Below are 144179 nucleotides of genomic sequence, written 5' to 3'. Positions count from 1 at the left end.
TTCTAACAGTCTGTTTAGTAATGCAGGTCATATTCATGTAATCTGTAAATATTTGGAGTAATGCAATAAACCTTATATTGTTTACTCAACAAGATTCATGTCGTTAGACACTAGAGCACCTAGGGCTTGAAGGAACCCATGCAAAAAAGGTTACTTCAGTGTACCGATTTTACTTGAAAGTTTTAGATCACAAATATTTGGTGAGAATGCTCAAGGGTTCATTCAAAGCTAAGTTCTAAGGTCAGTTGAATAAATACTGAAGGAAGAAGCAATCAAATTCTCAAGACCTAGAATTGAAGGAAATGGTTAAGTCAAATCTAGAATGTGATAAAGAAGGGAACACTCTGATGTTTCAGAACTGTAAAGGATAGTATTTTACTGTGTTTTGAAATATTTCAAACTCTGTTTGATAGAAATAGGTCAGTTTATTCTATTTTAACTTTATTTCTTTTATATAATAAACTTCTCTTTTATTGTTCAGATCAAATTTACAGCTGTGCACATTTGTGTTTCAGTGAAAGATCACATTGTTAAATCATTTTTTCAAAAATGATCAATCAAGTCATAATTCAGTCTGGAGTCTGACTTATCCAGTACTAATATCAGCCATGATCATAACACAAAGGATATAGACCTACTCACAAGCAATATCCAGCTGAAACATGTGTCATATGTCTGCTGATAAAATGAGACATGTTTGGCTTGTTCCTGAGCCATTTCCTCTTAAATCTCCACACTCTCTAGAGCAGACACAGCCACTGGTCATGAGGGATACCAATGCAATTCTAAGCAAACAAACATACAAGATCCCATTCAGTCATCATCAGCTCGAACAAAGTTTAGGGTATGGGGCCCAAAAAGCATTTATGTTAATATTTGAAATTATTTCCATGTTAGAATGTGTATCATTACTGCAGATGCAATGCAAACAGATACAGATGCAGAATATAAATTCTTAAAAGAAACTTTCCATTACAATGTATGTTTCAATAATTTTTTTAGTCCTTAAAATGAAACCCACCTTTGGAGAAAATGAACAATTAAATAATGCAGAATACCAACTTCAAACTTGTGTTTTAAAATATGGGTAACAAGGAAACTTATCATTGCATGACTGAAACTGTATTTGCAAGAAAGTCTCACAAAGGAAAACTCCCTCAACAAACATTATAAAATTAATATAGGAGAAAACAAAGAGCCTTTTAGAGGTATCTTACTTCACCTTGCAACACTTCCATGTGTCCACTTTACATTAATTTCCAAGAATTCTCTTATCCAGGAAACCGAAACCTACATGATGACTTTATTGTCCATTTTTGATGCATGAAGCTACAGCAGCATTGTTAACAATCTTACTGAATTGGAATCCTTAGTTCCTCTAACCTTTTGGTAAATATTAACTTCCTCCAAATCACACAATGTCTCATATTGCAACATTTAACCTGAGGTTAAGGAGTGTAGAAGCAATTTTATGGAGAGAGATAAGCTGGTTCTTTGGAAATAGCCTGGATTTAAAACTGCAGTCATGCTGAGGCAATAGATAAAGAACATATAAAAAAGACAAAAATGTGACTCTTTCAAAAAGGTCCACAGAATGACAATGTCTGAGTTTTGTTTGTGTTTTGATAATTTACCAGCACAGCAGACTTTTACTGCTTTAATGTTACACAGCACTGATTTGCCAGACTGTTGTCAGTACCTTCTGAAGAATTCTGATATTTTCTGTGCCAAAATCATAATTTTGAAGTAGTTAATTATTATTAATATTATAGAAATGTTCATAACCTAGTGCATAATTAGCTATTATGTCTGTTGTGTCTTTGCTGGATCTTTAATCCACATTCCTGCCTTTTGTTTTGTTTCAGGAACCTTGTAAGTTCCCAATCCTCAAATAACTGTCCAACACCCTTTTAAAAGTGTCTATTGAACTAGCCTCCATCATTCAAGTGCTCCAGATCCAAAAAATGCTGTGAAAAACTTTCTCCTTGTTGCTCCTTATTTTGAATCCATGATCTCTATTTATTGACCCATGCATCAGAGAGAAAAAAAAAGCCTATTGACTCTCATCATTTTGAAAACCTCTGTTGGGTCACCTCTTAATCTTCTTTGGTCAAAAGAGAACAATCCTAACTTTTCACTCTCTCCACATAACTGAGGTGTCTCACCCTTGATAACATCCTGGAAAATCTTCTCTGAATCCTCTCTAACACCTTTATTTCTTTCCTGAATTCTGGTGCCCAGAAGTTTCCCCAAAACTTCAGCAGAGGCCTGGTTTTCTATTAAATTTTTTGAAGAGCAAGATTTCATGGAAGAGTACAGCGTTCAAGGAAATCCATGGATAAATTCATTAATGATCTCGACAAGTTAATGGAGAAATGTTGCTATGACCATTTAAAGTCAAAATTCATAAGAGACCAAATAGTTACAGACATTACTGATGAATCTTTGTCAAATTTATTAAATTCCAAAGAAGGTCTAAATTCTAGACAGAGTAATTCAAATATTAAGTAAAGCAGAGATCCAGAAACAATGCAGATCAATCCAAAGAGATGAAGAACAAACTGAGAGGATATTTCCAGAATCCATGACATTCTTAAGATACAGAACCAGAAAACAGACATGTGGTAAGCCAATGCAGTGGGTAAAACAGACACCTGATTGAAAGTTCATAGCAATGCAACGAAGCTGCACAGACCTAAACAGTACCCAACAATTAGAACAAAATTATTGTAATGTAAAACCAGAGGGCACTTCCAGAAAATGTGCTGAAGCAAGACACAACCATAGAAGAGCAAACAAAAGTACAAGCCATATGAATAAGTAAATGAGATAAAGCAGCCTCTGGTAAAAAAATAAACACAAAGTTTTCCTAGGGGAAATTTCTAAACTAGACCTAACATATTGACAAGCTGATATTTATATCATTTGGAATCTCAAATTTCAAATTAAACACGGGAGCTGTGCTACAATATTTTCAGATAGTGAACCTTGGTTAATAAACCATTGTTTACAGCAGAGAGGAGGTCACTCATGAGAAGTAAAATCTGTATTGACCTGAATCTCTTTTAACAGTTGGAAGGGGTTAAATGACAAAAAGTCAAGAAGTAGCTAGTCAAGGAATTGCTAGCATAGGAGCAGCTATTAGTAGATTTTGTAGGGTTTCATAAGCTCATGGCTGAATCTAAGCAAAAAAGGAAAATCCACTGAGGTTAATTATATTTCATTAAGACATTTGTTTCATACTGTTAGTGAGAGGGAAATCAGTGACTGTACAGATTTAGCAGAAATTTCAATAGCCATTAACACTGAAGAAAGTCTAAATACCACGTGTCAACAAAATTCAAGAAGAAAAGCTAATAAAGAGGTAGCAACTGAATAGTACACCTCACCCAGGAGAACTGAAACATTTGCAACTGAATTGAGTCAGTTTGCAATGCAGCATAGTGAACGAGGACTTACGAAAAATTCAAGGCAAGGAAGGGACAGATTCAATGAGAATATTCAAGAAGGTTAAGGATAAACTCTGGCTAAGTTTGCAGCTGATATAAAGATAGGTGGAGGGGCGGGTATTACTGAGGAGGCAGGGAGGCTGCAAGAAAGATTTGGACAGTTAAGAAAGTGGGCAAGGAAGTGGCAGATGAAATACAATGTGGGAAAGTGTGAGGTCAGAAGTCACTTTAGTCAGAAGAATAAAGGCATGGACTATTTTCTAAATGGGGAGAAAATTGAGAAGTCTGAACTGCAAAGGGCATTGGGAGTCCTATTCCAGGTTTCTTTTAAGGTAAATTTGTAGGTTGATATGGTAGTTAGGAAGGCAAATAAAACATTGTCATTCATCTTAAGAGGACTAGAACATAAAAGCAGGGATGTACTTAAGGCTTTATAAGGCTCTGGTCAGACCATGTTTAGAGTATAGTGAGCAATTTTGGGCTCCATATCTCAAAGGATGTATTGGCCCTGGAACAGGTCCAGAGGAGATTCACAAGAATAATCCCAAGAATGAAAGGGTTAACATATGAGGACCATTTGAGGATTCTTGAACTATACTCAATGGAGTTCAGAAGGATTGGCGGGATCTAATTGAAACTTTCAGAATATAGAATGGCCTGGTCAGAGTAGATGTTGGGAAGATATTTCCATTGGCAGGAGAGATGAGGACCTGAGAGCATAAGAGAAAAGGGAACAGAGATAAGGAGAAATTTCTTTAGCGCGAGACTGGTGAATCTGTGGAATTCATTGCCATAGAAGGCTGTGGAGGCCAGGTCATTGAGTATATTTAAAACAAGAGATAGATAAGTTCTTGATTGCGAAGGGGATCAAAGGTCACAGGGAGAAAACAGAAAAATGGGGTTGAAAAATATTTGCCCATGATTGAATGGCAGAGCAAACTCAATGAACTAATTTCTGCTTCTATGTCTTATGGTCTAAGACAGTTCACCGCTACTTTCTCAAGGGAAACTAGGGATGGGCAATAAATGCAGTGACATCCACATCCCACAGATGAATAAAAGAAAAATATCCAAAGAACAAAACCAAACAATTATAACAAAAATGACATCCATTCTCCCAGTAAACAATTATCAAAGTGAACAAGTAAATTTTTTCATAAATCGAACGCTGAAGGTGAAAGAAAACTCCAATCTAATTAACAAACTGAAGGAAAAAGTCAACCAACTGCAGCATTGCTCTACATGTAGATTGAGAACAAATATCCATGAACACAAATGAAGACTTGATGCATACAAGTCTATGAAAGACACTTCACAGAAGAGACAAGCTTGTCTAAAGATTCAACATACTTCAAAGAAAGAAGTGCTTGCTCTAACAGGGACAGGATCCTCTGTAAGAGAAATGCGAGGAATTTAAAGTCCTCCTTTCCAAAGAGAACCTCAGACTGTCAGGAAAGTAGTCCAAAAGCTTTTACACAAAAAAGCTGCCATTCTTCTAAGTCTAAGGAAAACACATCCATGGAGAATAGTGATATGTGTACAACACTGTCTCACCTTTCATCAAAATCATGGTTGATCTTCCCCAGGCATCCATTCCTCTTTTGTACCACCTCAGCATAACCATCAACTCCATCATGTTTGAAAGATCTATCTACCTCCTCTTTAAATTCTTTCCATATTCAAACCTCTTCATTACTGAGGTACAGACCTCCATTCACTTCCCACTTGGAGAAGAAATTCCTTTACATCTTACTTTTAAATTGAACTCTGTTATTCTGTGCTGAAAATGTGTTGCTGGTTAAAGCACAGCAGGTCAGGCAGCATCCAAGGAACAGGAAATTCGACGTTTCGGGCCAGAGCCCTTCATCAGGAATGACACTCTCCTCATTCCTGATGAAGGGCTCTGGCCAGAAACGTCAAATTTCCTGTTCCTTGGATGCTGCCTGACCTGCTGTGCTTTAACCAGCAACACATTTTCAGCTCTGATCTCCAGCATCTGCAGACTTCACTTTTTACTCTGTTATTCTGTAACTATGTCCCATAGTTTTGGAATCCCTCATTAATGGAAACAACTTCTTAACATCAACCCTGTAAAGCCATTCAGAATCTGATAAGTTTCATTAAGATCATGCTTCATTTCTCTCAACTCTAATGAATGTAGTCGTAACTTGTTTACCTATTGTTTGTAAGTCAAACCCTTCATTACCGGAAACAGCAGTGAATCTTTTTTGAACAGCTTTCAATTGCTGATATATCTTTTTGTGTGCAATTGTCCAGGCATGACCTCACCAATACTCTGTCTGGCTGTAATAAGAATTCTGAATTAGTGGTGCTGGAAGAGCACAGCAGTTCAGGCAGCATCCGAGGAGCAGTAAAATCGACGTTTCGGGCAAAAGCCCTTCATCAGGAATAAAGGCAGAGAGCCTGAAGCGTGGAGAAATAAGTGAGAGGAGGGTGGGGGTGGGGAGAAAGTAGTATAGAGTACAATAGGTGAGTGGGGGGGAGGGGGGATGAAGGTGATAGGTCGGGTGCAGGGGGAGGGTGGAGTGGATAGGTGGAAAAGAAGACAGGCAGGTAGGACAAGTCATGGGGACAGTGCTGAGCTGGAAGTTGGGAACTGCGGTGAGGTGAGGGAAGGGGAAATGAGGAAACTGTTGAAGTCCACATTGATGCCCTGGGGTTGAAGTGTTCCGAGGCGGAAGATGAGGCGTTCTTCCTCCAGGCGTCTGGTGGTGAGGGAGTGGCGGTGAAGGAGGCCAGGACCTCCATGTCCTCGGCAGAGTGGGAGGGGGAGTTGAAATGTTGGGCGACAGGGCGGTGTGGTTGATTGGTGCGGGTGTCCCTGAGATGTTCCCTAAAGCGCTGTGCTAGGAGGCGTCCAGTCTCCTCAATGTAGAGGAGACCACATCGGGAGCAATGGATACAATAAATGATATTGGTGGATGTGCAGGTAAAACTTTGATGGATGTGGAAGGCTCCTTTAGGGTCTTGGATAGAGGTGAGGGAGGAGGTGTGGACACAGGTTTTGCAGTTCCTGCGGTGGCAGGGGAAGGTGCCAGGATGGGAGGGTGGGTTGTTGGGGGGCGTGGACCTGACCAGGTAGTCACAGAGGGAATGGTCTTTGCGGATGCCGGAAAGGGGTGGGGAGGGAAATATATCCCTGGTGGTGGGATCTGTTTGGAGGTGGCAGAATTGTCGGTGGATGTTTTGGTTTATGCGAAGGTTGGTAGGGTAGAAGGTGAGCACCAGGGGCGTTCTGTCCTTGTTATGGTTGGAGGGGTGGGGTCTGAGGGCGGAGGTGCGGGATGTGGACGAGATGCGTTGGAGGGCATCTTTAACCACGTGGGAAGGAGGCCATCTGGTGTGTTCTGTGGTAGAACTGGTCCTCCTGGGAGCAGATATGGTGGAGGTGGAGGAATTGGGAATATGGGATGGCATTTTTTCAGGGAGGTGGGGTGGGAAGAGGTGTAATCCAGGTAGCTTTGGGAGTCGGTGGGTTTGTAAAAAATGTCGATATCAAATCGGTCATCATTAATGGAGATGGAGAGGTCTAGGAAGGGGAGAGAGATGTCAGAGATGGTCCAGGTAAATTTAAGATCAGGGTGGAATGTGTTGGTGAAGTTGGTGAATTGCTCAACCTCCTCGCGGGAGCATGAGGTGGCACCAATGCAGTCATCAATGTAGCGCAGAAAGTGGTGGGGAGTGGTGCCGGTGTAATTACGAAAGATTGACTGTTCAACAAAGAGACAGACATAGCTGGGGCGCATACGGGTGCCCATGGCTACCCCTTTGGTCTGGAGGAAGTGGGAGGATTTGAAGGAGAAATTGTTAAGGTTGAGGACCAGTTCGGCCAAACGAATAAGAGTGTTGGTGGGGAAAGGGTACTGTTGGGGACGTCGGGAGAGGAAGAAACGGAGGGCATGGAGGCCCTGGTCATGGCGGATGGAGGTGTAGAGGGATTGGATATCCATGGTGAAGATGAGGCATTGGGAGCCATGGAAACGGAAGTCTTGGAGGAGGTGGAGGGCGTGGGTGGTGTCTCGAACGTATGTGATGAGGTTTTTTTTACCCTGTAATAAGAATTCCCTGTTTTTAAAATGACAAGAACGTGTATTAAAGGCCAAAATTCATTTTGCCTCTAATTCCTTGTTGCACCTGTATGCTAGCTGTTTTGTATTTCACACACATGAACATGCAGATACCTTGGTACTGCACCTTTTTTGTAATGTCTCTCCTTTTAACTAATAGTTATCATTTTAATTTTTTCTGCCAAGTTGCATCACCTCACACTTACCTACATTAAACACCATTATCCAACTTTTTGCCCACTCAGTCAACCTATGCATATCCCCTTGTGCAGTGCAGATTTCTTATGTCCTTTTGTTTTACTGTCAACAAAATTTGTATATATGACACTCTACACCTCCTGGAGGTCATTAATATAAATAGTTGCCCATTTGGGCTCGAATACAAATCTTTGTGGTACTCCACTAGTAATCATTCCAACCTGAAATAAAAAGACATTCACCCAATTCTCTGTATTCTGTGCATTAATCAATCCTCAATCCATCCTAATATAGCACCCCTAATATCATGAAGTGCTATCATGTGCAATAACTGTTTACGTGGTGTGTTTTTGAATGCAATCTGGAAATCCAAATACACTATGCTGATTATGTTCTCAAAGAAGTTTAGCAAGTTTATGAAACCTACTTTCCTTTCACAAGACCATGTTGACTCTGTTTGATTTTCTAAATATCCTCACTTTCTTCTTTAATGGACTCTAGCATTTTCCTAATGACATATGTTAGGCTAACTGGCCTTTCATTTCCTGGTTTCTGTCTCCCTCTCTTTTCGAAAAGGGACATCACATCAATGGTTTTCCAATCTGCTGAAACCATGAGAGTTCTGCAATATTTTGACGAATGTCTCTGAAGCTACTTTCTTTAAAATCCTTTAATACATGGCCATCAAGACCTGGCAACCTGGGTCTTTAGTTCCATGAATTTTTCAAATATCTTGTCCTTAATGAAAGAGACTGTTGTAAGATCTCTCCTGCCATTAACACCAAGCAAATCTATTATTCTTGGGATATTTATAGTGTCTTCCACCACGAAAACCAATACAAAATTGTGGTTTAAATTATCTGCTATTTTCTTGTTCCCCATTATCAATTACCTAGTAGCAAACCTCAAGAGGCCCACACTTTAGCTATTCTCTTTTTAAATACTCGTAGAACTTTTGCTATTTATTTTTACATTTTTTGCCAATTTATTGTCATAATCAATGTTCTCCCTCTTTATTAGTTTTTTTTAGTTATCTTCTCCTAGTTCCTGAAACAAACTCTATCTTCTGGCCTATCCCACACTTTTGCACCACATTATATTCCTTCACTTTTTATTGGATACTCTCCTTCTCTATCTTGTTAACTGTGGGTGGCTCATCATTGTCATTGAGTTCCTTTTTTTGACTCGAATAAATGTTTGCTGAAATACCTGCTTAAATGCCTGCCAATGCTCAACCACTGACCTTCCCCTTAATCATTTTGCCCAGTCTGATCAAGTTGACTCTTTCATCATCCCTGTGTAAGCGTCCTTATTTTAGTTGAGAAAACTGATTTGAGACGAGAGTTGCTCTCCTTCAAACTGAATTTGAAGTTGTGCTACATTGTGATTGCTTTCCCATGGGAGATTCTTAATGACAAGATCTCTTATTAATCCTCCCTCGTTACACTAGATCTAAAATCTCTTGTTCCTGGGGAAGTTCTACAACATACTGCCCTAAGAAAGAATCCCTAATGCACTCTAGAAATTATTCTTCCATGATGTCCTTGTCCATCAGATTTGTCCAGTCATTATGCAGATTAAAATCACACAGGTAGAGCAAATCTTACAAGCTTCCATTACTTACCAATTTATGCATTGTGTCGTAGTGAAGCAACTCTTCAGGGGCCGATAGAGAACTGCCACCTATGGCCTTTTTCCCTTGCTATTCTTTATTTCTATCCAAACTGATTCCACATCATGATCTATTGCACAAACATCACTACTCACTAAGGCAGTGATTCTACGGTACTGATTACATAGCCACTTTACCTCCTTTTCACTTGCATCTATTTTTCTGGAATATTGAATACTCATGACCAGAGTCATAGTCATACAGCACAGAAAAAGACCCTCCAGTCCAACTCATCTATGTCAACCAGGTTTCCTAAACTGAACGAGTCTCATTTGCCTGCAATTGGCCCATATCCCTCTAGACCTCTCCATATTCATGTACCTATCCAAATGTCTTTTATACTCACCTCTACCATTTCCTCTGGCAGTTCATTCCGCATACTCACCACCCTCTGTTTGAAAGATAGATGCAGCTATTCTCACCTCAAGCAGAGAAAATGCTGGCCCTGTCAACTACTATGCAATATGAGCTTGTGAGGATTTAAACAAGGCTGAAAGATTCACCTAGGTTTTGCTAGAGAGAGAACACCAAAGAACACGAGACTGGAAGAATCGATTTGAGAATTTGGAGTTACCCAGCTGGAAAAGGAGAAAGCAATCCATTGGAAACTGAGACCAGTTTTATACTGGTTTCTCAAGAATAAGGTATCCTCTTAAAGGACAGGGTATAGTAGAAATGTAGAACAATATTTTCTGTTTAAAATAGGATACTTTTTATCTAGTGTGTCATCAATTTTGCTTTTTGTTATCGCAGTAAAGGTCATATCTGAATTAAACTCCATCTGCCACTTCTCAGCCCATTGCCCCATATGGTCAAGATCCTGTTGTAATCTGAAGTAACACTCTTCACTGTCCACTGCACCTCCAATTTTGGTGTCATCTGCAAACCTACTAACTGTACCTCTTACGCTCGCATCCAAATAATTTATGTAATGACAAAAAGTAGAGGACCCAACACCAATCCTTGTGACACTCCACTGATCACAGGCTTCCAATCTGAAAACCAACCCTCCACCATCACCCTCTGTCTTCTACCTTTTGTTACTTTCTCCAAAAACTCAATCAAGTTTGAGAGACATGATTTCCCATGCACAAAGCCATGTTGACTATCCCAAATCAGTCCTTGCCTTTCCAAATACAGGTACATCCTGTCCCTCACGATTCCCTCCAACAACTTTCCCACCACTGAGGTCAGTCTTACTGGTCTATAGTTCCCTGGCTTGTCCTTACTGCACTTCTTAAACAGTGGCACCACGTTAGCCATTTTCTAGTCTTCTGGCACCTCATCTGTGACTATTGATGAGACAAATATCTCAGCAAGAGGCCCAGCAATCACTTCTCTAGCTTCCCACAGAGTTCTAGGGTACACCTGATCAGGTCCTGGGGATTTATTCACCTTTACCCGTTCTGGGCAGGAAGGCCCATGATCAACCTTCCCAAACTCCACCAATTAAGATCCATACTGGATAATTTATATTCACCTAGCAATCTCCAGACCACTACCCCCTTACAGTGACAGTGTTCCTGGCAGAAGAGAAAACTGGCAGCCCTCTGAACCAGTAAAACAGATCTGGCCAACAATGTCAGGTTACTGGGGCCCTCAGTGTGCCCCAATTCAGGGGTGATTAAGGGCATAAATGGAGGGCAGCAGTAGGATGGCGTTGAAAATCAATCCCCACCTGTGCCTCCAGTATCCCCAAATCCTGTCATCCCTTTTTGCAATCTCACCCCAGAAAAGTCAATTATGCCCCTGTTTTTTTTCTGGTCTTAGTGGGCGGCACGGTGGCACAGTGGTTAGCACTGCTGCCTCACAGCGCCTGAGACCCGGGTTCAATTCCCGACTCAGGCGACAGACTGTGTGGAGTTTGCACGTTCTCCCCGTGTCTGTGTGGGTTTCCTCCAGGTGCTCCAGTTTCCTCCCACAATCCAAAGATGTGCGGGTCAGGTGAATTGGTCATGCTAAATTGCCCGTAGTGTTAGGTAAGGGGTAAATGTAGGGGTATGGGTGGGTTGCGCTTCGGCGGGTCGGTATGGACTTGTTGGGCTGAAGGGCCTGTTTCCACACTGTAAGTAATCTAATCTAATCTAATCTAATCTTCAGCCCCACTATGCAGCTAACAGCCTAGGTCTCAACTATAATGCTACTACTCACATTGACTAGCTGAAGGCAGGGCAGTACATCACTACTGCTGGAAGTGGTGCACAGAAAGATTCTTTGGCTGACCACTTAAGTGGCTTATAAAGACCTGATTTAATAGGTTTACTCATTGGTGGTGAGGCTGTCTCACAAGTTATACAAGTTATAGCACCCACCTTCACTCTTTAACCCTAAGATAGAAAATCTTGAGTAAAAAATGAGGTCTGCAGATGCTGGAGATCACAGCTGAAAATGTGTTGCTGGTCAAAGCACAGCAGGCCAGGCAGCATCTCAGGAATAGAGACCCAAGATTCAGAAATTTAATGATTTTAGAAATAAATATCAAAAGTAGTTTCTCACTTTTCACAGCAAATGCAGTAGAAAAAGTTTATTTATTTACCATACTCAGAGCAGCCATTGTTGACATGACTGGCCTAGCAACAGAAGTAATCACTTATGACAACTTGGCTTCTTTATATGGGTGTTACATGTAGAATTCCAGAACAGTAATTGACACTCAGTTTATGTAATGTTTTTAAAAATTGCAACTAAAATGAAAGGCTAGATATACTGTACTGTTAGACTTTTCCATCACAACCCCCACCTATAACTTCAGGGAGAGAAATGGGACTACACCCTTTTCTGTTTATTGTTCACAAATCCTGTATTATTTTAACCATGCAAACACATTATTATTTGTTTTTATTATACCTCAAAAGACTTGCTTCCAAGCTGTTCCTTGCAGCTCACTGATGTTTATGACAAATAACAACTCTAACTGTAGATCAATAGAAATAAAATGTTCAGTTTGGACGGCTGTCAGTGTTGGATTTGAGAAGTTTAAATTCTGGATTTCATTTAGATTACCAAATGCATTTTCGAGATAGTTCAAATTCTTCTGAGTGTTATTTTTCCTGTACAGGGGTTCCCTGATTTCTGAATGTTGACGTATGAATGTTCATACTTATGAGTACAAGTCCACGTGGGTGTAATTTTAAAGATCTAACATACAAATGTTTCCTCACACAAACAAACAGCTGCTTTATATTGTCCTGCATTGTTTTCTGACTTGTGTACGAATTAACTTCCAAAAGACTCAAGGGTGGAACCAATTCACAACCTAGGGATTGTCTGTAGTGGTTAATGCACTAATGTCAAATTCTGAAATATGCTATTTAACAAAATTGTGTTCAAGTCAAATAATGTTTGCTCTTTCTGGTGTAGAACATTTGCTCGTGAGTCTGTTCAGATATGTTATTACACACTTCTGGGACTTGAACAATCTTCCTTGGCATAGAGATAGGACACTATCATTGCAACACAAGAAACTTATAGGTGATGTAAATGGAAAGCTGAACTATTACTTTCTGGTGGCTAAGTTAGATAAATGCAGTAGAAGCAGCACAAGCATCACTACAATATCTTCTTCCTATTTATGAATCTGATGTCGAGTTGTTGTGTGTTCTATTATCTATTCTGGATACCACAGTTATACTCGATAGCTTTCAATTGTACATCAATTACCCATACTTGTTGTGGCTGGTGCAGAATAGTCCTTGAATTTCATGAAGATCAAAGTCAGGTGTTTCACAAAGAGTTTGTTTCTCACTTCATATAAACAATATTCGACTTTCCAAATTTCATCACAGTCAAAGGTGCATTGAGTTCAAAAGACCTTGCAAGACTTCAAATGGTATAAATGGATGTTACTGAAGTCCTGGTAGTTGATGTAACGTATTTTCATATATAAGGAGCAAGTGAGTAACTAGATAAAGGGTTGGCCCACTCAAGGACAACGAAGGAAAGTGATCCGTGGAGTCAGAGAAAATGGGTAAGATTCTTAATGAGTACTTTGCAACAGTATTCACCGAGGAGATACATGATACATTTTGAAGTTAGGGATAAATGTTTGTAACTCTCAGTCAAGTTAGCATAAGGAGGGAGGAAGTGTTGGGTATTCTAAAAGCATTAGAATTAAGGAGGAAAATCTCTTGGTCCAGATGGGATCTATCCCAGGCTACTGAGGGAAGTGGGAGAGGAAATAGCTGGGGCCTTAACAGATGTCATTGCAGCATCCTTCAACACGGGACTGGAAATTTGCTAATGTTGTCCCCTTGGAGAAAGTGAGGACTGCAGATGCTGGAGATCAGAGCTGAAAATGTGTTGCTGGAAAAGCACAGCAGGTCAGGCAACATCCAAGGAGCAGGAGTGTCGACGTTTCGGGCATGAGCCCTTCTTCAGGAATCTTTAAGAAGGGCTCATGCCCAAAACGTCGATTCTCCTGCTCCTTGGATCCTGCCTGACCTGCTGCGCTTTTCCAGCAACACATTTTCATCAATGTTGTCTCCTTGTCTAAGAAGGGTAGCAGGGATAATCCAGGTAATTATAGACAGGTGAACCTGATATCAGTGGTAGGGAAGCTGCTGGAGAAGATACTGAGGGATATGATCAATATATATTTGGAAGAAAATTGGCTGATAGGCAACATGGGTTTGTGCAGGGAAGGTCATGTCTCACCAACTTAATGGAATTATTTGAGCCAGTGACAAAGTTCATTGATTAGGGAAGGCCTGTAGATATCATATACATGGATTTCAGTAAGGCATTTGATAAGGTTCCCCATGGTAGGCTGATGGAAAAAGTGAAGACACATGGGGTCCAGGGTGTACTAGCTAGATGTATAAAAAACTGATGGGGCAGCAGAAAACAGATTAGCAGTGGAAGGGAGTTTCTCAAATGGATCATACTGGGATACTATTGTTTGTGATGTCAATAAATGATCTGGAGGTGGTCAGATTAGCAAGTTTGCAGAAGACGCTAAGATTGTTGGAGTAGTGAAGGGGACTGTCAGAGAATACAGCAGAATATAGATAGATTGGAGAGTTGGGCAGAGAAATGGCAGATGGAGTTCAATCCAGGCAAATGCTACATGATGCATTTTGGAGGATCCAATTCAAGAGCGAACCAACAGTAAATGGAAGAGCCCTGGGGAGAATTGATGTACAGAGAGATCTACGTGTTCAAGTCTATTGTACCCTGAAGATGGCAATGCAGGTCAATAGAGTGATCAAGAAGGCATACGGTATGCTTTCCTTCATTGGACCAGAATTGGCAGGTCATGTAATAGTTGTATAGGACTTTGGTTCAGCCACATTTGGTCGCCACATTACCAAAAGGATGTGAGTGCTTTGGAGAGGGTGTAGAGGAGGTTCACCAAGATGTTGTCTGGTATGGATGGAGCTAGCTATGAAGAGAGGCTGAGTAGATTAGGATTATTTTCATTAGAAAGGTGAAGGTTGAAAGGGGACCTGATTGAGGTCTACAAAAGTATGAAAGGTTTAGACGGGTGGATAGCAATAAGCTGACTTTGCAGCTTCCAGATCAGGTTGATCCTTCTTTTTACCTTGGTAGGTACCATCTTCAAGTGGTCCAGCTTCACTCTGAGAAGGTTTTATCCTCCAGAACGTCAAGACTCTGATCAAGTCAGTGATGCTCAAAGAATGAGCAGGTTTTATGGTTAGGTCTGGCCCTTGCAATGGATATTGAAGCTGGATTGCAGAAGAGATCCAACAGCAGTTCAGATTTATACACCTAACTGTAACAGTAGTCAACAGAAATAAAATGTTTAGTTTGAGTGTTGGATGTTAGTTGGAGTTGAATTTGGATAGTTAAGTTTTGTATTTCATTTGGATTATCGAACTCAGACCCAAGATAATTCAAACTCATCTATGTGTTATTTTTCCTGTACAGGAATCCCTGATTTCTGAATATTGACTTGTACATACTTGTACTTCCTGATGAAGGGCTTATGCGCAAAATGTTGATTCTCCTGCTCCTCGGATGCAGCCTGACCGGCTGTACTTTCCCAGCGTCATACTCTTCGACTCTGACCTCCAGCATCCGCAGTCCTCATCTTTTCCCAAATACTTGTATCTACAACACGATTCCACACATGGGTGCAATTATAACGTATTACCGTTGGCCTACACCTGATTAAAGGACTGATGTTGAAGCTTCCAAGTATCATTCTCCACCTCAAAACACTATACCTACCGTGGAGGATACTGAATGTCAGGTGACTATTTAGCTCTTCAGCAGCTGTTCCCTGACTCAAAGATAGGTTGACACAGGGTTACCAGTTTCTATCATGTGTCTACATGTGACTGAACAGGCTGATTCTTAGCCCACAGGGCACATTGAACTATTTGAGTTATGAAGCTGATTTACTCCAGTTTCTCAACAGACTGCCAAACATATCTGTCTTCACACAGATTGTCTTCAGTGCCAACACAGGTAGCATACTATCACCGAAATCATGCAAATGCAAGCAATTACTTTCAATGTACAGTAGCAGTAATGTGGAGATAGTGAGATCTGCAGATGCTGGAGATCAGAGTTAAGAGTGTGTTGCTGGAAAAGCACAGCAGGTCAGACAGCATCCAAGGAGCAGGAAAATCAATGTTTCAGGCCAGAGATTCCTGATGAAGGGCTCCAGCCCAAAACGTCAATTCTCCTGCTCCTTGGATGCTGCCTAACCTGCTGTTCTTTTCCAGCAACACGCACAGTAGCAGTAACGTGTAGCAAATATAAGACGCACTGCAGCAACTCACTACTGAGTCATCAACTGCACTTCCAAACTGATGACTTCTACCACCTCAAAGAAAAGGGCAATAGTTACATTGCAACACCACCACCTGCAAGATCCCCTCCAAGCCACACACCATTCTGTCTGGATCTTAGCTAAACAAATGCAAGTGTGAGTTGAATCAGGTTTTTTGGAGGAATTCTCGCTGTAAGATCGAGCAGATTCTCTTGCTGTTTCTTACCAAACACACCACATTAATTACTTACTCCACCCCCATGACTTCCCTCACATCAGATTCTAGCCCAATCTTGCATTTTATTCCTGGAACAAGTCATTCCCAAAAAACTGGCATCCCTAGCATCTGCCCCATCTTTAAAAAGTCACCAAGCACCCAGACAGGAGTTGGAAATCTGGAGTTATCCCTCACCACACCAAAATGGCACAGCAGCCACAAAGCTACACTGTTCACAGCACATATCCAGCATGGTGTCACTCCCACAGACATAAAACCCCATACTCTCGTCCCAAATGCTGATTAACCACCAGGCCACCCTGTATAGGTATCCTTAGCTATATCCTGACTAACCGCACTCTCTCAATCACTGCTATTCTGTCCCCAGTGCCCATTGAAGACACACAGTTTGTCCTGGGCCAAGAGGGGAACAGCACTAGTTTTGGACTTACTCACACTAGGGGCAAGACCTTGACTATTTACCTCATCTACACCCCTCAGGATTTTATAAACCTCTGTAAGGTCACCCTTTAGCCTCCTACATTCCAGGGAAAGAGGTCCCAACCAAACCAACCTCTCTTATTTAACTTAAACCTTCCAGTTTCAGTAACATCCTTGTAAATGATTTGTGCACAAGCTCCAGTTTAATAACATCCTTCCTATAGCAGGGAGACCAGAATTGTATAAAGTACTCTATAAGTGGTCTTAACAATATCTTCTACAGCCATAACATGGCATCCTAACCCCTGTACTCAATGCACCGACCGATGAAGGCAAGAATGCCGAACACCTTCTTCACCACCCTGTCTACCTGTGATGCCACTTTTAAAGAACTGTATACCTGCACTCTAGGTCTCTCTGTTCCACAGCACTCCCTAGCACCCTACCATTAACTGTGTAAGTCCTGCCCTAGTTTGTCTTACCAAAATGCAACCCCTCAAATTTATCAGAATTAAACTCCATCTGCTGGAAATAGTTGAGGCAGGAACAATTACAACATTAAAAAGATATTTGGACAGGTACATAGATAGGAAAAGTTTAGAGGGATAAGGGCCAAACACAGGCAAATGGGCCTAGTTTCATTTAGGAAACCTGGTTGCCATGGATGAGTTGGGCAGAAGAGCCTGTTTCCAAACTATATGACTCTAAGCAGTTGGAAAATTCCAAACCTGAGCTTTTATTTACAGCCAGCAAAAGAGAACATAAACAAAATGACTACAAGCTGCAGATGGTCCCCACAATGCAAACCAAATGCTAGCATCCTGACCAATGACTATTGAACTATTCATAATAATCTGCTACACCTTGCTCTCATCTACTGGAACCGGGTGTTAATCTGATTTATAGCACCAGTCTGAGCTGAGCTCTGTTGTGCACCTAAGACAACTTCCTCCTCTATAATGTCCATGTCCTCCTCCTCAGAAGACAACTCCCATTCTCTCAGTTTCTCAGTATTTATCACATCACCTTGTTGCCTGCTCCAATTGTACAGGGCACAGCATACCGGAGTGCCTTATATATTGGACAGTCCACTCACTGCTCAATGGAATCATATCTTCAGCAGCCCTATCATCTGCTCCATCATAACTCTGGCCAAGGTGCAGGGAGCATTTATCTGCACTCCACATCATTTGGGGGAAAGGGGATAGGGAGCTGTCAGGTGCCATTTCAGAGTGAGCATGATGGGATGATATAACCTTCTCAGTGCCACCTGTCTGCAGCTAACAATGCCCTGCAGTTGGGGAAGTGAGTTATATTCCTGAATCCCCCTGCCAAGACAGCAGCACTGACCTCATCGTCAGGAAATGAAATGAATCTCAGATGGCATGAGTCACTAACCTGATATATTTGCTGGAGAATCACTGCAAGATCCCACACAGGTTACCCAGCACTCACTAAGTTCCAAGCAGCTGTCAGTTTAACAATTCAATGGGTTTGCTCTCCAAATGCCCTCAGTTCTAGCATCTGGCATCATTTCTGTCACTGTGTCCCAGGACATACCAAGCCTGAATCTGCTTTGTGCCTGAATCATCGTTGGAAATGGAGGCACGCCTAAACAGGCTGGTCCTTCAGTGGACCCCACTCATCCTGAGCTGGCTCCTGTTCATCATCTTAGGAAGGCAGCCACAGCAACAACTGCCCCACCAGCAGCACAGCTGATCGCTCTCAGAAAATGGGGAAGATAAGGAGCAAAAGGTAGGTCTTGGAGAAGTCAGTAGTGGTACATACAGCAGATGAGGTTTGCACACACTTCTCTATGTGGTGAGACCTGCTGCACTCCAATAATGAGGACTTTGTTTCCATCATGAATTCAGCTTCAGCCTCAGCAAGTGCACCAACTTGATGAAGGTGTTGCACCAGCTGAGTGACCAACATTGTACACCGAAAAAGGAGTGCCTTCTGCTCTTCAATGCCTTTCCCATTCCAGAGCCATATCAGTCATCCAACTTTAATTGCATTCAGTCCAGACCATCATTAAACTGACATGACAGATGGTCTGAATATTCCACAGCACCCTTGGAAGTTGCAAGAGTAATGGTTTGTCCTTGGCCAGAATTGAATACAAATTTTCTTTCACCACTGCTTGAAGCACATTCACTCTGCATGTATAGCAAATGTGAGTCCAGTTCATGAGCTGGTTACCTGTTCCTGTACTTAGTGTCCTTACTACACTCTTTCCAAGCTAGTTACTTTGTCCCCTGCAATGCAATTCTGCTTTCTGAGCAGAATGCAAGTTTATCAGAGAGATGCCATGACGTTTGTGAGTGATGGGCACACATCAGATGCCAATAACCATGAACAGGGTGCATGCAGCTGATATCTAGGCATCATGCTGCTGGGTGCTGAGCAACTTGGAGTCTGGTTGCAGCCAGCGGAGAGCTGACATCACCAGGTATTTATGCTGAACTCCAGGCCAGAATTCTCGCTGTCTCGCAGGTTCTGCACATTTGATAAGATGGGAAGTTCAGTAAAGAGGTGAATTGACGCTTTACTAAAGGCATTTAACAAGCTATAATCACCCTGAATTGGCAACTCAACACTGTCCATTGCGAAACTCTCCTCGCCTTCCCACAAAAGCAAGATTTAAGGTGGAGTGCTCCTAACATTAAGATAGACCTTGCCAGACTTCTCATCCAATTCTACCACAAATCTTGCCATGGTCTATGTCTTTTAGTCACCTATAGGATTCCACACTATATCGCTATTCCTTCACTGTTGCTGGGTCAAAATCCTGGAACTCCCTTCCTCACAACAAGTATATGTCCCTTAACCTCAAGGACTGCAGTGATTTACAAAGGCAGCCTACCACCACTGTCTCTAGGGAGATTAGATATTGGCAATAATAATTCTGTAACATCCACATTCCGTAAATGAATAAAACAAGCCAACAGTAAGTTCACCTACAGTATTGATGCTGTCTTATCTCTAAAATTTTGAAGGTTAAGTGGTGATCTGATTGAAGTCTTCAAGATATTATCAGTCGTGTCTTTTCCTGTTAAAGATAAACAGTTTCCACTTGGGATTCTAGAAATAGGAGTCATAGTCTGAGAACTAGGGTCAGACCATTCAGGAGAGACGTTAGAAAGCACTTCTATTCACAAAGAGTAGGAGATGTTTGGAAATTTCGGTAGATACGGAATCAGTTGTTAATTTTGTATCTGAGATTTTTCTTTGTTCAGCAAAAGTACTGAGAAATATGAGCCAAAGACAGGTATATGGAATTAACCACAGATCAGCCATGATCTCATTGAATGGTGGAACAGGTTCAAGGAGCTGCATGGTCTACTCCTGTTCCTATGTTGCTATAACAGGAATGTAAAGTGTACACTGAAAGTGACCTTCACTTTCAATATTGTGTGAGATGATACTCATTCTCAAAGTGAGATTTGAACACACACTGATCTTCCATAACCATGTGATGAAAGCCATTGTCAAAACAAACTAATTCAAGTTGGCTGATTAAATTTACACATCTATTTCTTGTAAAGGTGTTTGTCATTTTCCACCTTCTTCTTTAATTCAATTAAAACAAATTCCGCTTACAGGTCTATAATACTAAGGGAATTTAACTGGATAATTTTGGCTTTGGATCACATTATGAAAGATGTGTTATTGGTTCCACAAAACCAATCTCAATTTTCACTTCCAAATGTGACTATTGTCCAAAAGCAAAATTGGTCTTGTTCTCTTTTTCTCTGGACTCTTTCCAATCACGTTATCAGAAAATGCCACTAATGAGGTCACATTTGAAATATTGCAGGTAATATTTCACAGCGGCCTCATTAGTGACATCGAGTGGCAAGATAAAAATTCTGTTTTAACGTTTATTGTATTGACAGGATGTCCGGCTTGAATGCTTTTAATCCTTTTATGGTGTTCCTTTAAAATATCAACTGTCTACCAAGACCAGATATATTAAGGTAGAGATATCACTTTCAATTCAAACTAGTAGAAGAACGTATGGCCAAAATTATACATAAAATTTGCAGTATTAGATCTCTTTTAATTTTCATGCTACAACAGCAAACGATTTAACAGCTCAATGTATCAGAGAATTATGAAGAAACACAACTGAAATGTTGTTTAGCATTGCCCAATGGCTTATGAAACAGCAACTATCAATGTAAAGAGTAGCATAGTGACTCAGCAAACAGTCATCCATTTTATATTAGCTGATCATCAAGCAAATACTGTAGTTGATTGCCTCTGCATTGTATCAACTTTAATCACCTCTTGCTATTCATTGAGGGAAACACATTACCCTACATAGTGTAACACAGTTTTTCCAGTTAAAAGTAAAAATTATAGTGGCTAAGATTTGTGTAATTTTCCTTGAAGCCACTTTTAACAGTGTTTAAGCAGCTCGTTTAATTCATTTTTTTCTGAATTTGATCCTTGTTAACCAGCTCCCTGTAGCGAACATTAATCATCACACCATAATGTGAGAACAGCAGTGAAGAACAAGAAGGAGCAATCCAGGGAACATATTAATTGTTGGAGGGTCAGTTGCAGTGGGTGAGAATGGATCTCTCCCAAGTAATTTGGCAGGTGAAACTGTAATAGGATAATGGTTTATCTTTAAATTAAAGTGTTATTGGCATGATCAAAGGTATAATCTTTCTCGGGGCAATAAGAGTTCCGTAAATGATTCAAAAGATATGAGGTGGAACAGAAAAAAAGTAAAAATAACAGATGCCGGGTTGATAATACAATTGACCCCCCCAAACTAGGGAGTTTAAGAACAAAGAACAAAGAACAAAGAAAATTTACAGCCCAGGAACAGGCCCTTCAGCTCTCCGAGCCCGAGCAGATCCAAATTCACTGTCTAAACCTGTTGCTCAATTCCTAAGCATCTGTATCCCTCTGTTCCCACCTACTCATGCATCTGTCCAGATGCATCTTAAATGAATCTACCGTGCCTGCCTCTACCACCCTTGCTGGCAACGCGTTTCAAATGCCCACCACCCTCTGTGTGAAGTATTTGCCGCGTGTATCCCCCTTAAACTTTCCACCTCTCACCTTGAAAGCCTGACCTCTTGTTATTGAATCCTTCACCCTGGGAAAAAGCTTGTCTTTATCCACCTTGTCTATACCCTTCATGATTTTATAAACCTCACTCAGGTCCCCCCTCAATCTCCTTTTTCCTAATGAAAATAAACCTAACCTACTCAATCTTTCTTCATAGCTAGCACCTTCTATACCAGGCATATCCTCATAAATCTTCTTGCACCCTCTCCAAAGCATCCACATCCTTTTGGTAATGTGGCACCAGAACTGTACACAATATTCTAAATGTGGCCGAACCAATATCTCGTACAATTTTAACATGACTTGCCAGCTCTTGTACTTAATACCCCGTCCAATGAAGGCAAGCATACTATATGCCTTCTTGACCACTCTATCCACCTGTGCAGCAAACTTCAGGGTACAATGGACCTGCACTCCCAGATCTCTCTGCCCATCAACTTTTCCCAAGGCTCTTCCATTCGTTGTATAATTCGCTCTCCAATTAGTCTTGCCTAAATGCATCACCTCACATTTGTATGGATTGAAAACCATTTGCCACTTTTCTGCCCAACTCTCCAGTCTATCTATGTCCTCCTGTATTCTCTGACAGTCCCTTATGCTTTCTGCTACTCCACCAATCTTCGTGTCATCTGCAAACTTGCTGATCATACTAACCGTGCCCTCTTCCAGATGATTTGTAGATATCACAAACAACAGTGGCCCCAATACTGACCCCTGTGGAACACCACTGGTCACCTTTCTCCATTTCAAGAAACTCCATTCAACTACTACTCTCTGTCTCCTGTTGCTCAACCAGTTATTTATCCACCTAGCTAGAACACCCTGCACACCATATGACTTCACATTCTCCATTAGTCTACAATGGGGAACCTTATCAAATGCCTTACTAAAGTCCATGTATATGACATCAACAGCCTTTCCTTCATCTATCAACTTGGTTATTTCCTCGAAGAACTCTATTAAGTTGGTATGGCACGATCTCCCCCGCACAAAACCATGCTGTCTATCAATGATAAGCCCATTCTTTTCTAAATATAAATTGATCCTATCCCTCAGTACCTTCTTCAGCAACTTTCCCACCACTGACGTCAGGCTCACTGGTCTGCAGTTACCCTGAATATCCCTACTACCCTTTTTGTACATGGGGACAATATGAGTATCCCTCTAGTCCTCTGGTACCTCATCTGTATTAAGGATATCTGTCAGGGCCCCAGCTATTTCCTCTCTCGCCTCCCTCAGCAACCTGGGATAGATCCCATCCGGTGCTGGGGATTTGTCCATCTTAATAACCTCTAGCCTACCCAACACATCTTCCCAACTTATGTCAATGTGATCCAGACTAATCAAACTTCTATCTCTAATCTCAACATTCATCATGTTCCTCTGCTCAGTGAACACTGATGCAAAGTAATCATTCAGAATCTCACCCATTCTCTCAGGTTCGACACACAGCTTTCCTTCGTTATCCTTTAGTGGACCAATCCTTTCTCTAGTTACCCACTTGTTTCTTATATAAGAATAAAATGCTTTGGGATTCTCCTTAATTCTGCTCACTAAAGCTCTTTCATGACCCCTTTCAACCCAGTTGATTCCTCGTTTAAGATCATATAAGTGAAAAATGAATGAAAACCAATCATCGAGTCACAAGGTCACACAGCACGGACATAGTCCGTCTGGTCCAACTCTTCCATATCGACCAGATATTCTAACCTAATCTCGTCCCATTTGCCAACACATGTCTCCCAAATCTCTCTAAATCCTTCCTATTCATAGACCCATCAAGATGCCTTTTAAATGTTGTAATTGAACCAGTCTCCATCACTTTCTCTGATAGCTCATTCCATACATATACCATCCTCTGTGTGAAAAAGTTGCTCTTTAGCTCCCTTTTAAATGTTTCCCTCACCCTAAACCTATGCCCTCTAGTTCTGGACTCCCCCACCCCATGGAAAATACCTTGTCTATTTATCCTCTCCATGCCCCTCAGGATTTTGTAAATATCTCAGGTCACCCTTCAGCCTCCGACGCTCCACGGAAAACAGCCCCAGCCTGTTCAGCCTCCCCCGTAGCTCAGATCCTCCAACCCTGGCAACATCTTGTAAATCTTTTCTGAACCTTTTCAAGTTTCACAACATTCACAATAGGAGAGAGACCAGAATTGCATGCAATATTCCAAGTGGCCTAATGAATGTCCTGTAGAGTTGCAACATGACTCCAAACTCCTATATTCAATGCTCTGACCAAGAAGGGAAAGCATACCAAATACCTTCTACACTATCCTATCTACCTGTGACTCCACTTTCAAGGAACTACAAACCTTCACCCCAAGGTCTCTTTGTTCAGCAACACTCCCCAGAACCTTCACATCAAGTGTATAAGTTCTGCTCTGATTTGCCTTTCCAAAATGCAGCACCTCACATTTATCTAAATTAAACTCCATCTGCCACTCCTCAGCCCATTGGTCCATCTGATCAAGATTCCATTGTACTCTGAGGTAACCTACTTTGCTGTCCACAACACCTCCAATTTTGGTGTCATTGGCAAATGTAGTAACTGTACCCCCATGTTCACATCCAAATCATTTATATAAATGACGAAAAGTAGTGGACCCAGCACCAATCCTTGTGGCACATGACTTGTCACAGGCCTCCAGTCTGAAAAGCAACCTCCACCATCACCCTCTGTCTCCTACCTTCAAGCCAGTTCTCCTTGTTTTCCATGAGATTGAACCTTTCTCACCAGTCTACCATGAGGAACCTTGTCGAACGCCTTACGTAGATCATATCCACCTTCTGCCCTCATCAATCCTCTTTGTTATTTCTTCAAAAAGCTCAATCATATTTATGATACATAATTTATCACACACGAGGCCATGCTGACTTTCCCTATGGGTGGCACGGTAGCACAGTGGTTAGCACTGCTGCCTCACAGCACCAGAGACCCGGGTTCAATTCCCGCCTCACGCGACTCTCTGTGTGGAGTTTGCACATTCTCCCCGTGTCTGTGTGGGTTTCTTCCGGGTGCTCCGGTTTCCTCTCACAGTCCAAAATGTGCAGATTAGGTGAACTGGCCATGCGAAATTGCCTGTAGTGTTAGGTGAAGGGGTAAATGTAGGAGTATGGGTCTGGGTGGTATACGCTTGGTGTGGACTTGTTGGGCCAAAGGGCCTGTTTCCACAGTATAAGTAATCTAATCTAATCAGTCTTTGCCTTTTCAAATACATGTATATCCTTTCCCACAGGATTCACTCCAACAACTTGTCCACGACTCGATGTCAGGCTCACTGGTCTATAGTTCCCTGGCTCTTCCTTAACACTTTCCTTAAATCGAAGCACCACATTAACCAACCTCCCATCTTCTGGCCCCTCACCCGTGACTATTGATGATACAAATATCTCAGCAAGAGGCCCAGCAATCACTTCCCTAGGTTTCTACAAAGTTCTAGGGTACACCTGATCAGGTCCTGGGGATTTATCCACTTTTATGCATTTCAAGAAATTCAACACCTCCTCTGTAAAGAGAGAATATGAGACAAGATTGGAAGGTAACAAAGAAAGGATTCCAAAAGTCTTCTTTAGGCATATATAGTTATTGACAGTGAAGTAAAAGCAGGACTGGTGCCAGAGAGGAATCAAAAAGGGAAAATGATGGCGGATATAAGAAGTAAATACTTTGCATATGTTTCTTCCAAGGAACAAATGATGCTACATGACTCATTGTGAATAAGGAAGTAGTTGAATAGCTTAATAATAGCTTAAATATTAATTCAGCAGAGGTATTAGAAAGGCTAGTTGTTAAAGCTGATGCATATGGGGATGGGAATGCATCTGAAAATATGAAGGCAAAAGTGGATTTGAAAAGTCATGATTGTCCAATCTTTGCTAAATATAGGTGTGATGTCAAAAAACTGTAATGTTGGAAATGCTTACACCAGTGTTCAATAAAAGCTTCAGTGGTGCACCCAGTATCCATAGGTTTAACCTCAGTAATGCTGAAGCATTTGGAAATGACAATCTTGGATAAAACCAAAATGCATTTGGACAAATGTGGAATGCAAATGGGAAGCCAGTAAAAAATATATCAAAGGAAAATCTGGTTTAACTAACTGGTTTGGGCTATTTGATGAGTTAGCAGAGAGAGTTAATGTGGTTTGTGTTGATTCCCAAAAGGCTTTAATTAAAATACTACATAATAGACTAAAAGAAGAGTGGCAGCATTAATGCACCGTTAGCCTTGCAATGGGAAACAAAATGGCAAACAGTTATAGAGTCATAGAAATATACAGCATGGAAGCAGACTCTTCGGTCCAATCCGTCCATGCTGACCAGCTATCCCAAACCAATCTAGTCCCACCTGCCAGCATCCGGCCCATATCCCTCCAAACCCTTCCTATTCATATACCCATTCAAATGCCTTTTAAATGTCGCAATTGTACCAGCCTCCACCATTTCCTCTGGCAGTTCATTCCATACACATACCACCCTCTGTGTGAAAACGTTGGCCCGTAGGTCTCTTTTATATCTTTCCCCTCTCACCCTAAACCTATGCCCTCTAGTTCTGGGCTCCCTGACTCCAGGGAAAAGACTTTGCCTATTTACCATATCGATGCCCCTCATAATTTTGCAAACCTCTATAAGGTCACTCCTCAGCCTCCGACACTCCAGGGAAAACACTCTCAGCCCATTCAGCCTCCCCCTATAGCTCAAATCCTCCAACCCTGGCAACATCCTTGTAAATATTTTCTGAACCCTTTCAAGTTTCATCTTTCTGATAGGAAGGAGACCAGAATTGCACACAATGTTCCAACAGTGGCCTAACCAATGTCTCATACAGCCACAACATGACCTCCCAACTCCTGTACTCAATACTCTGACCAATAAAGGAAAGCATACCAAACACCTTCTTAACTATCCTATCAACCTGCGACTCCATTTTCAAGTGTATAAGTCCTGCTAAGATTTGCTTTTCCAAAATGCAGCACCTTACATTTATCTGAATTAAACTCCATTTGCCACTTCTCAGCCCATTGGCCCATATTGTCAAGATCCCGTTGTAATCTGAGGTAATACTCTTTGCTGTCCACTACACCTCCAATTTTGGTGTCATCTGCAAACTTACTAACTGTACCTCTTAGGCTCACATCCAGATCATCTATGTAAATGACAAAAAGTAGAGGACACAACACCAATCCTTGTGGCACTCCACTGGACACAGGTCTCCAGTCTGAAAAACAACCCTCCACCACCACCCTCTGTCTTCTACCTTTGAGTCAGTTCTGTATCCAAATGGCTAGTTCTCCCTGTATTCCATGAGATCTAACCTTGCTAATCAGTCTCCCATGGGGAACCTTATCGAACGCCTTACTGAAGTCCATATAGATCATATCTACCGCTCTGTCCTCATCAATCTTCTTTGTTACTTCCTCAAAAAACTTGTTGTTTTATGGACTGTAGGACTAGAAGATGATGTACCCCAGAGATCAATACTAAGACCAGTTTTTCTTGATATCTGTTAAATGACTTAAACTTGAGAGTGCAGGGCACAATTTCCAAATTTGGAGATGATATACCACCTGAAAACATAGTGAATTGTGAAGAGAATTGTGATGGATTTCAAGAGCACACGGACAGGTTGGTACTATGGATGGTCATGTGACATAAGAAATTTAGTGTTGAGGTTTGAAGTGATTAATGTTGTTCAAAACAACTAGGAGATGAAATATAAAACAAAATATACAATTCAAAAGGCGTGCAAAAATAGAAAGACCAGAGGATACAAATTGTGTTGAAGAGGCAAGTTAAGTTTAAAAAAAGTGATTTAAAATTCAACCAAGTTGTTTTCAGTTCCACAACCGAGGCATAGTAAGGGAGCGACAATGAAATAAACACAGAAAATGCAGGAGAAACTCAATAGATCTGGCAGTATCTGTGGAAAGAATAATAGAGTTAATATTTTGAATCCAGTATAGCTATTCTGAAGTCACAGCCACAGATACTGCCAGACGAATTGAGTTTCTCCAGTATTCTCTGTTTATTTCAGGTTTCCAGAATCTGTAATATTTTGCTTTTATTGGAATTATAATTAATCCCTATAAATCACTAGTTCAGCATGAATTGCAGTATTGTTTCCAATTTTTCTCTTTAGAATGAATAGCGCTAAGGATGAAGGCTTTCAGGTACATGCATTGATTGGTGGAGCTGGACATACCTTCCTAAGTGAACAAGATATTAATAGCAATATACATTCCTAATATAAGATGCGACAATGCTGTCAATTTAAGAGGTTATATTGTCCTAGTTCTTTTTTGAAGCGAGGTTGTCAGGCAGAAGTGTCGAGCCATCTCTAGGAAAGTAAACAATTTGTGAGGCCTTGACTTTTTTTAAAGTTGGAACAATGGAAGCCGCCTGGGTGTGGCCAGCTCTTACAGACAGCCTTTCTCATTTTTTTAGTTTTTAGGTTGGGTATCAAGTAGAAGCTTTTGGGGTCTCAAAAGAGTGGGAAACATCAATGAACGTCTCCAAGCTGCTACTTTCTCTGAACTCCAAACTCAGAACAGCCTGCTGATTCAACAGATGCTGCAAAATGTATTGAAAACTCTTGAGAAAATATGCATTGCACAACCTTCAAATGATGGTTGAACCTCCCTCCAGGAGGCCCTTAACATTTTCTTTCTGAAGATCCTTACAGGAAATTATGTAATGCTCACTATATTATCCACAAGGGCATAGGTTCACAATGGCACAAGCGTCACAGATATGAGCATCATGGCAATGCATAACCTGGGGCCTATCTTTTATATAATTACCATTCCTGACTCTTCACCAGCCTTTTTGACATCCCCAGAAGATATATTTGTAAATTGAAATTGCATCTTCACCCATTGCAAGTGGAACTTGCTTTACAGAACTCAAACAGCTTACCATTTTATGCTTAGACACCTTTCTCAGGAGCAACTGACTTGTTTCTCACATTTAATGACAGATGTAAGTATAAATCATAAGTTGAAACTATCTATAATTCACCATGAAATGTTGCACCACAAACAGTGCAAAAGGTTATACTTTGTCATATGACCCTCACCAAAAGTGTTTGGCAAACTATTTTTTGCATAATAAATTTGCAATTGCGTGCTATAAATTAGGTGAAAATGAATCCAGACAATATTATATTTTGGGATTTGTTCAGTTCAAACTTCTTTGATTCAGGCATGAACAAGATTATAAAACTGACATAACAAATAACATGTTAAAGATGTCATTTCCCTTGTGCCTTTAAGCTACAATATAATTGAACAATGAGAAAATGTTGCCAGACTTTCCTGTCATCTGCCATCTGTTCAAATATCCATACATAAATGATTATGGCACCATAAAGTATAATTAAAGAATGTCAGGTTTAGTGTGAGTTTATAGCTTTGCTTCTGAAAAGACATCTACATAAATGTGGATTAAAGATTTTGGACAATTGCTATTTCAGTCAACATGAACACATTGCTTAAGCTTACATAGATAAATTTGCTGACTTTGCTTTGCTTTATTCGGAACCCCAAATAGTTGCCAGAGAATTACATTGCCAACGCAAAAATATTGATGCACATGTGAAGGAATTGAAGAGAAAAACAAAATCAATTTGGAGGAAATTCTCAGGAAAAAAACATTGAAGTAAACTGATATTAGCAAGAATTAGATTTTTGACAATGTCTACCAAGTGGACTGGGGTGGGATCTGTGCAGCGTAACTGGAGAATTGAACATGATTGAATCCAACCTCTCAATTCATACCATCTATTGCAGAAAGCACTAATGATGAGAGTGTAAAGCATAGCATGCAAATGTAACAAGGAGTAATTTTAATGCATGTTTAAGCACATTCAACTATGAACATATGAACTGGCAGGCTAATCATCAAAGAAGAAATTCCAAAATTTGCTGGAGAAACTCAGCAGGTCTGGCAACATCAGTGGAGAGAGAGTTAATGTTTTGGGTGCAGTAACCCTTCTTCAGAATTATTAGTAGCTAGGCAAATATGGCATATATCCAGCAGGCATGGAGTTAGAATGGGAGCATGGAGTAAGTGAATAGGTGGAGACGGAGCCCAAAGGGAGAGAGAGAAAGTTAGGCAAACAAGGAGATGGATAATTGTAAGCCAGGGAGAAAGAAAAGCTGATAACGGATACCATAAGTGAGTGAAATTGGTTAGCTGTGTTGAAAGCAGCCCATGTCATGACAAAGCCTGCAGTGTGGGGATGAATAAATTACATGGGAGAAAGTGTCCCTGCCCTAAAATTATTGACTAAATATTGAGTCCCGAAGGCGCCAGGGTCTCCAAGTGAAAACTGTCATGCTGTTCCTCCAGTTTGTACTGAGCCTCACCAGTAGTGAGATTATTTGCATTGACTCTCTGAAAAGAATCGCACCCGCAAACTTGCAGTTAGTCGAGGTTGTTAGGTCCATTAGCAGACTATAAGGTCCACAAGGCAGCATCCAGCTTGCATGTAGGCTGCAAAGGGAAGTATCATTATGGCCACACGTCTGATGCATGTTGCAGACTGATATCCAAGGGTGACGCTAAAGTAAATACAAGCATCTTTGCATACTGTATTAACTTTGGTTAAAATGCCCATGAAATGATTCAAAATCATGATCTTGGTACTGTTAAAAACATGCATAAATGTCTTCTCTGTCCTGAGGATTTCCAGAAAAGTTGTAAGATACAGTCTAAGCATGGATGAAATAGTTTGCACCACCACATTAAAATGTTTCTGATACAGGAGCAGCTGCTAATTTCTCAAGGGCACTGGGTAACCTGGCATAAAGATTGCTGGATTGAACCATGATGCCTCAGGCATGTGAGCATCAGGCTTCTTCCCTGGACCAGTTGGTAACTGCCATGGGAGACCAAGCTCCATCAGTCCCAGATGTATGGGCAGTCCTGCACTCCTGCACTCTAAATCATTGGTGCCCAGCACCATCTTCATGCCACAGACGGTCAAGGGACATTGAAATCATTCCAGTTGTGTCTGTTCCCCACAGAGAATCATGGCACTGCCACTGGGCACCCAGCCAGAAGAGGAACTGCAAACAGGTATCGCAGAAGTCTCCTCTCAGCGGTCTGCAGATGTGTTTTAACCTACTGCCTCCCCCCTGCCTGCTATCTTTTCCCTGTGGGAGTTCAAGCTGGGGATGGTGCACTTGCCTCTGGACAAGACACAGTTAGCATGTCTGAACACTCGAAAGAGAAATGTCACTGGGGGTGTCTGACTCCAGCCCAACAGGCTCTGGTGTGGGAGAGGCTCCCTTCACCCAGCTCTGAAAACACCGAAGTGGCACGGCTGACAGGACAATATAAATAATTTCTCGTTATGTTCTTTTTTCACCATCATATGCATGTGGGATTCTCTGTCTAGCCACAACTTCAATATTGAAGGTGCACAGCCCACCCATCGTTAGTGTTATACGATGTTCCAATATCCAAGGGGTAAAGTGGTTAAAGACACAAAACCTGCAGATGCTGCAATCCAAACTAGACAGGCAGGAGGCTGGAAGAACACAGCAAGCCAGGCAGCATCAGGAGGTGGAGAGGGTCGATGTTTTGGGTACAACCCTTCTTCAGGCCTGGGGATGAATGTGGGGGGAGCTGCAAATAAAGGGAGTGGCGGGGGCAGGATGATGAAGTGGGGTTAGGTGAAGACACGTAGAGGTGCAACCTGGTTGGTCAATGGGAGGAATGAATCCGATAGGTGGCTAGGAGGAGTGGAAGGAATGGGAGGGGCTCTGAAGGGATTCAGGGGATGGGGAGGGAGGTTATTTGAAACTGGAGAATGGGCGAAGTATGAGTAAATAGCAGGTGATTGTTACTTTGGGACTGGACTGCATCTTCCCAGGTAGATAAACGTTGTTACTACATCACAGGCACTGGTGCGATTGATTCATTACCTTGTATTATATAGTCAGGAGAGATGGGTGCAAATATTTGGGCTGCACACAGTCAGCTAATGCTCAAGGTCATACTCACAGGCCTGTTTCAGCTTCGCTGTAAGTGCTCCTGTGTTCAGGCTCTGCCTGTCCATATTGGTGAACACCCGTACATAAATATTTCCTTTCTGATAACCCTACTTGTCAACCCCACAGGTTTCCAATATCATCACTCAGTCTGTTCATCTGAGTACCTCTACCTTCCAGCCCTAACGGGGATCAGGTAAATAAGTCAGGTCAGTTGGTGCACAGTACTCCAATGATAGCCAAGGTGTTATTTAGCTGAAAATGTGTTGCTGGAAAAGCGCAGTAGGTCAGGCAGCATCCAAGGAACAGGAAATTCAACATTTCGGGCATAAGCCCTTCTTCAGGAAAGAAGGTGTTCAAGGTGTTATTTATCCTTGATGACCCTCTCCAACCTCTTCATGACTTCTTTTCCTGTTCGTGCTTAATTGTCTCCCCATCATCTGTTTTATATTGAATTATCCCACCTACACTACTGTAGTTCCCTCTGCATCCCAGTAATCTGCCTCTAATCCCCACAACTCAGTTACCCACCCTCCCTTCCACAGTGCTTGCAACCTGATAGGAGAGGAGTCCAAAAGAAGGTGGCTCAGTGGGTAGTCTTGGAAATCCAGAAGAAAGTGAGGACTGCAGATGCTGGAGATCAGAGCTGAAAAATGTGTTGCTGGAAAAGCACAGCAAGTCAGGCAGCATCCAAGGAGCAGGAGAATCGGAGTTTCGGGCATAAGCCCTGCCTCACCTGCTGCGCTTTTCCAGCAACGCATTTTTCAGTCTTGGAAATCTTTAAACTTTTCTTGACGTTGGTTGCAGTTGTAAAACTAAACTAAACCCAATGAGAAAGATGGCAGAAAGGTAGACTAAGACCTTTAAAGTAGAGAAATGTAGAAAGTACAGAAGAAGCTGCTTAAAGCTGGGAGCAAATTGGTGCAAGCCTTTGTGATCTGAGGAAATAAAAAGACCCTCACAGTCCACGGATCAAATAAGGAGAAGTAAATGGCACTTGAAAAACTGAATGGTGAGTATTGCTCTCTGGGACAGAGAGTAAAATCCATCAGTCTCCATAGAGAGAGAGACCACCTAGGTATACTGTAAGATGCAAAAGACAAAAACAATTAGAAATGAGAAACTAATAGCTCAATTATACAAAACAAAATGTTAAACAGAAAAGCCAATCAAACTGGGAGTAGCAATAATAAATTGTATAATTAGCAAAGATTATGCACATTGTTCTGAAACTTCAAATATAAGGGTGGCGCTTGAAGGTGGTTTTAATTATATTGCAGTCAATGCAACGTTAAAACTATGTAAAGGAAACTTTATTTACCTTTTCTATCATTCAGAATGTGGAGTATTGTTTTGCTGTTTTTATCTTCAGGCTAGATGGTTAGTCCCCATAAAATTGTCAGTCGCCACTTCTAAAGGAAACTACAACAAGATGTAAAGTCATAGAACCAGACAGGATATGCCTCCATGGAAATAGATGAAAGTACAAGACAATTCAATTAACTCTTTCCATGTACACATTTACCTTGCTCACAAACAAATACAGCTGAATCTTACCATATTTTCATTAAGTTTCATGGACGTTTCTCCCTACGTTTAGCAAGTTTTCTCACAATATCGTTCCTGACTCACCTCATTAACTACATAGCATGCACCTCTTGGTCTGCTGCTAGCCTGATCCAAGCACACACCTAGCCCAAAGTATTTACCTCTGCTGGATATCCCAGCATTATGTACATTTGCACCATTGATTGAAGGTCATTGTGCACTCAATCAAGCACTGTTAGTCTGGAGCTGCACCATTCTTAACATTTACTCCAGACAAGGCAGGTAAGGAGAAATGTACACCAGTCTCTGGACCTGCAGATCCTGGAGGATATGTTAGTGCAATGGAAAGACATCATTTTCCCATAGGATTGGCTAAGGAAGCCAGAATACCAGATGGAGATTTCCTCCCAGGTCCAAAGCATTCTCAGTCTTCTGGCAGAATGCCCAGTGCTGTAGGAAGAATGTCAATGACTTTCTCTATTCTAACACCATGTGCTACCATTTGTCTCTGCTACCTCACACTCACTCAATCTCTGCTTTTGTAATCACTTCCCTCCAAGGCTCATGCTCTAACCCTTTCTCTATTGTCCGCAACATCCTCCCTCACTCACTGTTACCCACACAATTACTCCACACTAATAGCCCTGCGTGGTCTCTGTGCTGCCTACTCACTCATTCACTTGGGACACCTCACCACATTTCCTCCACTTACAATAACGCTAATAACCGTACTAACACGAACAGCCACCAACCTTCAACCCATTCGAGCAACCGGATAGATAAATGATGATGTCCTTAACTTATTGTGCCAGTAAAGTTAAAATCACCTCAGTCCCAGAGAACAAAGGCTACTCTCTCACTAGAGAGATGAACAGTGGTTAGTTCAACCTGAGGGTTACCATACCTCAGGCAAGGGATGAGATTGAGAAGGTGGGACATCCATGTTAATCTCAGCCAGTATGACAATTAAATCTGTGCTGTTGGCATCACTCTGGATTTCAAGCTAGCTGCCCAGCCAACCAAGCTAACTAAGCCCTTGTATCCTTTGACCTAACTGACGATTACTCCCCTTAGACTTGGAGAATTGATCATTTGGTTGAAGCATGTGTAGTGTGTTTGCTGCATAAGCTGCTGGCTCATGATGCAAATGTAACAATGACGTAGTGCAGTGCCGGATAGCAACAAGCCCACATTTGTGATTAACCATTGCTTTCTTTTTAATTCACTTGTGGGAAATGGCCATCGCTGGCTGGGTCATTATTTATTTATTGCCTCAGAGGAGGCATTGGTGAGCTGTCTTCCTGAACCACTGCAGTCCTTATTAACAATAATGACAAGCTGCCTGGCTTTGTGTCTGCACTGAACAGAGCCTTTAATCTCTGGGTGAGGGGAAAAGTACAAAACAGCAGGTCAAGGCAGAAATGCAGGGAGTATCCAAGTTGATGCAAAGTGAGTGAGTTCTAAAAGAGCAAGCGAGGAGCTTTGAAATATATCCTGGTCGAATCCATAAGATCATCCTTGTCCCTGTGTGAAAAGTGTCCTGGCAGCACTGTTGTAATGAAGTGCACTTTCAAGTGCCTTGATACCAACTTATACTTCTGCAAATAGATATTGACAATCCAACTTACATGGAATGTTGATGGGCTCGCTAGATTACCTGTACCAAATAAGTCAACTACAAAGAGTCCATATGTAGACATTTTTAATTCAAACAAGTAGAGAACACTCCGGAAGCAGCAGGACAAGTTAGGAAATACACTAGAAATGATCACTATTATTAAAAATGATGGATATGGTACTTCATGGAAAGATCACAGGAACAATCCAGGAACTGAAGCAATAGGTCCCATTTGCCAGCACTTGGCCCATATCTCCCTAAACCCTTCCTATTCATATACTCATCCAAATGCCTTTAAATGTTGCCATTTTCCCTGCCTCCACCATTCCTCTGGCAGCTCACTCCATTTAGATATTCAAAAAAAACAGGTTAAGACTTAGAAGTCAAACTTTTAGCTAATCAGGCTCAAAAACCAAAGGTCATCCTCTTCTTCTATAGTTTCAGAAAGTGTTTTATTTTTAAACCACTGATACTTCTGAAGTTGCAGTTGGAGCTCCCTTGTCAGCTCTGAAACTGCACTGCTTGTTTGTTATTTCACTGAAACCCGATCTCCAGAGTCCTCCTGTAATTTCTCAGTCTCAAAACTTGCCCCATGATCGCTCTCCTGAAATTCTCTCCCCTTTCTCCCTTTTAAAGCAACTTCTTGATTTTGTTTAAAGTTCCAAAAACATGCAAGACTTCTAAAAACAGCAATTTCTGCCCCAGGAAAGTGAGTAAATCCAAATGAGAGCTTAAAAAAAAACCTCAAAACACAAAGCAGCTCTCACAGCAATAACCCTCTCCCATCCACCATTTTATTTGGTGGCCTAAAGCCTAGTACCTCTCTCCCATGTGTAGACTCCTTTTTGGATCCATAAAGTGCTCCATTCCTCCTCTCACTGCTGTTTTGCTATTTAGGCTCTGATCGCATATCTTTGAATATCCTTTTAGATTAGCTCAGCCTCTCCTCTTACCATTCCTAGCTCTGACTTTTTTTTTAATTCTCCACTAAAGTTTTCTATATTCAAGCTGTATCAAACATATATTATCAATCTGACATCTCTCATGGAACCCCTATTTTCTGCTTCAACTTACAGTCAGCTCATCATCCAAGGAGCTCTGGATTTGGTTGCATGTGGAAGTTGGGGGAGGGGGGGTGGTGGTATCTTGCTGTCCCTGATCATGGAGTTTGTCCCAAGACCTTGGTGAGATTCGTTTAGATTAGATTTCCTACAGTGTGGAAACAGGTCCTTCGCCCAACAAGGCCACACCAACCCTCCAAAGAGTAACCCACCTAGACCCATTTCCCTCTGACTAATGCATCTAGCACTGTGGACAACTTATCATGGCCAATTCACCTGACCTGTACATCTTTGGACTGTGGGAGTAAACCGGAGCACCTGGAGGAAACCCACGCAGACACGGGGAGAATGTGCAAACTCCATACAGACAGTCGCCCGAGGCTGGAATCAAACGTGAGTCCCTGGTTCTGTGAGGCAGCAGTGCCACTGAGCCACTGTGCTACCTCAAGTGGAGACTTGTGCCCAAGATAGAAGACCAGAGAAGTAAGCAGTAAACCACTCCGAATTTTGTGTCAGGAATTGTCACCATTTAGTTTCCATCCAATGGGTGAATGGGAATCTGCATTAAAATGGGATGAGATTGACCAATAAACAGACGTTCATGCATGCCATTGCATGAAAATGGGCCTTTCATTGCTTACAAGCTGGATTCTCATCCCACCATTCAACACTTGGTTGGAAAATTGGACATTTACCCCTTGGGAATCTCTACTGATGATCTCACCTTATTTTCACAAACTTTTGACCAAGACACTTGTCACTCAATCACTGAGAAGATGTCCCTTCCTCGTGTGGCATGGGTAATAGCAAGAAGGTTGAGAAAATATGTTTAGAATGAAAAGAATCAGAATCTCAAAATCGAGAATAGTTGTCTGGTTGTCCTCTTAAATTTTAAGTGGTGACTTCACAGTGGCTGAGTGGTTGGCACTTAGGCTTCACAGTGCCAGGGACCAGCATTCGATTGCAGCCTCGGGTAACTGTCTGTATGGAGTTTGTAATTCACCCCGTGTCTGCATGGGTTTCCTCCAGGTACTCTGGCTTCCTCCCAGAGTCCAAAGATGTGCAGGTTAGATGAATTGGCCGTGTTATATTGCCCATAGTGCTCAGGAATGTGTAGGCTAGGTGCATTAGTCAGGGGAAATGTAGTATAATATGGTACGGGAATGGATCTGGGTGGGATACTCTTCAGAGACTCAGTGTGGACTTGTTGGGCCAAATGGCCTCTTTTCACACTGTAGAGATTCTATGATCCTATGATTCACAATCTTGCCATTGCGTAGCAACACCCTTTGATTCCATGCATTTGCATCTCATTCTGAGCCCAACTTGACTCATTTCAATTCCCGTCTCCTTCATCAGGAAACAAGATGGCGTGAATTCCCAATAAGTCAGAGTGGGTGCCTGGCAGCTGCAATTGACCCAATTGCCTGTCACAGCCATCATCGAACTGTTTCCTCAACACAATATTCGTGCATGGTCTGTCGTCACCATTCTCTTAAACTCTCTGGAAACCACCACTCTCACCGTGCCATCACACCTGCTCTCAGACAAACTCTCTCACCATTCCAGCCCCTCAATACTTCCATTGCAACTCAGGGAGACCTATTGACTGGGTCACTTTGCATGGGAACATGTGCATCACATGTATCTGTACAGAATGCATCTAACAATTCTTAGCTTGTATTTACTTAGAGGTGCTCACCTGTGTGGCTTATATTGTTTTATTTTAGCACAGAGGGAAAGGTAGATATATTCACATGATGAGAGTACTAAACAGTCGAGACGTTAGATATGTAAGACTCCATGTTATGTAAATGTATGTTCCAGCTGTTAATGCAGAAAACACACTGGATGTGATTCAACCAAAAAAAATACTGGTTCCTCAAATTAAACATGACGGAAGTGAATGCAGAGCTGTTAGGGGTGATGCAGGAGCAGAAGGTATGACCTCAGAGAATGAATAGGAAATGCAGAGAGAAGAAACATTGGTAGTTTTAGAGGATGAGGTAAGTGAGAGCCATTGAGTGAATATGATGCATGCAATAGTGAAAGTTATAGTCCATGAATTTTAGTGAAATGTGTGTGCAGTGGCAGTGTTAGAGTGAGTGGTGGCTCTATAATTGTGAGGTATCAGAAAAAAGATGGTGGCTCTTAATTTCAGTGTGCAGCAGATCAATGATTTGTTTTGCACTGCTACACATTCTGTTTTACCTTGAGTCATAGCACTGATCCAGCTAACTTTATCCAGGCTGCTGTACGGTGGTGTGGCCTCCTTTGACAGTCTGCAGGAAAAAGAACAACCCTCCTCTTCACTGCCCCATCTACCAGCACCACCAGGTCCCTGTCTGCAAAGTGAGAGCAAACTTTCTTTTCTGGGCCATTTCCACAGAGATAACAGTGTGGGACCACAGTGTGAAGAACAGTTCCCAGTTTGTACTACCTGTAATGGTGTACAGCTGAGATTTAAGTATGGTGCCAGCATTGTGAATGCCATAAGGTGAATGGTGAATGCATTTCTGACTCTCTTGCCATCCAATTCCATGTGAAGAGCCTCATTGCATGACTAATGGAAGTTTGCATGAGAAAAGTCATTCTGAGCTATTGCAGGCTGGGCACCATGAAGCTAACACGTAAAACACTATCTGAAATAAGTAATTTCCACACAAATGATTATTTCTACGGCATATGAAATATGTTTCCTCATCTCTTTTCAGGTCCTGGGTTGTATGCTGTTGGGATCTGTCTTAGCGTAACTTACCTAAAATATTCACCTTGCTCTTAACAAGTTTAGAATTTTTCTCCTGGACACTCCCTATATTTTAAACTTTACTAAAAGGCCAATTTGGAGAAATGTTTGAATATTTCTGCTGCTTTTTGACCATCACACACAAGTTGATGCCTTCTTTCCTTAGGAATCACAGCTCAGCAGTTTTTTTTTGTGAAAGAAACCTAAAAGTTATCATAGTTCTTTGTGTTCCGTTTTAGCTAGTTTGCTCTTCATTTCTACAGTTCAGTCTTAATCCAATCTGCTGTTCTAGTTTGTGCATTAGCCTTTCAAGTTCTTGAACTTATGTTCTGATCCCTAATCCATAAGTACTCATTCATACATAGCTTATCTATCTGATGTACTTTATACTCATAATCAGATCAAGTAACACCGTTGCCCATTGTTGGCATACCTACTGCACACATAGTTAGGTTTTTTGATAAATTACAGCATCCATGTAAGCAAGACATTTTGGGCTGCAACTACTCAGTGAACCCACCTCCTGCAAAATCTAGAGATCTGGTTCCTTTAGGCCTCACAACATTTCCTTGCATCTCCTTCTTGTCTTACCTGAGAAGTAATTTCTACTCCCCTCTTACAAGGCACATGTTGTCAGGTAATGGAATCAGGAGCAGAGACCTCCTCCACAATCTGTTCTGCTAATTGCAACAGACCTCTGCCTGCCTTAGATGCATTTGTCCATGACGGTGTCAGTAAGAGTGACCACCACACATTCCTTGTGGAGATGAAATCCTATCTTCACACTGACCTTACTCCCCATCGTACCGCATGGCACTATCAACATTCAAAACAGGACAGATATTGAACAGATCTAACAACTCAAGACTGGGCATCCACAAGGTGCTATGGACCATCAAAAGCAGCAAAATATTACAGCAACACAACCTGTAACCTCAGGGCCTGGAATATTCCCCCACTCTTCTATTATTATCAAACCAAGAAATCAACCAATGGTTCAATGACGAGTGCAAGAGGGCATGCCAGAAATAGCCTACCTAAAAATGAAGTGCCAACCTGGTGAAGATATAAAATAAGGCTACTTGTGTGCCAAACTGCAGAAACAGCAAGTGATAGACAGGACTAAGAAATTTGACAACCCATAAGTCAGAGCTAAGCTCTGCAGTCCTGCCACATATAGTTGTGAATGGCGGCAAATTAAACAACTCACTTAAGAATGAGTCTCCAACTGCATATGACGAGGGAGTCCAGTACATCAATGCATGATACAAGGATGAAGCATTTGCAACAGCCTTCAGCCAGAAATACTGAGTTGTCAATCCATCTTGACCCCCTCCAAAGGTCCCAAGTATCACAGATGATAATCTTCAACCCATCCGTTTCACTTACTACATCAATAAAGAATTGGAGGCATTGGACTATGCAAAGGCTATGGACCCTGATAACATTCTGGTAATAGTACTGAAGACTTGTGCTCCAGAGTTTGCTGCATCAATTGCCTAGTTGTTCCAGCTACCACATTTGCATCAACCTTACAATTTGGGAAATTACCCAGGTATGTTGTGTACACAAAAAACAGCATGAATCCAATCTGACCAATTACTGTCTTTTCAGTCTATTCTCATTCAGCAGATACTGAAGCAGTCCGTGTCCAAATGCAGCAAAGCTTGGAAAATATCCAGTCTTAGGCAGATTAGTGGCAATTAACATGCATGCCATACAAATGCCAGGTAATGACTCCTTCCAACGAAACAGAATCTAACCATCATCCCTTCAATAATGTGGAGGTGCTGGTGTTGGACTGGGGTGGACAAAGTTAAAAATCACACAACACCAGGTTAGAGTCCAACAAGTTTATTCGGAAGTACTAAATTTCAGTGCATTGCTCCTTCATCAGGTATCTGTAGAGCAGGATCATAAGGCACAGAATTTATAGCAAAAGGTTACAGTGTCATGCATGCAACTGAAATGATCTACTGAATAAACCTAGATTGCTGTGAAGTCTTTCACCTTTTAGAATGGGTTGCAGGTTTCAGTTCATTAATACTTAAATACCAGAACTTCTTTCAAAATACATTCTTGAGATAACTTAAGGTTTTATTAAAAATAAGGTGACATCTCAGCTCAGACAATGCATTAAAATTGTAAGGTTAGCGTCTGTCTGTATCCCAACCTTGAGACAGACTGGTTCTATTTCCAAAGTAGGAATTTATAAAAAGTTACATGGATTGACTGCCTGTAGATGGTGTGCTTTTTGAACAAAATAAAATGTGCAAATTCACCCCATGGATGGTGTGTGTGTGTGTGTGTGTGTGTGTGTGTGTGTGTGTGTGTGTGTGTGTGTGTGTGTGTGTGTGTGTGTGTGTGTGTGTGTGTGTGTGTGTTGGTGGGGGAAGAGTGAGAGTGTGTGCGTATGAGTGCATTTGAGAGTGTGCTTTTGCCTGTGTGTGCCTCTTGGGGAGTGTATGTGTTTGTGTCTGAGAGAGAGAGCATGCGTATGAGAGATGGTCTGCGTACGTGTGTGAGCATGTAAGAGTGTGCAAGCATTTGTGTGAATGCGTGTTAATGTATAGTGTAGTGGGGTCACCTGTGACATGAACCCATGTCCTAGTTGAGGCCATCCTCATGGGTACCGAACTTGGCTATCAGCCTCTGCTCAGCCACTCTGCATTGTTGTGTATCCCAAAGTCTGCCTTGGAGGATGGTCACCCAAAGATCCAAGGTTGAATGACCTTGACCGATGAAGTGTTCCCTGACTGAGAGGAAGCATCCTTATCTGGCGATTGTTGCACGGTGTCCATTCATCCATTGTCATAGTGTCTGCTTGGTCTTGCCAATGTACCATGCCCCAGGGATTCCTTGCCTGCAGTGTATAAGATAGACAATGTTGACCAAGTCACTTGAGTACCTGCTGTGTATATGGTGGATGATCCCCTGTGTAAGGGCGGAATCCAGTTGACACTCTGACATGTCTTGCAATGGTTGCCATAACAGGGTTGGACTGTGCTGTGGTCAATGTTGTCCTGAAGGCTGGGCAGTTTGCTGTGAACAGTGGTCTGTTTAAGATTTGGCAGTTATTTAAAGGTGAGAAATGGAGGCACAGTGAAGGTGTTGGCGAGGTGCTCATCTTCATCAATAATGTGTTGCAGGCTGCAAAGAACATGGCATAGTTTGTCTGCTCCCAGGAAGTACTGGACAATGAAGGGTACCCTATCAGTTGCATCCCGTCTCTGTCTCCTGAGGAGGTCATTACGATTTCTCGCTGTGGCACATCAGAACTGGTGATCAATGAGTTTAACATTGTACCCTGTACTTATGAGGGCATCCTTTAGCACCTTCAGGTGTCCAACACATTCCTCCTCATCTGAACAGATCCTGTGTATGTGTAGTGCTTGTCTGTAGGCAATGGCTGTTTTCATAAGTTTAGGGTGGAAGCTAGGGAAGTGCAGCATTGTGAAGTTATCCACAGGTTGCGATTGAGTGAGGTATTGAGGTGCCCATCCTTGATGGAAATGCGTGTGTCCAAGAATGAGACAGATACTAAGGAGTAGTCCATGGTAAGTCTGATGGTGGGATGAAACTCGTTGATATCACTGCGTAGTTGTTTCAATGACTCCTTACCTTGGGTCCAGATGAAGAAAATGGTGTCAATATATCTGGTGTATAGCGCTGGTTGAAGGTCCTGAGCAGCAAAAAAGCCTTGTTTGAACTTGTGCACGAAAATGTTGGCATATTGGGGTGCAAATTTGGTCCCCATGGTTGTTCCGTGTCTCTGGATGAAGAACAGATTGGCAAAGGTAAAAACATTGGAGTTGAGGATGAAGCAGATGAGTTGTAGGTTGGTGCTTGGAGATTGGCAGTCGTTGGTATTAAGTACTGGGTCTACTGCAGTGATGCTGTCATCATGGGGGATGCTAGTGTAGAGTGCTGAAATATCTATTGTGACGAGGAGTGTTCCTGGTTCAATTGGTGTGTGGATGCTGTGTTTCTGTAAGAAATCTGCAGTGTTGCATCAGAAGCTGAAAGTCCCCTGTACAATGGGTTTCAAGATATCCTCGACATAGCCAGAGAGGTTCTCACATAGGGTTCTATTGCCTGATACAATGCAACGACCAGGTATGTTGGCTTTATGTATCTTCTGAAGGCAGTAGAAGTCACCTACGTGAGACGTTCATGTGATGAGAGTATGTAGAGAAATCTTTAGGACTGGATTAAAAGTCTTGATCAATGCATTTAGTTCACGGTTGTTTTCTTTGGTCAGATCGGCCGGTAGTTGCCTGTAAAGTTCCTGGTTGTCAGTAGTCGGTACACTTCCTTGCAGTAGTCTGTTCTATTCTGAATGACAATGGCTCCATCTTTATCTGCTGATTTGATGACAAAGTTGCGGTTGGTTTTGAGAGCATGGATGGCATTGCATTGTGATCGGGTAATGTTTTGCTCTACTTGAGGGTGCAGCTGATGAATCTGGCATTTACACATTAACCGATGGTTTGAACATACATGTCAAGCCCAGGGCAGCGGCCCTCTGGAGGGGTCCAAATCGACTGACTCCTTCTTTGGTCCCTCCACTACGGATCTCTCTGATGACTGTTCGGTTTGTCGGTTGTCTCATTGGGATTGCTTTTGATATCTTGGAAGAATTCCCGGAGTCTCATTTGTCTGATGAATTCCTCCATATCTGCCACAAGACTAATGGGGTCTGGTATGAGATATTGAACAAACCTAAATTGCTGTTAAGTCTTTCATCTTTTAGAATGGGTTGCAGGTTTCGGGGCAGAAATTGAGCCTTGGGATAAGAAATTCAATCTCTTCCAGTTGGAGAGTGTAGTTCGATGATTGATTTCTTTGTGGTGATAACGTTTTCAACAGTGGTGCCATGGGAGGTTTGGCTACTGCCAGTGGTGATGCCAAGTTTTTCCAGTGTCTTGTTCTGGCTGTGCTTGCACGTGGTATAGTTTCATCGCTTTGTCTGCTGCATCTTCAGTGCAAGCAGAGAGTGTGGATTCTATCTTGATTTCAAGGTTATGGCACCTGCACAAGATGATTGAGGAGAGATGTGATAGCATTATCTCTCAGCGTAGTCTGTGTTCCCTCCCACTCGGGGAACACTTCAGTGGTCAGGGATATTCGGCCTTGGATCTTCAGGTGACCATCCTCCAAGGCAGACTTTGGGATACGCAACAACGCAGAGTGGCTGAGCAGAGGCTGATAGCTGGGTTTGGTACCCATGAGGGCGGTCTCAACCAGAACTTTAGGTTCATGTCACACTACAGGTGACACTACACTATATACTCTCACACATACACAAGCACACTCATGCAGACCCTCTGTCATACACACACACACACACACACACACACACACACACACACACACACACACACACACACACACACACACACACACACACACACACACCCCGAAAGGCACACACACGCAAACACCCGTACTCACACGCACGCACTCACACTCCCTCCCCCACCTCCACACACAAAAAACAGACTCTCTCTCTCTCCCCCCCCCCCCCGCCTTTCTCACCCCCCCCCCCCTCACTTGCATGCACATGCACATATAAGTCTATGGGGTGAATTTATATTGGCAGAATTGTAAGTGCAGATACATTCTATTTTATTCAATAAGCACACCATCTACAGGCAGTCAACGCAGACAGTCATTCCATGTAACCTTTTATAAATTCCTACTTTGGAAATAGAACCAGTCTGAATTAAGATTGGGATACAGAAAGATGCTAACCTTGCACTTTTAATGCATTGTCTGAGCTGAGATGTCACCTTTTTTAAAATAAAACTTGAAGTTATCTCAAGAATGTGATTTGAAAGAAGTTCTGGTGTTTACATATTAATTAACCAAAACCTGCAACCCATTCTAAAAGCAATCTAGGTTTATTCAATATCTCGTATCAGTCGCATGCATGACACTAATCTTTTGCTATAAATTCTGTGCTTTATGATCCTGCTCCACAGATACCTGATGAAGGAACAGCACTCTGAAAGGTAGTACTTCCAAAGCACAGCTTCCAAATAAACCTGTTGGACTCTAATCTGGTGTTGTGTAATTTTTAACCTGAGGAAGGAGCAGCGCTCTGAAAGGTAGTACTTCCAAAGAAACCTGTTGAACTCTAACCTGGTACTGTGTGATTTTTAACTTTGACATTCAATGGCATTGTGTTGCTGGAAAAGCGCAGCAAGTCAGGCAGCATCCAAGGAACAGGAGAATCGACGTTTCGGGCAAAAGCCCTCCTGAAGAAGGGCTTATGCCCAAAATGTCGATTCTCCTGTTCCTTGGATGCTGCCAGACTTGTTGCGCTTTTCCAGCAACACATTTTCAGTTCTGATCTCCAGCATCTGCAGTCCTCACTTTCTCCTCCATTCAATGGCATTGTCTTCATTGAATCATCTGCTATCAGTATCTGGGAGATTGACAAGAACTGAACTGGACAAGCCATATAAATATGATTCCTGAAGAAGGGCTTATGCCTGAAACGCGATTCTCCTGCTCCTCGATGCTGCCTGGCTTGCTGTGTTTTTCCAGCACTACATTTTTCAACTCTGGTACTCCAGCATCTGCAGTCCTCACTTTCTCTTAGCCACATAAATACTGTGGTTACCAGATCATTTCTGAGTCTAGGAACCCTGCAACGAGTAACACATCTCCTGATTTCCAAAGCCTGTCCACAAATAACAAGGCAAAAGTCAGGAGTGTGATTGAATACTTCCCTCTTGCCTGAATGGGTGCAGCTCCGAAAGACTTAAGAAGCTTGACACCATCTAGGACAAAGCAACCTGGTATGTTGGCAACATATCCACAAGCATTCACCATATCTTCCATCACTAATATTCACTAGCTGCCTTGTGTACCATTTACAAGATGCAATGCAGCAATTTACCAAGGCTGCTTAGATAGCACATTCCAAAGCCATGACTACTACCATACAGAAAGACAAAAGTAGTAGTAGATACATGGGAACATCACCAATTTCCAGTTCCCCTGCAAGCCATTCACATGACTTGGAAAAATTGCTATTAGTTCAGTATTGTTGAGTTGAAATCCTGGAATTAGCTACCTCATGATATTGCGGGTGAACCTACACCAAATAAACTGCAGCAGTTCAAGAATGTTGCTCTCTACCAATTTTTCAAGGGCAGGTGTAGGTGGGCAATAAATAAATGCTGGCTCAGTATGTGTCATCCACATCCCTTAATGATTTTTTAAAAATGAAATTAATGCAAGGGCAAGTAAAATCCACATCACAGAAACTACTTATTTTGGGAGTACAGCTTTTTCATAGATGCGCAATACGCACTCTTATTTCATCACAGATAACAAATTCCAAACCAATGTGTTGTATGAAATCTTTCATCAGTCCTGACAGACAACCTAAGATTCTTTATATAATTGTGTAAAATAAACAAGGCAGAGTGGCAATACGCATTTAAGAATCCAGATATACTAATATTGTGTTGCTTTGGTTCTTACTTCCCTTCTAAATTTTGGTTAAACTAGATGAAAAACATGAATAAAGGTTTTGGTCTTATAAAGCAGTTATATATCCCTATGCACTTCATGGTTAACATACTTCTTTTAAAGTGCAGTCACTATTGTTTTGTAGGTAAATAGAACTGTCAATTGTACACAACCAAGTTTCCATATGCAACAATAATGTAAATGACCACTTAATCTGTTTGATGGTGTTACTTTAGTGATGAATATTGGTTTGTAGACCAATGTAACTTTGAACAGTCCCAAAAGTCATCCAATATCCCTGATAGGAAATTTCTGGCATGAATGATTGGTATTTGCAACAACCAAAGTCCTTGCTGTAAGAAATAACATTGTTGGCAGATAGGAGAAATGAAGCCAATCCAAGCCTTTCCAATAGTGAGAGTCAGTCCAACAATGCATGCTGTGACATGTGCTCAAATAACTAATTATCTTTACTGCTACCCCCTAACATTATAAATAATAATGCACCCTTTGAATGACTTTCACATGTGAGTGTAGTACAGAATGGCACAGATTTAGGCTGAATGAGCTACATCACAAATTTTTAATATATTTAAATCCTAAAAAAGTTTGCATAGCAATTTTTTTCCAACATGTCCAAGCTGCATTAATGCATATCAGTTTGCTGATGTACAGGATAGGTTACAAGTTGGACGTATGACAAATAACGGTTTGTGTGCTTCATTAAGTTACATCTTGCATAGGATTACATGAATTATATGTCATAGAAACACGCCACTTGTTATAACCAGTTCATTCATATTCTATTCAAGTCTCCTCCCGTCTTTACACATTTAAATATAACAGCATAACACTCTAATTCATTCTAACTCATTTGCTTGTCTAACCTCCCCTGAATTGCATTTATGTTATTTTCTTCAGCCATTCCCTGTGATTGAGAGTCCCACATGTTCACCAAGCTTTGGTGAAGCTGTTTCTTCTGAATTTCTAGTTGACTAGAACTACTTATCTCCTTGTTAGATAAACTATCACATAAAAATGGGAACTTACCTGAGTTGTAGAAGCAGAAATTACTTTGATTTGATTATTTTTGAGGTGGCCAATTTGGACCTTCTTGCTCAATCTAAATGTCAAAAAACATAGAGGCAGATCAAGCTAGAAATCTCCCCAGCATATATACCAACTTTCTTGTTACATCTTGTTTTCCTTCTCAGTTACTGACACATAGGTATTGATGCAATTACAACAAAATCACACACATGCAGTCTATAACAAGGTTACTGGTTTGACATGTCTAGGAGGCAGCATGATACAAACCTAAAAGTATTGCTAGCACCATTAGAAAGCCAATAGCAATGTATTCCACTCTCATTTTGAAACATCAGGATGCCTACAGAAGTTCCCGGGGATGCAGTTAGTGAGCATTAAGATATTGCACAAGGCAAAATATAGGACGAGGTTTTGATGAGGTAAACAGTGGTCCCAGAGTTACAAGAAGAATCTGCTATTTTAATGTCTGATCAAATCTGGCATGTGGGAAACACTCCTGCTGGTCTTCGATGGAAAAGATAATGAAAATGCAATTTGCTCAATAATGTGTCTGTTGGCTGTCTCATATGCAAACTGAAACTGCATAGTTTCTCTATGGCCATCTGGCAGGGGGCAGAAACATTAAAGTTGAGAGTAGATGTCATTGTTTGTCACTGACAGTGTAGTCCTTATGGATGAAATCAGCTACAGAACTTAACGCAGTTGATGGCAAATCCTTCCCTGTTGGCCCAAGAGTGTGGATGAAATGCTAGCTATTATCAAATCTGCCTATTCAGAGATGTTATGCCACATACCTGGAGCATGTGCGGCTTGAACCTGGGCCTTCTGGCTCAGAGGTAGGAACCCTACCACTGCACCACAAGAATCCTTGGAGGAAATCCCTACTCTAATACTGTCAAGTAGGTGCACCTGGATATGTATATATTATTTACAACTGAACACTGGGCACAAACATTTTATCTTTAATGTAATCCTTGCTCTTTTGCTTACCTCATTGATTTCTTGTAGAAACGCCTTTGAGGGAACCTGAAAATGGCAAATATTATAATGAAAGGCTAAAGAAAGAAGTGAACGGATTTCTTCCCAACAGTTGACAATCTTCCAGATTGGAATGCAGGTATGAAACCGGGAGAATAAAGAGTGTTATTGCTCAATTCTCTTTTGACGAGCATTGTATTTCCTCATAATGAGTAGGATCATAAAATGACAACATTTTGGCTTCTATTGCTTGCATTTCCACCAATAGGAATTTATACCATTTGGTGAGAAAGATTAATTTCCACATAGGCTCAGTGACTTTTTTTTAAAGTTAGGGGAAGAGCCAGAAATTTCCCAAATGCCAGAGAGGTATTGGCCTCTTATTTAGACTTTTTGAAAAGTCCTTTTACAATATTACAAAGTGGAGAAAACCATGAATTAAACAGTTTACTTGTAATTTATCTAACATTCAATGCTGTTTGTCCTGTGGTATAATAATGTGAATTTTTGAAATAGCAGTATTTGTCTTTGCAGTTTGAGCTTGCACAACAAGAGTTAACTGTGTGTATGTCAGGATACAAGGTGTGCTGCCTAAGCACTGATTCTTCATCTGTCCAGATTTAGCTGTAGATAGTCACTGGATCATACCAGTTGAACTTGTTTTGTCAGTGATACCACTTGAAAAAAAAATCAACAATGTTGTTAGTACATTTTTGAACAATTCAGAACCACCCATTAGTCTACTTTATTTCAGAGAGTTTATATGTTATGTATCACACGAAGAGTTTATTTATAGGCCAAACCTGCTACTAACTTTACTGACAACTAATTTGCACTCTGAAACTGTTGATTCTGTTGTCTTTGATATAATACCTTATGAGAGGCTCTGCACTGTTGGTGATAAACGTGAGGTATAACTACCATTGATGTAAGTAGTTGAAGGTCGTCAGTGTTTTCTTTAAATAGAGGGTTGTCCCTGTTGGAAAAAATAAATAGGAAGCATCCATCTATAAGTGTACTGTGTATGTCTGTCCCTGTACATCAAGGACTGCAGCAGTTTAAAAACTCCAGCACCTTCCCATCTTCCAGAAAGTTAAATATGGCAATGGTATTGCCCTTAATGGCAACATCGATAAAGAAATGACAAAACATTCATCTGGGAACACTGTTTGCTGCTTGAATTTCTCTCTATCCTCTTTTAATATCACACCCTAAAATTTACCTTTTGGTTGACTGCCCTAACAGTTTCTTTTTTGGATCAGTGTCAATTTTTGTCTGTTTACACTCACATGAAATGCCTTGGGACATTTATTAAAATGCCTTTAAATGTGAGCTATTATGGTAAAATGCAGGACAATAGAAGACTTTGTGATCTATATACCTAATAGCAAAGTAAAATAGTTGCAATTTTTATTTTAACTATGCAATTATCTTTTTCACATTATCTTCTGTCATTTTAGTGCAATTTTCCCAAACAATCACCAATTAAACCCAGACTGTGCACCTTCCAGTTTCTGAGCTTGTTCTTAAATTCGTTGCTAGTAAATATATACGCGTACAGATCTGGACACTCTGCAATAATGTAAATACCTCAAACATATCACCGTGAGAAACGCAAAATATAAAATCTTCAGACACATCCAATACAGTAATTTGAAGTACCATTTCCCATTAATAAAGTTTTGTTTTTGTTAAAACAATCAAAGATGAACAAAGCTAAGTGATTCCACGGCAATTCAACATTGTCTGCTGTTTTCCATCTTTTAGTTTCTTGCTGGGGAGCTGATGAACCTGATTCTTACGGTCAGAGGACTTCTACACAGCTACTGCGTATTGAACAGGTTATGTGGCTGCCGCAATAAACTGTTGCTGAGGTTTCAAAGTACAGTGTTTACGATGCGTCTCTTAGATTCATGAATGGAGTGGCTTCTTTCATTCAAGGGCTTATGCTCGAAACGTCGAATTCTCTATTCCTGAGATGCTGCCTAACCTGCTGTGCTTTGACCAGCAACACATTTGCAGCTGTGATCTCCAGCATCTGCAGACCTCATTTTTTACTGGCTTCTTTCATTGTTTTATTACCTGGAGAAGAAACCCAACGCCAAAGTCACATTTATAGCACCATCACTACCCCCTCCCCACCCCCGAAACAAAAAAAAACTTTTTCCTAAAAGACACACAAAACTTTGAATTTCGCAATGGTCGGACTTGCTCAATGTGGGGGTGTAGAGTGAGCACGCTGCTCGCTGCCAGTGCAGCTCGGGCCCCGCCCCTTGTCCAACCTGAACCCGCCCCTGCGTGACTGACAGCCCGGGGCCGGGCCGCGATTGGTGGCTCTGCTGTCAATCACAGGAGCAGCGTCCAGGTATAGTTCAGGTGAGTGACAGGTTGAGATCAGATCAGAGGCAGGAGACCATCGCGCTGCGAGGCATTACAGTGGGCAAACTTGGAATCCGTGTCATTTATTTTTTACATTGCATTCAGGGGCACACAGACCTATTTAGAAGAAAAGTAGAGTTACATTAGAAAATAAAAGAGTAATGTCGAGCAGTGGGCTGGCAATCAGTGTGCCGAATTCCGAAGAAAACGCTGTCTTTACTCAGCTCAAACCGGTGACCATGGCTGACGGAGCTTCAGAGGAGCAGCCAGTGTTTGAAGACATCAAACCCGCCGTTCGGATGCTGGAGAACCAGCAGGACTTGACTCAGGTATGAGGTCGGAGGTATCTGCTCTGCAGCTGCTTTTCTGATCCTGACTCCAGCACCCAGCCCCAAAACAAAAACTCTCTCGCTTTTCAGGTCTGTCGTGTGGCGAGAGACCTGGCCGCGCCAAAACAGAAAAGGTTCTCTCTGTACTTTCCCCCCCCCCCCCCCCCCACTTCTTTTTGTTTTTTTTTGTGTGGAAGAAGGGGTCGGTGCAGGGTGTTTGGGAAAGTGGATGGAGTTAGGGGATGGGTCAAGGTGAGAATTCAGCCTGAGTGCAGTGAGGGAGGGCCCCAGGCTCTGAAGGCTCTGTCTCTCTCTCTCTAATCCACGGGATCAACTGCTTCAAATCAGAACAAGTCGGAGGGCGGCCTTTCTTCGTTCCCTGGGCCAGACCCAGAACATTTGAGACGGTGACAAGTGTGGGTTGTACACTTCAGCCAATGATGTCGATCTGAAATATCGAAGGGCTGTGCTAAATAGTCGTGCACTTTTTTTTGTTCCCTCGGTACAGTTCTGTAACTGTACCTGTTTACTCGTTTTATTGACATAAATCTAACGATAATTTTCATCCGAGGAAGTTTAATCTGAACAGCCCCGTTTTCTCTTTCTGTAGAATGAGACTTTAATACTTAACATTTAAGTATTGAAGTATAAATCTAAGGAATTAAATTGGATCAGAGAGTACTTATAAACAAATTATCGACAGGAATTGTTCATTCCGCTATGAATTATCAACAAACAGTATACGTTAATAACTTAGCATTATTTAAAATTGTAATGCACGTGTCAACCCCAAAGAGCAGACACATGTCCGTTAGAAGCCTCTCATGAAGTCTTCCGTAAAATAGGAAATGGGAACTTAGGACATTTTGCTCGATGGAACAGACATTAAACAAACAACGATTTTTTTGGGAAATATACTACACAGAAAGTTGAAGTTACTGACTCTTCTTTGCTCTGCTGTGGGCACTCAGGTGGGGAGGAGTAATGACTTCAAAAGTTTGTGTCAACTGTTGGAAGTCCGTTGAGCACTTCATGTAATTAGCATAGAATTCGGGAGGTTTGAAGTTACGAAAGCCGTTTTAATTTTAATTAAAATGTGATTCTTGTCTCACCATCCCCCTCCCCGCCCTCCGTCTGAAATGACAAATAGATATCGGTTTCTGAAAGGCAATATTTTGAGATTTTTAAAACAAGTTGAGAAGGAAGTATCAGGGTTTGGTCAGAGTGTTAGACTGGAGGAGAGCGTTGTTGTAAATTGTAAAAAGACATCCTGTGACTTGTAGTTCATTTAGAATTTGGTAAACTAAATTCAAAAATGTTTTTGTTCTCCACAAATTCGAAATGAATAATTCAAATCTTGTTTATGTTGCATATTCAGTTTCCATTGTTCGCTCAAACCTTCTGAGGTTTGAATCTAATAGTCCTTTCTGCAATTTATTTTACAATTTTAAATTGTAGGCATGGAGTCCACACAGAAGCATCTCTGCTGAGATGAAAAGAAAAATAAGGAACTGTGAGACTCAAATTGAATAGGAAACACAGAAGCTGTGGGATCACTGGTTGTATCATTTCAGGGCTGTGATCAGATCTAAAATCATGACTAGAACCAGTTTTCAATCTTCCATTTGGTCTTGCATCATTTATTATATTTTTGGTTATAGAGTCCAGAATCAAATTGCCCAAAGGGTGAAACAAGCATCAAAACAATATAATTTCTGTAAACTGAGTGCAACTTGAATAGTTTTAGGATACATTACCTCCTGTCACATTGATTAAAACATGATAAATATTTGTGCTATTATATGGTTAGGGTACAATGAGTATTCAGGAGAATTTTGTTTTAATCATGGATAGCATTTATAAAGAAATGGAAGTGTTGTACTCAATTAATTGAAAACTGAAGAAGACAATGTAATTTGAAAATAACTCCTGAAATGATATGTTTTGAAAATTATTTTAATCCCTTAAAACAATATTAGAAACATTTTTTTGCAATTTATTTTGTGTATAATGTTTTTCGCCATTGTGTGTTGATTTCTTGTGCATACATGCAGCTGTATGTACATTATAGTGTGATATATATACACACACAAGCATTTTACATATACTGGTGTAAATTATAGATAATAAAACATAATCACATTGAAGATTTTGAAGTATGTAATATTGTTTGAATAAAGCTTTGTGTTAAGTCAGAGGTTAGATGATAGCTTGGAGTGATTATGTTCTTTAACTTTTATCTTAGTTTCAGCCCAAGTGTAGTACTAATCTATTGTTATTAAGACTGAATTTTTACATGAATATGAATCACATTTAAAGATAAATTACAATTATTTTAATTAAAAATTGAATAATTAAAATTATTCTAGTGTAGTGTTTAATTTGATAAAATACCAAATATTAAATTCCAATTAATTGTATGTCACCAAATGTTTGTCATATTCATATCGAAATTCTCAAATCCAGCAAATGTCAGTTTGCTTTGAAATCAAAATGAATAGAATCATAGAATCCCTACAGTGTGGAAGCAGGCCTTCAGCCCATCGGGTCCACAACTATCCTCCAAAGAGCAGCCCATCCAGACCCACCCCCATACCCTGCTCAGCCCGTAGCTAACCCATCTAGCTTAAACATCCCTGGACCCAATGGGTAATTTCAGCATTGCCAATCCACCTAACCTGCACATCTTTGGACTATGGAAGGAAATCAAAACACCTAGGGGAAATCCACTCTGATATGGGGAGAGTGTGCAAACTCCACATGGACAGTCACCTCAGGGTGGAATCGAACATACATCCCTGGTACTGTGAGGCAGCAGTGCTGATCACTGACCTACCGTGCTGCCCTAAATACTGTAATCTTTTGTTAAAACCTGGCTAAGAACGATGCTTTCTTATATTATGTGGAAAAAAAACATAGCCAACAATAAATATTTAAAATTAATGTTTAAAGGAAATGAATCCCGTGATGGAACATTTAATAAATGTAAATATGGCCTGTTATGCATTTTAATGAGGGCAGTTTGGAACTATAATTGTTTGGTATTATCAACGCATGATGGAACAGTCATCATGCTGTTTAAAACATCTTTAGGTGTTGAGTTATGAACCAATTTTCAAACTTTGTTGAGAACATTATTTGAAATGTATGTTGTTCATCATTGTAAACGTTAGATCTGTGGAGGGAAAGCAAAGCCAACATTTCGAGTCCAATGACTCTTCTTCAGAGCTTGACTCAAAACATTAGCTCTACTTTCTCTTCACAGATGCTGTCAGATCTATTGAGTTTCTCCAGCAGTTTCTGTTTTTATTTCTAGATCTCAGTTCTTCATTTTATTTTTGCTTGGTGAATATGCTCTTCTTTATATCTTGTAATTCAGTTTGATGCTTTGAAAACTCAAAAAAAGTTTTTCTTTTAATTTACTATCAATATTTCTAGTAATACTGACCTTTTGTTTTTAAGCATAAATATTAATATGCTGTCAAATGCACCTTGTATTAAAAAAATCAAAACAATACATTATTTACATTTTTTGCCTTATTGTAATGATACATTGAAAATTATTATTCATAATGGCTTTAAGAAAAGTCTAAATGTTGTAAATAAAAATGTACAGTTTAGCTTAATAAACATCCACATAATGATGTTAAAAAAACACATTATTTTTCTTCAGTTGACTAAGTTTAAGCCTTGATACCACCGTATAATTAAAATTTTGCCCATTCTGCCTTATTTTATACTTGTAAGCCCAAACTTCATTTTAACTGACTTGCAAAACTGTCGACATTCTCAGTCATTAAGGTTTTTTTTATCAAATTAAAAATTATTCATAGACTTTGGATAAAAATAATTCTGCATCCATCACATCCCAGTCCATTGCTGAGTCACTCTGGTGGAGATTTATTCACCATTTTTTTTCTATTCCTGTTAATGTTACCAAATATTAGTACAGCTGCAATTTTGAGAGATAACATTTGAAAATTCCTAATCAGCAATAACACATAAGATTTGCTTCAATTTATTTGATCCTAAGTTACTCTCAATAAAGCAACTTGCAAATAAAGAATATGTTTCGTTCAGATGTCTGTGAATTAAATATGTGCAATAATGAGACTTTGTTAGAACAATCTGAAAGTTTTGAACTATTCTTCTGCTTTCAGATACATTATTGTGTTCCTAACCAATTTTATTCTAAAACTAGTTTCACATAATAATAAATTAGTTGAGAGTTCCAAACCATTAAAAGTTAACATCAACCAGCAAATGTTTAGAACTAGCAAGACTTGTCTGCCATTGTGAAAGTGATTAATCAGTATAAGACATAATCCATCAGAAAAAAAAATTATTTGTCTTGCATTTTGCTTGTACTTTTTGAGATTAAAAAGACACTTAGGTACACATATACTTCAGTGTTACCTCACTGACTGCATAAGCTTGACTTTACTGTGTCCAAGGACATGAGAACAGAAATCAAACATGGCTTCCCAGTATTTCATTGAGGGCATACTACACTGTTGAAGGTGCCAACTTTTGACAGTCCTACCTGCTCTCTCAGGTTTATGTGTAGAGATCTTTTCATACTTTTTTTGAAATAAAAACAGCAGGATAATTACCTCTCATGTCCTGGCTGCACTAATTCAATTAACATTACAAAAATTGATTAGCTGATCATTATGACATTTCTGTTTCTGTGGCCCTCCTCAATGGAAACTACTTGTTATATTTCTTAGGTTACAACAAGTGATGACTCTTCAAAAATGTTTAATTAGCTGTAATGCTCTTTCAGGTGCCAATAGATGTTATATAAATGGAAGGCTTTACAAAATGTTTAAATATAACTAACAACCCTGGCAAACTCTGTTCCACGGAGGAGACTAATTTGCATTGAACAAACTATTTGATGCGTGTTGCCCGAGTTCACATTTAACTGCTTTGTAACTGAATCCACATTTATAACAGTTCATAAATTTGTTGGGTTAAATTAAAGTATACAATTTAACTGATTTTGAGCAGGTAAACTTGGGCCAATGCCATAACGTTCCACAGTTATTGATCTAAGTGAAGCATTTTTAATGGTTCACGTTGGCAAAAACAACTCTTGTTTCTAAAATTAATTCTTTAATGGCCTAATTTGTTATGACATTTATGTGTAGAAGTTAATTGAAGTCTCCAGAATTTTCTATCATTATAAACTTTCTATCTTTGAAATACTCATTAACATTCTTATTCAGTTACCTGGCCTAATTTTCAAAAGTTGTCTATTTGTATATTCTAATAGTTGATACTGCTTCTTAGCAAAGTTTTAATTTTACAGTGATATGCATATATTAGTGCCAATTCTATCCCTGAAACTTGATTGTGTTTACCTCTATAATTTATCCATGAATTTCCTCTCTTTCTGTCATGATAATGGTTAATTTTGTCACATGCCTTCTGGTATCTTGTTCAGATTATGTATAAAAGTATGAACAACTTAAATAGAACTACTGGAGTTACCATAGCTGAGCCTTATTTCATATTCAATATAATGTTCTCACACCTACTGGATGCAGTAGGTATTTAGCAGTAGTCCGTCGTCAAGACCAGGAAGTCTTGATAGTCTTTTCCCTTTCATAAATATGAACAATTAGTTACTGTGGTCATTTCGATTTCTCTAGGGTGGCACGATGGCTCAGTGGTTAGCACTGCTGTCTCACAGCGCCAGGCACCTGGGTTCAATTCCTACCTCAGGCAACTGGCTGTGTGGCGTTTGCAAATTCTCCTCGTGTCTGCGTGGGTTTGCTCTGGTTTCCTCCCACAGTCCAAAGATGTGCATGTTAGGTGAATTGGCCATGCTAAATTGCCCATAGTATTAGGTGCATTAGTCAGGGGTAAATGTAAGGGAATGGGTCTGTGTGGGTTGCTCTTCGGAAGATCAGTGTGGACTTGTTGGGCCAAAGGGCTGTTTCCACGTTGTGGGGAATCTAATCTTGACAACTTAGCATGATCTAAATAGTTCAGCACCAATTGTATTTAATATTTTTTCCATTGAGAAGCTCTCCATTTTTGTGTTAAAACATCATATGTCTGGAGAAAGGCTTATGATTTATCTTGATCACAGATATTGGTCTAAAAATGTCATTAAAATAAAAGTGTTCATGGCTTAGGTAGAAAAATGACAATATAACAACATTCCTGATGAAGGGCTTATGCCCGAAACGTCGAATTTCCTGTTCCTTGGATGCTGCCTAACCTGCTGTGCTTTAACCAGCAGCACATTTTCAGCAATATAACAACTAACCTTACTATATTTAATCTGATATGTCTAAACAGAAAATTTATTATTTTTGAAGAACTTCAGAGCTAAATATTATGAATAATTTCTTCTGGGAAACAGAAGTAGCTTGGTCAATCTTCTGAATTGAGTTTTGTATCAACAGAATGCACTGTAACAGCTTCTTCCATTTGTGCATAACCCTGTTTTCCTATCATTGTAAGAGTTTTTGAAACTTTGGGAGTGTTATTATCAGATCTTCAAACAACATCTCATTTAAAATGGTCATTATTATCTTTGAAAAGTTAAAATAATTAGGACTTCGAAGAATTTTACAAATGAAGCTTGCTCAGCCTTTTCTGTATCATGTTATAACTTAGACCAAGTTCTGAGAGTACAACAAAAGTAAACAAAATAAGTGCAATAAAATGACAACTATCTTTGTTACGCGCACTCACAAAGGCATTTTCAAATTCTACCCACAATAAAGACTTGTCACTCACATAAGGTTCAACGTACATTTGCTTTCAAGAACATGTCGTACCTAGCAACTCCAACAATGCTTAGGACACAAGAATTCATAAGGGGAGGCAATGGTATTGTGGGATTATCGCTAGACTATTAACCTAGAAACTCAGTAAATGTTCTGGGGATCTAGTTCCACATTAGTTCCACTTGCCACATTAGATATTTAAATTTGAATTCAGTAAAGAAAAATCTGGAATTAGAAATCTATAGATGACCATGAAATGATTGTTGATCGTTGGAAAAATCCATCTGAGTCACTAATGCTCTTCAGAGAAAAAAAATCTACCATCCTCACCTGCTCTAGCCTACATGTGACTCCAGACCCACAGCAATATGGTTGACTCTCAATTGCCCTCTAAAGTGGCCAAGCAAGCAACTCAGTTATATCAATCGCTACAAAGTTTCAAATAAATGAAACTGGATGGATCAGCTGGCATCGACCTAGATACCAGAAAACACAATGGCAGTAACAGTCCTGTAAAGGGGGCTAATACCAAGATTCAGAGCACTGTCTCATACACTAACCAATCAACCACCTCACGCAGGGAATCATACCTGACAGATAATGTCCCAGGCACCACCATCACCATCCCTGAATCTGACCTGTCTCTCCAGCAGGACAGAGCCAATAAAGGTGGTATACAGGTGAGAGAGAGTTGATGTGGGAATTCTCAACATTGACTCCGCATCTCAGGAAGTCTCGTGACTTCAGTTTTACACAGGTAAGGAAACCTCCTCGTGGTTATCACGTACCAACCTACCTTGGCTGATGAATAAGTGTTGAATAGAACACACTTGGCGGAAACACTGAGGATGTCAAAAGCACAAAATGTCCTCTGGGTGGGGGATTTCAATGTCCATGACCAAGAGTGGCTCAGCAGCAGTATTATTGATCAAGCTGGTCAGGTTCTAAAGGACATAGCTATTAGACTGATTCTACAGCAGGTGGTGCAACAAGAGGGAAAAACATTTTTTACCTCATCTTTATCAATCTGCCGGCTGCAGAATGCAACTGTCCATGACAGTATCAGTAAAAGTGACCACCGCATAACCCTTGTGGTGATTTCACATTGAGAATAAGCTCCATCATGTTATGTGGACAGACTTTGAACAAGCCTAGCAACTCCAGACCGGGCATCCATGAGGCACTGTGGACCATCAACAGCAGCTGAATTGTACTCCAACACAAATTGTAACCTCATAGCCTGGCACATCCCCCCCACTCAATCATTACTATCAAGCCAAAGAATCAACCCAGGTTCAATGGATAGTGCAGGACGCATGCCAAAAGCAGCACCAAGCATATCCAAAAATGAAGTGTCAACTGATGAAACTACAAAACAGGACTACTTGCCTGCCAAACAGCATAAGCAGCAAGTGATAGACAGAGCAAAGTGATCCCACAACCAACGGATCAAATAGAAGCTCTGCAGTGCTGCCATATCCAGCCATAAATAGTAATGGACAATTAAACAACTCACTGGAGGAGGAGGCTCCACAAATATCTCCATCCTCAATGATAGAAGAGTCCAGTACATCAGTGAAAGAGGTAAGGCTGAAGCTTTTACGGTAATCTTCAGCCAGAATTGCCAAGTGGATGATCCATCTCAGCCTCCTCCAGTGATCCTCAGCATTACAGATACCAATCTTCAGCCAATTCAATTCACTCCACGTGATATCAAGAAATGGTCGGAGACACTGGATACTTCAAAAACCAAGGGCCCTGACAACATTCCAGCAATAGTGCTGAAGACATGTGCTCCGGAACTTGCTGCTCCTGTAGCCAAGCTGAACCTGTATAGTTACGACACTGGCATCTACTTGACAGTGTGGAAAATTGCTTAGATAAGTCTTGTACATAAAAAGCATGACAAATCCAACCCATTCAATTACCACCCCATCAGTCCACCCTCGACCATCAGTAAAATGATGGAAGGTGTCAGCAACAGTGTTATCAAGCAGCACGTGCTCAGGAATAACCTGTTGAGTGGTGGCCAGTTTAGGTTCCGCCAGGGCCACTCAGCTCCTCACCGTAATACAGCCTTTGTTCAAACATGGACAAAAGAGCTGAATTCCAGAGTTGAGGTGAAAGTAACAGCCTTTGACACCAGGGCTGCATTTCTGAAGTGGAGGCAATGGCCTGGTAGTATTATTGGTGGACTGTTAATCCAGATACCCAGATAATGTTCTAGGAACCTGGGTTTCACAGCAGATGGTAGAATTTGAATTCAATGAAAATCTGGAATTGGGAGTCTAATGATGACCATGAATCCATTGTCAATGGTCAGGAAAATCCAGCTTGTTCACTGATGTCCTTTAGGGAAGGAAATTACCATCCTTACTTGGTCTGGCCGACATGTGATAACAGACGCACAACAATGTGGTTGACTCTTTACTGCCCTATAGGCAATAAGAGATGGGCAATCAATGCCAGTCTAGCTGGTGATGCTCTCATTCCATCAATGAATAAAATAAATGAAACAAGTGCAGCATCAAGAAGCCCTAGCAAAACTTGAATCAATGGGAATCGGGGGATAAACTCTATACTGGATCGATTCATATCTGGCACAGAGGAAGATGGTTGTGGTTGTTTAAGGTCAGTCATCTCAGCACCAGGACATCTCTGCAGGAGTTTCTGAGGGTCTCAGGTTCAATCACCTTCAGCTGCTTCAGCAAACACTTTCCCTCCATCATAAGGTCTGAACTGGGGTTTTGGCTGTGATTGCAATGTTCAGCTGACATGCATGAATGACGTACTGGAGGAAAACGGTGTCTATAGAGCATGCAGGAACCTTGTGATGAAGACTTGGTTGAATAGAAGCCCCAAAGAAGCAACTGTTGAGCTGCTGTTGCCAAGTAACTTCTCTGACATTCTAGTTGGGAATTGGTTCTGTCCAGTTTCTTGGTGAAATAGGAAAGAATTGAAAACTGCATACAAATGAGGCAAGTTGCATTATTAATAAGATGTAAATGCACGGAAGTAATGTAGTCACTGCTCATTAGCAAGATTCTGAAGTCACCACTTAAAACTTTTGGAAAAATGTTCTTGACATCAAGATTTCTTTTTTTCTCTCTTTTTTCCATATTTTCCAAACATTCATGCTATTGCCTACAATGCTCAAGGTAGTGGAAAGTTCCACCCATTGTCTTCTCTTGTCCTGTCAATGTTCTCCCTTTTTGCCATTGATGCTGAAGTCTGGTGCTTTTGGTACCAGTAAATCTCTGGCAATTTGCCCAATTAGTCACTCTAGTCTAGGTGAGTTGTTACACAATTACAGCTGGTCCTTTCCACACCAGACATGCATCTTGCAGTGTCCATAAACTGGTTGTGCTACTCCCTAGACCAGGATCCCTGTGGTCAGTTGTCACGCCCTTATTGTCACCTTGCCTCAGAGAGCCAACTCAGCACAAACTGGAGCACTGCCCTGGAGTCCCTCACAAGAATGATTTTTTTCAAAGCAATTGTAAACTTGAACACCTCTGTCCTTGACTGATCAATTTCAGCATGTGTGATACGTTAGAACAGCATAGCACAATGCAGAATTACTATTTGTTAATATATTCTGGAAATGGTGAATGAGAATGGTAACTCATTTGTGACAACACAATTTCTATAATGTGTAGTTACTGTATTGTATCAGGATGGAAACCAGATGGAAGGGCACAGCTGCATCTGGGGCACATACTAGAAAATAATCACTTGCTCAATTAAATTCTGCATGTTCCAGATGCCAACTGAAATGCTTAACAGAAAAACAATTTAACAAGGGGTTGAATTGTCGCAGTTTTAAATCAGAATAGAGACAGTATAGGTTCTTTGTTATATAACTTTAGTCAAATAATATTGGATTGACATTATGTGAAAGAGCACTTTGTAGTCTATTCCATGCCCCACTACTTTGTTATTGGTAAAATACAGGTACCGATGCAAGCAGAAGAAAGGAGTTACTTTTTTTTCTCTGCTAAGGAATGGAAGCAGAATTAGAATATGGGTAACCAAATTAAGACCTGTGGGACATGTAGACACAAATATCTTTATTAACTCCTCCCCTCCACCATTATTTGGGCTGCTGCCAATCTGATTTTGATCTTGACAGCCCATCTTTTTTATCGGATGTTATGAAAATGTATCTGATCTTTAAATTATAGATATATTCTTCCACTGATATTCATCATGATGTAATTAATTAGTTCATTGAATTTGAATTTTTAGCAAAGCAACAACCAAAACTAAGAAATGATCATAGGAAACTTCCCAACCTCAGCCCATTTAATGTCAAATTTTGGACTATTAGACATGAGGCTATAAGTTACTGGACCTTTCCCTCAGTCTACTAGCTGAGGAATTGCTTCTCTTTATAATAGAAATTTCTTACTTTTGAATGATGTAGATTTGTTTCTTTTGTCAAGAACACGTATAACCCATCCAACGATCAGTTACTCTTATGTTAATAAAATTAGCAAACAGAAAACTGCAAAACCTAATGGATTTATTTATTTCCTAAAAAAGCTCATATCATTTTGCATCTCATCTCATAAGCACACTGGCGAATCCTTACTGCAACACACAGAATACATGGGGTGGCAGGTGATTCACTCCTGAAAGGCTCCAGCGTGCTTGTGAAAATTCAGTCAGGGAAGTGACCAATCTGAGAAAGGTCACAAACAAAAGCAAATGCAGGAGAGAAACAGCCTGTCATTGGAGAACAAGCAAGAAGGTGAACAGCAACTGTCAGCAAAGTTGTTGGATTGGAGTACGTGGGGCCAGGAGTTGAAGAGGGCAATGGCTGCTCAGTGTGAAGGAATGAGACTTCTGCATCAGTTGGGGAAAGTAAGGGTGCAAAGTTGGGAGAGGGGCTGGAAAGGGAGGAAAAGCAATTTTAAACCTTTGACAAAGGACTGGTGAATTGTATAAAAATGACTATTATAATAAACTGTATTGAATTAGATAATTTAGTGCTGAATAATTTTATTTCACAGACATTTGCATTTGTCTGTAATTACATCTCAAAGTATCTCACTTACTGTGAATTACTTGAGGTGCAGTGACTGGGTTAAAGGCACATGTGCAATTGTTTAGTTGGGATTTCACCAATCGATGGAAACTGATGTTTATGGTGATTGCTTTTTGTGTAAAGAAGTTTGTATCAGTTTGTTTTTGAAAAAGTCTATTGTTCCAATTAATGCCCATTGTGCTGTGCCAATGTAAATACTTTGGTGTCAAGGAAGTTAATAGGAAACAGCATCTCAGGACACGATTATTGGCCACCAGCCACATGCTTCCCTTTTCTGTGGACATTGGAATCTGACATTTGTCAACCTCTTGTAAACATCATGGTATCTCTGCAAACTATTTGCAGGCCACTAAGGAAGGGTATATTTGCATTGCAGACAGCACCAGCAACTACCATTAAAAGGTTGTTGCAAGGCAACTTAGTGCCCAAGAACATACACAACAACTCATGTATTATACAGCATCGTGGACCTGCTCAGTTACTGTCTTAGCTATCATTCAATTAGCACCAACTTGTATGCTCACAACTTAGAAGTATTTTTCGTGCTTTTGTACTTCAACTAGAGCCAAAGGCTATCAAAATTGCTGAATGAATGTATGTGTCTTTATTATAGGAACACAGTCAATCTACTTGTCAGCAAAGTTTTATCCATGTGGGGAGGACATCTTGCTGTTTGGCTCACTGAGATGTCCGTATATGCCATGTCATTAGGAATCTGAGTGAGGATGCAGTCATCCTTATGAATGGCACATCAAGACATCAATCTAACACTGACAGCATGTGCGACCAACAGTAAATGTTCATTTAAATAGGTGGTCCAGTTGGAAGGTGATTGGCGGCTAGTCGTCAATCCAGTCAAGATTTTCGTATACCATCAATCACAGGCACAGTCCACACATGGTACAGGGCCTTGGTCATGGTCAGTAATTCAGTTGGCCTGCTGATAGTCAGGGGATTTGTCTGTCTGCAGTCCAGGAGCTGGGCAACAATCTGTTCTCTCAGACCATCAGAAGCAGACAGAGGAATCACGTACCATAAGTCAGGGAATGGTTGAAGTTGGACAAAGGACTGAAGCCTTTCCACTAATCATTAAAGGGAAGGTGCTGTAAGAGCAATGAAATGGGATAGCATAGGCATTTGTAGAAGTGGGAACAAGGATGATGATGAGTGTAAGGTGCTTGAAATGTATTGGAGAAAAGTAGAATTGCACCAAAGAGCACAGGAGGGCATAGCTATTGGCCTCCAGTGGGGCAACATAAAGAAATACAATGGTCACATTAAGAAATAATGGGATTTCATGTTGCAAGAAAGTCTGTGAGAGGCAAAGTTCAATGCTGTGGTGTGGTGGAGGATGGAAATAAGCTGTCACAGTAGTGCGATCTAAAAGGGGACATGGGGGCTCTTGGGCTGAACCTGACAGCTAATTGGAACAAGTGCCTTTGGTGTCCATCATGAGCTGCATTCCCTGCCATCACTTACCATTCACTAGATGCAAAATGCAACATGAAAATGACTGGGACAATGTCCAGAGTGGGTACTGGCAGTGTCACTTTAATTGGTATAAGTGTGGGTCCATGTTTCATGGATGCCAGCACGTTGAAAAGCAAATACATGAAGACATTTGAAAACTGCAGCTACATTTTATTTGCAATAACAAGTCATCCATTAACAAGTGCTGGTCACCAGTGATTTATCACATGCCATTGGTCTTTGCAAATGAAACACTGGCATCTAAAGTGAACTGATCCTCTGGGACCTTTTATTTAAACCTTTCTAATGTTAGCAGCAATGACTTAAAAAGAGGCAAATGCTAAACAGAGACAATACATTACTTGTGCAACTTCCATGAGTGTTGTGAGAGGCAGTGACCTGTGTCAAAACTCAATCATGCACCCATAAATGCATCAGGACAATGACCATTGCTATCTGATCCAGATCACACTGGTTCATTTTATCTCCTAATAGAGAGGTCAGTGCTGGAGCCCATGCCATAGGAGTCAGAAACATAGTTAGCTGAGGTGCAGCGTGCTATCCACTGCACAAACATGGCACTGAGGGGGCCATTTCACAATGCTGTGGAATTTAATAGGAAGGGATTCCATTCCATCAATGTTCGGGTGATTTGCAATCTTTGTTACTATTCCCTGTTAGTGTGTCCCCATTATTCTGGCAGAGCAATGACTCTCACAACCTGAAGCCCTTCAGGGTCCAGATGCCCTTCAAGGCTGGTTACTGGGGAACAAAGGCTACCCACTGTGACCATGACTCATTCTCCGACTGAGGTGGAGCGCACATGCTTTGACTAGGGTGGAGCAAAGTGTGAAACTGCTGAAGATAGAGATGGGGAGGGGGTGATCTCCTGTATTGTCTAGGCAGAGTGTGACACACCGTCCTGGCATCTCTGTAGAACTGTAACAGACAAGAAGGTCATATGGCAGATGTGAAGGAACTGGGAGAATACGAGCAATCTTCTCAGGAGAACAAGAATTAGGATGCTACAATCCAAACAAGACCTGATTGATAACCCAGCTGCAGTTGATGGGAGCTCGGTGTAGCAGATCATCATGGACTGTTCAGTAGTCATTGATGCAAGCATTTTATTTGCACTGGGTGACAATCTGCAGTTTGTGTACATTTTGTTGTATTCTGTTTTGCTGGCTGTAAATAAAAACTCATGTTTGGAATTGTCCAACTGCTTATCAGCATCTGATGTTTCCCTACTAGCCAAGGACAAGCTGGGGGTCTCCAGTGGGCTCTGGCGATACTGTGGCAGTAATGTGGAGAGGGTGTTCAGCTCAGGTGTAGCCATGAGCAGGTAAACTGTGTGAGTTAGTAGTTAAACAGTGATTGCGATGAGTGAATGGAATTGCATGTGCAAGGGATTGTCACCTGTGCGCTATGAGCAGTGTGACTTTGTGGCTGCTATGCATTGCCTTGCCAGTAAGGGCCAACACCAGATTGCCAACAGTTGTCTAGGTAGACAACTGTCTTTCACAATGGGTACTGGTCATTAAGCTAAGTGGAAAGATTTTAATGGGAATAGGTTTTAGTAAGATGGCAATAGAATCATATATAAGGGATGCCCGAAGGTTGGAGTAGATAATTAATGAAGCAGGTTTGATAAGATGTGGTGAGAAGTCTTGCTCAGCTTTGTGGTGAGAAATCCTCAAAAAAATCTCAATTCAAGTAGAACTTAGCCAAAGCAATGTGAGCATCAGCCCTCGGTAATTAGTAAGTTTGTAGATGACATCAAAATTGGAGGTATAGTGGACAGCAAAGAAAGTTACCTCAGAGTACAGAGGGATCTTGATCAGATGGTCCAATGGACTGAAGAGTGGCAGATGGAGTTTAATTTACATTTTGGAGGCTACATTTTGGAAAGACAAATCAGAGCAGGACTTATAGACTGAATGTTAGGGTCCTGGGGAGTGTTGCTGAACAAAGAGACCTTGGAGTGCAGGTTCATAGTTCTTCAAAGGTGGAGTCACAGGTAGATAGGATAGTGAAGAAGGTGTTTAGTATTCTTTCCTTCATTGGTCAGAGCATTGAGTATAGAAGTTGGGAGGTCATGTTGCGGCTGTACAGGGCATTGGTTAGGCCCCTTTTGGAATATTGTGTGCAATTCTGGTCTCCCTCCTATTGGAAGAATGTTGTGAAACTTGAAAAGGTTCAGAAAAGATTTACAAGGATGTTGCCAGGATTGGAGAATTTGAGCTATAAGAAAAGGCTGAATTGGTTGAGGCCGTTTTCCCTGGAGCATTGGAGGCTGAGGGGTGACCTTACAGAGGTCTATAAAATCAGAGGGGCATGGATAGGGTAAATAGACATGGTCTTTTCGCTGGGGTTGGGGAATCCAAATTAGAAGGTATAGGTTTAAGGTGAGAGGGGAAACATTTAAGAGGAACCCAAGTGGTAACTTTTTCACATGGAGGATGGTGTGTGTATGGAATGAACTGCCAGAGGCAGTGGTGGAGGCTGTTACAATTACACCATTTAAAAGGTACCTGGATGGGTATATGATTTGGAAGAGTTTAGAGGGATAGGGGCCAAGTTCTGACAAATGGGTTTAGATTAAGTTAGGATATCTGGTTGGTAATAATGAGTTGGATGGAAGGGTCTGTTTCCCTGCTGTACATCTCTATGACTCTATGATTTCATCACCTTAAAGGAGTTAGATTGAAAAGGGAGCCTCTAAACACAAAATAAAAAAAATTAGAAAATCCTATTAGGAAACCAAAGGAGTGGGAACAGGAATACAGAAATATTTTGCCTTACAGTGATAGTAAATATGATAAAAGTAATCTAACCTTGAAGCAGTGCTTTCATTATGAGAATCAGTGGGAACATTAAGCAAACACTATTTATTATTGTAAACAGATGAATTCCAAACTAATTGAATCAAAAGACTAACAGTTGTTTGCAATTGATTGCCAGTACCATCTGACCAAGATAATCGGTTGATTTTATCAGTCATAACTTCAAAAACGGATCTAAAAGTGGAACCTCAGGAGAGCTTCATAATTGATTTTAAGAATAAATTGATAAAATTGACCAATCTAAATTACCTACTGTCCATGTCCATGCTAAATATTCTTCTATTTTTCCATCCAATTAATCCCTTGAAGGGGAACTATTGATGAACATAGGGTTTGGATATTTAGTCAGTTCTTTGCTAATACTTGCTTACATGCTTTGTAAGAAAGGAAATTGTAATTCCCTAATATCAGTGAGATGATTTTTTTTTCTGTAGAGGAGCGCAACTTTGTACAGTAATAGATACCAATGGAACGCAAATAAGCTTCTCACCACTCACTAAGTTGTTGGAGAATTGGAGTTTTTACTCTCAACGTCAAGAATTTCATTTTTGCTGATCTCACCCTATTTTGCAATTGGCTAACCAAAACCCAAGTTGTTCAGAGTATTGGAAGGTACTAGATAGTTTAGTGCAAGAGAGCTGATGCTTCCCCTACATACAATGGCAGTTAGATATAAAAATGTAGTTTACTGGTACAACCCTGGGCCATTTTTCTCAGGGTGGAAGCTGTGCTACTCACTTTGCAGTCAGATAGCCAATTCAGGTAAGTTAATGGCAATTGAGTTTACAGATCACTCGATATGGTGGGAACTGAGCCAATTGTCTTGATGCAACATTCCAGAGGCAGACTGGGGCCAACACTCCAGCAAGACGCGATAGCTTTCCCGACGAGCTAGCTGTATTTGCAAGTCACCGTATGGAGGGAGGATTGGAGCATAAAACAGAAGAGACACAGCCTGTTGAACCTTCTTCACCATTCAATACTATCATGGTGAATTCAGGACTACAATTCAACTTTCCTGCCTATTCCCTACTTGATTACATAGTAACACAACCATCTGCATGTTTACCAAAATAATTGACAGCTACAATAAACAGGGAATCATTTACAGAGAATAAAAACTAAACTGAACACAAAGGGAAACTGGCATTTAGGGGTTGCTGGCAAGCAATTTCTAATTGTTCTCAAGCCATTTCAGAGGTTAGCTAAAGGTTAACAATATTGTGAGGCCTGGAGTCTTATATAGGCCAGTTGCAGGTAAAGATGGCAGATTTACTTCCCTAAGAGACATTACTGCAAGAGTTCTTTTTAACTATAGTTGATAGTTTTATGATCAACTTTATGGAAATTAGCTTTCAATTGCAAGTTTTTTTTTAACTGAATTCGGCTGCCATATTGGGATTTGAACCCTGTCCCTAGAGCATTAGCCTGGCCCTCTGGATTATTAGTTCAATTATATTATCATTGGTTACCATCTTGCCATGAAATAATGCTGACAGACTGTTCAACTGCCTAATAATGATGTACTATCAATCCTCTATACATAGAGAAAACTGTATGCAAGTCAAGAGTTAGGCCACAATTAGGAGTTGTGTCTTGAGTTTTGGACTTCTTCTTGTAGTTAAGCCATAAATTTACTGAGATAAGAAACTATTGTTAGGAGACAATTAATGTATGGGGCCATTCCACATTTTAAGATTGTTGAGTGTACTATCAATTTTCCTCATTGCGATACTACTCCTCACCTTCAGTAAATTACCAAGAGGAAAAATAATGAGAAAATGTTCAACCTCTGTCCTGTTTGATCAGAATCCAAAACAATTCCATCCTTGAATCAGTGTCATCATCATCCATGACCATGAAAAAGATAGACATGGATAATAAAATTCATGTCACGTTCAATGTGTCAGCTCAGTCTTCAACTAACATGAAGAAGAGAGAGTATTTGAGGACCAGCATCTCCAATCTGAGGCTAAGGCCATAGTTAGTGGGCATTGTTGGTCCCTTTTCCATTATATGCTTCAGAGAAATGGCTTATAGCAGGTACCGAAAAGCATGAGAGAAATGCTACATTGGTATCTTCGCAGGGTCTTTCAAATATAGTGTCAAGAAAGGCAGTCATCCAGCATCTTAAGGCCATTTTGTTTATATTCGTGGGATGTGAGAATCACTGGCTAGGCTAGCATTTATTGCCCATCTCAATTTCCCAGAGGGCCTTTAAAAGTTAACCACATTGTTATGGATCTGTATCACATGTAGGACAGACCAGGTAAGGATGGCAGATTTGTTTCCCTAAAAGGATGTTAATGAACTAGATGGGTTGTTAAACAAGATTCAACAGTGGTTGCATTATCACCATTAGACTTTTTAACATTCCAGATTTACTTTAATTGAATTTAAATGTCATCATATACCATAATAATATTCAAATCAATGTCATCAGAACATTAGCCTGGGATTCTGGATTACTATTGTAGTGAATTGCAACATCACTGCCTCTCCTTACCTACCCAGCATCAAAACACTAAAAACTGAAATCCAGATCCTTTGGACAAGACATCTTCCTCATACATCCGAACCCAGAATTTCAAAGTAATTCCTCAGTTGTGGCAGGAGGCTAACAGGATATGCTTTAGGGATGTCCAGGAAACATACTTTAAAAAATCAAACAGGGGAGACCCTGACAATGACTGACTAAAATGAAGAAGACTCCTTTAGTCAGCCCCAACTGCATTGTCAGACCCCACTGGGAATATGTAGAGGTGAAGTCAAGGTATTGGACAACATAAAGCCTCCAAACAACACAACAATCAAACTTCAAGTACTATTTGTGCAGCGTGTGGCAGTATCTGCAAATCATGCAGTGGTTTTACCAGTTATCTCACAACACATGAATTCAAGTGGAAACAAGTCTTCTGGTATCCTGAGGGACTGCCTCAGAAGAAAACTGATAAAAACTGGGTTCTAGCTGGGAAAAGTCATGAATTTGACAGTTCTGCAGGATCATTGCTATAGTCCAAATGTGTGTCGTCCTGACTGTTTTCTAAACACCAGCCACCAGTTAATCATTCTGCAACTGCTGTGATTTAGTTCTCCCTGATTCCTTTTGTTTTCAAAATGATTATGTTAGTTTAACGACAATGACTGGCTGAATAGGCTGGTGCTATTTTCCCTGGAGTGTCGGAGGCTGAGGGTTACCTTATTGAGGTTTATAAAATCATGACTGGCATGGATAAGATAAATAGACAAGGTGTTTTCCCCAAGGTGGGGAGTCCAAAACTAAAGGACATAGATTTAAGGTGAGAGGGGAAAGATTTAAATGGGGAAATATTTTCATGCAGAGGCCGGTATATGTATGGAATGAGCTGCCAGAGGAAATGGTGGAGGCTGGAGCAATTACAACATTTGAAATGCATTTGGATGTGTATATGAATAGGAAGTTCTGTGAAGCGATATGGGCCAAGTGCTGGCAAAAGGGACTAGATTTATTTAGGATAGCTGGTCAGCATGGACAAGTTGGACAGAAGAGTCTGTCTCCATCCTGTACATTTTTATGACTCCATGTAGGGATGTGTTAGTGGTCCCAGTATTCCAGATCATTCATGATAACAGCTTCAATGATTGATTCATCTGCTTTGAATATAGTTTCTTGTTCTCTTGAATCCAGAGAAAGCTTGACTTTAATACTTGTAGGAAGCCAAAGAACCCATTTCAATTGAAAGTGGATTAAAAAAACTATCCTGATCATTGGAAAAAGTCATAAATTGTTAACTCCAACAATATTAATTACTTCCAGAGTAGAGAAACTAGGATATTTTATTGAAGACTTTAAAATTGTGAAAAATGTTGATGAATAATGAAAATAATATTTAATCACTGCAGGGGCTTGATTTGTTGGGAAGCAGGTAATTTAATCTTTTATGAAAATGGTAGGTATATTTTTAAAGCAGAGTAAATACAGAGCAATGGGTAGGAGGAAGGAAGTAACATCGCAGCTTTAATTTTTTTTTTCTTGCTCTGAGAGTCAACACAGGCACAGTAGACCAAATTACTTTCTTCTGTACTGTAAATGTCACAAATTAGAATGGTCCAAGTTTCAAAGAAGAATGTTGAAAGCATTGTGTTACATTTGTGAGGAGATTAAAAATAGTTTAAGAATAAGAGGTCTTTTAAGACAGAGATGAAAGTCTCAAATGTGGAATTCTCTACCTCAAAAGATGCTGAAGATATATTTATTCAAGGTTGATTTGGATAAGTTTTTGATAGACAAGGGACTAGAGGGTTATAGAAGAAAAGCAGAGGTGTGAAGCTAAGAGCACAACCTGATTAGCCTTGATGTTATTGAATGATGCAGTAGACCGAAAATACCAAATTGCCTCTTCTCCTGTGTTATCAATCTGAGTTACACAGTATAAGGAGACAGATAGTGGGTACTGTGGTTGGCATGCAAAGTTAGAAAAGAGAGAATCTCAGTTGTCTCCTTGCCAAAGAGTATTGAAATAGAGTAGGCCATTTCTTGCATGGTCTCCAAAGTGGTCATGCTAATTGGATTGCAAAACAAAACTCCTGTCTTTCATTGGAGGAAAACTCTCAGACACAAAACTTTTATAATGTTTGTAATACAAGAAAAATCTAACATTTCAGAGTTAAGTATTTTTAATTTTCTTTTCTGGCTAGGCCAACATATTTCTAGGAGAAGATAGCATTAAATCGTCGGGTCTACTGAAATCACATTTACTTCAGCTGCTACAAACAACTACATCTTCCCCAAGTCAAGTAAGTTTACTTTTTCCTTTTATGTAAATTCTAACTAAATTCATTCAGAAAATGTTTGCAGTGCAAAGAAAGTGATCCAATTTAGCAAATTGATGTTGATTTTCATGGTATAATGTGGAATTGCAGACTGTGATCTTGCGATCCAACAACAATTTATATGATGCTTAGCACATAAATCAATGGTGTAAAGGTAGAAGAGAAAGAACTGAATGTGATGTGTTTTAAGTGTGAGGAGCTGTACTAAATAATACAACTTCTAATATTTGAAATATTTTAATAAAGAACATGCATTAATGAGTGATCTAACAAGTTCTGGAATTAAATATTGCCAGTTCTGCTCAAATTGTTGTAGTTTAATTTTGTTAAAATGCACCTTTAAGTGCTTGAAAATGTAAATGTATATATCAGTAGTGATAAAGGTCTGTTGGTATGTATATATCTCTGCAATTCCTGTGCTATTTTTCCATTACATACCAGCAAAAACCATGTTTACAAACAGATATCTGGTTGTTAAACTTTGTCATTATGTACTTAATGCTTTTAGTGATATGTTCTTAACTACAGTCAGTGATTGTTGGATTCATCAAAACACAATTACCCATTCATTATTCCTACTCTAGGAGGACGCCCATAGATAGTTTATAAATTACTCATTTATTGCTTCTTTCATTCGTAGATTAAATGTAAGAGAAAAATAAGTTATTTGATCAGATTTCTCTCTTGTAAATATCTAAAAAAATCTACTAGAATCAACTGAGCACTTCACTGTGACATACATTTAACAGTTGGAGTCTGAATTCAATAGACATGCAGTCTATTTTCTGAAGCTGTGTTAATCAAGGTGAGTGTTCCTATGGTTATGCAGAAAGGACAGATCTCATTCTGCACTTCCACAACACATTTTTGCACCCCGTTTTCCCATGCGCATAATGTCCATGTAAAATGAATAAATTTAGTCTAATATAATTTTAGTAAATAATACATAAATAATGTTAATTATACCTTGAATTCTTAGCCTGAAATCTAATTTGATTGAAGGGTGCACTCAATGTCTTATGATTTGGGCATCATTAAGCAGTTAGAAGTGGTCCAGAACTAAAAAGCGATAAGAAAGTTTTGTCTACTACTATTTTCTCTGCAAAGCTCCAACTTACAACAAATGGAAAGTCATGATCTGCTCTACAACAGAGGATGATGTTATCGTCTATTTTGAGGAGAATTATGATTTTATCAATAGTTTTTGAAAAACAGTGACAAGAGCTTCACATTTAAATTCTGCATTAGTATTCAGTGGAATACTTATAGGTACAAGCTGTAGTTCCCGTGCATCATCATATGGGACTTCATCACACATAAAGCATGATTACACGCATGCTTTCAGCTGGTATGATTGTATTTTCAGCACAGAAAGAGCCGTCATGTTTCACCTGTCAGAATTAATCAGTCTCTGAGTCCTGAACCTGAGTAAACTACAAGGCAACAGAAACACACAAGGTGACAGAATATTAAGTCAATGGAGCAAATATTATATGCTTTATGAATATCATGTGAATATTCTTCAGAGATGGCATTACTGTCAAATATTTATTGAAATATAGTGACCAAATAATTAATTTGAGTATGTTTAATAAGGGAGTTGGTATGAGAAGTGAAAATAATGGTGTGCAGAGAATTAGTGGGACAGCTTAATTTCACATATAAAAGTGGCAAGAGGATTTTTTTCTTTTAAACAGAAAGGGGTTAAGATCAGGAATGTACTGCCTGAAAGTAAGTTTTTCTAAAAGGTAATGGAATTGACATGAGAAAATGCAATAGGGAAAAGATAAAAGAATGGGACTAACTGATTTGTCACAGCCAACATTGTGCAACCATTCAATGATTCAATGACATGTTCTGAAAATCAGCAATAGAAAAAAAATTTATAAAACAGATAGTTATTGGAAGACACACAACACTTTCTGGCAAAACAATGTTTAACAGCAAGTTATCGTCTCTGTATTGTAATCCCTAAAAACAAATGCATTGCATTTAAATCACATCCTTCATGATTGCAGGATTTCTAATACCGTTTATAGCCAAAGAAGAATGCATGAAGAGCAAACCTCCATAAAACCCAATGCTGATCATCCATCCTCCCTCCAGGCTCCCCACATTGACTGATATGCTTAGTAATTCTCTTTTCTTTTAAATCTATCAACATCACCCCTCTCAAAAATATTTACCATTAAACCCATTGGTTTTGTAAATTATTGGAATATGGGAACAGAAGTAGATCATTCAGCTGCTTAAGCTTGTTCCACCATTTAATAAGATCATCGATGATTTGTGCATACATTACATGGCCCATATATTACCATTGCTTCATAAAAATGTATTTTCCTCAGATTTAAAATTAACAACTGATCTAGCATCAACTGCCATTTGTGGAAGAGAGTTCCAAACCTCTTCCACCCTTTGTAAGTAGAAGTGCTTCCTGGCATAACTGTCCTATTCCTCCAACTCCAACTACTCTCTTTCCTCTACAAAGTCTTTGAACATGCTGCACCCTCCTAAATTCGTGCCCACCTGTCCTTCGTGTCCATATTTGAAACCCTCCAATCATATTTCGTCTCTGCCACTGTATTAAAATTACCCTTATCAAAGCACAAATTTCATCCTATGTGTTTGTGACATATGTAAATGATCCCCTTTTGTGTTTTTCAACTGGTCTGCAGCTCTTTCCTGATCAAGCACATTATCCTCCAACACCACTCTACTATTGTCAAGCTGAACAGAACTGCTCTTGAATCATTTCCTTCTTATCAATCTACTTGTACACCGAGTGTTACTTGTATTTCCTGCTTCCACACAGTTACCCCTAGTGTCCCTCAGAAATCTAATCTTGACTCACTCCTACTTCTCATCAACATTTTACCACAATTATATCATTTCAAAGCAGAACACTAGCTTGCACATGCTGACAACACCCACCTCCATCTTACCCTAGCTCTCTTGATTCTGTCACAGTTGCTAAATTACAAAATTGTTTATCTGATGCCCATTATTGAATGAGCAGAAATTTCCTCCAATTGAAATATTGGAAAAATTAAATTGATTGCTTGCAATCTACACTCCTAAACCATTTCCTAATTACTGACACAAATTCTTCTCCATCCCACTCCCTGACAAGCATTTAAGACTAAACCAGAAAGTCCACAACACTGATGTCATATTTGAGCCTGTGATGTGTCTGACTACATACAATGTTTACATAATCACTAAGACCAGCTTTTGGTAGCAGTACTCAGTTTCAACCCTGCTTGTGCTCATCTGCTGAGGAAAATCTAATTTATGCCTTCGTCACCTCCAAAACTTGACAATTCTAAAGCTCTGTTGACAATTCTAAAGCTCCCACATTCTATCATAAGTAAATTTAAGGTTATCCAAAACTATGCTACCTGAATTTTAATTTGCAGCTAATTCAATTGACCTATTACTGCTGTGCTTGCTGACCTGCACTGGTTTCTGGTTAAGCAATATGCTCATTTAAAATTCTTACCCTGGTTTTCACATCTTACCATTGCCTTAAATAATATTTATTTTACCTCACTTTTGATTATCTGACATAATGTGGTTTGGTGTCATATTTTGTTTTATTCTGCTCCTGTAAAATGCCTTGGGTTGTTTTATCATATAATGTTATGTTATATATTTCCTGCTCTTATTATGTAGGATCTATACAAGCTATTTTATGCACAGTCTGTGATAAGGTAATCTATTAAAATGATTTTCTAAAGGATATACATTGATTCTGAATCTCGGAGACCTCCCCTGTTCTTTTTGGAGATCGTAGCTTCATGAAATCTTTTCTATTGAGCAGAGATTGGAGGGAACCAACATCAAAAATGCAACACTCCCTCAGTAACTGCACTGTTGCATCAGGATTTGGAGATGCCAGTGTGACTGGAGTGTACAAAGCTAAAAATCACATTACACCAGGTTATAGTCCAACAGGTGACAACCACCTGATGAAGGAGCAGCGCTCCGAAAGCTAGTGCTTCCAAATGAATCTGTTAGATTATAACCTGATGTTGTGAGATTTTTTTTAGCTCTGTTGCATCAGCTTAGAGTTTGTGCTCAAGTCTCTTGAGTTGGCCTTGAAGTCTCAATTTTCTGATGGTGCCAATATTAGAATAGAGCAACAAACATTTATTCTGACAGGTTTCTATGAATAGCACACTGTGGTAATTGAAAGTAATTGAAATACTATGTACTTCACCCAATAATATTCATCTGCAGAACTCAAATGAACAGCTTGGAACACGTGGTAGAAGAGTGCTGTGGGTCATTTACAATACGCTTTGTGCTTTGTACTACTTTAACAATTTTGTTGTGCACGACTTTCTGGAGTATGAATATGGACCATGGTGAGAAGATTACTTAAAAAGGAGACAATTATTCCTTTGCAGGAAAAGCAAGGAGAAAAGCTAAAGGAGTGTTAAGAGACCTGGGCACAGTTTGTTGGAAAACATACAGCTTTCAATTGCTGTTATTCAATAAAGTGCGCTCATTATTTATGAAGGTATTCCTGGTATGGCGGCGTAGCTGTGAACTCCTGGTACGACCACCAGATGACCTGAAACTCCCTTACATGGGATTGTTAGTTAAGGCTGGAAAAATTGAATGAGTTCCAATAAATATTGCTGTGAAATCCATAATTACTCCCATTGTACAGAAGCTGTTAGAAAAACACAGAAGATCTTGTCTTGACAGTTATGCTTTTGAAATACAAAGTCATGCTGATTAGGAAAATATCTAATATATATTTTGCTGGAACTACAATCTTGGATCAGTCAAGCTACAGTCAGTAAACACCCACATACCAGATTTTGGCTGCTCAATTAAATACAGTCTAGATAATATTTTGACGAATAATACTGCCATTTTTAATGATGAAACATCTCTGAAACTAGAATAATGTTAGGTTTAATGGTGTCATAAGTGATTAAAACAGCATATCGAAGCAGTAATGCTTGGATTACTTAGGAGGACTTTCGGTGGTATTGAGAAACCAAACATCTAAATTCAATGTAGAACTATTTAAAAACTGCTTATCTTAAGAAGCAATCGAATAATAAAGGTGAATATGCTGTTATTTTTCAATATAATGTGATAATTATTCTGATGGCAAATTTCATGGGCAATGTAACAACTTTGTCCCACTGTGACACTGCACTTAAACTAGCAGTTAACACCACGGATAGTCCTCTTACTGAATTTGGGATGTCATGACACTGAGCGGAGATTGTAGACTGAATAAAATGCTACTTGTATCCAACTGTATGTTTCAAAGCAGTAGACCTGGAAGTGAGTTGTCTTTTTGCTTTCAGTCATAGATACTACATGCATCTGTAATTTTGAATAGAAAAGATGAGGAAATATTTTGAAAAATATTGAGGAAAGAGTTTTCATAAGAAATAAGTAAATTATTAGGAATATCGCCTCAATGTTTGCCATTTGAATCATTGGAAATTTACTATTTTATGGAATTTAGCAAGTTGTCTTCAAGTTATGTTTTAACTCATGAACAAGAGTCAGACAAAGCTTTCTGTTAGCTTGCAAGTAACAATCAGTTTCCCTTACTAGGAGATCTTATATGCAAAACACTTAAAAAACTATCTTAAGAATGTCTTCATTTACACTAGCAAGTAAATAGGTACAGGTTAATTTATCAAAAGTTACAATGATTTAAACAAAATGATTACAACAAAATGATTTAAAACAACAGTTTTCTCTTCACAGTTTGTTGTTATGGAATCCTAAAATTAAAACTTTAAATTTAGTATCCTTAATATTTTGGCAATGTACTCAAAACAAATGCATATTTTTTTAATTAAAAAAGGTAAGATCGGAAATGGACAAGTATCTAGCCCCACTGATTCCACCAGCTTCAACAGTTCTTGACCAGAAGAAATATCGAAGAGAAAGTGCCTCAGTGGTAGATGAGTTTTTTGAGGAGCAGATAACATCACCATACAGTTTGAATATCAACCTGATCCTGCCTGATATCACCCACTTGAGAACAGGCCTTTACAGACCGACAAAGCAAGCTCTCCCACAAGTCAAGACAGAGCCAGTCACTAACTTCACCCAGTCATGCACATCCACTACGACGCATGCCCTCCCTGAATTCACCAGTGTGTTCAGTGTGCCACAGTCTGTTCCTGTGAATAATATCTTCATCAAGCAGGAAGCCTCTTCCCCTGAGCTACAACTACCTGTCAGTTCACATCAGCCCCAACTGTATCAGATGCCAATTAACACAGATGTTGTCAACATGCCTTTGAGCTCTACCCAGTCACTTGGCAACACCACAGTTATTCACAGTTGTAACAATGTTACCATGTCAACAGGCATGGCTGGAGCAACCAGCCTGTCTACCCAGTCGGCAATTAAACACTTTCAGCCTGTTGTATCATCGCCAAACAACTTTGTTGTGCCAGCTCAGTTTTATCAGCAGCAAACTTCATATCTGCCGCCATCGCCTCCAAATTCCCAACCTGGTAGCCCAGAAAACCAGCCTGACCTTATCAATACACTCTCACCACCTCCATCATATGCTGCATCAGTAGCATCAAAGATTGTTCATCATCCACAAATGCATAGTCTTCAGACCACCATGCAGGCCTGTCAACCTGGCTTCCAGACAACAAAATACAGTCGACGTAACAACCCTGAGTTGGAGAAGAGACGGATTCATCATTGTGACTTCCCAGGTATGAATGCTTGCTTAATTTAAGAATTATAAGTACATAATCTAACAAAAATAATAAGTGATTTTAATTTCACTGCCATGATATTTCTCATATCCCTTTCTCATATAATGCAGAAGAAGCCATTCTGGTAATCTCATCTGCACTATCTCTCAAAATGAGCAATTCACTTTGGTCCATTTTCTTGCCTTGTCCTAGTAACTCAGTCTGTTAATCCATTTTACATACTTGTCTCACTCTCTTTTGAATGTTTCCATTGAATTTGCCTCCACCAAGCAAGATGGATTCCTGACCTTAATGACTCACTGCATGAAGAAGTTTTTTCTTGTGTCACTTTTGCTTCTTTTGCCAATTACTTTTAATCCATGCCATCTTATTTGCAATCAGTTCAAGTCTGGGAATCTAGTCTCCTGATCTACCCTGTACAGACCCGTCATAGTAAATTTGTCAATGATGTTCACATCAAGAATGGATAATTTTTAAATAAAGTCACAGAATAGGAATAAATTATTGCTGCAATTTTTGCTTTATCAACTCCCTGGAGGCAGTGAAGTTAATTGTAGCAGCCTCACCTTTGCTCTCAGACTAGATACCTGTTCAGACTGGTGAATGTATCTGCAGTCCTCGTGGTCTATGTAGCTCAGTTTTAAATTGCTGAAGGCATTTATTATGGTCCAGTTTTGTTGCCAAGTTTTATGGCAATAATTGACATTTTGCAAGTGAGCGAGATTAACTTGCTTGCAGTCCTCTTTACCAAGATGATAGATGAGCTTGTTAGCTGGTCAACCAACTTGCTTCATCCGTTTGGTATACAGAGGTCTTAGATAATTAAAAGACTTGGAGCAGCAAACCTCTTGGAGCATGTTTGTGATGTTGACCTGCTAATCTGCTCTGTCTTATTAAATCCATTGCTCAAAAGGCACGATGGCTCAGTGATTAACACTGCTGTCTTATAGTGCCAGGGACCGGGGTTTGATTCTAGCTTTGGGTGACTGCACGGAGTTTGCATGTTCTACCTGTGTCTGTGTGGCTTTTCTCCAGGTGCTCCGGTTTCCTCCTACAGTCCAAAGATGTGCAGCTTAGGTGAATTTGCTGTGCTAAATTGCCTGTGTTGTTCAGGGATGTGTGCATTAGTCAGGAGTAAATGTAGAGCAATGGGGAATGGGTCTGGGTGAATTATGCTTTGGAGGGTCAGTGTGGATTTGTTAGGCTGAAGGGCCTATTTCCACACCATAGGTAAAGAACACTGGGAAATCTATATATTGTAGTTGGTTAAAAACTAACATAAATGAGCAGATGTAATTATTCATCAATTTAATGCTGCACATCAATGACTGGCCTTATGTTTATTTTCTAAAGAGCATGTAGAATCTATGGCTAAATCTGATACCTGATTTTTCAACTGTATAAAGAGATTCAGAAGCTGAAATACCCTGGACCATACAATTCTAAAGATATTTAAATGACCTGAAAATAATCCTACTTACAGAATTTGAAGAGACTGATTTTCTAAGTATCTCAGCAGCTTCATTTTGAGTGGATCCTTACTAATATAATTTACTTATATTAGTAAATATAAGATGTTTTTTGTATAAACTAAGAAGGGCAGATTATAAATCTGCAAAGAAAAATAAGCCACGTTTTAACTGAGATGTATCCAATGTATTATTTTGTAGGCTGCACCAAAGTTTACACAAAGAGTTCTCATTTGAAAGCGCATCAAAGGACCCACACAGGTATGCTGGTTTCCTTGAATATCATTTTAAGCCATTAAAGCAATCATATAGTTAATGCAATATATCATATTGAACAACTCACTGTTTAAGGATGTGACCATAGAATTGGATCAAGTCTAGCACATTACAGGATTGAGTAATATAGTGCATGCTTCTTCTATAAATACAAGCACCAACAGTTGAATATTATATAACAGTTGCTTGTACAATCACAACTGAATTCATTGTCAGATTGATGGTTTTAAAAATTCTCACAGGTCCTCAATTCTGCTGCATTTCCAAATTAAAGAAAAGGAAGAATTAGAAGACGTTGAAAGTTGATTCTTTTTCTTACTTTCTTTCCATTTCCCGTTATTTTACTGAGGCTCCTCAACCTTGATGAAATATGATTCCACTTCTCTCAGATTCTACCCAAAGCTCAACAGTTTTGTGGACACAAGAAAACTAGTTTACTGTGGAGTTTTAGCAATAATGTAGAACACACTTAGCCATGGAATCCCAAATAAAAAATAAATATAAAATGAACTTTCATCAGATTTATCACCAGAAAGGGAGTATTCATGTCAAAGTGTACAGATTTCCAAAAAGATTACTTCAGGTGGAACCTTAGAGATCTCAGCAATGTGGGCTGTGGCAAGATTTGTGCCAGAATCACATGAAAATTCCAGCAAGCATCTCGCTGTACCTTTCATGCAGTTGCCAAACAGCAAGGCAGGCAACAGCACATGGCCAGTAATGTAGTTTATTAAACACCTTGGCTCAAGGTGTTTACTACTTCATTAATATTCAGATTCATATCTGACAAAATCTGCTGAGCAAGTGAGACATTGAGAATTCTCAACATGGCAGTCAAAGCCGTTTTCAGTTTGCTGTGTGCTTCGAACCACTTCCATGTTGATGCCAGGTGTGCAACTTGTCAGTCTCATTCCACAGACTCCAACCATATGCACCTGCCATTCTTTGACATCGGCATCTGACATGTTTCCTGAGAATTCCTAGAAGCTGCATCATCTCCTCTCCACTCACAATAGGCTTCTGCACTTTATGCTGTAACGGCAACTGTCATTGTAATGCTGCAGCAAAGGCACTCTGCACTCAGGGAGACATTCCTGTGTGCTCATGGACTTAACCAAGGTGTAAATCTGATCCAAATTATAAATCTAATCTGATCACTTGCTCTCATAGTGCTCATTCAGTGTGGAACACAAGTGCAACCAATAAGAGTGTATGGAAAGTTGCATTTCTATTGTTCCTTTTAATCTCTAAATAAGTCATCCTTTGCAGTCTTACTCTTGCCTCCTTACTAAATGGATGCAACACAATGTCTCTTAATCTCGAGAGCCTCAAGATATTTGACTCCTTGCTCATTCAAAGTGAAAATGTGTGGCGCTGGTAAAACACAGTAAGTCAAGCAGCATCCGAAGAACTTTTTGGGCATAAGCCCTTCACCAGGAATGTTCTCTGAAGGGCTTAAGCCCGAAACATTGAATCTCCTACTCCTCAGATGCTGCCTGACCTGCTGTGCTTTTCCAGTGCAACACAGTTTGACTCTGATCTCCAGCATCTGTATCCCTCATTTTCCCCCTGATCATTCAGTATTTTTTCACCCCTACATTCTTATGTTTTTCTTACAAAAAAGGACTAAGTCTAGTATTACCTAACCACTTGTTGATATATTTAACTTATTTTCAACTAAGCTGATTTTTGGGACTATTAACCTTGACCCTTTAGGTAGGTTTCTCAATTTTTTAAATGTTCAGAGCACACACAATGACCTGCCAAGAAAATGGTTGTTCCAAGATAAGCTTTATTTAATGTTTTGCTTTCTGTCAATATCCCAACCAATATTATGACAAACAAGAAGATAGCCAATGGCTGCAGAATAGAAAATGTCTTTATTTAAAGTTAGGTCAATAGTCTTTCAACAGCCATGGCAAGATGACATTTTTCTCATTGTTATAGAAACCAAAAGTCATCAACCAAGATTATCCACAAAGCATATTTGAAACTTTACTGTTTTGTATTGGAGTGTTTTCATTAGCATTAAAGCACAGCACCTAATCCTTTGCCTGCATCAGCCATCAAAAGTCTCCACATGTCCTAGCTTGCTCTTTTGCATCAAGTACGATGCTAGATAAATAAAACCACCCAGTACACACTAATCAACCGCCAACCCGCATGACTGACACAGCAGATCCCGAGCAAGTTATTTAAACCTTGTATCATGGCCAATAACGACAATCCAAGCATGTACGTAAAATCAGCTTCAAGAAGAAATACAATATCCATTGAATGTGTTTAGAAATATAGTGGAAAGTTATGAAAGCAAGTCAAAAAGGGTGAGAGAGGATTTATGAGGATGAAATTGTATCATACACTATTTTGCAGGTTAGAAATTTTGATTAGTGAATTCAATGAGAACTTAATATTCATAAACATTTTTGTTATTTGCACAAATGCACACACGTAAAGAGAAGGGCACGTAAATTTTACATTGAGTTCTTCAGTTGGAATTTCTGTTCTTATACTGGCAATTCTTCTTTTGGTTGCAAAACTATACATTGTCTCCTATCAATTGTAGGAATTACCTGTGTTGCATCACTACAATCTAAACTCATTATTAACACGATTCCCTCCAATGCTATATTGAGGTGGCAGCTTTGATAATCATTCATTTATAAAAACGTGTTGTTAATAATATTGTCATGTTTCATTCTTTCTGATTGTTAGTCATGTTAACACTGACCATGTGATTAGCATCAATCAGACTAGAAAGACAAACCAAGAAATTATCCATGTTTACCTGTCAGCTGCATGTTCAATCTGTACATCTAATCAAGAAGCATTGAAAGAGGTGGCTGCTTTCAATAACTTATCCATTAGATCAATCTATCTAATGCCATTTGCCAGTCCCATTCCCATTTTTGAACTGTTCCATGCATTACTTAGATCCAGGCCACTTCTCACAATCACATCTACCTATTTTTTTGTGAATCCTTTATTCATTCATGGGATGTGAAGGTTGCTGGCAAGACCAGTGATTATTGCCCATTAACAGTTGTCCTTTTGACAATGGCGGTGAATTACCTTCTTAAACTGCTCACGTCCACATGGTAAAAGTACTACTGCAGTACTGTTAAATAGGAATTTCCAAAATATTGACCTAGCAATTATAAGGCAAATCAGCTAGTATGTGACATGGAGGGAAGCTCACTGGTGGTGTTCTGATATCCATGCTGTCCTTGTCCTACTAGCTGATAAAGGTCTAGGGTTTTGGAAATGCTGTTGAAAAGACCTTGGACAAATTTACAATAGCAGATTATGTAAATGGTACACACTGTGTCCACTATACTGTGAATAGTAAGCGGCATTGCCATGAGTGTATTTATTAATTATAATACAGTTTAATGATACTCATAGAAACTAGCTGAAAATGTGTTGCTGGTCAAAGCACAGCAGGCCAGGCAGCATCTCAGGAATAATTCCTGATGAAGGGCTTATGCTCGAAACGTCGAATTCTCTATTCCTGAGATGCTGCCTGGCCTGCTGTGCTTTGACCAGCAACACATTTTCAGCTGTGATCTCCAGCATCTGCAGACCTCATTTTTTACTCATAGAAACTATACTGCAGTACTTAATATTGTGCAATTCAGAGAACTAGGTCATTTACTACAGGTTGGCAAGTAAATCATTCATCAGCCCATTTAGGTGAAAGAGACAGTTTCTCAATCCAATTGGTCACTCTGTTGTTATTTTACATTCCAATGCTCTTATCCCTACTTTGGTTACAGCCTTATAAATAAAGGAGTGATTATCCATGATGCAAAATGGCCAGGGGCTTTTGCTGCACCTGTTCCTGCTGCTGGCCTACACCACCTGTTCATGCAGGTTCCTAGCAGGAGATAACAGCACCAGCAGCAGCAGCAATGAGGTAGAAGTGAGGTGAGTGTGGCAAAGGAATGGCAGCTAAGGAGTCACTAGAAAAGAGAGGAAGCTACTCTTCACCAGCCCCAGCATCTATTACCCCCTTCCAGAGATCTGGTCCACACCTTGGACGGAAACTTGAGGCAGACTTTGCTGCTTTCTCTTGCCTCATAATTATATAGAGGATTACTTCACACTCTTTACACCACCTAGAGTTAGTATTTAGGGCATTCACAACCTGTAAATAAAGAGGTAAAAGCACCTCCCTATTCAAAAATTACAATTGCAACCTCAAAATGTTGTCCTGTCTCCTCCATACAGCAACTATGGTAAAATTAAACAGCTGTCATGGGCAGTACTGAGCAAGAAAGCCACTATGGAGGGATCAAGTGTTCAAGTGGCCCTGCATATGCATATGCTGTCTTTTATGAATACTTCCTCCTAAACATTAGGGAAGTTTAAAATCCAGAAAATCAAGGTTCTGATAACCATCTTTAAATGTCTCTACTATGCTTTTGTTTTGACCTGCTTTGCAATGCAGTGAAAACTCTCCACAATGTAAAAAGCAATGAACATAAAACACAAGCAGCATTACACGTTTCTCGACAATGCACTATGAATGTGACGGAGGTATGTATACAAGGAAAACATTTTACTCAATCTGACACAACAGGCAAATTAATTCTTTGCCATGCGGTATTTCAGTTCAACCTACTGAATTATAGCACAAATGTTCTTAACTCCATATTTGGCAATGGAGAGATTGCCTTGCTCTCATAGTTTTGATAAATCAGGACATTGTGTCAAACAATGCGCTATTTAGAATAACCTGAAGCACATATAAGCGCATGGTCAGCTTCAGGTTGCAGATTCTGTGCTGGAGTAATAATCAAGTCCATTTTAGTTCTGATGCAAGTATCTGATACCATGTAAAAAAAGGACAAGTTTCACTGCAGAGGTTCCAGAAGGTTGCATTGATTAAAACAGTAAATTCTAATGCAGTCTATCAAAATACACTTCTTCAGTGTGCTGTTGAAATATGTTTGGAAAACCTGCTAAACCAGATTTCTTTTACCTCATTCATGCTATTTCAGGCAATGCTGTAATGTCAATGAACTGTTGACACTAAGGAAACAGGAGCTGATGTGCTTTGTAGAAACCCCCACTCACCTGGGAATAGGGGCCCTGATTACCTCACATTCATTCTGTTTTTACTTGTCTCAGTGCACTACATTGTTCTTGTCACACAGATGTTTAAAAAGAAACTTGCTCAGAAAATTGATCACAAGCCAGTAAGCAAACTAATGAACTAATGGTGCATTGGGGTAGAAACTGCTTTCACAATACCTCAGGTTATTTTCTGATAATCCCTCATCAATCAATGGGAAGTGGGAAATCTGCAGAGAGTAGCAGCAATTGCAGCAAACCTGAAAACACACCTCAAGTGTGCTTGTGTTAGTGGGGAGGGGATGGAAGTAGGGAGAGCAAATCCCTCTTAGGAAATTTTAGATGTGCACAATTTTCATTGCTCATGCAGTGTTCTGTTTGTTGTAAAACAAAGTGAAAGGTGAGATTTTAATGGGGGAAGGTTTCTGCACGGTTAACCCTGAATAAGAACTGTAAGAACAGGAGTTATGGATTAGTTCATAGCCCTGGAATTAGGAAACCACCTTTCTCAATTAAAATGAATTCATACAAACAAAAATGTTAGCAACACACAGCTCAGTCAGTATCAGCAAATCATAAACCTTTACAGAATAGAAAGACATGCAGTCTGTCTTTGTTTATGATGGTTCTTTAAAAAGCAGGTATGCTTGGTTCACCATTCTTGCTTTTTAGTCATATTTTAAATTCTTGATTTTCTAGTACTTATCCAACTCCACTTTAAAATGATTTATGTGATCAGTTTTTGTGGTGAGAATATAGTTACACATTCCTGCTTCAGACGTGGCAAAATTGTAGGACAGGTATTTTACAGCATCAGGAAAGCTGGTGAGGTTATAAGGGCATGAGAGAAAACACACATACAATCACACACGTGATGGACAATACAATTGAACAGATCCCATCAAGGTATTAGAGAAACAGACCTTTGTTGGGTGGAAGGTTCAACTTTTGTTTTAAAAAAAGCAGTACTCAAGCTCCAACAGCATCCAATCCACAATTAAATATTGGTTCAGGGCTACAAGAGAAATATATTAGTACACACATTAGAAAAGGAAAAGGAAAAATTTGCGAACATTTGAGCAAAAGCATATAATCAATGTGTTAGCTGAATGATTTTTTTTCTTTACAGGTACACATACTTTTAATTTCCTTTTAAATTCACAAAGGGGTCACATTGTCAGGATGAAAACAGGTGTTGAGTGGGTGCTGTGCTAATAACTTACACTTAATGGATAGTCTGGTACTAGCCTGCAATTTGGTGACTAATTAATGATTACCATGATTTAAATAGACCTGGAGACATTGCAACAGACTCTTGCCAGTTCTGAAGCCCATAAGAAATGGGAATGGGACTAGGCCATTGGGCCTTTCAAGCCATTTTGCCATTCAACAGGATTGTTGCTGATCTGACATTCCTCACAACTATATTCCTGTGTTTTCCTTGATTCTGCCTATTTCAGATTTAAATATACACACTGACTCTTCCCCATAGCTCTCCATGGCAAAGAGTTCCAAAGACACTCAACCCTTAGAAGAGATTCCTCTTCATCTCAGTCTTAGGTTGGTGCCCTTTTATTCTGAGACCATACTGTTTGGTCTGAGGCTTTCCCATGAGGGAAGACATCCTCTCTGCAGTTACTGTGACAAGCCCTTTAAGAATCTGATATGTTTCAATGAGATTACCTTTCTTTTAAACTTCAGTGAGTTGAATCCCAACCTGTTTAGCCTTTGCTCATAAAACAAGCCTTCCAAGAGGGACTCTTGTGGTGCAGTAGTAGTGTCCCCATCCCTGAACCAGGAGACCTAGGTTCAAGTCCCACCTACTCCAGAGGTGTGTAAAAACACCTCTGAACAGGTGGATTTGAAACATAGATTAATAAAAAAGACCATGAGTCCATCAGGGGGTCATCTTAGTGAACCTTCTTTGAACTGCCTCAAATGAAATAATATCATTTCTTAAATAAGGGACTAAGTCAACTCAGAATTACTTGTTGTGAATGGAATTTAGCTTCCATCTACTCATACGACCACTGAAAGTATGGAATATTGTGCCTGATGCACAACAAAATGTTGCAGGTTGGTAGTAAAGAAGGTCCTGTACCTAGAAAAGGAGATGGTGAAAGGAACCCTCTCTCTCCCCTGTAGCAGATATTACTGTTGCATTTGCCCTCATCTCATTCCATTCTGCCTCCAAAACATGAGTGTTATGCAAAATTACTGTCATCAAACATTCCCTTTCTCTTGGTGACTTCTTTAAGTTCTCTGATAAGATAAAGTAGAATGGTATTATTCAGGTGAAGTCCTGTTAGAGTTTCCGGGAAGAATATTGGGAAATGTTGACAAAATGTTCTGAGACTCTCCCAAAGTGTGTCAAAGTTCTTCTTCAATGGCCGAGTAACATTTTAAAAATTGAAAACTGAAGATGGCTGTAAGTAATCCCTGAAATTCTGAACAGCAACCTGCTTTCTCTTGTTTGAAGGCCACTGTTGGGGAGGGTATTATTTGAAGTAATGGACTCTAGAGGGTTCTGTGGGAAAGCTGCCTATATGATCATTAAGTCTCAGTTTGACAATTAAATTACCAAGCTGCAATTTGAATGATCTTCTTAGCAGATGGCCTTGGAACACACTTTAACCTCTTTACCAAGATGGCGCCTTGCACTAAAAGAGGCCTGACTCAATATGGAACTCAATGCTCTATTTTGATGAACTCAAAGTCTCTTTAGCACTTTTAATATGTTAAATTGCTGGTATATATATGTAGACTCGCAGTGTGCTTTTCAACTTCTGTGTTGCCAGACAACTTCAGATTACTGCCAACTTTCTCAAGATCCCTATGATTGCCTGCACTCCTCCCTCCAGATCCAAACTCCCAGCTGATTCCTTCAAACAACAGTGAATTGTTTGGTGCTCTCCGCTTGTTAGCAGTATATTTATCAAAACAGACTTCAAAATTGCTTGGGCCTCGTGCCCTTTTTTATATTAGTGACTAAGTGTCAAACATAATGGCTCAGTAAAGAAGTTTACAGCCGATACAAAAATTAACCCTATGGTTGGTGTTGGGATGGAAAGGTTTAGACTGCAGTAAGATATGCTTCGATCAGTTGATAAGAAAATTGCAAAATAGATTTCAATCTAGAAAAGTGAGAGATAATATGTTTTGGGAACTGCAGCAAGGCAAGGGAATGCAGAACAAATATAAAGTTATTGGTTAGTTTAAAGGAGCAGTGGATTGTGTGTCACAGTGTGCTAAAGTAGCAGGACAACTCAATAAGGTAGCTATTGTATATGGCATAGTTTCCTTTATTAACCAAGGCATAGCAGAGAAGTTATGGAACTGTACAAAAAGAACTTGTTAGACCGCTGCTTAAGTTCTGCATATAGTTCTGGTCACGTTACAAGGAAGATTGATGTATGACAGAAAATGCAAAGGAGATTTGCAAGGTCATTGCCAGAGTCGAAAAGTTATGAGGATAAATTGGGGTTGACTTTGGAACAGAAGAGAGTGAGATTGAGATGTATAAAATCATTCGGGGATCAAAATAATGGGAAAGTCTACTTACATTAATGGAGGGGTATAATAAACAGAATGTAAAGATTTAAATTAATTAGTGCAAGGGAGAGTTAAAGAAGCATCCCACTCAGACTACTCCCATCCCTGTAACACTGCATTTCCCATGGCTAATCAACCTAGGCTGGTTAAATAAGGGACCAAGTCAACTCAGAATTACTTGTTGTGAATGGAATTTAGCTTCCACCCACCCATACCACCACTGAAAGTATGGAATATTGTGCCTGATGCACAACAAAATGTTGCAGGATGGCAGTAAGGAAGGTCCGATACACTATCCCTAGACACTATGGGGCTGGCCAATCCACCTAACCCACACTTCTGTGGGAGGAAATGAGAACACCCAGAGGAAACCCATGCAGACACAGAGAGAATGTGCAAACACCACCCAGATAGTCACCTGAGGGTGGAAATGAACCTGCATCCCTGGTGCTGTGAGGCAGCAGTGCTGAATACTGAGCCACTGTGCCACCCTAAGACTGGTGGAGACAGAAACTCTCAGCATACTTAAAAGTTATGTGGGTTTCCAATTGATGAGTTACAGACTTATTGCAGGAAGGTTAGATTAGGTTTGCTGCTTATTTGTCGACTGACACAGACACGATGCGCCAAATTACCTTCTTCTGTGTTACAAATTTTTTGTTAGGTTTCTGTGATGTGCGTGCATAAATGTAGATGCAACTCATGGTAAAATGTTTACACAAGTTGCTATATTTCCACCAATAAACAGACTTATATACTCTCTGATTACAAGACTAGTTATTATAGTACTACATGTGCAGTGTGCAAAACTAGTTTCATGCACATGCAGATGCGAAGACAATGCATTTTATGCACTACACTGAAAATATCACATTAACACATTGAAATATTTTTATGACCCATATTAATTTCAGATATAATATCCATTGTTAATGAAATAGAAGCTGTGCAATGTAACACAGAGCATTATTTTCCTTTCTGGAACTTAGCCTCCATGGAGTTTTGGCTGTCATTATTAATGGCCCATTGCCAGAAATTTTAAGTTGAAAACTTAACATTTTAAAGAAATTATACATACACAAGCTTGGAAAAAAATAATCCTATTGCACCCTTGCTTTGAATTTTGTTTCACAATATTAGCAGGTTAAATTCAAAGTAAAAGGTTAGTCACATTTAATTAAGAATCCACTTTTCATTTTTGTGATAACTCAAGGGAAAGTAGAATTATTATTAATAGGTATTAATGGTATTCTGGAGGCATAAATGCTAATACTGCTGTTAAATAGTTAATCAATTTACACCTTAAAGAATCAGTAATTGTACAGATAATAGTCAAATTCCAAATACTTTCTTTTATGACTTTTTATGATTTTGTCTGCAGGGAACAGTTAGTGTTATCCAGTGATCTGTTAGACTCAACATCTATGAAGACCTATCAAAGGTGCCAAAAGCCCTAATTAACCTAAAGAATTCTCAGGTGAATGGGAAATTGCTAATGGTTTTTGGGCACCTAATGAAGCCTTCATGAAACCTCTCAAAATCAGTGAACAGCTCTTTATCGTATTCAGAGAACATGACTTGAGAAACAAAAGCTGAATCCCATTCTTTTTGCAATACTTTTTCCTTTAGATTTGGTTTTGCCCTAAAGAATCAAGACAACCAAGAATGCAGCGTTCAAACAGATCCTACTGCAATTAGAAAATTGTTTAGTTTGACAGTTCCTATTATGCTATCATAGTGTTATTTGCACTGATGATCATCATTCGATTTGTTTTTGCCTCATGAGTACATGATTTGTGAGGTACAACACCAGGGCTGGAATCTTATTTAATGGAATCTTGATTCAACGATTCATGGAAAGTTAGATTCTCGACTTTTAAAAAAATCAGAATTACTTTGCTGTTATTAGGCAATTGTTGTGCTTGTCTAGTAAAGCATAGAGGGGAGAGGATGCATGGCTAGGAAGAGAATTAATGGTGGAACCAGTTATACAATTCATACAGAACATATATTTCCTATTGCAAAGTGGAAATGATAAGAGCTTTGGAAAAATTCCCTGTATATAAGCTTCAAATGAGAAGTGACTACTGTTGTGTATGTTAATAGTGCCAACATAAAAGGAAAATCAGAATCTGATTTTGAGAAACCGTTTGAGAAAGGCTGAATTTATAAACAAAAAGCAAAGAAAATTACAGCCACAGGAACAGGCCCTGCAAGCCTACACCAATCCAGATCCTCTATCTAAATCTGTTGCCTATTTTCTAAATGTTTGTACTGTTTTGCTCCCTGCTCATTCATGTATCTGTCCAAATACATCTTTAATGATGCTATCGTGCCCGCCTTTACCACCTCTGCTGGCAACGCATTCCAGGCACCCACCACCCTCTACATAAAGAACTTTCCACACTATCTGTCTTAAATGTTTCCCCTCTAACCTTGAACTTGTGACCCCTAGTAATTGAGCACCCCCCTCTAGGAAAAAGCTTTTTGCTATCCACTCTATCTATACCTCTCATGATTTTATAGACCTCAACCAGGTTCCCCCAAACCTCCATCTTTCTAATGAAAATAATCCGAATCTACTCAACCTCTCTTCATAGCTAGCCCCCTCCATACTAGTCAACATCCTAGTGAACTTCCTCTGCACCCTCTCCAAAGCATTCACATCCTTTTGGTAAAGTGGTGACCAGAACTGTACGTAGTATTCCAAATATGGCCAAACCAAAGCCTTATACAACTGTAACATGACCTGGCCACCTCTTGTACTCAATACCCCATCCATGAAGGAAAGCCTGCCATATGCCTTCTTAACCACTCTGTTGACTTGTGTTGTCACCTTCAGGGAATAATGGACCTGAACACCCAGATCTCTCTCTGCGTCAATTCTCCCCAGGACTTTTCCATTTACTGATAGTTTGATCTTCAATTGGATCTTCCAAAATACATCACCTCACATTTGTCTGGATTGAACTCCATCTGCCATTTCTCTGCCCAACTCTCCAATCTAACGATATTCTGCTGTATTCTCTGACAGTCACCTTCCCTATCTGCTACTCCACCTATCTTAGTGTCATCTGCAAACTTGCTAATCAGACCAACTATACCTTCCTCCAAATCATTTATGCATAACACAAACAACAGTGGTCCTAACACGGATCCCTATGGAACACCACTGGTCACAGGTCTCCATTTTGAGAAACTCCCTTCCACTACTACACTCTGTCTCCTGTTGCCCAGCCAGTTCTCTATCTATCTATCTAGTACACCCTGGACCCCATGTAACTTTGCCTTCTCTATCAGCCTACCATGAGAAACTTATCAAAAGCCTTACTGAAGTCCATGTATATGACATCTACAGCCCTTCCCTCATCAAGCAACTTTGTCACCTGCTCAAAGAATTCTATTAAGTTGGTGAGACATGACCTTCCCTGCACAAAACTATGTTGCCTATCACTGATAAGCCCATTTTCGTCCAAATAGGAATAGATCCTACCCCTCAGCATCTTCTCTAGCAGTTTCCCTACCACTGACATGTGGCTCACCAGTCTATAATAACCTGGATTATCCCTGCTACCCTTCTTAAACAAGGGAACAACATGAGCAATTCTCCAGTCCTCCGGTACCTCACCCATGTTATGACCAATTTTGTGATTTTATGGCAAACAATTTCAACACTGTCAGCAATGAACATGATTGCATCAATATAAGAAGGGCTTATGCCCAAAACGTCGAATCTCCTGTTCCTTGGATGCTGCCTGACCTGCTGCATTTTTCCAGCAACACATTTTCAGCTCTGCATCAATATAATGTCACCATTAAAATAATAGCACAACTATTTCAACAACTTGTATTGCTTTACATTTTTCAATTCCAAGATGATGTCTGGAAGCTTGTGCCCTTCTGGTGATTACTTTGATGATGGATCAGGACATTCAATAAGATGGAGGGGATGGGAGGTGAGGATGTAATTCCACATATTAAAACTGTGGTCAACCTTCCTGTCCTGCTACCAGCTGCAGCCTTTAAACAGTTGATTAATACCCACTTCAGAACCTCATTCCAACCTGCTGGTATTAACTTAGAGCTAATGAGGGCTTGGTATGCATGGAGTACAACAAGCAAATTATGCAGGATTGCCTATGGACTTTCAGAGTATGCCTCATTCAAAGGCACTCAGTGTCTGATCAGGAGGCCTGCCAAGAGGAAAGGTGGAAGCCCCACTAAGAACCGGCCCTTGCTGCTAATGACTCCTCTCCCGACCCCCATTTTGTGACTCCCTCATGCTATTGCTCATCTGCTGACTGAAAGTGTAGATCTTGGATAAGTGTTTTACTGACAACAGCCATTGCCTCCCTATCGACAATGCAGATCAATAACACTCTCCAACTGGCCAGAAGTTCTCAGTGGATATGGCCTTCACCTCTGAGGTCCTTGTTGCTGGGCAAAAGCTCACCACTGCTCTGTCAAGTTCCCGAGTACCACATGACATGGTGGATCTTCCTAGTAAGAGGCAAAAAGCAGATATGACCGAGTCTCCATATGCTCCCAAGACATCCCCTTGGGTGATAGCTTCAAGATTCTGGCCGATATTTCAAATGCATAATGCATTAAAAATAGAAGTCCAATAAAGTGAAAAAGGTATTTGAATGTTATGGAAAAACAAGAATATTGTCAAAGAGAAGGGTTCTGAATGCAAAGGTAGAACAACCTGCCAGTGAATTGCAGTGGCTTAACACAGTGAGCAGAATGGGTGCAAGACAATGGATAAACCAGTGTTAGTGGAATGGGAATTGTGCACAATAATGATAACTTTCATTTATTCAGGGCTTTTAACACAGTAAGATTAGATTAGACTTACAGTGTGGAAACAGGCCCTTCGGCCCAACAAGTCCACACCGACCCGCCGAAGCGCAACCCACCCATACCCCTACATTTACCCCTTACCTAACACTACGGGCAATTTATCATGGCCAATTCACCTGACCCGCACATCTTTGGACTGTGGGAGGAAACCGGAGCACCTGGAGGAAACCCACGCAGACACGGGGAGAACGTGCAAACTCCACACAGTCAGTCGCCTGAGTCGGGAATTGAACCCGGGTCTACAGGCGCTGTGAGGCAGCAGTGCTAACCACTGTGCCACCGTGCCGCCCAAAGCATGGATGCAAGACTGGAAAGGATAAGGGTGAGCCATCATGCTTCAAAAGGAGAGGGGCAATAGGAACATGGGACTTTTAGTGAGCAGAGTTGCAGGCTGTAACACCTGGAAGGAACTATGAAGGACTGAGCTATTCGCTAAGAATTAAAATTAGAACTGAAAAACATCATGGAGTAGGGTTGAGCCAGCAATGGCGAAAATGTATTGAGATTTCAAGAAGTTGGGAGGAAGAGGTTTTGTAAAAGAAGAAGATGTGAAGAAAACAATACTGCCTAACCTGGCTCATGTTAACATAGTTTGCAAGCTATTTGCAACTCATTTGACATTCCAAAATATCTAGCCTCTAGCCTGCTATCCATCATTATTGCAACTACTGATCTGCTCAATCTCCTCTCTATGCCATTACATCCCATTAAAACCTTACTTCTTCTCACCCTGGGCATTCTGTCTGTACAACTCTCATATCGCCCTCCCTTAACTTCAAGGGACACAGATGTGAACACCAATGGAGAACAGCTGCAAATGTGTTGCTGGTCAAAGCACAGCAGGCCAGGCAGCATCTCAGGAATAGAGAATTCGACGTTTCGAGCATAAGCCCTTCATCAGGAATGAGAAGAGTGTGCCAAGCAGGCTAAGATAAAAGGTAGGGAGGAGGGACTTGGGGGAGGGGCGATGGAGGTGGGATAGGTGGAAGGAGGTCAAGGTGAGGGTGATAGGCCAGAGTGGGGTGGGGGCGGAGAGGTCAGGAAGAGGATTGCAGGTTAGGAGGGCGGTGCTGAGTTGAGGGAACCGACTGAGACAAGGTGGGGGGAGGGGAAATTAGGAAACTGGAGAAATCTGAATTCATACCTTGTGGTTGGAGGGTTCCCAGGCGGAAGATGAGGCGCTCCTCCTCCAGCCGTCGCGTTGTTATGTTCTTCTCACCTACCACCCCACCAACCCCCACTGGTTCTCACCTACCACCCCACCAACCTCCGCATACAACGTATCATCCGCTGCCATTTCCGCCACCTCCTAACGGACCCCACCACCAAGGATATATTTCCCTCCCCTCCCCTATCAGCGTTCCGCAAGGACCACTCCCTTCGTGACTCCCTCGTCAGATCCACAACCCCCACTAACCCAACCTCCACCCCCGGCACCTTCCCCTGCAACCGCAGGAAATGTAAAACTTGCGCCCACACTTCCACACTCACTTCCCTCCAAGGCCCCAAGGGATCCTTCCATATCCGCCACAAGTTCACCTGTACCTCCACACACATCATCTATTGCATCCGCTGCACCCGATGTGGCCTCCTCTATATTGGGGAGACAGGCCGCTTACTTGCGGAACGCTTCAGAGAACACCTCCGGGCCGCCCGGACCAACCAACCCAATCACCCCGTGGCTCAACACTTTAACTCTCCCTCCCACTCCACCGAGGACATGCAGGTCCTTGGACTCCTCCACCGGCAGAACATAACAACGCGACGGCTGGAGGAGGAGCGCCTCATCTTCCGCCTGGGAACCCTCCAACCACAAGGTATGAATTCAGATTTCTCCAGTTTCCTAATTTCCCCTCCCCCCACCTTGTCTCAGTCGGTTCCCTCAACTCAGCACCGCCCTCCTAACCTGCAATCCTCTTCCTGACCTCTCCGCCCCCACCCCACTCCGGCCTATCACCCTCACCTTGACCTCCTTCCACCTATCCCACCTCCATCGCCCCTCCCCCAAGTCCCTCCTCCCTACCTTTTATCTTAGCCTGCTTGGCACACTCTCCTCATTCCTGATGAAGGGCTTATGCTCGAAACGTCGAATTCTCTATTCCTGAGATGCTACCTGGCCTGCTGTGCTTTGACCAGCAACACATTTGCAGCTGTGATCTCCAGCATCTGCAGACCTCACTTTTTACCAATGGAGAACAACTGACAACTATTTGGCTGCATATTTAAATCACGAGAGCAGATTCTGCTCTCCTTTGCCAAAGCTACTATTCCAGCATCATCTAGGAACACAACAGTAATTCAAGGATTCTCTTCTTTACTACAAACCATCTTGTTATTTACATCTCCCATGTCTCCTCCACTATTATCCCAACAATAAATGTAAGGAGTTCATGGACTTTTTTTTATTACTCTTGAAAACCAATTACCCTAACCAAGCTTGAAGTTATCTGTTCTTGAATCTACTTCTTTGGCTCCTTGTCAAAATTCATTTTACACTGCTCTTGTGAAACTACTTCAGATATTTTACAATGTTCAAGGTGCTATATAAATGGGCATTGTTGGTTAAAATTTGGTGAATGAGTAGAAATGCATGCTCGAATTAGCATATTGGGAAAAAATAGACTATCATGAGGAGATTTTTTTTGTCTCCAGTCTTTCATCACAATATCAACTAATTTGATAAAACCCTTGCTACCCATGCACAGCGCATATTAAAGTTAATATTAGTTGTGCTGTATATGAAAAGTTCTAAAAATAAAAGTATTTAAGTGAAGAAATAGATTTTTAAAAAACCATGTTTAGCTTATGTGTTGTTTATAATTAACCCCAACAGATATTAAAAATGAAACTCACCTGATCTTTTACAACTGATACTAAAATATATTACTGCCAAGAAGTGTTAGGTTGAAGGTTCAGTCCAAACTCATGATCTTTTACTGTGAATTTGCATAGTGAGTTTGAGGTCATCCATAATTGTCAGTGTTTGAATAAGAACATTACATTGTGTAAGAGAGATGGTTATTGCTTTGTATATAGCATTATAAGCATTAAACTGATCAATTTTCAAATTTTGTACAGCACTCTTTTTGGATTTGGGACAGGAGTTGTAAAGGGTATTCATTGTACTTGTGACAAAGATGATAATTATGGATGGCCCCATAACACAGTGTGGCTTTGTTCTATCTTTATGTTAAAAGTATAGTGAAGTTGAACTGGCTAATCCAAAACCAGTCTGGATTAGTTTCATATTCATAGTTGAACGTGTTTTTCACATTTTACCCAGGCTGCACCAGATTGTGGATGGCTTATAGAAATCCACCTGGGAACTTGACTAATATTCTCAGGTGTTTTAATAACTTAGACACAACAATACAGATCATGCTAAATATTTTATTGTAAAAATTTACCTCTTAATCAAACCTATTAAATGATTTTACTTTGAAGCTATATTTTAAGGTTTTAATTCAATTTCTGTCCTACATTATCCTGTGTAAGGCCTGCATTATCTTATAATACATTTCAATGTAAATGAGAAATATATCCTCGAGGATTGGACTACAATTAATCTTAAATATTTAATATTTTCAGACATTTTCAACGTTTTTCACATTTAAAAGTTTAGAGATATGCACCTCTCAATATCTGACAATACTATATCAAAAATTCAATTTTTCTGAATTCTCAATCCAGCCAAACCTCCTGCCTGCTTCAGACAGGATAGACCAAGCATTTCTTTATGAACAAACCTGATGATTAACTATAAAGCGCTAACATAGTTAACATTACTCAGAATGGATTACGAAGGGAAGACCCTGTCACCTTCAACAAATTTGGTAAAGTCATAAATAAAGTGAACAATGCATATACTGGGACATGGGACATGTATATTTCCAAAAGACATCTGATGAAGATCTACTTAAATAACAAAATTGACCAAACTCAATTTTTCAGGAATTCAGAGTAAGCCATGGAAGGAGTAAGAAACTGGCAGAGGGCAGAAAACAACAAGTATTCATCTGATGAATTATATAAGGGTTGTGGGGGTGTTTAGGGGAGCAAGGTTGACTACTCAATGGGATACCTTGAGGCTCATTACTGGAACCGTTACTATATAAATTTGCATTAACAATCTCGATTCGGAAAATTAATGTGCAGTCGTCAAATTGTAAAATACACCAAACTGGATTAGGCGAGAAAATGAGACTGAATAAGAAATGACAGTCTGAATGAGGCTGAATATGAAAGTTGGCTGATCAGTGAGGAATGACATTGCAGATAAATGTAAAGTAGTACATATGGCGAAGGAAAACAATGACATGCATATTCCATCAATGGAGCTGATATTGTTAGAAAATTGAATTGAAAGAAGCAGAGTCTTGCAGATTCAACACCTAAATATGTCTTCTGAATGAAAAACAGCAATCAACAAAACTAATAGGATGTTGAATTATACAGTCAAGAAAAGAAGTAATAACTACATTAGGCTGAATTTTATCAAAAATTGGTTGCGTACTTTTTGTAGTGTTTGGAGGGGTATCACTCCATGAGGCCTAGCATATTTTCACATCTCATGCGATTATCCCAAACTCACCGCATTAACTACTTACCACGCCAATGGAACCCTGCAAATCATCTGATGCTAGCTCAATGACCTTCTCTGCTCCACTCAGGTAATGCCACCATCTTCTCTCTGTTAGCTCACACTCACTCTATCACTGCTACTGAATCCACTTCCCAACAAAGGATCATACTCAACTACTGTCACTGTTGCATGCAACATCATACCTCACTCATTCTCACCCATTCTAACTCCCCACACTACTAACCTTGGGTGACCTCTGTGTTGCCCTGTCATTCACTCTAACCCTCATAACCTTTCCCCAACCTACACCAGCAGTAACAGCTGTGCCACCCACTTTCATCGGATTCAATCTCTCCTTTTCTCTCATTCTGGGAGAAAACAACCCACAGTATGGCAAAAAGAACTGGATAAAAACTGGGATGGGATTCCCAACATTTGTCTCCTCGCCACCAAGCAAAGAATCTTTGATTGTGACCAGCCTGACTGACCAGCCTAAGCCCCTGGACTGATACTGGAGACTGTTACCAAGTTACTGTACCAAAAACCCCTGCCTGAGGTGTGTCTCCCTTTGTCTATCTGAGGACAGCTCTCATTCGACTTTGAGACACAGCCTTTTGCTTGAAGCACACACACTACATTTGGTCCATAGATGGCTGGTACACGGTGCTGGTTTCAAATTGACATAGCATTGTGCCACAGAGCAACATATATATCCCCTTGACTGATGAGTACTAGCAACCATAACAAGCTGCCTAGGTTATGTGTTTGTGCTAAAAGACAAGGCAAGACAGAAGTATTGTGAGCCCATTAGCTCTGACTTGAGGGGTCATACTGCAAAAAGGCAAGGCTAGGAGAGATGATGTAAGTAGGCTCAAAGTGAATGAGGACTGATAGGGCAAGCAAGTACCCAGAAGATGCAACCTGATCCAATCCATTGGTTGGGTACGTGTCCCTGTATACAAAGTGTTCTTGCAACAGCATTACAGTGAGAATGCTGGTGTGCTCCAAAGCCCAACATTGCAGTACCTTCTAAATGGATCAGAAATGTACTATGATGATGCAGTGAAGCTGGCACATGCTCGATGCCAAGATTCCTGGATGAGTTGCATGCAGTTGCTATCCATGGAGTATGCCCTGTGATTATTATTTTAAAATAAGCTTTAGAAATAGTACGAGGGTACACTGGTTCAAGCCAGTAGAAGATAAGTTTAGGATTTCAGGAAAGTCTTCATCGTACAGACATCAACACATAGAATGAATATCTAGATGGAGTATTGGAGACAAAAGTCTTGGAATTGTTGAGAAACTGTAGGAGACAACAGTGATGAGGGCTGGAGTGGAACATGGGTTAGTTGAGTGTGAGGGCATGTGCTGTGCTGCGCGTATTTCTCTGGATAGATTAATTCAATTGGGTTGAATGGCCGTCTGCAACTATCATCTTGTGAAGTTCACGAGTAACTATTATGAGTTTTACCTTCCCCAAGTAGATCAGGAAATTGTAAACTATTTCCACTATTCTCATTTCTATGCTCTGTAGGTTGTCTCTTGGAGAGAAATGAGCCAATTCACTACCAGTGCTGTAGCAACAAGATAATCATTTCTAATTTAATTCAGTGAAACTTGGCCTTCTAGTCCCTATAATTAAACAGTCATTGTCTCATAAGCAGGCTTTTTAGAGCTGATAAGTTGTCATTTAATTTAATAAGAGCTGAACCTTCTACTAATGCAGCAAAGTCACTGGTTAGAACTGAAAGGAAGGCGAACCTATAATTTCTACAAGAGAGAGAGTCAACCTGTAGGTTCAACCCCAACTCTTGGCAATCAGCTACAGGCTAGGGAACTCAGTTCTGATCACATTTACATCTATCTGCTACTTTGTCCTTTATAAATGAAGTGGTAATTTTTAAAAATTGATTTTTTAGCACAATTATCTTTATTATTATTGAATAAGACCAAACTCAAACCATCCATTAATTCTAGAGCAGAGCAGAATTTTCCCATCCTGCATGGTGTTAACAATGGTAGTAAAGGTGGGAAAATACAGGGAGAATGAAAATACTTTTCCTGACAGAACAAACTCACAAAGGCAGCAGTCCCCTCAAAGACAGAGCTCCTAAATTTGTTTGCACATATGAGATGGTTTTGTTGCTTCAGCCTTATTGCAGAATTTCAGGATTGGCCACATACATAATGTCTTTCCATGTGGTGAGGTCACTGGAGCCAGATAACCAAGAGAGCACAAATGACTTCCTTTTGAAGTGTTTTCAAGCAATGCAGAAACACTAGATATTGATTATTGCTCCTCAAATCACTAGTTGACCACTGAGGAAAATGATTGCAGCTCTTGTGTGCTGGCATGCAGCATGTAAACCAGCTACTGCAGCAACTTGGCAACAGATGGTAATGCTGAAAACAGCAACTCACAGTGACAATTATTGGCTTCTTTCAGCACTTGTGACAAAACCTTTCTCTCAAGAATTGATTCTTCAGCCATCAGTATGTATGCAATATGAAGATACCTCATCTGAAGTGAATTTGTTTTCTTATGGTCCGTCATTTTTCATGGATAGAAGTATGCTTGCCATGGCCATTCAGCTCCTGTAATTTTAACACCTGTAAGAGACAAGCACATAAATTGTAAAGCACGGTCTTTCTGACAAAATTGTGGAATAGTTGAGTGATTAATAGATAAAGGTAACTTCATATAGCTTTTTGTATTCGTAATTCTCACATCAGTGATGCTGCTATGAGATAACTGAAGCAGCTCTAATGCTTTTTAAGATGGTCCATTCTACTTAAAATGGTCATTTTTGCAGGCAGTGCAAAGATGTGAATACTCCCTTTGCCAACGCCAGATACTGTTTTCTCAAGCCACATGAGCAGAGCAATAAGCCCAGTCACACAGATCAGAATTATAATATTCACAGTCATTGAATATATGGGGCAGCATGGTGGCTCAGTGGGTAGCACTGCTGCCCCACAGCACCAGGAACCTGGGTTCAATTCCAGCCTTGGACAACTGTGTGTGTGAAGTTTGCATATTCTCCTTATGACTGTGTGGTTTTCCGGGTGCTCCAGTGTCCTCCCACAGTCTAAAGATGTGTAGGTTAAATGGATTGGCCATGCTAAATTCCCCATAGTGTCCACAGATGTGGAAGGTGGATTAGCCAAGGAAAATGCAGGGTTACAGAGATAGGGTGGGGGTGTGAGTCTGGATGGGATGCTCTTCGGATAGTCAGTGTGAATTTATTAGGCTGAATTGCTTGTTTTCATGAGGTAAGGATCCTATCATACTTTAATAAGCAGAAAATGAAAGTCATGCACTATGATTTTCAACCAATTGCACAGTACACTTAACAAATACAGGGTGGATTCCATTTCAGCAGCAGCTGAGGTTGTTTGGAAACCACCTGGTTCTAATGTAGTTGTCTATTAGTAAACAGAGGATAAACTATTATTTAGAACTTTCACTTCATGAGTAGCTATTGTCATGATTCTAAGCTGCTGGATACATGGTAACTTGATCAAATCCATGTATTGCTGATATCAAAATGCTAATATTCATCTTTGCTTGAAAACTGAGAATTGCTTTGAAGTGTCCATATCTAACACTCGTATTAGTTTGAAAAGCTGTGCAAATTGATTGTGAGTCTAACAAACAGAGAAAAAAAGTTTATTTTTCCCTCATTCAGACCCCACTTATCTAGTTGTGTTTGCATTTTTCAACTGATAACAGTTAAGTGCTGGGCAATGCTGGCCCACACAAACTGCTGTGGCACTTGTCCCTGTGAAAAGCTTATCTCTGATGGCTTAATTGTTGCCTTAGTCATGCTTTGATAGTATGTAGATGAATTATTAAAGACTGATTTCATTTCAACAACAAATTCTGATTTGTTTCATGCTAACCTCCAATGTCCACACTCTTGGCAGATCTATAACTGGGAGTTAACTCAATATGTATTAGGATATGAATTGGTTTATCTCTATTGCACAGATGTCAATATATCATAGACAGTAATGTGACAGTATAGTCAGTGTAGCTATCTTATTGAAACATGGATGATTCCAAAAGGTTTGATATGCTAATGTTCAGGGAATCTAGTACCAAGAAATGCTGTTTCAAAATAAGGGGGTTCTCATTTAAAACAGAAGTAATATGGAAATTATGAGACAAACTCAATTAAGATATGCCAGAAGGCATTGCATCATTATTTGTCTAGAAATAGAGATTAATAATGTAACATTAATTAATATATTACATTTGGTTAGTTCAAAGAATGACCTTGAGACAGTCACAAACAAACTGCTATTTAAACATATACCAGAATGCATACCCACCAGCTAAGAGTTAGTGCTAACCTATTGATTTGATTTGATTTTTAATACAACTGTAACACAGAATAGCATGAAGTAATGATTCTTCTTAGCTGGAGATCCACTGCAGAACAGGCTTATTATGGGATTTAAGGTCTAGGATTTCTTCAGGAAATGTTATTAATTACTTCGCTCTTTCTAGCCTAGAGTACAGGAAAGCACTACCAACATTTGTTTCTCAAATTAGTGTTTTGAGTGTATTTTTGAATCCTTGGCATACTCCAGTCTGTTAGATTCAAGTTTCACATGGTCATCAGAAGTTAGAAAAGTAGACAAATTGATGGGAGACTGTCAATGTTACTAAATTTTTGAAATACCAATTGTCATAGTGATCTGCTGATTGAAAGGGTTGCCAATTGTGGTTAGATGAAGTATGCTTGTCATGAAATTTGATCATATGGCATTTGGTCGCACAGCACATGATGTCTTCCAACACAGCTTTTCCACTGTATGTAAAGTTATGCATTTACCTTACAATGATTGGATCTTCATTAATTGAGTATTGTTGCTTGCAGATGACATAAATAGCTATCATACAAGAGATTCAGAGAATCAGGTCTACCCAGGTAGATGGAGGAAGAACAAAGGCTGAAAATTATTCCACTGTTTTAGATTGCTCAGCATATCTCTTGAGTAGAGTTGAGTTGGGATGGGTGGCAGGGTTTTCATTTACCATCCTAAATGCTCCCAGACATCCAGGAAGATAGAAAACCCCATGGCAGAATGTTATAGGGGCCTGAATGATGTGGGCTATGGCAAAATTTGTGGCAGAATTACTTGAAAAGCTGCTGATTCCAATCATGTTGTCAGAAGCAGTTTATTGTATCTTTTATGGATCTGACTTGAGGTGGGTTTCTTGTTAGGTGTGGCAAGTTGCAAATGCAGACCAATTATAGATTGCTAAAGGCCTGATTAACAGCATAACTTGCCTTATTAATTTTCAGCTATCTTATCAAGCATCCTGAACAAGCCAGACGTTGAGAATTCTCAACTGGATGTCAGACCGACTGGCAGCTTCAGCTTGCCACTGGCTGCGAAATGCCCCCATGTTGCTCAGCACCAAACAGCCTCTTTGGGCATGTTTCCAGCATGGACTGCAGCTACATGCACCGCTTATCCATGGACACTGGCATCTGACATTAGCCAATTGCCTCATGTTCCTCATAGCACCTCTCAAAACTACTTGCAGACTGCTTATGAAGCAAAGTTTTGCATTTTAGGGTGCACTGGCAACCAACATTGAAAGGTTGCTGCAAGATAATTTTTCACACACAGACAGGCAGCCAGCTTACAGACTGAACCAGGCCGTATCTCAAGGTGACTTGCTTGCTCTCTTAGCTCTTACTCACAGCACCCATGCCTTACCATGCCAGGTCTGTTAACACATCGGCTGTTAAGCCAGAGCCAGAGGCTACCAGTGCAGCCATGTTGATGTGTTCTTTTGCACAGATAAAGTGATAGTCTGCTTGTCACCCGCAAGAGGGTGAGATACCATCTTGCTATATGGTAGACCAAATTGCAAATTTAACATCTACCGCATGTCCCAGCTACCTGTTCAGCAACACAATACATGTTTATTCAACCAAATAACCATGTCAGAAAGTGGGTGGGGTCTAGTCTCAGTCCAGTCAAATGGCTACTGTCTGTCAGAGGATCCTGATGCCATCAATCACAGGCACAGTCTGCACACAGTTCAGGGGCTCGGACACAGTCTGTTGTCTAGTTGGGCTGGTCACGGTTGGGAATATGTCTGACTGCAATTGAGAGAGTAGGCAATGATCAATTCTATAAGGCTATCACAAGGCTCAGGGAAATTGTGTGTTGTCCACTGGGGAGAACAAACACAGTGGTCTGAGTCTGGTCAGCCATATCTAAGTCCTGTTCTTCAAAGTAGGTCGGCAGTCCGGGATGAATAATGTCCTGGGATCTGTCCATTGAACATTGAGGGATGTGCAAGACGCTGAGTTTTTTATTACATGTTGAGCATAGCAAGATAATCTACTTCAATCTGTGTTGTGTGTAAAACCAGAAGTTAGGGAGGATTAGAGAGACTTGCTAGAGGCATGGATCAGAGATACAGAGAAGAAAATATGAAGTTGCAAACCATTGCCTGTTTTACTTTTCTTCTGGATGAATAGAAACAATGTCCATGAGATTCATCTTCCGTTCCAGGACACTTCATATGGGAGAGTTCATAATCTTAGGCAAAAGAAGAGTGGGCGAATGAGAGCAAAGTGGGGGTGAATGGGAATGGCAATTTCTAAGGGAACTGATTAAATAGAAAATAAGTTATAAACAAGTACCCAAAAATGTAAAGAGGCTTGGGAGGAGGCTATTGTGAATCATGAATACCAGCATGGGCCAGTTGTATCAAATAGTTCATTTCTGTGCTATTCATATTATTATAAAATGGCTACTGTTACATCCAAGGTGTAGATATTATTTTGGAGTTTCCCACTGTCTGTTCTTCCAAGAAACAGACACCTGTTTAGTGATTGATCCATGGGCAGAATGTGCGCTGTACGTGGGCTTTCATATTCTGGCAAAAGCATACGTGTAGTGACTGTACCAAGGTCAGGTAGCCCACATAGAATATGAGTTCCCTGATTGGGGCTGTTAATCTGATCCAATCAGGGATCCCTGGCTGACAGATAAAAACAGGAGTGTCAGAGGTTCTGTTCACTCAGAGAAAGCTGGATCAGTGTCAAGAACTCTCCACAAGTAAATAAAGGGTGAATTGGTGCCAGGATATTGGTCTCTGTGGAGTTATTTCAATATGAACATCATGCGGGCCTTTGAATCAAACCTGATCTGGCCATTCCCTTTTTTCTGCAACAATCACTTAGTAGAAATCCGCCTGATGTATCCCAAGCTCCTTTCTCCATCTATTTTCATTCTGGGGCTCAATGGTGAAAAGCATGGAGCCGTGCTAGTGTTTGTGCTGCAATCTATTTACTCAGTGAACCAACCGTTGTGCTATTGATTGTTTCTACACTCTTTATGTTTCACCCGAGAACTCAGACTCTGCCCTGGAGTTACTCCTATCAAACACAATATTTTGTTTTGTTTGAAACTTGGTGTTCATTAAATGATTACCATTTTCCAATAAAAGCAAATAGTTGAAGGGGCATTTTTTTATAAAAACAAACCAGCAAATATTTGAGGTCCAAAGTACCTCTGAATTTCCTTCATTCAGCTTTATTATTCCTACTATCTGAAAACTGTGCTAATATTTGGACCACACCCTAGTGCAAAAAGCCATTCACCTTGGCATTTTCTTCTATTTATAAAGTTTCTGTTGACTTGGGCAGAACCTATTCCAAAGAGGCTCATTATTTGACCTTTATATGTTGGTCTTTCTAACAAAGAGGCAGATTGGCCAGATAGATTTTCTTGCCATTGTTCTATTGTCAGGGATTTTTACCTCTTGGTGCTTAGTAGGAAGTGCAAACAAAATGTGATGAATGGAGAAAAATCTAATTATGTAAAGAGAGATCAATAGCCTTGCCAACTTGAAAATCCAAAGGTTCACATATGTGATTTCTGAGAGTGACAGTGTACAAGGTAATGCAAAAGTATACGTCATTTTAAAACTCAACAATTGCTGATTGATAATGCCATCCTTTCCTTTTCCAAGTAATGCTTTAAATATTTTGTCTAAATAGTAAATGGTCATGATAATCTGAGAAGTCTATATCAAACTTGTCCACGAGAGTTAGTAACATTAGTGATTGAGGATAGCACACAACATTGTGTTGTCCAGCAGCTGGGCTGTACACAATGATGACCCCAATAACCCTTTCCTGCCTTCTTTTCATACATGAGCATGATAATAAATCAAGCAATAACACAGCTCTCCACACAGCCATTGACATAAACACTAGTTTTCTATAAACACAAATAATCCAAGAACAGAGTACTTAATAGATTTGTGATTTGATGCAAAAGAAGCCACATATCCAATAGCAACTAATAGTTCATTTCTCAAAATTGATAATGTACAAACCAGACCTTTGTGGTTATTTCCACAGAATTTTGTCTTCAACTGTTGTATTTTTTTTCCTAGTTTTTATTTGTCAGGTGAAACCCTTGATTCCCTGTTGCTTACAGCTGTCAAAATTTCAATGCCCATAGTGAAGGATGGAATTTTAGAACTTAGTTTTCATTCACTTAGAATTTTTATTTACATTATATGCAATGTACCTCCAACAAAAAAAAAGTCCTCTTTTAGCCAGCTCCAAGATGATATTTTTGAATCAACTTGTTCATTGATGTTATTAAACATTTCTGAAACAGATGGGGCTGGAACCCAGACCTTTTGGGCAAGAGGTAAGGACACTACCACTGCATCACAAGAGCCTTTCTAGTCTGCTCCAACTGTACCAAATTAACAGTGTACAAGTGTGGATTAATGTGGAGGAAAGCACAGAATGTTCATAGTCAAGTCATGCTTAATCAACTTGATTCAGCATTTTTGATGAGGTAACAGAGGGATAAGAAGTGAATACAGTTAAGGTATTGTGCACAGATTTCAAAAGGTAATAAACTTGTCAGCAAAATTGAAGCCCATGAAATGAAAATGACAGTGGCAATTCTGATACCAATTGGTTGAGTGACAGGAAACAAAGTAATGGAGAACAGTTGTCTTTCAGATTGGAGAACGGTATGCAGTATAACTCTCCAAAGGTTGACACTAGGGCCACTACTTTTCTTTGGGTGCACAGGACGCAAAGGCAGTATTTGAAAATGCCACTAAAGTTAGAAGTACAGTGAACAGTACGAAGGATATTGGTAAATATCACAAGGGCTGGTGCGTGGGTGGAGAGGTAGAAGATAAAATTTAATGCAGATAAGTAACAAATAATACATTTTGGCAGGAAAATGAGAAGACATAATTTATAATAAAGTGCAAAATTCTAAGAAGGTCAAAAACAGAGCTCTAGTTGGTGATGTAGTGGTTTGTGCACAAATCCTTGAAGGTAACTGGACAGGTTGAGCAACTGGTTAACAAGGCATATGACACCGTGGGCATAAAGTACAAAAGAAGTTGAATTGATCTTTCATAAAATACTGATTCAGGCTCAATTGGAGAAACATTTCCAATTCTGGCCACTGACCTTTAGGAAGAATGTGAATCAAACCTTTGGACACGTGCAGAAAAGATTCATAAGGGCTGTTTATTAAAGAACAAATTCAGTTATACAGATAGGTTTGAGAAATTGGGATTGTTTCCTTCAGAAAACAGAATGAAAGATGATTATTGATAGAGTTGCTGAAAATAGTGAGGAGTCTAGACAGGAAATACATATAAAGAAAATATTCCCATCAGCAGAAGAGTTGACAACTAGAATACACCAATTTAAGAGGATGGGCAAATGAAACAGAGAGAGAGGCAGAATAGCCTGGTATTTTTTTCTCTTGAACATCAGAGGCTGAGGGGTGACCTTATAGAGGTTTATAAAATCATGAGGGGCATGGATAGGGTGAATAGCCAAGGTCTTTTTCCTAAGATAGGGGAGACCAAAACTAGATGGCATAAGTTTAAGAGGAGAGGGGAAAGATTTTAAAGAAGGATCTAAGGAGTAACTTTTTCCATGAAGAGGATGGTGCATGTATGAAATGAGCTGCCAGGAAAATGGTACAATTACAGCATTTAAAAGGCATCAGGATGGGTATGTGAATACAAAGGGTTTGAAAGGATGTGGGCCAAATGTTGGCAGATAGGACTAGAACAGATTGGGATGAATGGTCGTCACGAACATGTTGGACCAAAGAGTCTGTTTCTGTGCTGTATGACTTGATAACTCTATAAATGGTTATAACCTGGATTACACTGAGAGTATGATGGAAATACATTCAATTTCTGCAAGGAATTGGATAAGCACCTAAACAGCAGTGGGTGTGAAAGTTTCAAGGTAGTTGGACTAGCTGAGTTACAGAGGGCCAGCATGGACATAATAGGATGAATGGCCACCTTCTGGACACATAGAATCTCTACAGTGTGGAAACAGGCCCTCCGGCCCAACAAGACACAGAATCGAACCTGGGTCCCTGGTGCTATGAGGCAGCAATGCTAACCACTGAGCCACCGTGCCGCCCCATTCTGTGATTCTAAGATTTTGCTCTAACTTTGGTGTCCAAGGGTGATTGTTATATTTAACTCAGTACTTATGTTGTTTTGTTTTATTTTTGGCCTGTTCACTGTTGTAAGCACCCACCTAAAAATAAAATCTTTAATTTCTGTAGTGTTGTTCATAACCTCTGAGGTCTTAAAGTGTTTCCAGCTAATTAACTAACCCGATCTTCTGATCCCTGGTTTTTTGTGGAAACATAATATCCAATTTGCACACAATCACATGTCACAGGTAGCATTGTGTTAATGACCTGAATACAATTTTAATGGTGTTGATTGACCGATTTATAAAAGGGAAAATTGTTCTCCCCTGCTATGAAACAGCTTCATGAAATCCTTTACATTCCTCAAAGAGAGCTAACATAGCCTTGGCTTTAATGGATAAACTGAAGGATGACCACTCCTGAAAGCCAAAGCACTCTATCCGTCTCAGCCTGCACTTTGTGTTGGAGTGGGACTTGAACCAACATCCTCTGATTCAGGCAAAACAGCTACACCATTGATATCCATGGTAGAATCTTCTGGTTTTGGCAAATGTCTTGTTCCCTTATTCAAAAGATGCTGAGACATTGAGCTAACACCTGAGGACTAGGTCTGCCAGTCCAATCTTCCTCTATTCAGGCTGTTCAGAATTCAGAACAACCTCGGTTGTCCAAATGGCAATTATCTGAATTTCGGATTATCCAAACAAGATCTCAAGGTCCCATAAAAACATTGTCCGTTATCTGAACAATTGGTTATCCGAACAATCAGTTATCTGAACAAAATACTCCTCGCCCGTCTCATTCGGATAACCGAGGTTGTTCTGTACCGTCTTTCATTAAAATCAAATCCCCGGGGCAAAAGTCACACCATTAAGAGCTGCCAGCCAATCAGAAGTCAGCAGGTCTCATTGATTCCATTCCAACTCCGGACTTAGAAGATTCCATTCTTGGTGATGCTAGGTGCAATATGGCTCTAGGAGCAGCTGCACATACCGCGATTTAAACTAAAGGTCTTCTAGTGTCTGGACAGCAGAATGCATACATCCAGTAGGTCACTGACAAATCTGGCATCTTTTATTCTGCCATTGACTGATGATTTTCTGTTACATCCAGTAGGACAGTATGTGTACTAAATTACCCTGCTTTCACCTCACTTGTTAAAAGTAAACTGTGTATATATTACAGTTTTATCATTACATGGAACCTCAAAAACCCTATTATTTTCATCCACATAATTAAATGCACTTTATTATAATTTTCCTGTCAGGAAACATACTTGGCAACACTGTGCAAGCATTGTTGCATTATCAGAAATATAAACTAGCTCTGGACTTACACTGTTTCATACATTCTCATTCGACGTCAGTCAACTGGCATTAGACCATGGCGTAGCTGTGAAATTTGATTGCTTTTAAAGATGCATGAATTATGCCTGTCAATTCATGCAATGGAATAGCTAGACTCTGTTTCTCATATAAAACAAACAACATTTGAATGCAAATCATTCCCTCAAGTTATACCTAAGTTTTCTTTGCAGGCCCCAGTGGCTTTGAAGAAATGACTCTGTTTGTACTGAACAGTAGAATCCACATTCATTGACTTTGCTAACTTAATTGATCTCAGCCCAGGAAATGTTAAAACCTCTGTATTTGTTTTCAACAGCATTTGGTTGGAGAAAGGAAATATTTGGCTAGGCATCTCATGTCTATCACTACACTCCTAGCAGCAGCACATACAGGTAGATATTAGAGAAAGACAGGATCAGACTAGCTATACATGTCAGATATGCTGCCAGCACTTGCTGATGAGACACAAATGTTGGCTTGTGCTTTTCTGGTGATAAGAATTAGGATCAATCATTTGTTCTCTTATTGAAAAAGGAAGATAGTGAAGAACCAGGTCAAATTTTGTTCCAGAGACAGGAGTTCACCTCGACCAGGTGGAGATTGATAGAAAATCCATGGCACTTCCAATGGGGAGATCCAAGGCAATTAAGCACCTGGTCAAGGGTTTATTCTGACTGTGTCTGACTTTTCTTACAAAGATACCCCCAGTAGGACAGAAATCTCATCCCTGAGAGTTGCTAGCTAGTCAGAGACTATTAGCTCTCTATCACCAGTAACACCACTGGGAGTGATGGTCACTGCTGTAATACATTGAGGCCCAGTCCCAAGATCAGTGCTGGACCCCAAGGATAGATGAGTGATGATGGGTTGGAGGGGGGAGGCAGAGATAGGGCAGGGTTGTGGTTTTTCCAATGCCAGATTTTTCAGAGGCAACTAGGTGGACTTTGGGAGATATGGGAAAGCCATGTAAGTCGTGTTTAATCCATCAGCCACTACTAAATTTGGTTATGCTCAGGACTTAAATGGTTCAACAATTTGTCTGTCTTCCTGCTGCTGGCATATCACCTGAACTTACCCTTGACTCCATCTCCACGTGACCTGTTACAATACTGATCCTTGAGGTGTTATATTAGCTATTCGGTTACAAAAATAAACAAGTTGAAAATCTCAGCTATTTCTAAATATGTCTTTTAGAAGAGAAAAAGAGTGTTTTATTATATAATTGCAGCATCAGTTTTAACTCCACTGCTTGGTGGAAACTGGATATTACAAAGTGAAAAATTGCAGAGATATACTTACTATCCCATTCCTGTACTTTCCCATGTTCCTTGGGACCTCTTCCTGAATTGTCTAAGCTATTATCTCTTTCAGACAGGAACCTAAATTTTAATATTGTAATCAGATTCCTATGACTCAATACAAGCATAAGAAATAGGAACAGGAGTAGGCCATTCGGCCCATCAAACCTATCCCACTGCTCGACAAGATCATGGCTGATCTGCCCAGGCCTCAACACCTTTCTAATGCCAGTTCATCAACTCTTTGATATTTCAAAAAACTATTTGCAGTCGCTCCAAATTAATCTAGCCTCCACAACTCCCTAGTTTCAAGAATTCCAGACATTCACTCCTCTCCAGGAGAAAAAATATCCATACCATTTCAGTTTTAAATAAGTGTCCCCATATTCTGAAACTATGTTCCTTAGTTTGAGATTCCCTTGTTAGTGGAAATATCTTCTCAACATAGAATCAGTGCAGAAAGAGGTCAAATGGCCCATCAAATCTGCACTGACCATCCAAACAGCTCCTGTCTCTGCTCTGCACTTTCTTGAAGTTTCTGTCCATTTAAATGACTGTCTTTTCCTTCTGCTGACAAAGTGCGTAAGCTCACACTTTCCTACATTAAACTCCATCTACCAAGTTTTTGCTCACTTACTCACTCAACTGAATAATATCCTCTTATAAATTATTTTTATCCTTATCATAACATGCCCTCTAACTCTTTTTGTCTCATCAGAGAATTTGGATAACTTACAGACTGCCCCCTCCTCCAAGTCATTAATATAGATAACAAATAATTGAGGCACTAGGACTGATCCTTGTGGCACTCCACTAATTACATCTGTCCAACCCTGAAAAAGACATGGGGACTAAAGAAAATATTGGGTTGACAAGCAGTTGAGATATGTATGTTCCACCCATTGGTATCAGGCTGCAAGCAACTGAACCAGCAACAATTAAAATCTGACCAAAAAGTGTTAACTAATTATAGAGCCAGGAAGAGCATAGGCAGGATGCACATTTCATTATTAGATTTTCAAATTAGGTTCAGTCAATCATCAGGATCATCAGGCAGGATTCTGATTTTGTTTACATTTAGTCAGTTACAAACAGTTAGGTATACTAGTTTGAGTACAAGTGTCATGAGAAATTCACTTAGTAATTACAGTTTAGCTAAATGGTTCTCAGGAGATCTTTATATTTTGAAGTATCCTTGACTGTGCGAGAGTCACTCTATTCATATCCATTTGTTTCAATTACAGGTGAGAAGCCATACAAATGTACATGGGATGCTTGTGATTGGCGCTTTGCCCGTTCTGATGAACTCACAAGACACTACAGAAAGCACACAGGAGCAAAACCCTTCAAATGCATTGCCTGCGGCCGCTGCTTTTCACGTTCAGATCATTTGGCGCTCCACATGAAGAGACACCAGAACTAGGTGAAAACCTGTTGCCCAGACAACGAGTGTGACTGATTTTGAAAATGTACAAATGAACAAAGTACTGCCACTATTCCCACACACACATACTTACATACAAACACATCAACAGAAGAGAAATAGTTTCGTTTTTGAGAGGATATATTGTTGGGAAAAAAACAGTTGGTTACCTGGAAATCAATTATACAAAGCTTCTAATTTGCAAAAAAAGAAATAATTTTGTATTATTTATTTTTTATTTCCTGAAAAAAGCCTTCTACGCCTGAAAGATTGTCTAGAAACCATTAACATGTTAAGAAAATAAATTAATCATCAGCAATACTCAGATATTCATTCTACAAATAATAAACTTGGAATTAATTAACACCAGTACTTAAATCATTTTTTTAGTTAAAGAACAAGACAGCGCCTAGTTCAACATGATAGCTGGAAAGTGACTGAAAGCAGTCTAATTATACAAACAACATTTTGATCTTATTCTTCTCCATATTAGTCAACAGAAGGTTATCTTGTTTATTTTAAATAAGCTAGCACCAGGTGAAGAGAGAAATCTGATATGAACATATAACAGAGTTTGGTCAGCCATCCTACTCTCCCTCGAAAATCAGTCTCAGTTGATGGTAACATCATTTTGAGAATCAGCACTACAGAGTTGTAGCAATATACTGTATTTGGCCTGCCCTCCTATCTCAAGGAGCTCAGTATTGCTGAATTTACTTTTATGCATTAATACATTTAGCATATATGTATTAAACATTCCTATTGTGACATCATTCACAATCATTTCTCCCCTCGTGTTGGACAAAACAATGATTTCAAGCTTTTGAGAAAGTAGGTAGAATCAGATGCAACTAACAAGTTCAAAAGAAAAGCAATTCATGTTAGCCTGCAGCATGAATAATGCCTAACATAGTAAAATCCTGAACTGCAGCATAAGCTGATTTAGGAATGCTTCCCATTTCAACTGTGCATTCAGTGAAGAGATTTGAACAGCAGTATGTATCATCCAGACTTTCTTGTGCATCCTAAAATTCCATACTCATTTCTTAGTTAAAACAAATTAAATGTAGCTCTCTTACAATGATCAGCTATTGTGAAGCAATTATAATTAAAGCTGAGAAAAAATGAGAAAAGAAATTTGCAGTTTAACTCCTGAATTAAATTGAAGTGAACATAACCTCAGTATCCTGTACCAAGAGTTCCAGCTTGAAATATGCCATTACTCTTGTTATTATCCCGATGTATATAAATTGCTAAATATTAATTTCATTGACAAAAGGCATTTGAATGTAAACAATTTGCCTTAAAGACATGTTTTTGGTAATCACCATTGTAAAGAAGATTCATTTTTAGAAAGTTCTGGATATAATGCACGGTAGAAAAAAACATTATAATCAACAATTGTCATTGGTTATCCCACCTGTTGTACCTGGTGAGCATAAGCATCACTGTTCGTTATTTTTAAGATTATCTATTTAAAATAACTTTCATCACCTGATTTGGATTAAGGTTAATCTGACCTTGTTTTTAAAATCCCAATGTACTAATTCAGCTAGTTTCCATAAGCACTAGCGACTGTGAAGTTTTATGAAGAAGTTGAACTTAGTAACCAACAATGTTAAATACATTTCCATATATAATCTTAGTATTACTTAAAATGGTGATAATGGATACTCTTCTTTATGTTGCTGATAATCGTTTAAGCTTATGTCTCAGCAATTCATTGCAAGAGAGTTTCCAAAATTAGTGGAAGGAATCATAAAATCTTTATTATTTTTGAACAATTTGTATAAGTACTGAAGACAACAGATAAGTAAATTGAAAAGTGAATTAATGAGATGCTCCAATCACAGTCCATGAAAGACATACATATTAAATTATGGATTTCAGTGTGTGAATACACTGCAGTCATCAAAGTCTATCTGAAAATGCAAAGACTTGAACTGAAGCCTCTCAGGAATTAGGTTATTCAGATTTAATTGGGGGGGGGGGGGTGGTGTCGGAGATCGTGCCAGCTACAGTGCGGAAGCAGCTCAGGAAAGTCAGGCTTGATGTTTGGTCAACAATTATCAATCTGGATATTTGCTATGTTCGGCTGCAAAAAAGGAAAGAAATTTCAGCCATGTTATAATCATAAGCAAGTAATATGTTCTGGAAATTGCCTGTTTGGGTAATGATGCATGCGACCATTAGTCCCAACCCTCATTTATTGTTTAGGTTCACAACTATCCAACATCCCAATGTGGGTTATCACTTTCAGGAAAGGAAGGGAGAGAATTGGATCAGTTCTTAACAATGACATCCACAAATTCTCCGAGTGAATTTTACCAATTTGGTTGAATTTTGGGGAGAAAGTGATTCAGTTAAAATTTTAAATGCAATGTTAACAAGATTGATAGCAGTGATTATTGGTCCTCACCTTGGACCATTCTGGCTGACAATCCAGGAGGTAGCATGGATAAGATGATCTAACACTGTGAAAGAGAATAAGCGATTAAAAACACCCTAAACTACCAAAAAGACATTTAAAAAAAGCTTGATTCTGTAGATACTTAATTAAAAAATAATCGGTTAACTAAATTTACATTAATTTCAAAGTTGCACAAGAAGCTTGCAGCAGAATTAACTTTGATGGGAGATTCAGTGTGGGGTTGTATACTATTGGATGGAAAGTTTACACTAAACTTGTGGCTCATAACGTTTTTAATTATACGTTAGTTTTCTATCAAGTGCCCTAAGAAACATTGGTATGTAAATACAGGGATATCTAGTGATGTATATAATTTTTATAAGACGTTAAAGTAATGTTTATATTCTGAACAAAGGGGAAGACAATGGTGGTAGTTTTGCTTTGGTTTGTTTTAAATGTATCACTTATTTTTTTAAAGTAGTGTTTCACAAATCTGAAGAAAAAAATCAATATGAATGTTTAAAACAAAAATCTTTCAATATATAGTGATTTAGGATTTTGTTAAAAGCTGTACTGTAAAATAAGAGAAAATGAACAAAATAAAATGATGAAACATTATGCTTTCTTTTGCATTTCTAGTTTATTCCATTTTGCCAGGTTACTTGACGTTCTTATTTAGTCAATTTCTGGTGCCAATACCAAGGCTAGTGATTCTTAACTCACTTCTTGAAAATGACTCTTTTATGTTTGGACCGAGTCTGTAATGGTTTAAGAGCTGAGTAGCCCTTGCAGTACCTAAACTAAGCCCAACTGAACAAAATATTGCGTGTAAGTGCGAATTGATAGCACTAACAATGACACTTCCATCACTTCACTGATAATTGACCAATTGGGACTGTAATTGGCAGGATTGGATTTAACATGCTTTTTGTGGACAAGACATAACTGTGCATATTTCCATATTACCTTGTAGATGTCTGTTTTGGAACTGTACCAGAACAACTTGGTGATGAACGCAGGTAGTTCTGTGACACAAATCTTCAGTACTGCTGCCAGCGTGTTGTCAGTGACCATAACCCTGGCTATATCCAATACCTTCTGCGATTTCAACAGTTTGAATTCTTGAAGGCAACAGATAGGTAAATTGAAAAATGAATTAATGACATGCTCCTATCATTGTCCATGAAAGATATACACTTTAGATTATAGGTATAAGTATATAAATATACTGCAGTCATCAAAGTCCGTCTGAAAATGCAAAGAATTGAGCTGAGGCCTTTTTGGAACGAGATTACTCAGATTTAATTTAGGGCAGGAAATTGAATTGGCTGAAGACTGGCATCTGTGATGTTGGGAACTTCAGGAGTAGGACACTCATTCTCTGAGCACCTCTGGCTGAAGATGATTACCAATGCTTCAGCCCGCTTTTTGCGATGTTTGTTGAGCTGCCCCATCCAGAATGAAGGGGATATTTGTGGATCCTCCTCCTCCAGTTAGTGGCTTGATTGTCCATGGAATATATAGCACTGCAGAGTTTGGATTTGATTTGTTGCTTTTGGAATGATTTTGCTCCTTCTATCACTTGCTCTGTGTGATCTGGAGCATGCTTGTAATCTTGTGTTCTAACTTCACCATGTCTGCATCTCAATTTTTGGTATATCTGAATCTCAATTTTTGGTATGTCCAATGCTTCGACTGACATACTGTCCTGCATACTTCATTAAAAATGAACTTAATCCAGAATGGCCAAACTTACATTTAAAAAGGCTATTCCAGCTGTTGTGTTATGGCCTTGGTAAACAGATAGCTGCATGACAGCACGACATGTGACATTCTGATATAAATATACAACCTCCCTTACAGTCATTCACTCTCTATCATGAGACAATGTAATGTGTTCAGCCAATCAGCTATGCGTATAAAATATGCAGTAACATCAGTAAGTACAGAATGCAGATTGTGGGTACAAATCTTTGGTATTGTAGTCATTTAAGTAGTGATGTTCATAAACTTCAAGACATCTGTCTCAAAAGAACCCATCTGTTTGTGGTGTATAATACATATGTGCTAACATATAGAAAATCACAAAGTGCATCAGTGTCTGTATTTGCTTTCTGCAACAGCAACTCGCCTTGGATCATTTCTTTCTTTTACACATACCACTACAAATGTTTTCTCTTCAGGTAATTCATCTATCCAAATGACACCTTCCATCACATCACTGATAATTGGGAGTAGACTGTTAGGACTGGAATTGGCTGGATTGGATTCAACATTTTTTTTATGGAGAGGACATACCTGTGCATGTTTCCTTATTATCTTTATATGTCTGCTTTGGGTCTGTACCAGAACGACTTGGTGATGAACGCAGGTAGTTCTGTCACACCCGTCTTCACTCCTGCCAGGATGTTGTCAGGAGCCATAGCCCTGGCTATATTCAGTGCCTTCTGTGGATCTTTAATATCATGTAGAGTGAATTGAATTGCCTGAAGACTGGCATCTCTGAGTGGGACACGATATTTCTTTAGAAAGCAATGTGTGATTCTGACTCCAGCGTATTGATGGATGATACATTCTTGATCCTAACCACTCTCGAGAGGAAAGGTTTTCCACATGTCAACATTGTTTCCTTTGCCAATTACCTCAAGTTAGTTTCTTGTATTTGACCCTTCCATCAATGGTAACAACTTCTCTCTATCTGCTCTGTCCAGATCCCTGATGATTCAAACATTTCTATTACATCTTCTGCCAACCTTCTCATCTCCAAAGAGAACAGTCTCAAGTTTTTCCCACCTATTCACATGGCTCCTCACCCTGGAACCATTCTTGCAAATCTTTTCTGTACCTTCTCTACACAGCCTTCATAAAGTTTTGTGCCCAGAACTGAATGAAATACTGAAGTCAACTTTGAACTAGTTCTTTATGCACATTGATCATAACTTCATGGATTTTGTATCATATTCTGCTATTTATAACTCCCACAATCTGGTATACTTTGTTAACTGCACTTTCAAACTGTCTAGCTATTTTCAATGACTTGTGCACATACACCCAGATTCTTTGGCTTCTCCACCCTCTATAGAATTGTAGCCTCTATTTTACCTCTTTGCATACTTTTAATCAGAATGAATTGCATCACATTTCTCTGCAATAAATTGCATCTGTGACTTGCCCATCTATTCCAACACTCGTCTCCAGCCTTTTGAAGATTAATACTACCTTCCTTGCAGTTCACAATATTTCCAGGTTTTGTAGACACAATTCTAGGTCATTTGTATGTGTCAAGAAAAGCAAGGTCCTCACTCCAAACCTTAAGAAACCACAACATAAGCCTTCCTCCAGCCTGAAAAACAATTGTTTAGTACTGTATTTTCCTGACAGTTACCAATCTCACATCTGTTCTGCTACTGTCTCATTTGTTTTATAACCTTCAACTTTTCTCATCAGCTTATTAAATGACACGACCAAATGTCTTTGAAAATTCATAGACATCACATTCATGCTACACAAGTGCCACAAATAACCATCCCTAATGGAAGAATCTAAACATCTATTTTAGATTTTGCATTGCCAAATCTCTAGGATTGCCACTGAACAAAAACTTAACTGGGATCAGACACAAAAATACAAAGACCACAATAGCAAGGCCGAGGCTGAAAACTGTGGCAACTAATTTATCTCCAGACTGCCTAATGCCTGTCCACCATTGACAATGTACAGCTTACGAGTGTGATGGAATGGTCTCCACTGGCCTGAGTGATGTCGCACCAATAACATGACATGATTCAGGATAAAGCAGCCTACCTTAAAAACAACCTGATCACCACTCTAAATGTTCACTTCCTTCATCACTGACACACAGTGACAACAGTGTGTACCATCTAAAAGATGCACTGTAGCAACTTTCTGAATCTTCTGCAGCACCTTTCAAACCTCTAACACCTAGCACAAGGGCAGCAGTAACACAACCAGCTGTTTCCTCCAAGTCACAAGCCATCCAAATCTAGAATTATATTGTTGATTCTTCATTGTCACTAGATCAGAATCCTACAACTCTCTTGTTTACACAATGAGTGTAACTGCAGTGGTTCAGGAAAGTAGACTACCTCTTTAAGGGCTGTATGGTATCAGCACTAATGCTGGCTTATCCTGAGATGCTCACATCCCATTAAAAACACCAGAAATAAAAGACAATTGAGCAAATCAAGTGACTTACTGAAAGTCCCTTTCTGCTCCGGTTGTCATTGTAACAGATGTTGACGGTTACTTCATCATAGAGAGTCTACCTGGTGAACCTGCTGAGGCCTTGGAAAGGGAATCCTCCTAACTGACCATTCAATGGTCCACAGAGTGCCCCATGGTAGCAATGATAACATCCCTAGCAAACCCACTACTCACCAATGCTCCCACTGGCTTTGCTGAGCTCTCAACCCTCCAAATAACTGTCAGATTTTGAAGGTGGATCCTTGTCCATTAAAGGGGTAAGAGCACCACAAACAACTATTTAGTTGCAGGACAACTGAAAACGCCAGTGCGAGTTTCACAGTTATCTCAAGTGTTGCTGTTCCTGGCTTTCAGCATGTCAGATCCACACAGCCTTGAGAAACCTCAGCCCAGTGAGTGCAATACAATGTGCCTTCCACAGATGACTAACCGATAACATGTGCAAGTGCTATGATGTACATGAGAGATTCTAGCAGTGCTAAGTATGTGCGATGGGAGTTAAATGTGAATCTGTGGGTGGGGTACCATAGAGGATAGGATGCCTGCAGGTGTAAGGGAAAGGTGCTTCGGGTTTCCAAGTGGGTGTAAGGGAAACAAACGCGTTGTCAGGAGGAAGTTTGAGGGAGGTGAGGAACTATACTCATGCAGGTGCTGGCCGCCTAAAGGAGGAAGTCCAGATGGAAGTGTGGAGTGTCTGGGCCTATTGGAATAGTGTGTGAGTGAGTGAGTGAGACTAAGTGAGTCAGTGAATGAGTGAGAGAGTGAGACAGAGTGCATCTGAGTGAGTGTGTGAGTGAGCAAGGACAAGGAAATCAGTGACAGTGACCTTCAGGGTCTTGTGTAGGGTAGGTGTGGGGGGGATTTTCCTCTTACGGGAGAATCTGGAATGAGGAATCAATATTTAAATATCAAGTATCACTAATTTAAAACAGAGAGAGTTTTTTTTTTCTTTCAGAGTCTTTTGCACCCTCTCCCTGAGAAGATAGTGGAAGCAGAGTGCTTGAATATTTTTAAAGCAGAGGTGGGTAGATTCTTATTAAGCAAAGGGGTGAAAGGTTCTCAGCAGTCAGCAGGAATGTGGAATTGAGCCTCCATTTGGATCAGTCATGGTTTTATTGAACAATGGGGGAGGCACGAGTGGCTGAATGACTGGTCCTGCTCCTGATTCTTATGTTTTTATGCTCAGGGGATGGAGTCCATGATGGTGTGAGAGTAAGAAAGAGAGTGAATGAGTGAGTGAATGTGAGAGAAAACGAGTGATTTTGACAGTGAGGAAGAGAGGGTCAGTGGTTGAGATTGCAGAAGGTAGAGAGTGTGTAGCAAGGGGAGTCTGAGAATGATGGAGAGAGTGTGAGTGAAGGAGGGAGTGAGAGAGCAAGGCAGAGTGTGAAAGTGCAGGAGACTGAGAGTCAGTAAGTGAGAGACTGATGCAGGGACAATGAGTGAATGAGTGGTGGAAGTGTGTGTGAGTGAGTGAGAGTGTGTATATGTAGTGATTGCTGAATGGCAGAAGTAAATGAAACAGAGTACACCAGTGAACAGAATGTACACACATGTGGTCTGAACCCGAAGACTTAAAATGAGTCACATGTACACATCCCTTCCTTTTCTCCCTTGCTAAAAAATAATCTATAAAGGAGGAGAAAAGCACCCACTCCAACCCTATTTTTGTTTGAACTTACACAAGGGCAGCAAGAAATGTGAACCGCCAGAGACAAATACAATAATAGTTGAAGCTAACTACTATCCTGATGATCAGCACTTGGGTCCCAGTCGATCTCTCTCTAGCTGTTTCTTAATCAAAAAGGCAAAAGAAAAATAGTTTTATTTATTAATTTTGCTTCTTGGCATCTATTAGTGGTCATTTTCATTCATCATTTATTTAATCTTTTGCTTTACAACTGGTTTTGCCCTGAAACTCATGTTGATTGTATGCTGAACTTTATCTTTTAGAAATTTGCTGACTGACTCCTAAAAGTGAAGACTGAAAAGTGAAATGTGGGCTTCCTCATGCAAAGTGGATGGACAGTCCTGTTCAAACTTCACACAAACATGGGTTGCCTGTTCAGCTGCGCTGGCTATATGCCACAATATTACTTCGCTTGCAGCATGCACAGTGTTTGCAATGGTCACGGCATTATGGTACATCACAATCTTGGGTTTCGGGGCAATCCAATCTAATTCTGATTCAAGATGTCCATTTCCCATCGCTGTGATTTTCTGGTATAGCACCCTAAATTCAGGGTAAGTAGCTTACTTGTATTTTTTTTAACTAGTCTCAGGTTGTCTACCATAGAAAGTGATACTACATACTTTGATGGAAAAAAAACAGTAAATGGTCTAAAGTGAATCAATTTCACAATGCCTGCTCCATGGCTTTCAGTTTCTTGGAAGCCACTTGAATTCATCAAGCTGTCTGTCACGGTTTGGAAATAATGTGGAACAAACTGACAGATGCAAAAGCGTGTCTATTAATTAATAAGCATTGTGACAAATTTTGTGAGCACAATAACATTAATGTCAAAATCACAGACATTCATATATCAGTCACTGTCACCTTCCATTTCTATTCAGTGCAACGTGGAAGGAGATAAAAGCCAGTTAGGAAAAACAAAGTTATAATGCAATGATTAGTATCAATTCCATCTAGTAATCTGAGTTCTTCCAGTATTAATAGTTACAATCTCCAGGCCAGTTTGTTCAACAAGGTCTGAAAAAGTACAATATGTCATGGACAAAGAAGCAACATGGTGATACTAAATTATGATTGTGTTTCATGTCTTAGGCCGTAGACAGAATGGCACAGTTTGATTTACCCCTTTCTCTTTTTATTTCTGACCTTTACTGATGTATTCCAAGGGGTCTTTCCTCAAACCTTGGTTTTTGAATTCCAATTCTTGAAATAAACCAACATAAAAAAAAACTTTAAGATGAAGTCAAAGAAAGAGTTTATTAACAAAGCATTCAAAATTCAGGGGAATTGCTTCATTACTCTATTCATGCAAAGAAGCACTCAGGAAATCAAAGAAAACAGGCCAGGAGAGGAGACAGGTTATAGATTAGAGTTTTGTTAAATCTAAGCTGTATTAAAAATCAGTTCATGTGCATTCCAACTTTGACGAGGTCAGTGTCCAAAAGTAGTGTCTATCGTGAACTAGGTCCAGTAGTTTTCCTTCTGACAGACAAACTGTTGACTTCTTTCAAGCCAGCAACTTGGAAACAGAAATGGTAGGTCTGAAGTAGGCGGCCAAATCAGCCTGGAGTCCTGTATTCCCTCTAAAGGTCAAGCAGCAACTGACTTAGAATTCCAGAATTATATAATTCAATAACTCAACAAGCTCAGTTTTTAGTCAGGTGACAAAACAAGCATTTCAGGTGCTAAAATTGTCATTTTAACTCCCCCATCAGAGGATTGTCAAAGTGTTAGCACCTATTTTAATAGAATCACAGAATTGTTATAGCATGGAAGGAAGCTATTCATCCCATCGTTCCTACACCAGTTTTATTAGATCCCAGAATTGAGAGACTTGGCTCATAGGAGAGGTTGAATACATTGGGACAATACTCATTGGAATTTAGAAGAGTGAGGAGGGATCTTGAAAGGATTGGATAAGATAAAAGCAGAGAGGTTATTTCCACTGGTGGGTGAAATTTGAACAAGGAGACATTGCCTCAAAATAAGGCAGAGCAGGTTTAGGACTGAGTTGACGAAGACGTTGCTCTTGCATAGGGTTGTGAATCTGTGCAATTCCCTGCCCAGTGAAGCAGTTGAAGCTACCTAGTTGTATAATTTTAAGGCAAAGATAGATTTTTGAACAGTAAAGGAATTGAGGGCTACGGTGAGTGTGTGGGTAAGTGGTGCTGAGTCTGCAAAAAGCTCAGCCATGATCTTATTGAATGGCAGAGCAGGCTTGAAGGCCAGATGGCCTCCTCCTGCTCCTTATGTTTTTATGTACCTAGTGTCAATCTCCTGCCTCTTCCTCATATTCCTGCACATCATTTCTAGCCAAATAAACATCCCATGGCATCTTGAATGCCTCTTTGAACCTGCCTCCACCACATTTCCATGCACAATAGGTTTTGAGATTTCCTTTAGTCCAGAGCTGGCTTGGAGACAGATGACTGTCTCTAAGTCCCTTAAATCAGTTTTAGCTGGAAACTATTTACAAAGCAAAGGATTCCAAAGCTTCCAGAAATATGATCATGTGATTAGGCATTTTTAAGAGTCAGCTGAAAATGTGTTGCTGGTTAAAGCACAGCAGGTTAGGCAGCATCCAAGGAACAGGAAATTCGACGTTTCGGGCATAAGCCCTTCATCAGGAATCTTGAATTCCTGATGAAGGGCTTATGCCCGAAACATCGAATTTCCTGTTCCTTGGATGCTGCCTAACCTGCTGTGCTTTAACCAGCAACACATTTTCAGCTCTGATCTCCAGCATCTGCAGACCCCATTTTTTACCCAGACATTTTTAAGAGTCAGGCAGCATTGTTAATTTTTTAAAGAAACATGGAAATTTAGACAATAATGCAATTTCTTTGGGATTTCTCTTCAAAGCTTCTTTGATATAATAAAAAGCAATGTTTCTTTAATGAAAATTTAGAGTTGAACTGAACTGTTACTTTATCATTTGTAAAGAAAGTATCAGTATTATCTGTCAGACCCATCTTCATGTTCAAAGACTTTAACTCTGAAAGTTACAAGTCAGTCAAAGAAAAAATATTTGGCAGGAGTTGAAAAGGATCAACAAAGTTCTTTCCCTACTTGTTATAACAGATGCAAAAGTTATACATAATCACAATCTGTGTGACAAATTTCGACAGAATCCTTCCAAATTGATCAGACACTGTGTATAGTGACTTTTTTTCCTTTAAAACTATGGAGTTTTTAATTTGATATTTTAAAATATAAAGTAACTGAAAAGAAATAGAAAGGAGAAACAAGTAGAGATAGAAATATACACAAATCTGTAATTCCATATCTTAAGTATGGGTAATGCTGGTCTACTGAAACTCAAATAGTTATCTTTTTTATCCAGTCATCAAGAGTGTATATGGATCTGGAGGCTTAGTGAATCTCATTCTTACCAATTATAGGGCCCTTGGTTAAATTTGCAATTGAATCTGACAACATTTGAATCAAATTGCAAATGACAGGGGGAGTTCGGAACAGGCAAGAGGAGTGGACAAGACCAACGGAGGCCTAGTGAAGAGGAATGTTTAAAAATGCTGTCGCTTTTTTTGAGCTGGAAAGAGCAGGAGTGTTCCTTCAGTGTCCAGGGCTCACTTTCATTGCATCTTCGAGGAGAAAGTGAGATCTGCAGATGCTGGAGATCAGAGCTGAAAATGGGTTGCTGGAAAAGCGCAGCAGGTCAGGCAGCATCCAAGGAACAGAAGATTCGACATTTCGGGCATAAGCCCTTCATCAGGAATGAGGAAAGTGTGTTCAGCAGGTTAAGATAAAAGGTAGGGAGGAGGGACTTGGGGGAGGGGCGATGGAGATGTGATAGGTTGAAGGAGGTCAAGGTGAGGGTGATAGGCTGGAGTGGGGTGGGGGCGGAGAGGTCAGGAAGAAGATTGCAGGTTAGGAAGGCGGTGCTGAGTTCGAGGGATTCGACTGAGACAAGGTGGGGGGAGGGGAAATGAGGAAACTGGAGAAATCTGAGTTAATCCCTTGTGGTTGGAGGGTTCCCAGGCGGAAGATGAGGCGCTCTTCCTCCAACCGTCGTGTTGTTATGGTCTGGCGATGGAGGAGTCCAAGGACCTGCATGTCCTTGGTGGAGTGGGAAGGGGAGTTAAAGTGTTGAGCCACAGGGTGGTTGGTTGGTTGGTCCGGGTGTCCAAGAGGTGTTCTCTGAAACGTTCCGCAAGTAGGCGGCCTGTCTCCCCAATATAGAGGAGGCCACATGGGTGCCGCGGATGCAATAGATGATGTGTGTGGAGGTGCAGGTGAATTTGTGGTGGATATGGAAGGATCCCTTGGGGCCTTGGAGAGAAGTAAGGGAGGAGATGTGGGCGCAAGTTTTGCATTTCTTGCGGTTGCAGGGGAAGGTGCCGGGAGTGGAGGTTGGGTTGGTGGGGGGTGTGGACCTGACGAGGGAGTCACGGAGGGAGCGGTCTTTTCGGAACACTGATAGGGGAGGAGAGGGAAATATATCCCTCGTGGTGGGGTCCGTTTGGAGGTGGCGGAAATGATGGCGGATGATACGCTGTATACGGAGGTTGGTGGGGTGGTAGGTGAGAACCAGTGGGGTTCTGTCCTGGTGGCGGTTGCAGGGGCGGGGTTCAAGGGCGGAGGAGCGGGAAGTGGAGGAGATGCAGTGGAGGGCATCGTCGATCATGTCTGGGGGGAATCTGCGGTCCTTGAAAAAGGAGGCCATCTGGGCTGTACGGTATTGGAACTGGTCATCACTACGTCAACCCCAACCCCCATCACCAACTCCTAGTTTCCCTTTATTGCTGAGAGCGGTTCCTTCTGGACCCCCAGCAGCGGTTTCAGACTTCCAAATTTAAAGTAGTTGAGAGGCCACTTCCTGTTGTTTTATCTTCCGTTTGTATTAGAGCGCAATCACTGGTTATCATGCAGCAACTATCTTGCGTATATGCAGGGGCAATTGGCATTAACTGAATGGCAGCTTTTGGTGTTCTTACAGCACAGGGGTTTAATCCCTTTCACCACAGAGCAGACGTTCCTAGCCTGTTCACTGATCCATTAACACTACACTGTGAATGAATGTCTCAACAAAGGGAACTATAACCTCCATCATCATCCACGAAAGGGAGGTTTGCTACCTGTGCAGGAAGTGGCAGGCAGAGGTGAGCAGAGATGGAAAGCCTGATGTTATTCCTCTGAATACATCATGTCAAAACATTCCTGGTGTCAGCAATCTGATACCAATATTGGAGTTAAAAGGTATGGCGCTAGAAAAGCACTACATGTCAGGCAACACCTGAGGAGCAGGAGAGTCAGCATTTCGGGCATAAGCACTTCCTGATAAGGGGCTTATGCCCGAAACGTTGCTTCTCTTAGTCCTCGGATGCTGCCTGACCTGCTGCGTCTTTCCAGTACCACACTCACACCTCTGATTTCCAGCATCTGCAGTCCTCACTTTCTCCTACCAACATTGGAGGCCTTGAAGAAAACCAAAACATAAAATTGGTGCATAGGGTTCTGAAAGTTTAAATAGCTTCTGGACCAGAATAAAACGTACTAAAGGAAGAGCCTTTAAAAGTATCTTATGTACCAATATTATGACCAGCTGCAGTTCTGCAGACAATCTGGTTTCACTGAGTGAGCTACAGACCCAACCTTCTAATGTGCGCGAAAATGTACAACCTTTAAGTCCATGACTGGAACATGGCTAGGATAATATCAGGCATCATAAGGACCAAGCAGAACCTCAGCAAACAGGTTATTTCTGAATTGTGTCACCTGGTAGCACTTAAGCTGTGTCATTTTGTTGATTCTTAGGAGTTCAGAGGGTAGTTCATTCCCAGGTTAGAATTTTCAAACTTTTTGTGGGAAGTCATACTTGAACATTTTGTTTCCTTTCTTCCTCCTACCTTATTTTTAAATATGTTCGCTCATGGAACATTGGCATCACTGACTGGCCAGCATTTATTGCACATACCTAGTCACCCTTGAGAAGGTGGTGGTGAGTTGCCTTCTTAAACCGCTGCAGTCCACATGGTGTAGATGAACCAACCATGCCATTAGGAAAGGAATTCAGATATTTTTCCCAGTGACAGTGAAGGAATGGCGATATCTTTCCATATCAGGATGGGGAGTGGCTTGGAGGGGGAATTAAAGATGGTGGTGTTCTCATATACCTATTGCCCTTGTCCTTCTAGATGGAAGTGGTCGTGGGTTTGGAAGGTACTGTCTGAAGATTTTTGTTGAATCCCTGCAGCACAAAGCCCACAGTGCATCCAGACAAGTACAGTCAGAGCAGTGCTGCTTGTACAGTTGCTGATATTTGCCCCAGACATAGCAGACAGAAAGATCTGGGTGCCCTGCTGGAGGGGATGGTGCACAGGCAGAATGTCCTCTTTCCCCAGGACCTGTACTGTAAGCATGACACCAGACCATGTCAGGCTGGTCCAAGGTTGCCACCTGAGTTAAGGAAATCTCAGGCTTTTGGAGCAAGGCCCAGCAGCATAGGAAGAAGGTCAATCTCCTTTTCCACTCTGTCAGTGTAAGTGCCACCTTCTCTTCAATATGCCATACTCACTCACTCTCTGCCACTTCACCCACTTCCCATTGAGACTCATGCTCTACCAGTCTCACTATTACTTACAGCATTTTCTTCCACACCCTGGCCCAACCAACACCTGACACCACTAATTCTGCACATCTTCTCTACTGCCTACTCCTTCAACCAGGACACTTGCTCACCTATCAACAAGTTTAGCTGTGTCATCTATTTTCATCTCCCATAATACCAGCCTTTCTTTCATTCCAGAAGCTAACAGCCCACAGTAGGGCAGAAAGAGTCAAGATGGGTGATATGCTACTCATCTTTCGACTCCATTCAAGAGAGGACCTGACACTAACAGCCACGAGCAAAGCCTGGGCCAGTATCTGATGCTGCCCTTGACTTACTGTGCAAAGATCCCAAATTAAGACAGAGTCTTAGAGACATACAGCATGGGAACAGTCTCCCATCACTTACTCTGGCAGCTCATTCCACACACATACCACCGTCTGTGTGAAAGGTTGCCCCTTAGGTCCCTTTTAAATCTTTCCCCTCTCACTTTAAATTTATGTCCTCTAGTTTTGGACTCCCTACCTTGGGGAAAAGACCTTGGCTGTTCATACTATCCATGTTGTTCATGATTTTTTTAAACTTCCAGAAGGTCACCCCTCAGCCTCCAATGCTTCAGGAAAAATAGCCCCAGTCTCTCTCAATATCTCAAACCCTCCAACCCTGGCAACATCATTATTAATCTTTTCTGAAACCTTTCAAATTTCACAACATCCTTCCTACAGCAGACAGATCAGAACTGAACGCAAAAGTGGTCTAACCAATGTCCTATGCATGACCTCCCAGCTCCAATACTCAGTGCACTGACCAATAAAGGCAAACATACCAAACACGTTCTTCACTCTCCTCTGTACTTGTGATTCCACTTTCAAGGAATTAGGAACCAGCACTTCAGGTCTCTTTTTTTAGCAACACTCCCCAGGACCTTACCATTAAGTCCTGCCCTGATTTGCCTTTCCAAAATGCAGCACCTCACATTTATCTACATTAAACTCCATCTGCCACTCTGCAGCCCATTGGCCCATCAGATCAATTACTCTGAGGTAACCTTCTTCATTGTCCACACCATTTCCAATTTTGGTGTCATCTTCAAACTTACTAACCATATCTCCTATATAAATGATGAAAAGCAACGGACCCAGCACCGATCCTTGTGGCACACTACTGGTCACAGGTCTCCAGTCTGAAAAGCATCCCTCCACCATGTCCACTGTCTGTCTCCTACCTTCAAGCCAGTTCTTTATCCAAAAAGCTAGTTCTCCCTGTATTCCATGCACTGTAACCTTATTAACTAGTCTACCATGAGGAACCTTGTCAAACAACTTACTAAAATCCACATAGATCCCATTCAACGCTCTGCATTTATCAATCCTCTTTGTTACTTCTTCAAAAACCTCAATCAAGTTGGTGAGAGATGATTTCCCATGCACAAAGCTACGTTGACTATCCCTAATCAGTCCTTGCCTTTCCAAATACATGCTCATCCTGTCCCTCAGGATTCTCTTCAACAACTTTCCCAACACCGATGTCAGGCTCACCTGTCTATAGTCCCCTGGGTTTTCTTTGTCAACTTTCACTGGTACCATGTTAGCTAACCTTTAGTCTTCCAGTGCCTCACCTGCAGATATTGATGATACAAATATCTCAGCAAGGGGACCAGCAATCGAGGATCTCCTCCTCCGTAATATAGACATTTTACAAGATGTCACTATTTATTTCCCCAAATTCTGTAGCTTCCACGTCCTTGTCTATAATAAACATTGACTGAAGCGTGCTGACATTCCCTATAATTTATTACTTATTTTGTACACATCTTATGTGTGTGTGCAGCTTAGAGGAAACATGGCCAACAAACTTCTTGGCTTAATGGTATGACAAGACAGCAGTAATAGAAGCCTGGTATCTCTGGCTGAGGGGTCAAAGTCAAAGGCAAGACTTCTGTGAGCATCATATGAGCTCAAAGTGAATGAACACAATGACAGCACGCAAAGGGCTCAGAGATGCAGCCTGGACCAGTCCAGGAGCTGGGTGTGTGTCTCCGAGAGCACAGTGTCCTTTCGCAGCAATAGAATGATAGAACATAGAACAATACAGAGCAGAGCAGGCCCTTCAGCCCTTGATGATGCATCGACCTGTGAACTAATTTAAGCCCATCCCCGTAAACTATCCCATTATCATCCATGTGCCTATTCAAGGATTGTTTAAATTTTTCCAATGTTGCTGAGCTAACTACATTGGCAGGTTATAGCTGTCAGTACAGCATTGAAGTGCTGAAGCATCCCGTAAGTGGATGGGAGGTGGAGCATTAGGCTTTTTACAGCCTGGCACATGTCAGGAGACAATATCTGTGGATTTGGTATGCATGTGGCTGGTGCCTATGCCCAGCGACGTTGGTGCCCAGTTTCCAACACGGAGGTCTTTCAGAGAAAGCAGCGAGCTGATTCCACAAGGTGCTCGCTGGGCTTCCTCTCAGGTTTTCCTGATGTCTAGCTTTGTTGGCTAGTTTGGAAAGATCAAAGGCTGAATATTAATGAGGCAAGTTGTGTTGTTGAATAGGCATTTAGTAAACATTACTCTTGTTAATTGGCAACTCGCTGCTGCCGAGTGAGAACCTCGTCATGCCACTTGTGAAAATATAAACATGGTGTGATTTGCCCCCAATGTAGAGATGCGTCTCCCTGCACTTCTCACCTAATTCTGTCTCACCTCTCACCTTGATTTTGTCAGCTGTTTTATGTCCCTTTGCCCTGATGGCTTTTTGAAGTGACTTGTAGCATTCAGAGTGACAGACGCTTTTGGCTCTCCGAAGGGCAATGCAGGGAGAAGGCTGGGTGTGGGCGGGGTTCAGGGACAAGTGCAGTGAAGGAGCAATGATCAAGACAACTCTACCAGCCAGGAGAAGCAATATCTTCAGAACATACCAGTTATCCGCTCGGGTGTACAGTGTGGCATCTTTATTGGAATCTTGTAGAGCTCAAGTAGGCTGGCTGATACCTATCATCATTAGTGCCACACGGTCTGCTGACATCATGGCCCCATCTGCATAAGCACAGGTGTTGTTACATTCTGGATGATAAGGTCTCTGCTTTGTTATGGTCTGCCTAGATGGAGTTGGCATCTTTTAACTTGGTTTCATTTTGTTTAATGGATTTAATTTAAATCATATTTCTTTTTCAACAGGGTTTACAGGAGCAGAGGCACTGAAGTGCACTTTCTACCACCACAATTAAAGTTTAATTTACACTTTGTTTTCAGGATTTGATTTTCACTACAATGCCTCGTTGAGAGGCTGCAACTTGTTAATTTGGTTTAATTTGGATTAAGCTAATTCGAGTTTTAAAGGAGTACGTAGAAAGAGGCTTCAGGTTTGTGTGGCATCGTGATAGTATCCTTACCTCTGGGCCAGAAGGTCCAGGTTTATATCCCACCTGCCTTAAATGTGTGTCATAACATAAATTTGTTTAGTTATGTTAAAAAAATTCTGTCAAATAGCCTCGTTTTTCTTCAAAATAGTGCCATAGAATGTTTAGGAAAAAGGCGAACACTTGGGGTGCAATGGTCACTACCTCTGATCCAGAAAGTCTATTTTCAGCTGCCCCAGAAGTATATCAAACATGTCTGAACAGTTTGATTAAATAACTACAAGAGCAGACGGAAACTGGTTGCCAAGCTAGGATACATGTTTCTATGGTGTATCCCTTATAAGTAAAAACTTACAAACTGTGGAAAGATTAAGCTGCAGCTCTGTCCTTCAGTACCTGGCTTGCCGAGGTAAGACAATTGGCTGAAACAGACATGCCAGTGACAGCCTTTTACTGCACAAATTGTGACAGTGATACCTCAGGGTACAACATCCAACACCAATCCAGAACGTTCTCTGCATCCAAAACAAATGAGAACTTTAGAACTGAGATGAGGAAGAATTTCTTCTGCCAGAGGGTGGTGAATCTGTGGAGGCCAAGTCACTGAGTGCACGTAAGACTGAGATGGACAGTTTTTGATTAGTCAGGGTATCAAGAGTTACAGGGAGAAGCCAGAAATATGAGGTTGAGAAACATATCAGCCTGATTGAATGACAGAGCAGATTTGAAGGGCTGAATGGCCTACATCTGCTCCTTTGTCTTGTGGTCTTATGAGGGGTCGGTCACCAATTTCATCACTCTCCCCACAAATTGTGCTTTGTGTGTTTAACTAGTGAAAGTAATGTGTACCTCTTTTTCCTCTTATTTGATTTGCTCTGCCAAATGACTGGAGCAGGTCAAAGTGGCGAGTTGCTATGTACTGTAGTTGAGATGCTCCACAGACTGAGCTGGCCTTTGACATTGTGTATTTGGTTACATCACTAACATTAAAAGATAAGTCAACAGTGAGGTTACAGGTTTTAAATTGTGGGATTGAAACCCGCATCCCCTCGGCACTGCAGTTGTAGGTTACAACTAATTGTAAAGTTAACAAACTGAAAGCCAAAGGGGTTATTAAATTACTATTATTGAAAATAAGTTATTGTAATTTTGAACCTTCGGGGTTAATTCCACATCTGGAGGTAAGTTGGTCAACAGCTATATATTTACAAAATCTAACAGCACGAAAGCATGCTATCAATAAATGGAAATGGAAATATTATCTAGAAGAAAATTATATTTTCATCAAGTTACTGGCAATTAATATAATGATAATAAATTTGATACTTGTGCTGTGAACAAAAGTTTCTTAGACTAGTCTTTAGTGGGATAAGGCTGGTCCTTCTCATTTAGGTGTAGTAGTTAATTTTTGAACAGTGTGCTCCACATAATGCAGGTAAGATAAGTACGACACCTGGAAAACCAGAAGGATATTTTACTCCTAAGAGTCTTTTTGCCTGGAATCCAAACAGCTAAAATTACAGCATCATACAAAATATTTCCCATTCAACATCATTGGAAGGTATCTCATTTTAGGTTTCAATAATTAGGTTACGCGAATTCATTTCTATATTCGGATCAGCAATTTAAACAAGTCATAGACCTCATTCTTTTTCTGGGATAGCTAAACAAATTGGAACTAGTTTCATGAAAGTTCAATTGACTTATATTATTTAAAGTTAGATTGTGAAGCATTGCAAATCAGCGATTGTAACTTTGACAGTAAGCCTGCTTTGCAGTAATCACCTTCATAAAAAGTTCTCTCTGTAGTTAAGATCAGGAGAAAAGATTGTAGGTTCAAGCATCACTGTCGGACTTACCATCAAGTCATTGAATAGTTACAGCAGAGGAAGATGTGTTCTGTTGAGCATCACCTTAACCTTTATTTTCCAGTGCCTTTGCCTGTCCTGGTGACTGTAGAAGGGAAATGTAAAGCTCCTGATGTTTTGTGGGGCAGACTGCAGATGACCTTGGTAGACTATCTCAACCAGTTCTGGACCAAGAACTAAACAATTTATGCATGGCTGTTAACAGTCTGGGCAGGCTGACTGAATAAACATCGACAAACCAGGCAATGTGGCATGGCTGGAGGATACATTCTATCCAACTGACAGAAGACAGCAGGTCTGTGCCCCATTGAACCACTGCCACTTCCCTGGGTGGTGCCTCGAGAATCCTAGTATCAATTGGAACACAGATTGCTGCACTGGTGAGACACCCTCGAAGTACACTTGCACACTTTAGTTCATGACAGCAGCAGTTTGAGCTCCATGATTTCAGTCCGAGCTTCCACAGCAACTTTAAAATGTTGGATCCCCGCTGTGTGTGCTCCAATGAAGGCTGAGCTCTCAGCCATCAGGCCTGCATCATGGTGGGGCCTATAAATGTGGGAAAAGAGCTGGCTATTATTTCCGACCTGAAAAAGATGGGTTTCAGGATCTGCACAAAGCCTGTGTGCGGCTCCTTCAACTACCTTTAGACTGGTAAGAAAAAACCCTCATGTGAATATCCATTTTTCTCCTGTAGTCTGATTCAAGTGTTTATCTGAACCATCTTCAGTACAGATCATGTACAACCTTACCCTCCCACAAGTTAACAGTCACACTGATTCCTGATGAAGAGCTTATGCCCAAAACATTGACTTATTCTGCTCCTCAGATGCTGCCTGACCTGCTGTGTTTTTCCAACATCACATTCTCAACACTATTATCACTCCTTGGCCTGGTCCCAGGCCAATTGTGGCCAGTGTCTCCCCAGATATAAACTCAGCTATAATCTATCCTCAGTAATAATGTGATGTCAATCTCAGAGCTGATGTCAGTGAATGTGAAAACCAACAATGTTCATTAGTGTTCTCTTGGTCTTCCTCTATTCCTTCTCCAAGCTGGAACTATTGGAAATGTGAAAGAACAAAATTAAAGCTATGATGGGCTCAGGGAAAACAAAGAGCTGAATGTTTTTATCATCTTCAGTTTATAATTCAGAGCACGTGATGAGGTGACATTCTGGATGTTCAAAGGAAGATTAGGTGTAACATCATCGCCATCATTGATAGTTTTAGTGCTGGTACTGGCCATGATCATGTCTTTGAATGCCCCAGTTGATCAGGTTGGTGATGGTGGAGTAGTCCAGGCTCCTGTGCCAGGGCCCATCCACCCTGACTGCTTTTCTTGATCTTCACTTTTCTTTCATTCCTCTTTTTTTTAAGCTTTTCTTCTACTTACCTTCTGGGGAGAGGTCAGTCACAGCGGCAGCGATGGCATTGACAAGGAAAGCGGAAGGTGATAGGAAGGTAGCTTCTTCAGTGCCTGGAGAGCTGGAAGTGGGACTCGGTTAGCAGAGAGGAGGCTGTAGAGCAGGCCAGGGAGCACAGAGCAGGGCCCAGACAATGGGGACGAAGCTGGGGAGCCCGGAGAGGAGGCTGGGGAGCAGGCTAGGGAGCACAGAGCAGGGCCCAGACAATGGGGACGAAGCTGGGGAGCCCAGAGAGGAGGCTGGGGAGCAGGCTAGGGAGCGCAGAGCAGGATCCAGACAACGGGGAGGAGGCTGGTGAGCCCGGAGAGAGAGCCGGACAGAGGCGAGGAGGCTGGGGAGTCTGCAGAGGGATCTGGACAGGGGAGAGGAGGATGGGAGACTGGAAAGAGACCCTGGCAGCAACCTCAAAAGAAGCGACTGGCGGATGGACAAACATGACACCCAGCATTGGCTGCTACACCAGTGGAGGTGCCATCAGCGATGTGCGGCCACCTGCATAAAATGACTACTGAGGAATGGCAACTTTGAGGTTGGTTGGGTACAGCACTGGTGGAAGAGTTATGGACTCTCTTATACTGTAACGACTTTAAAACTACTCTTAAACTATTCAAAATGGCGCCAGAATCATGGTGACAGTGGAAACTTTTCATGATATTTTTCCCTGTAACATTTTTTTTAAAATCAATCATTCATTAATGTCCACTGCCATATCCTTAATCAAGGTTAGGACATGCAGGCATTTCTACATGGTTAGCTCATGCTAGCTCCAGTTTTGTGCTATCTTTGCCTTGAAAGAGAGGGAAGTCTGTTTAGCTGATGTGGGTGATTGAAAGGTTTAAGGTGATTTGAGCTGTTTCTGGGGATGGTGGTGCATTTACAGGCCATGTGAGGTCCCTGAACTTCTTGATGCATTGGTTTCAGATTCCTGCGGCATTGACCTCAAATGGTAGTTGCTTTCACTGCTTTCTGAACATGACTGGAGGGCTTCCTGGTCTTCTATGAATGTAGAACATCTCTCCTACTTTTTACATCCTCTGCTATGCCTCCAAAAAAGCATCAAAGAATTGGAACCAGCTCATTCCCAATTCTATCATACTTCACATTTGCAAGGTCAGAATCATTTTGTTCATGGCCCCACAACCTGTTTACACATTGCATCGCCCTTTTAAAAGATACAAGGTACCTTCATCAGCCTAACTTGAATTGCTGTTAGCAGGATCCAGTCTTGGGCACTCAATTGATGTATAGATGCTGATTAACAGCATCTGAGAATGTTGAAAACACAATTTGCTGGTATTCAGAAAAATCCCTTTTGAGAAGCTAGTTCAGCTAATTTGAGAAAGGCAAGTGATGAGTGTATACGCGAGATTCTTAGCAAGCAAGGGAATTTTGACCACAAAATTCCCCAGTTTAAATTGAGACACAACAGACGTCCTAAAGGCATTTAAAGCTATAGTTTCTAGATTTGGCTGTATCTAATGCAGAGCATGAAGCCATTAAGAACTATGTATCAATTTGGGAAAAGGTCTACATACATTCAACATGTCAGATTAATAGCTAACAGTTCAAAGATCCCCAAAAAGTATGGACCATATTAAGAGACAAATTTAGAGCCAGATTATTTGTCTACGTTCATTAACTAGAATTCATATCATTCAAATAGACATCTATAGAATTAATAGATCATGGCCGAAATATTTATAATGATGCGAGAAAATGGACATTCACACAATGATGATTTGATGATGCATAGTCATCATAGAGTTTGCAATTTGCAAAGGGGTGTCAATGGACATAGTATGCTAGGATTTTCAAAAGGTTTTTGATAAATTCTTGCACAAGAAGTTGGTTAGCAAAAGGGGTACACAAGGGGTAATTTTTAAAAATGGATTTTGATTTGGATACCAATCAGAAAACTGATTAGGAAGAAAAGTTGGCAAACTATGACGAGTGAGGTAACGTAGGATCAGTATTGGGATAATTAAATGTGATATTTCCAAAATGCAATAACACAAGCTGAGTGGGAGTGTGGGATGTGAAGAAGATATAAAGTAGCTTCCAGAGGATTTTGACAAATTCAGTGAATGGAGAAGAACATGACAAGACTGTAATGTGGAAAAAAGGGAGGTTAGTAAGAGGAACAGATGGACAAAATATGTCTGAAAGGGTAGATTAATAGAAAGAGTAGAAATGGACCCAGGTGTTCTTCAAGTGTAGCAAGCAATTGGGAAGGCTAATGGAACATTAGGCATTATCAGAAGAAAGTACAGGAGTGGTGAAGTCTTGCTTCAGTTGTATACATGGCCAGATGCACCTATGGTACTGTGTGTAGTTTTGATCTCCTTATCTCAGGAAGGTTATATTAACATAAAGGGAAAACAATGAATGTTCACCAAAGTTGGTCCTGAAATAATAGGACTCTGCTATGAAGAGAATTTTGGGAAGCTGGGTTTGAATTCTCCATAGCTTAAAAGAATGAGGCATGATTTCATTGAAAGTTACGAAAACCTAAAGGGATAGACAGGGTACAAACAGGTAAGATGTTTGCTTTGATTTGGGAAGGTCCAGAACCAGGGGTAATATTCTGGAGTGCGTTTACAATTAATCCATCTGACATCAGAGATGTTCTACATTACAGACAGTGCTGGCGCAACAATCCATGTAAATCATCATGCCATCAACTCAAATTACTCATAATCCATGAAATTAGTTCAACGTCAGAGATACAACAGAATCTGGAACTGACTATTCAAGAAACATTTGCAGAATTTGAATAGTGGAGCTAAAATCTCAGTTTTCCACGATGGAGAGAAAAATAAATATTCAGGAGGAAAAGACAGAACTATCAGCTCCAAACTCTCATTCAACATCACTGAGATGAAGAAATCTTTGGGCATGTTTGCTTAGCTCACAAAGATCAAGAAAGAGCTAGGATTGAAAGAAAAAAAGCAGGATGAATTACAAACAATGTATTACGAATCCAATGAAGGAACTGCCATTTTACAGGAAGTTCCAGATCAATTTGCTTATTGAAGTAGATCAGGCTCAACATGAGCAGCTACAGAAACATCACAAGCTCAAAATAATGCTGCAGAAAATGAAGGCTATCAAAGTAGAAGTGCACAATATGCACAAAATACAAATTATGCACGAGACTATTTCTGCAGAAATAAATGCTAACAATATTGACAGAGTAAACCAAATAACTGCTGAAGCAGCAAGTAGAAAAGGGTGAATCTTCAAAAAAAAATGAAAAAGAAAAAGTATTGAAAAGGTGGGACAATTATTAGTGCAGGTTGAGGGGGAAAGTATTTTAGACAACAGAAGACTAAAATTGTGGTAGAATTAAAAAAATTCAGACTGCAAAACGAAAATTGAGCTGGAAGCTCTTACAGGATAAAACAATAAATGCCAAGAAGATCTGAATCATTCAAAACAGCTTGACAAGTGAAATTAATCAGTGATGAACCTCAAACAAAATTTGGCTGTAGCTCATCAAGATAAACAGTTGCTGTTCCAGAAAGAGCAACTTGATGACACACGCAAGAACAATTGACCATAGTACTGATTTCAGGCTCCAGGCAAAATCACCATCACTAATGAGTATTTGATTATTAGACCATTATTATTATTGTTACATGACAGGGCTCATTTCAAACATTAATCATAAAATTTGTTTCTGTTGAACTTGCTGTGATTACAGGACAGTTGCCACTAAAGATCGACAGTATAATACAAAAGGAATGTAGTGCTGATGCTGGTGATCAGAAATAAAAACTGAAAGTGCTAGAGAACTCAACTGGTCTGGCAGCATCTGTGAACAGAGAAATAGAATTAATTTTCTGAATCTGACTTGACTATTCTTCAGGATATTTTATCATGATGTCACAAAATGTGGAGAGATTAGGTGTTATGAGGAGGATATGAGGAGGTTTTAAGATAACTTAGGCAAGTTGAGAGTGGGGTCAACGCATGGCAAATGCAATACCATGGAGATAAAGATGATGTTATACACTTATAAAGGCGTGAGAAACAGAAAGGAAGGGTCTTAGTTACATGGAAATATTGGGGAATGTGGATTTACAAAGGGATTAAAGTGTTCCTGCACATATGGAGCTAAGAAATAAGAAAGGGGATGGTGATGTTCTTGGGGTTTTACTATAGGCCCACAAATAGTCAATGGTAATGAGAGGAACAAATATGCAGGGAGACTGGGGAGACTTGCAGGAGCCATAGTGTTGTCATGGCAGGGGATTTTAACTTTCTCAAAGTAGAATGGGACTGCCAGAGTGTTAAGGGCTTAGATGGGGCGGAACGTGTTTAGGACATTCAGAAAAGTTTCCTCAAGCTAATCAACCCCACCGCCCTGTGGTTGAACATTTAAACTCCCTCACCCACTCTGCCGAGGACACTCAGGTCCTGGGCCTCCTCCATCGCCACTCCCTTACCAACTGATGTCTGGAGAAGAACACCTCATCTTCCGCCTCGGGACCATTCAACCCCATGGCATCAATGTGGACTTAACCAGTTTCTTCATTTCCCCTCCCCCAAACCTTACCCTAGTTCCAACTTTCCAGCTCAGCACCATCCTCATGACCTGTCCCATCTGTCAATCTTCCTTCCCACCTCTCCGTTCCACCCTCCTCTCTGACCTATCACCTTCGCCCCCACCTCCATCCACCTATTGCACTCTCAGCTACCTTCCCTCCAAGCCCCACCCCCCCTCCAATTTATCTCTCCACCTAGAGGCTCCAGTCTCATTCCTGATGAAGGGCTTTTGCCTGAAACGTCGATTTTCCTGCTCCTCAGATGCTGCCTGACCTACTGTGCTTTTCCAGCACCACTCTAATCTGGACTCTAATCTCCAGCATTTGCAGTCCTCACTTTCACCTATGGGAATTTTAGTAAGGCCTTTGATAAGGTTCCACATGGGAGGCTGCTCTGGAAGGTTAGATTGCATGGAATCTAGGGGAACTGGCAAACTGGATACAGAATTGGCTTAATTTGGAAGCAAAGAGTAATAGTGGAAGAATGCTTGTTGGAGTGGAGGCGTGAATAGTGAAGTGCTTCAAGCGTCAATGCTGGGCCCATTACTGTTTGTTATCTATATCAATGATTTAGATGAGAATGCACAAGGCATGATTAGTAAGTTTGCTCATGCTACTAAAATAGGATGTGGAGGAGCTGGTGTTGGACTGGGGTGGACAAAAGTAAAAATCACACACCAGTTTATGGTCCAACAGGTTTATTTGGAAGCAATAGCTTTCAGAGCACTGCTCCTTCGACCACTTGCTGAAGGAGCTGCACTCCGAAAGCTAGTGCTTCCAAATAAACCTGTTGGACTGTAACCTGGTGTTGTGTGATGTTTAACTGAAATAAGAGGTATTGTGGACAGTGAGGAAGGTTATCTGAAATTGAAGCAGGATCTTCCTCACATGGGGAAGTGGACTGAGAAGCGGCAAATAGAGTTTATAGAGGTAATAATTTCATTGTATCATAGTAATGGAAGCAGGAGTAGGCCATTTGGCCTGTCGTGAGTTCATGGCTGATCTATCCATCATCTCAGCTCCTCCTATCTATATTATCCTTAATTCCCCTACCACACAAAAACCAATCCAACTGTGTCTTGAACATATTTAATGAAGCTGCCTCAACTGCTTCTTTGGATAGAGAATTCCATAGATTCACTAATCTCTGGGAAAAACAGTTCCTCCTCATCTCTATCCTAAACCTACCCCCACTTAATCTTGAGCCACGTCCCTTAGACCTAGTCTCGCCCACCAGTGGAAACAACTTTCCTGCCTCTATCTTATTTATCTTTTTCATAATTTTATATTATCCTATCAGATCCCCTCTCATTCTTCTAAATTTGAGGGAGTACAGTTCCAGGCGGCTCAAGCTCTCCTCATAGGGTGACCCCCCTATCTGCAGACTCAACCTGGTGAATTTCCTCTGCACTGCATCTAAAGCCAGTCTATCCTTCCTCAAGTAAGGAGACCAGAACTGCACACAATATTCCAGGTACAGCCTCACCAACACCTTGTACAATTGCAGCAGAATCTCCCTGCTCTTAAATTCAATCCCTCTAGCAATGAAAGCCAATATTCTGTTTGCTTTCTTCTTTGCCTGTTGCACCTGAAAATCAACTTTTAGTGATTCATGTAGGAGCATTCCTAAGTTCCTCTGCACAACATGTTGCAATCTTTCACCATTTAAGTAATACTCTGACCTACTATTTTTACTTCCAAAGTGGATGACCTCACATTTACCAACATTGTACTCTATCTACGAGAAGTTTGCCCACTCACTAACTTATCTAAATCTCTCTGCAGACCCTCCATATCCCTGCACAGTTTGCCTTTCCACTCAATTTAGTGTTATCACCAAACTTGGATACGTTACACTCTGTCTCCTCTTCCAAAGCATTTATATATATATATATATCTCATGAACAGTTGCAGGCCAACACCGATCCCTGTGGCACTCCACTCACCAAAGATCTCCAACCAGAGAAATATCCATTTATCCCAACACCCTGCTTTCTATCGGTTAACCAGTCCTCTTTCCATGCTATTACGTTCCATGCAACTCCATGCATTCTTATTTTACGGATGAGTCTTTTATGCAGCACCTTATCAAACACCTTCTGGATCTACAAGTGTACAACATTCACCTATGCCCCTCCATGCACTGCGCTTATTACATCCTCAAAGAGCTCCAGTAAGTTTGTCAAACACTACCTTCCCTTCCTGAGTCCATGCTTCATCTGCCTGATGGAACCCCTTCCATCCAGATGTCTCACTATTTCTTCTTTCATGATAGCCTCCAGCATTTTCCTGACTACAGATGTTAAGCTAACTGTCCTATACTGCCTTCTGCCTACACCATTTTTTAAACAGCAGCATGACATTCATTATCTTCCAGTCTGCCAGGACCTGCCGGGAGTCCAATGTATTTTGGTAAATTACCATAAATAGATATACTATAACTTGCACCATTTCCTTCAAACCCTGGGATGCATTCCATCAGGACTAAGGGAGTTACCTACCTTCAGAACCTCAAGTTTGCTCTACACTACCCCTTTAGTGATAATAATTAAATTGAGGTCCTCACCACCCATCGTATCCTCAACACAATCTTTGGCACAGTAGACACATCTTCCACTGTGCAGACTGACAAAATAGTCAAAGGCTCGGCCATTTCAGCATTACTCAATATAATTCCCCTTTCTCATCCTGCAAGGGATCTATGTCTATTTTCCATTTTATATATTTATAAAAACTTTTCCTACCTGTTTTTGTATTCTGTGCTAGTTTGCATTCATGATCTATCTTCTCTTTCTTTATTGCTTGCTTCATGATTCTTTGTTGCTTTTTAAAGTTTTCCTAACTTTGCTGTTTCCCACTATTCTTGGCTACATTGCAAGCCTGAGCTTTTAATCGAATGCCTTTCTTTATTTCAAAGCTGACTATTTCTAATCTTGATACCTTTGTTTTTGACCAGAATATACTTTCATTGAGCACTGTGAAAAGTCTCTTTGAAAGTCCTCCACTGTTCCACCATACACCTGTGTTCCCAGTCTAATTTAGCCAACTCCTTCCTCATCTTATTATAGTCTCCCTTGTTTAAACATAACACCCTAGTTTTAGATGATACCATTTTACCCTCCATTAGTATCCAAGATTCGATTATACAGGATAACTCTTTCTGAGAAGATCCTTAATTATGAGATCATTAATTTTACCTATCTCATTACACAGGACCTGATCTAAGATTAACCTTGTAGGTTCAGTAACATGCTGTTCAAGAAAGTTATCATGGATGAGTTCTGGGAATTCCTTTTCAAGACTACCTCTACCAACCTGATTCAATCAATCAATGTGTGTGTTAAAGTCCCCCATGACTACTGCCATTCTATTCTTACATGTCAGATATTTCTTGATTGATTGCCTGTGCCACTATATCATTATTATTGGTGGCCTCCCATCAGTGACTTCTTCCCCTTACTATTTCTGATCGCCATCAAAATGAATTCAACATTTTGCTCCTTAGATCCAATATTGTCTCTCCCTATCATCCTAATCTCATCCTTAATTAAGAGCATGACCTCCATCTCCCTCACCTTCCTGCCTATGCTTCCCAATTACCTGATATCTTTGGATACTTAATTCCTAGTCATCACCACCTTGCAACCATATTTCTGTTATGGCAACTAAACCATACCCCTTTATATCGATTTACACAACAAGTTCATCACTGTTTAAAATACTACGGCCATTCAGATAAAGTATAAGACCCTTATGCTCATTATCCATTTAGAATCTAGCAATCTTGCATTTTGGAAAGTCAAATCAAAACAGAAGTTTCATGGTGAATGGTAAGGCCTTCAGGAGTGTAATGGAACAGACGGATCTTAGAGTTCAGGTTCACAGTTCTCTGAAAGTGGAGTCACAAGTAGACAGGGCAGCGAAGAAGGCTTTTGGCACACTGGCCTTTATCAGTCAGGGCATTGAGTATACAAGTTGGGAAGTTATGTTGCAGTTATACAGGACATTGGTGAGGCCACACTTGGAGCACTGTGTTCAGATTTGGTCACCTTGTTATAGGAAGGATGTTATTAAACTGGAAAGAGTGCAGAAGAAATTTACAAGAATGCTGCCTGGACTCAATTATCTGAGTTATAGGAGAGGTTGGACAAGCTAGGATTTCTCTCCTTAGGTTGAAAGAAACTGAAGAGGACCTTATGGAAGTGTATGAGATCATGAGAGGCACTGATAGGGTGAATGCACTCAGTCTTGGACACTCTGGCAGCAGGAAACATGTTTCCGCTGATGGGTGAGTGCCGAACCAGAGGACACAGCTTAAAAATACGGGGTAGACCATTTAGGACAGAGATGAGGAGAAACTTCTTCACCCAGAGAGTGGTGGCTGTGTGGAATGCTCTGCTCCAGAGGGCAGTGGAGGCTCACTCTCTGGATTCGTTTAAGAAAGAGTTGGATAGAGCTCTCAAGGATAGTGGAATCAAGGGTTATGGAGATAAGGCAGGAACAGGATACTGATTAGGAATGATCAGCCACGATCATATTGAATGGCGGTGCAGGCTCGAAGGGCTGAATGGCCTACTCCTGCACCTATTGTCTATTGTCTTTTTCCCAGGTAAATAGCGAATGAGAGGGCATCAGTTTAAAGTTAGAAGAGAAAGAATAAAAGAGAACCTGAGGGGTCAACTTTTCTTTTAACACAGAGGGTGGTACGCATTTGGAATGAGCTGCCAGCAGAAGTGGTTGAGGCAGGTACATTAACAATATTTAAAAGTTGTTTGGACAAATACATTTATAGGAAAGGATTAGAAGGATATGGGCCAAGAACAGAGAAATGGGGTTAATGTAGATGGACATTTTGTTCGCATGAACCAGTTTGGGCCGAAAGGGCCTGTTTCCATCCTAGAGGACTCTATGAGTGAAGCAAGCCATCACGCAGGAAAATGGTATATTGATTGTCAATGTTCAGCCCAGATCTGATT

General features: G+C 40.4%; 1 protein-coding gene across 1 annotated transcript; it reads left to right on the top strand.

Moving 5' to 3' along the window:
- The first annotated feature begins 50752 nt into the window (after positions 1-50752).
- klf5l (Kruppel like factor 5 like) lies at positions 50753-116119 on the top strand. Its single transcript, XM_060832722.1, has 5 exons — positions 50753-51083; positions 71873-71971; positions 77853-78726; positions 80400-80459; positions 112927-116119. The coding sequence occupies exons 1-5, from the start codon at positions 50916-50918 to the stop codon at positions 113103-113105; spliced, it is 1380 nt and encodes a 459-aa protein (XP_060688705.1). The 5' UTR covers positions 50753-50915; the 3' UTR covers positions 113106-116119.
- Positions 116120-144179: the final 28060 nt, after the last annotated feature.

Source organism: Hemiscyllium ocellatum, chromosome 11 (genome assembly GCF_020745735.1).
Source record: "Hemiscyllium ocellatum isolate sHemOce1 chromosome 11, sHemOce1.pat.X.cur, whole genome shotgun sequence".
In the NCBI taxonomy this organism is placed as follows: Eukaryota; Metazoa; Chordata; class Chondrichthyes; order Orectolobiformes; family Hemiscylliidae; genus Hemiscyllium; species Hemiscyllium ocellatum.
Note: the sequence above shows the minus strand (reverse complement) of the source record. Positions and strands in the feature narration are given on the sequence as shown.

What these genes read in the sequence shown, in the direction of transcription:
- klf5l (XM_060832722.1), top strand. Translation starts at nt 50,916, where the DNA reads ATGTCGAGCAGTGGGCTGGCAATCAGTGTGCCGAATTCCGAAGAAAAC. An exon ending in ACCAGCAGGACTTGACTCAG is followed by an intron (nt 51,084 to 71,872) that starts GTATGAGGTCGG and finishes TTTTCTGGCTAG; the next exon opens with GCCAACATATTTCTAGGAGA. An exon ending in CTACATCTTCCCCAAGTCAA is followed by an intron (nt 71,972 to 77,852) that starts GTAAGTTTACTT and finishes TAATTAAAAAAG; the next exon opens with GTAAGATCGGAAATGGACAA.